The sequence below is a fragment of the Chenopodium quinoa genome, unplaced genomic scaffold (genome assembly GCF_001683475.1).
Source record: "Chenopodium quinoa cultivar QQ74 unplaced genomic scaffold, ASM168347v1, whole genome shotgun sequence".
NCBI lineage: Eukaryota > Viridiplantae > Streptophyta > Magnoliopsida > Caryophyllales > Amaranthaceae > Chenopodium > Chenopodium quinoa.
The window spans coordinates 2011401-2155579 of record NW_018744111.1 but is presented as its reverse complement, the minus strand read 5'-3'; the positions used below and the strand labels follow the sequence as shown (position 1 = coordinate 2155579).

At 41.0% G+C, this 144179-nt stretch overlaps 1 long non-coding RNA gene across 1 annotated transcript; it reads right to left on the bottom strand.

Moving 5' to 3' along the window:
• Positions 1-62882: 62882 nt before the first annotated feature.
• Positions 62883-65921, bottom strand: LOC110692432. Its single transcript, XR_002505466.1, has 3 exons — positions 65063-65921; positions 63718-63788; positions 62883-63152 (listed from the first exon to the last, which is right to left on the bottom strand). It is a non-coding gene; the product is annotated as an uncharacterized LOC110692432 (long non-coding RNA).
• Between the last annotated feature and the right edge of the window lie 78258 nt (positions 65922-144179).

Here is a 144179-nt window from a genome sequence, read left to right as displayed (position 1 = left end):
AAGGTTTCATCATAATCAACTCCGTGAATTTGCCTGTAACCTTATCCCACCAATCTAGCTTTGTATATAGATACATTTCCATATTTGTCTGTTTTCAATTTGAAAATCCATTTGCAACTGATAAGTGCGTAACCTTCGGGAAAATTAACTAAGTCTCAGACTTAATTTTCAGACATGGAGTCCATCTCGGATTTCATGGCCTTTTGCTATTTTGCAGATTCGGGTTCGTCATAGCTTGTTTGTATGTTGCTGGCTCATCTCCATCCATAACTAGGATGTCTTGATCTTAGTTAAAGACAATACCAAGGTATTTGTCTGGTTGAGATCTTGGCCGTTGCGACCTACTCAGGGTAATAGCTTGAGCATTTACATTGTCGGTTTGACTCTGACCAATGGAAATAGCTGCTTCTAAAGCACTTTGTTTGTCAGTTTTGTCATGTTGACTTTGTTGCTCTACCTCTCGAACTTCGTCGAGTTCGATTTTCCTCCCACTTGTCATTTTGGAAAGGTGTTCCTTCTCCAAAAAGACACCATCACGAGCAACAAACACTTTGTTCTCGAATCTATTGTAGAAGTAATACCCCTTGGTTTCTTTTGGGTAGCCCATAAAGAAACACTTGTCTGATTTTGGATGAAGTTTGTCTGAAATTAATCTCTTGACATATGCTTCACAACCCCAAATCTTAAGAAAAGACAACCTCGGAGGTTTTTTCGCCCATAATTCATATGGAGTCTTTTCGACAGTTTTTGACGGAGCGCAGTTCAGTGTTAGTGCCCCCAGTTAGAAGTGCGTGTCCCCAGAAAGAGATAGGAAGATCACTAAGACCCATCATTGATCGAACCATGTCTAACAAGGTTCGATTCCTCCGTTCGGATACTCCGTTCCATTGTTGAATTCTGGGAGGTGTCAAATCTGAAAGAATACCATTCTCTTTCAAGTGATCGTCGAATTCATGGCTCAAATACTCGCCACCTCGATCCGATCGAAGTGCTTTTATTTTCTTGCCAAGTTGATTTTCAAATTCACTCTGAAATTCTTTGAATTTCTCAAAAGATTCAGATTTGTTCGACATAAGGTAGACATAATCATATCTACTATAGTCGTCGGTGAAGGTAATGAAATATCGATAATCTTGCCTTGCGGGTGTACTCATTGGTCCACATACATCTGTATGTATTAGACCCAATAAGTCACTTGCCCTTTCTCCCAACTTGGAGAATGGCTGCTTTATCATCTTGCCTAATAGACATCCTTAGCAATTTTCAAACGACTCCAAGTCGAATGAGTCAAGAACACCTTCTTGAAGAAGTTTCTTGATGCGTTTGATATTAATGTTGCCAAGACGACAATGCCACAAGTAGGTTTGATTCGACTCGATGGTCTTAGCCCTTTTGGCGGTATCATAAATTTGTCTAAACATATGCAATTTTTATAGAACATATAAACAAGACATTTTAATAAACCAACCATTGATTAAGTCTTGTTGATCAAAATAACTTGGTGTCCAACACCATAGATCAAAAGTATGTTCAAAAGCATAAGAAACAACCATTGTTTAATTACAAGTCATAGACAAAATAAATGTGCCTACAAGCACGATCAAAAGACCATCTTTTTCGTCCGCTTGTCGATGCACATGGTATCCAATACCCTTTCACTTGTGATGCCCTCTCACTTGGTTCCTGAAAAGGAAACATAAAGTGAGTTACACATGGTATCCAATACCTATGAATAGCTTTAAACACAAGTGTTAATGAAGATACATGAGGCAGATGCCACATTCCTCTCCTCCTCCTCCTTTCGAAAGAACTTGCATTCCCTCTTGTAGTGGCCTTGCCCACCATAATAGAAGCATCACATCCTTGTCTTGTTCTTGAAATCCCTCTTCCTTTCTCTCAAGGGCCTGTAGATCACTCCATAGGAGGTGGCTCGGCTAAGCAATTGCACCACCTCCTTTAAAGAGCGTGTCTCCTTTCCCGCAGCTATATGCACTCTAAGTGCATCATAGCCCGAGTGGAGTGAAGCAAGCAAGATATGCCCCGCCATCTCATCTTCCAATGAGATTCCAAGAAGCCATGTGTTGTAGACCCTTGACCAAAGCCGGCACCTTTCCTTAGCAAGACAACCCACATCTAGTGGCTTTATCTTCATGTTTGAGAGTGACCTAGTCAAATCAAACACGAGTCCATCATAGTTGCCATTGTCACTCTTGGTGACTATTATATTAACAATATCCTCCAATGATTTGAGGAAAATATCCGAAAAATAGAAGGAGATCTTTTCCTTCCAATCTTCCGGGATGGAATTAGCCATTAGATGTGTAACTTTCTTGCAATCGGAAGACTTTTTATCATGAGCCTCATTGCTCATGATTCCCTTAGAGAAGAAGCTTGGAATGGGAGTATCAAGAGTGTACTCCAAGGAACAATTCCGAAGAGTTTTCCTGAGTTCCTCCTCCCATTCCTTGAAGTTGACCAAGTTAAGGCTAAAAGCCAACTTGTCGGGGAGTTCCGGGCACATAGAGTTGTTGTTTGAGTTACTTGCAGACATGTTTCTACAATTGAAAGATTTTGAAATGAAAAACCATTAATAAACCAATAAGTTTGAAATTTAAAGCGTTCATGCAAATTTTCAATCTTATTGAGCATTTTATCCACGCATTAACAGTAGTCCCTTTTAGGCGAGAATAAAATGATTCCAAGATCCTAAAAATCAAAAATTAATTAAGCATGCTTTGGCTTGTCTTAACTCTTAATATTTTAGGGTAAGAAATCCAATTGCTAATAGCTCCAAGCTACTCATGGTTCGATAAAACATCGCATCTAATGCTTCCTTGACATTTTATCTCCATTGCCACGAAATCTAAGGACTCCTTACCGATATCTTTGAGCTTAACCAAGACAACTTGTATACCTAGTATACCTTACGTTCCTAGGGAATTAGTGATGCCTCGCTTTGGCGTAGCCCATCACATGCGCGCATTAGTTCGGTAAGTGTTGTTCTTGAAACAACATATTTTAGCTCAATATTTTAGGGACCTAGGGCTTCTATGTTGGTTGATTTAAGTGAACTAAATTAATCATTGCAGCATTTGAAATCCTAAACATGCACCTAACATATCATTCACATATATAAGTACAACTATATATAGAAAACATGAAATAAGATTCATTTGGCAACTAGCATGACCCCTTGAAATCTTCAAATCTTCAAGAGTCTTCATCTTGGCTCGTCTTCATAGAAACGCCGTCTTGAGACATCCCTGCCAAAATATAATTACTAGCTACTATGACTAGGATTAATCTAAATATTAAGGTACAAAAATACACAACGGTACGCAGACCGTATTTAGATTTACAAAAATACATAACGGATCGCAGTCCGTATTTACTATCCTAATCGGGCCCCACTAGTTGCCATTTTTACGAAACCTGTGAAACAATATATATATTCCATTCATCCATTCACTATATGTGAATGACCCATGCATTTTACAACGAAAAACAAGTAACAATGCATAACATGCACGAACTAGTAACTAACTTAGGTAGTTAATCCAATTAACGCGCCTAATTAAAACTAGTTAAAGTTGTTTAACATTTTATGTGATTAAGACGCAATTAGTTCATGCAATTAACGAAGCTCCCACTAAATTCCGCATCCAACTTAATTAATCCAATTAATTAAGCCGGTTAACCCAAATTTTGCAAAAGCCGGAAAATCCAAGGCCTAGCCTTGTTAAAATAATTAAATAAAATTAAAACGGCAAAATTTTGCAAAAACCGATAGCCCAATTCAAGCAAGAAATCGACCCACCCAAAATTCGTGAGATGCGCACCATGGCTGCCTAGCAGCGTTTGGGAGTTGCAGCTGCATGTGCTAGGAACTGGCATGCTTGCCCAGCAACGCATGCCACGCTTGCTGGCACCAGCAGCTTGCTATGTACGCTAAGCATGCTAGCTGCTTGCTGGCGCTGGCATGCGAATGGCTGGCTTTTTGGAGCTTGCTGCCTTGCTGCCTAGCAGCATGCACAAGCATGGCCAGCAGCCATCCACCACGCACCAAGCACACAGTAGCGCACACAAGACCAGCCACATTGCAGCAGCAACAACTCGAGGTGGAGCTCCCTTATGCGCACCTAAGGCAGCCACATGTGGGTTGCGTGAGCAGCCCAGCTAGCCTTGGTAGCGCTTGGGTGTTTTGCCTCAATTTGCGTGCCTTTTCTCGGGATTTTAATCCCGTTATACATGTGACATAAAATTAATTCTAAATTTATTTTAGAATCAATTTAGGGCAAAAATGAAAATAAAACAAGTCCAACTTAATTAAATTTAATTTTTAATGGTGCACAAGCCTAAATTATTCAAGAACCATTCTTAAAACAATTTAGGTATTTCTTTATGCTACAAAAATTGAAGGGCTACACTCATAATTAATTCAACAAAATATAAATTAATAATGAGATTTGACAAAAATAATGGGGTTGGAAAAAAAAAACCCATTCATCTAATGAAAATTTTCCAACTTTAACTTGTGTAAAAATTACATCTTCCAACATGAAGATTAATCAAAATTCAATCACCAGTTTTGAACTTTAAGGACTTTAATCAACACAAAAATGATTAAATCCAAAAATTAGTTCAACATGGAATTTAGCAATCAAAGTTCCAACCAAATAAACAATTAAAGATTGGATCTTTGAAATATTTGGGTCTTCAAAAATTACAAGTTCACCATAAACATTCACACTTGAAGCAATTAATTTGCAACAATGTGAAAAATTCAAGTTTATGTGAAAAATGAACATACCAAATTAAGCACCAATTATGACTTCATAAACATGCTTAATGAGGTTAATAATTGCAGTAGATTAGGGATGCAACCATACATTTAATCTACCTTCAACATGTAAATAATTAATCAAGGTTAAAAGATTTTAAAATTTTCGTCAAAAACGAAAAACCCCTCGAAAAACATGTTTCTGGATGGATTTTGGCTTCTGGACAATCCTGAAAGAGTCAGTAACGATTTAGAATATCGAATCCACCCAAAAATCACTATTTTTGAGTCGAAATCTCGATTCGTCAGCCAAAATTAGAAAAATATGAGATTAAAACTAATTAAAACGAGCTTCTAATCCAATTAGAAAGCACAACCAGAAATTTAAATCCATTTTAAATCACCTTAATTAATTATTAGTTACAAAAATTAAAGTGAACCTGGCTCTGATACCACTGTTGGGTTTCGTAGAGTCCGACTCTACGCGGAAGAGAAACCCGCCGAAGACCCACCCACTAATTAAGGCAACTAAGCATGGAATCACAAATTAAACAATTAAGAGAGAGAAGGAAAAGACATTCATACCCTTGGCGCGTGCTTCGCTGGAACCCGAGCTCTTACTTCAAAACATGAACCCCGCAAATGCGAAGGTCTCCAACGGCTCGTACTCACGAGCCCAACCCGAACGGTCCTAGTCTCGAAGGTTAGTCGGGACTTGACCAATAAAAACTAGAGTTTTACGAACTTAAGGTTTTTTCACTTTTCCAAGGAGATGCCTTTTTAGTTCCACTCAAGTGTTCTTCCCAAATCCCAAAACTTGGGTATTTATAGGGAAATGAACCTTGATTTCCCATTCTCAATCAATGTGGGAGATTTGCAATTTTACCATTTTATTTTAATCAAAACAAATATAAAATTACAATTAAATCACCAAGTTACAAGTGGCAATAGGAGGAGAAGGAGAAGATGAGGACCACCTAGGGAGGGGACCAACCCACCTTGCTCCCAAAGGCAATGACCAAGCATTGATCCCTACTTAGCAAAATAGGACCACCATGCCAAGTGGCTGGCTGGCAGCCTGCCTTGGCTGCCAAAGCTTCCAGCTGGCGCCTAGCACCAAGGTTGGGTAGCATGACTAGCCAGCCAGCACACACGCACAACCAGTTACAAGCTTGCGCATCCAGCTAGTGCATGCGTGCTGCTAGCGAGCCACGCATGCTGGGCGCTGTTGCTAGGCGAGGCACAATGTGCTGCTGCTTGCTAGCACACACGCACAGCCCAGCATGCCTAGCACGCTGCTGGCTGGTGCGTGGTGCTATGCGACGCTGCTGCTGCCAGCGCCTAGAATGCTAGCAAGGCCTAGCCTTGCGATGCTTGCTTGGCTAGCTATGTGCCAGCGCCTAGCATGCTAGCGAGGCCTAGCCTTACGATGCTTGCTTGACTAGCTATGAGCCAGCGCCTAGCATGCTAGCAAGGCCTAGCCTTACGATGCTTGCTTGGGTAGCTATGCGCCAACGCCTAGCATTGCGATGCGCATGCTAGCTCGAGATAGCCTAGCCCGCCCATGGCTAGGCCAATGCGAGGCTACGACCTAACTCGAACTTGTAACTTTATTGATATCACATCTCGTCGAATTCTAAATTTGACTCGACTTGTGACGCTCGGTCTCGACGCTTTACGCTTGATATCCGACGCCTTTGTTTGTAAAACTCTGACGACTCACCAAATCCTTCGGATTGATTCATCATCTTGGATCGGTTGTTCGACTGGGTTCGACCCGAAGGGTTCAGTCAAGATTAAGCTGTAATATTAATTGTACATTAATATTACTGATCGGAAGCGGCCTCCACCTAGGCATTCCGATCACTTGACCTTACTGAAGAATTAGCTTTCTAATAATTCTGAACCCTCTACCGGAATAATACGCTTGTTGGAACGACACCATTCCTTTTAAGATTGAGAATCAATTTCAGGATCTCCTGAAACTAAGAGGGATGCTCTAACTAATTGAGTTATACCTCACTCTCTTATTGACCTTAGTTTTAATATTCTTAATATCATTGTCACTGTTCACTGTTGTAATAATTTCTTTGTATTATTCTTATAGTAATCTATAATATAATCTATGTTTTTAAGTGCTCCATTATTTTTAATTGGACATACATTGATACATGTATGCAGGCATGCCAGTGCAAGAAATTGATCAATAATAGACTTTCTATTTAATTATCAGTAATTTACATTATAGAATTTTACTAATTGAATATTCTTAAAATATTTATTGTGGTGACGATTTCAACAAGTACACACAGTGACACAAGAGTGACAAGACTATATTTTTTTTCTAATAAAGACTTAAAGAGTAGTAGCGTGGATGGACGCCAAGTACACTTACTCGCGCTGTGAAATTTTCATAACCGATTCGATCAGATATATGTTATGACATGCTTTGTTTGAAATTAAATTTACTGCTAAATTGCAAAATAGGAGGTCAAACCAGCTAACATATACTCAATTTTATTTTTGTGACCGATTCAATCAAAAATAGGTTATAACATGCTTCATTTGATAAAAAATTTATTATAATTAGGAATTCAAACAAGTCAACTTAAACTCAGTTGTAATTAGCTCTTCAAAATTACATGCTTTAATGTATAATAATATATGTGATCAAGTATTTAAATATAAGGGTGGAAAACGACACAAAAATTTATTATAAAGTTGATTAACAACATTATTGTAAACCTATTCGATTCCAGTCAATTTTTTTCAAACAAAACTCATAACAAGGTTTTTCCTGTTCAAGGTAATTTTATCTCAAATTCAAACTTGATAAAATTAGATTAAACCTTTTTTGGGCTACTTAATAGCTCAGTCTCTGACTCTTCGGTCTAAATTACTTCATAGGATGTCTCATCACTATTAGTTTATTATGAACTAATGAATTATGAAGTATTGCAATTATGCAACTATGCTTGTATCCATCTACTAGTCTACTACTCAATTAAACAACTAAACTAATGTAATAAATGAATATTACTTTTTGATTAAATATAAGATCATTATCGTGCATTATATATTGATGTTTATATTTATAAAAACAAAACTTTATTCAGTTATAAATTTATAATGACTGAGTGTTGGGTAATTGGTGACAGTTGGCCAGTTGCACTCAATATGATACTTCCTCCATTTCTTTTTAGTTGACACGTTTCTTTAGTCACGTTTGCTGATGCATAACTTTCAACCATTTATATCTTTAATCACCAATGATAAAAACTTATGAAAATTTGATATTTTGAATATAAATATCGTGACGAATGTTACAAGATCCCACATGACTATATTTTTCATTACATATAAAACACAAAATACGGTCAAAGAGGAGTGTGTGAATAAAGTCAAAACGTGTCAATTAAAAAAACAGAGGTATTATTAATTAAGTGAAATATTCTCATATTCAGATGTAAGATTACGAACACACTTGTTGATTAATTAAAAAATTTCAAATTTCAATTTTAACAAAGTTACAACTTAAAAGTGAAAACTTAAGAGGGAAACCAAAATAAAACATTTAACTTGGTTAAAAATTGTGGGAAATTCTTCCCCCCCAAATGGCTAAAACTCCAAAAGTATTTCATTATGAGGATAAGAGGTAAATTATTAGCGGGAATACTCCCTCCAAATTTCCACGAGTAAAAGTAAAGTGACTAAATTTTAAAATACAAAAAACAAATATAAAAGTAAAAATAAGAAGAAAAAAAATCTACAACCTAGAATCTTCCTCAGCCGTTTTCATTTTTTCATTCCATCCATTACTCCATTGAAGTCCAATCTCTCTCTTTTGTCTTCACTCTTCTCTAATCTCTACACACTTCATGTCATTTTCCATTGAAGCGTTTTTTACTCAAGTGGCCTAGAAGATTTCTTATTCCCTGAATCTCAGGTAATTTAATTCTATTTCTTAGATTTGATATGTGTTGTCTGTTTAAAATTAGTTTTTTAAAAAAAATAAAAAAATTCAACTGGGGGTTTCTATGGGATAAATCTTAATGCATTAAATAAATTCTGAGGATATTTCTCTCTTATTCTAAATTTATTGAGTCTTATAAGAATGAATTATATTAATTTGTATTGCATTTTGTTTATTATATATAAATCTGTGCTTTATTTTTTGTGGTTAACTTATTTTTGTGTAAGATCTGTTTTAGAGTGATTAATGAGATAGAAATTGATGTTATGATCGATGGGGTTTTGAGCTTATTTCAATTGCCATTATGTGGTTTGGTATGCAAATGGAAGAGTCCATTTGATTTATTAAACAACTAAATGTAATCTATCTGCCTTATATAGTTATATTTGATAGGATACTCCATTTAGTGTACCATGTAGGCTGTTGCTGGGTTGTGGCAATTGCTAATAATTACTTTCAATTTCGGTTGCTATTTCTTTTTGCACCTTTGGCAAGGGTTTTACTATGCGTATGCTACTACTTCATGTACTGTGGTTAACTACTCTTATATGTAATTTGGGCATGGCACTTTACCTTTGTTTGCATCGTTTGACTAGACGTTAATACTTATATGCTTTGTATGGGCTATTTTAGATTTTTAGTTACATGGTGTTAACTATTAAGGTGACCACTTTTCGAATTTTCATTCTTTGATTATCTGTTAGTTCAAGCAAGCTGCATTCTAACAAACAAATATCTTTTGTAAGTGTGTTGACATGGCCTTAATTTGAATGTATATAAAAACAGAAGGTTAATTTTCCCTTTTTGATTAGTTTAGATATTATTATTTTGGCTCCACCACAACTTTTCAAATTCTGTGTGGATATTAGTTTCTGAATTATGATTCAAATATTTGAACATTATTGGATAAGAGATGCTACACCTTATCATAATCTGACAATAACTAATGATATTATTCTTGCTTTTTTTTGCAGCAATGGATGATCATGTTATTTATGACGAGCCTATTTTTTCACCAGAGGGAACAGAGGATGAGTGTACACCAGAGGAAGAAGCCAATGTTCGTACACAAGAGGAAGAATCCGGTGATCCTGAACTTACAGTTGAAAACAACAATGTGAGCACTATGGAATTTGGATTTCAAGTTGTAGAAAAGAAACGGAGTCTAGTTTGGCCGGAATTCCTCACGCTTGACAGGACGAAATCTAGTGATGGGAAACAGAGGTCAATTTGCAAACATTTCCAAAAAGCATTCTTCATAACCAACCCCCATTATGGAACCCAAAATATGCAAAGACATCTAAGAGAACGTAGTGCATATGAGAAATATATGAAAAACCAAGGAGGAAATGGTTTAAACAAAGGTAAAATCTTTAACCAAATTGTATACAGAAATCTGGTAGCTAAAGCCATAATAAAACATGGGTATGCTTTCTCTTGTGTTGAGCATGATGGTAATAGAGAAATTCATGCATATTTAAGTGATGATGTAAAATTCATTTGTAGGAACACTGCCAAAGTTGGTTGTTTAAAAATGCATACAACTTTGAAGGCTCAGTTAAAGGAAACACTTAGTAAAGTCTTTAGTCGTATCTCATTAGCATGTGATATGTGGACCTCTTGTCAAACTGAGAGATATTTGTGTTTGACAGCTCACTATGTGGATGATAATTGGAAATTAATTAGTACAATGCTTAACTTTAGTCATATTGATTCACCACACACTGGAAAGACCATGTATGCTGCTATGTTGTCCATGCTTCAAGATTGGGGTATTGATGATAAGATTTTTTGCTTCACATTAGACAATGCCTTTAGTAACGATAGAATGCAAGATTATTTGAGGGAAACTCTACTTGCACGAGATGCTTTGTTGTATAATGGTGAGTTTTTTCATGTACGATGTGTTGCACATGTATTAAATCTCATTATTAAAGATGGACTTAAGGTCATTGAACATATAGTTGAGAAATTAAGACATTGTGTGAAGAAGGTAAAATATTATGAAACAAGAAAAAACACTTTTCGATCTTGTGTAAGTCTAGATAAGATAAAAGAAACAAAATAATTGTGGCTTGATGTTTCTACGAGGTGGAAATCTACGTACATGATGCTTGATAGGGCTATCTTATATCATGAGACTTTTAGGGAGATGTCTAAATTTCAAAAATGGTGTCCTACCTTTGAAGAGTGGGAAGTTCTTGAGAAGATTCGAGATGTTTTAGAACCCTTCTATGAGATAACTAAGATGTTTTTGGGAAGTGAGTATCCTACCTCAAATCTTTATTTTGGGAATGTTTCGAAGATTCTCATGCTTTTGATAGAGTTGGAGCACGATGATGATGATGATGTTTTAAGGACAATGGCAATAGAAATGAAGAGCAAGTTTGATAAGTATTGGTTTAACTCATAACAAGATGATTATGGCATGTTATTTGCATTTGCTATGATTCTTGATCCTCGTTGCAAATTATTAGTGCTGAAGTTTTGTTATGAAAACATATTTGGAGATGTTGAGGCTACCTTGAGAGTTAGTGATCTCCATCTTAAGTTGGAGAAATTTTATAAGCTATATGCCCAAACTGGAACATCATCGACATTAAACAACAACACTGATATGGCACATGCCTCACATTCCAGAGCCTCCATAAGCAGCACTTCAACTGGAAACCGCAAGCGAAAATTCGACCATTTTGTGGTAATTGTTCTTCTGTTATTTTAATCCTTTTGATTATCCTTCATTCTTAATCTATTGATTAGACTGTTTTTTACATATTTGCCTTTTGTTTTTCTGTGTTTACTTTATTTTTTCTGTCAATTACAATCCTTATGATTATCCTTCATTCTTAATCTATTGATTAAACTGTTTTTTACATATTTGCTTTCTGTTTTTCTTGTGTTTACTTTAGTTTTTCTGTCAATTATAATCCTTTTGATTATCCTTCATTCTTAATCTATTGATTAGACTGTTTTTTTTTACATATTTGCCTTCTGTTTTTCTTGTGTTTACTTTATTTTATTTTGTCAATTACTGGTTTTTCTGTGAGATTATAAGTTAAGTTTATGTTATAAGTTAAGTAGTTGTTATTAAGATTATAAGTTAAGTTTATGTTATAAGTTAAGTAGTTGTTATTAATATTATAAGTTAAGTTTATGTTGTTTTATTTGGTGACGTGTTTTATGATTTGTCGTTGACTCGTTGTGTTTAAAGAGGCCACTACAAGAAATAGGCCGGATTCTGACGGAAACGTTCCAACGGACTTAAATTCCGATGGAAATTTCGAAACTTCCGACGGAATTTGGGTCTGTCAGAAAATTCCGTCGGAAAAGGTAAGTTACGACGGAAAGTCCCTCGGAAATATTCCGACGGATTTTTTTTCCCTCGGAATTTACAGTTCCGACGGAATATTTCCTCGGAAATTTTTTTCTGACTGAATATTCCGTCGGAAGCCGTAAATTCCGAGGGAAAAAATTTCGTCGGAATAAATAAAAATACAAAAAAAAACCAAACCCTAACTCTAGTTCCGACAGAATTTATTTCCGTCGGAAAAGTTCCGACGGATTTTGAACCATTTTCGACGGAATTTTGATATTTAAAAAAAAAAAAAAAAATCAAACCCTAAAACGGATTTTCCCCTCCCCCCTTTCATTTCTCATTTCTCCGCCTCTCTTTCCCCTCTCTTTCTCTCGTTTCTCTTTCTCTCTCCTCTCCTCTTTCCTCTTCTTTCTCCTGTCCTCTCTGTTCAATTTCCTCTTCTCCTTCGTCCTCTTCTCCTTCCTCTCTGTTCTCTTTCCTCTTCTCCTTCCTCTCTCTTTCTTCTTCTTATCCGATTCTCTCTCCTCTACTCCTCTTCTCGCTCCTCTACTCAACAACAAAGCCAACAACGATGCAGCAACAACAAAGCCAACACAACAACAACAACAACAACAACAACGGCCCAACAACAACAAAGGAAACAACCACCGTCGCGAGCCAAAAACCACCGTCAAGAGTGTAGATCTAGTTATTTTTAATTTGTATGTAATTGTAATGTTAAGTTTATACATTTTATTGTATATTTATATATATTTTTTTAATTTTTGTTGGTTAATTATCGTTTTTTTGTTGAATTTTTTTAATGAAATTCTGATTTGACTATTGAAATTCTGGTTTTGATTGTTTTGTGTGGTATTTTTTGACTATGTTGTGTAAATTTTTGTATTTTTAGGGTTATTTATCGGTTTTATTGGGCTTTTCGTATTTTTGGGATTAATTTCGGTTTTTAGGGTTTATTTTTGGAATGGTGGTGGTGGTTTCAGTTTGGTGTGGGTGGGGTGTTGGCTGGGGTGGTTTTTGTGGGGGTTTTGGTGGGTGGTGAGGTGGGGTCTGGTGGGTTAGGGGGTGGCGTTAGGGTGGTGAGCAGGGGTGTGGAAGTGGTGGATCTGGGTGGGGTTAGGGTTAGGGGTGGGGCTATTTTTTTATTTTTTTTTACTGAATTTTCCGATGGAAAATTCCGTCGGAATATATCTCTTCCGATGGAATAAAAATTCCGTCGGAAACCTATTCACCTCCGACGGAAATTTCCGTCGGAATATTGCGACGAAATTTTGTTTAAAGTCAAAACCAGCTCTGACAAAATTAATTCCGTAGGAAATTCCGTCGAAAAAGTGTTTTTCGACGGAATTTCCCTCGGAATACGTCGAATTTCCTACAAAGGGTATTGCGACAAATTGATTCCGACGGAATTCCGTCGGAAGGCCGTTTTCCGATGTTTTCAACGGAAAAATTCCGTCGGAATCCAGGTTTTTTCTTGTAGTGGGCCTCATCTTTTTTTTGGTGAGAGGTCAATATTGGATGTTTACCTTGAGGACCCTAAACTAGATCGGAAAGCGGAGCTTGACATATTAGCTTTTTGGAAAGAAAATGAGCGACGATATAAAGGCCTTTCCCATTTGGCTAGAGATATTTTGGTAGTGCCCCTGACAACCGTCGCTTCCGAATCAACTTTCAGCATTGGGAGTCGAGTATTGAATAAATGGAAAAGTTCATCAATTCCTGAAAATTTGGAGGCTTTAATAACAACTCGTAGTTGGATGTACTCTTTTGAAATTAAGTATTTTATTATAACTTTTTAAAATATGTATATTCATATTCCTACATTTTTTAGAGCTGTACATTCTTGTTTCTTTATTTTTGCATTTATAGTGTATTTGCTTATATTATTGTTTTTATATTTATGTAGCAAATGAGGATGATGGATTATTTGGTTCTTATGTGGATTGGGCGGCGGCTCCAAGTGTTAAATGTCAACAATTTTAAGAGTCGAATATTGGAGTATAATTATTTAGAATATTTTGTAATTTCATTTGGTATTGAACATTATGTTATGTACGCATTATTATTGTACTATTTTTTTTCTAGATTTGTGAGAATTGTGACTTTTATTTCAAGCTTTAGTAAATTTTTTCTTAATCTTATGGACTAACTCCGTAGAATAGTCGTTAAATTTCAATCTTTTTACGATTTTTTAATAACTTATAAGAGAAAAGGCCGAAGAAATCGAGAAAAGTAATGCTCAAAATATGTAAATTACTTACACTGTTACACATTACAAATTAATAAAAAAATTTAAGTCAGTTTGATTGCGGTTATTTTCTATTTCGGTTTGCTCAGATTAAATCGTTAGCTTAAATAGATTCTGGTCATTTCAGGTATAAGGTAATTTTAGTTCGGGTCACTTTGGGTTTCGAGTCTATTTGGGTCAATTAATTCAGGTTAAAGGTCGGGTCACTTTGGGTATCGGGTCAACTTCGGGTCTCGGGTCACTTCGGGTCTTGGATCAACTTCGGGTCGGGTCAACTTCGGGTCTCGGGTCTAGGTCGGGTCAATTCCACTTTGGGTGGGGTCGGGTTGATTTCGGGTTTCTGGTCACTGTTTTCGGGGCGATTTCGGGTCATGAGTCGGGTCATTCGGGTGAGGTCATCGGGTCTGGGTCAGGATTGCCAGGCCTAAGTACTTGGTTGTCTTCAAAAAAAATTTTACAGTTAGGTTTTCTTTTACGATAAAGCTTTTAAAAGGTTTTTTTTTTTGTTTTTCTTTTCGCAAAATAGTGCTTTTAAAAGGTTTTTTTTTGTCAAATTTTCCTATAAAATATAGTAAGTTGTAAATAAATGCAATTTATTTCATTGTTTAAGGTAAAATTGCACTTAAAGTAGCGGTTATATCCAAAATAGGTAGCGATTTTGTTTGTAATATTATAGTTTTAACCCTTTGATTAACAAAAAGGCAACCTCCATTGTTTTTGGGTAGGATCAACATTATAAGTACTCCACTTCCTCAACGGGGCATTTGGTATATGAGTATGGAAATTTGGAAAAGAGAGGTTGGGAACGGGAGTGAGAATTGATTTTTGAGGCAAATCTAAGTTCATCTTATTGATAATAATTGAAAATATCTCTACGTGAGTTGTTGTCATTTTGCGTTGGTATGTACCCTCTTGCTAACCTTATTCTGATTTGAAGCCGATGAAAATTACGATTCATAATTATGCTTTCATTTCTTGTTTTGGTTCAGGTACTCCTTACTACAAGTGAATGGGACGCATGCTAGGGAATCTAAAGAGAATGATTAAGATAAGGTAGAGTGTGAGATCATGAGTTAGAATAGCGGAATCAGAATTTCGTCTATGTTTGGAAATTTTTTCATCGTGGGACTGATTTTTCCCTCCATGTATATAAACATTGTTTTTCCTAGGTTGGGATAAGAGTTTTTTTTGTTACTTTTTACAATGTTATAGGTCTTAAACAAAGCCCTTCAATTGTTCTCAAAAGTGTATTAATTCTTTTTATTTTTTTTTTAATTTTTTAAATTTTTTTTGTTGCTCGAGGCAGGTAGAAAGGTAGATATTAGGACATCATCAGTACATTTCTTCGGCTTGATTACCCTCCAAACACTTTTGTAGCATCATAGCCTCTGGGTTTCATCATGAAAATATTATAGGAAAATTTTGTTTTAACAATCCCAACTTTGGGTCATTTATTATAAAAAATCTCAACTTTCGAAGGGCATTTTCTTTTAACAAGGCAAATGATCGGTGACCTAACTAAAAGGTTACTTTTTTTTCTTGAATGCCACGTGTCGCAATTTAATTAGTAAAAAAAAAATAAAAAATAATTGTTTTTAAAAAACAACTGGAACCCCTTCCCCGCCCCTCTCCCTTCTCCCACTGGAAAACACCCCACCCTTCCCCATCCTATGCTGAAACCCAGGCCCCACACTTCCCGCCTTTCCCCCGCCCTCGGAAAACGCCAATCGACCCTCCCCCACCCTCGAAAACTCCCACTCCCTTCCCCCACCCCGTAATACGCCCCCATTCTAGGGGTGGCAATTCGGGTCAGATTTCGGGTCGATTTCGAGTTATGCTTAGAAACTATTAAAAATAGTGTAAAACTTAATATTATTACGAAATATGAAATTTGGGTCAAATCGGGTCGAATTCGGGTTGTTCGGGTTCGGTTCAGGTCGGGTTCGGGTCCCTCTCAGTAACTTCGGGTCGGGTTCGGGTCGGGTTTTTGTGTCGGGTCAGGGTTTTCCAGCCCTACGGCCCATTCCTTAACCCAACCTTCAAAACCTCCCCCCTCCCTTCCCTCACCCCCAAAATAGTTTCCTTGAAATAGTTTTCCATTTTGATCAAACTCGCAAGTTACAAAGAGATTAGAAACAACCCAAAAACAGTAAGACCAAGACCCGAAGCATTTCAAATACATAAATCACTATACAACAATAAACACACTAATTTTGTGATTTTGCCAACTAAGGTTGTAAAGTTTTAAGCCTTTATTAGATAAAGTAAATAATACAAGAACAAATGGTTAAAGCATCTCTTGCACTTCTAATCATTCAAAATACCATCAAATAATGTATATGACAATTTGCAATATTTAAAAACATTTAGAAATCTACTCGCTTTTCAGAAGGAAAAAAAAAATCAATAATGTAACTTTCTATCATTCATAATAGTAACGGTGGTTTTGCAGCACCAACAATAATCTTCATCACAAGCTAATGTACTAATCATTAAAGTACATACTATGTAAGGAAATGTAATATGGCATGTAAAGTTTCTAAGGAGCAAATGGAATAAATTAGTGCATGTATGTAAGTAGATACCTTTCAATTCGACTTTTGAAACCTTGCACAAGGTAAGCACAAATTCAAGCTAGGTTTTCCAGCCCGAGATTCTATAGCCCCTCCTTTAAACTCACCATTGTGTTGTTTCAAACTACATAGAAATACAAGATCTTAATAGATTTCTTGAACACCCAAAAATAATACTACAAACAGATGGTAAAACATACTCCTTGCCAAAGAAATAAGAATCAATGGGTCTATCCCTATTCTAAAGCCTATCAAAAAATTTAATCACTTTAAGAGTCTAAACTTATTATGAAAGAAAGCATTTAGGACATTGCAATGTACCAATGGACATGCTTTATGTTTAGGGTAAAAATACCCCAACACGTGGTCCAATCCCATAGCGACACGAGGCCCCTATAAAAGGGCAACACGTGTCTCTATAGGAATATGACACGTGTCAAGCATGAGAGCACTAGAATTGAGAGAAAAGGTCCCCTTACATAAGGAGGCCCAAATCCCTAGAAAGCCGCAAAACGGCGCCACTATAGGACACGTGGCATCACCTGATTGCGCTGCTAATTAGAGCCTAGCTTTTTAGGGCACCAACCCTACAGGGGCACACATTTCCACCCCTATAAATACCCCAATCATTTATGATGGAAGAGTGGATTAAGACATATCATTCTAGGAGCATTGAAAGCTCCAACTTCTCTTTACTTTCTCTCTGTACATTTATCTCGCTTTTCGGTCACTAACTTGATCGTCGAAAGCGAATATTCCGCTAACTGGAATATTCGTTATTTTGCAGGCGTCGAAGACTGTCCGACTATATTTACGACCAGTATCCCGAGGGATTCCAAAAAACCCGAAACATTTGGCGCCGTCTGTGGGGATACTCGTCTGAAATGGTCAGACACCCGGTCCTGGGTCAGGATGGACATGTAGAGAATCTCATTGCTACAATCAATACTAGCGATGCTCTGACTGCTTCATTTCATTAGGTCGACGATCCTCCGGTGACTGCTGGTTCCATGAAGGCCGCCTTCAGCAAGCTCCGAAGGGAGCTTGAGAGTAAGATCCCTTCTTCTTCTAGACAACCGTCCAAAAGGGAAGGAAAGGGTGCTGAAAAGAAAACTTAGAGCAAGGCGGTCAATGCTGAAGATGTTGAGAATACCCCATTCCAACGACATGCAAGGTCACCAAGGGTGCCTCAGACGAACTTGTCCAGGCTCCTTGAGAAAACGCAGTCGGCTGGGGGGCAGATCAGGTAGCCTCCGAGGCAGCTAACCTAGCCGTCCCAACGCTGGAAGGATGCGATGGATCATCTCCGGTACAAGCGGCAGGAGCGGGCACACTACTCGAACACTACCTCCACTCCTACCATGCCGGATGATTTCTCAAACCATACCCTCTCCAAGCATACCAGCTCGGCCAGGACCAGCAGAAGTCAAGCTCACCGTACTCCAACTCCAGTTCCTCTAACTCAAACATTTCAATATCAGATGCCCCAGAATTATGGCACAATTATACCACTTGCTCCTCTTGTTTTTGGACAGTACGAGCAGTATGGCCAGCCTACGACCAGGCAGCTTACCCGGGCGGACCGGTCGCACAACCTCAACCCATTGATTGACAAATGCGCTTGTTGAATCTTGGTGACAAGCCGCCTCCGTTTTCTCAAGAAATTCTCAACTCTCCCCAACCAGCAAAAGTGAAGAGTGTACTTGTGGGTGCCTATGATGGTATGGCCAACCCAGAAGAGAACATCGCCTCATACAGAAACATGATGTACCTGTAAAGTGTGGATGATGCCATATGGTATAAATGCTTCCCGGCCACCCTTAAGGGTGTGGCCCAAGACTAGTTCAATAGTTTGCCGGCGGGTGCATTTGTTTTACAACTCTCAATCTGTTATTTGTTGGAAACTTCTCCTATAATATTTCACCCCGAAAAGACTAGTCTTAACTTGGCAACCATTGTCCAAGGAAAGGAGGAGTTGCGCTCGTACGTCCAGAGGTTCAATCAGGAGAAAGATCAAATTTAGAATCTGCCATATGAGATGACCTACTCGGAGTTCCTTCGAGGTTTAAGGCATAATGGTTTCAATTTTGACTTGGTCACGAAAAAGATTCGGACATACGCAAGTGTTCTGCGGGAGGCCGAATCATATACAGAGGCAACTGATTTTTGTTCGCTTACGAAATCAAAAGAGCTAGCCAAGGGTATAACACCCCGTTCTTCTTTTAGGACTAGAAGCGTTAGCGGAATTACTACTTAACTTTGATTGACAAAGTCAAGCTTAACCTAGGTCTGAAAGTTAAATTTAAGTCATTCAAACATCCAAATGAAGTTGTTTATTAAGTTGTTTTAACCTAAGCGCTAACTAAGTGAAGAAGAAGACAATAACAAATGAACTTAAACATAGGCAAATCAATTATTACATTCAAAAGTCAAGGGCAAAACAACCCTTATCGGCCAAATTGAAATCAAACTAAGTCAAATTCAAGGTATTAAACAAGCAACTAACAACAAAGGCATACAAGCCTAAAAGTTAGGTTCTAAACTCTCAATCCCTAACCCATTGTCACAGAGATCAAATAAACAAATGAAACTTGCAAATTATAACAACGTTTCACAATCAATGGGGAGCAACTAACAGTTCTCCCTCAAATCAGAAATAGAAGATTTCAGTCTCAAATTAATAGAAAGAAACCACAACCACAAACAACTTGAAATCTCAAATGAAATCACTTAAAACCATCAAACCATACAACTATGAAATATTTCAGAATAAACTTAAAATAGGAAAAATCTATATTAAAACACTATACTTCAATCATACTTTATATAAACTTTAAAATAAGTAATAATTTCATATTTTCAATATTTCAAACTCAAAACATTCAAAACAGTAGAACTGGCATGGAGGGAACGCTAGTGGCCTTGCAATCCACTTCCTGAGGTTTGTCAGGACGAACCCCCGGTTATCTCGCAGAGACCGTTCATGTCTAAGATTAGCCAACTTCCGGATATGGGTTGATGCCTATAAGGTCTTACACACCCTCGGACGACAACAATTAACCCCGGTTGAGCTACCTAAGACTCGCAATCAAGGTAGTTAGCATGTTCATTAACCATCGGGAAGCAACTCGGCCTCACACCCGACTATGGCCCCACACACAATTCAAAATTATTTAAGATACTTAATATAATATATTTCACTCAGAAATATGCAGAGAAGCCTATTACACTCAATTAAAACTGCATAAGAAAATCATATTGCTAAAATTCAATTGAAATTCCATTTCAAACACATTTCAACTTAATAAACCACAAAAGGGTATCGTCTGAGTTTTGGAATATAATTAATTATTGGAATTCAACAATTAAGTGCATTCACAACTCTTAGAGAAGTAATGCTAAAGGTTATCTTTCTCTAAAGCATTACGACGCGACAATACAATTACAACTCACACATATTAAAACACACATCAAAATATTTTACTTTAAGGGTTTATAATACTAAAAAATTCACACATCACCTATTTAAAACATAATTCATCTAATATATAATAGTTATAATAAAAGTTCGATAAATTTATTTGATAAAACCAAAAATCCAAACTACAATTTAATAAAACAACCAAAACAGGGAAGCAACATATAAGTCCAAAAATCATCATAAAAACCCAACCAAACATGCTTCAAATTCGAAATAAAAATTAGGGCACATACATATAATCAATAGGCATCATATAAAACCATTTGGGACTTAAAACTCATGACTTAACATGCTTAAATAAAATCACGAACACAGCAGCCCCAATTAAGGTTCTAGCAGTACCATTCATACAAAACACCCCCAAAACCCACCTTAAACATGAAATTAAGCTTAGCCCATTTCAGTACACACTCTAAAAACATAATAGGTCATGTTAACCATGCATTTGAAATTAGAAATTAGGCAAAACATATCATAAAAACTCTCTAATTACACACCCTTCACAATGTATGGCAGTAGCTCCTATACTTACTTTTAGGCCATTAAAACAAATCAAACTTGCTTAAGTTTTGTCACGCCTCTAACAAATCCAATGCGTAAACTTTCCTAACATATTTACAACAATTCTTAGAAAAATAAACTTAACATAAACTGCTGGATTATCTCGTCAACAGCTGTAACTTAAGGATACTTGGGCTTCACGCAGACTAGGATTGAGTTCCTGCTGTCCTTCACTCTCTAGATCTTTGCTTGAACTTTGCAGGCTAAGTTCATATTGAACTTGCTGTCTTCAACACTGACCAAGTCAATCTTCTCAACTTGTTGTCAGGCTCCTATTAGAGAGCTTCTCTTCATGTTCCTATTAGGAAACGTAGTTAGTTCCACCGAGGAACTCTTCTTCTACTTTCTTTAACTTTCCTTGGAGTCTCCTCGAGTCTTCATAGTTAGGTTACTCTTCCACTTCCAAAGTAAACTTCACATCTTCTAATTACAATACTTAGAGAAATCGCATTAGTTGAAGTTTGCTTTAACTCATCATCATCAAAACTCTTAAGCTTCAACACTTTGTGTTTCGGTTACTAACTTAACAGTCAGAGGCAAATATTTCGTCATCAGAATATTCGTTGTTTTGCAGGTGTCTGCGGCCGTTTGGACATATTTACGACTTGTATTCCAGGGATTCCAAAAAACCCCAAAATATTTGGCCACGTATGTGGGGATACACGTCTGAAGTGGCTAAAGATGGTCAGACACCCGGTCCTAGTCAGGACAAACACATACAGAACATTGAGGTTACTATTAACAACAACGATCCTCTGACTCCTTCATTCCATCAGGAAGAGGATCCTTCACTAACGGCGGGCTCTTTGCATGCTGCTCTAGCCAAGAACTTGAGGTTAGGATACCCTCTTCTTTTAGGAAGCCGCCCAGAAAAGAAGGAGAGAGCACCAAAAAGAAACCCTATGCTAATATAGCCAATACTGAGGATGCGAGAGCTACCCTGTTCAGGAGGCAGCCAAGGTCCCCTAAGGTGCCTCGGACGAATTAGTCGATGCTCATTGAGAAATCAAAGTCGGTTGGGGGGCGTACTAGGCAGCCACTCAGGAAGCCAAACGAGCCGTCCCAGCGCTTCAAAGATGTTAGGGTTTATCGCTGGCAGAAACGACAGCAGTGGGCTGACCAGTCTTACTACTTGGACACGGCTTCCATTCCCCCCATGTCGGATGAATTGTTAAACCATACCCCCTCCAAGCATACCAGATCGGCCAGGACAAGCAGAAGCTAAGCCCATCACACTTAAACGCCAATTCCTATATCTCACCCATCTTAATTCCAAATTCCACAAAATTATTGTACCATTATACTTCCTACTCTCCCAATGTATATGCAGTTCAGATAGTATGGCAATCTGTAAGACCAAGTAGCACGCCTGGCCGGACCAATTGCCCAACCTTAGCCTATTGATGGCAAATGATCTTGTTGACTCTAGGTGATAAGCCGCCTCCGTTTTATCAAGGAATTCTCAATTCTCCTTATCCAGCTAAAGTGAAAAGTGTACTTGTGGGTGCCTATGATGGAACGGGTGTTTAGGGTGAAAATACCCTAAGACACGTGGCCCAATAAAGGCTTGACACGTGTCAATCTTTCAACGGTCTACAAAGGCACAATCCCTTTGCGACACGTGTCCCTTATACCCTAATTGAGGTACAGTTCTCCCTTACTATAAATAGTAAGGGTAGACCTCATTTATGGGGAACACACATTAATTGCAACCACACAAAAAACAAACAAAGCCCAAACCTACTGAAACGCTCTCGAACCGAGAAGCTTTTATTGTTCTTATTCCACTTCGAAAAGATACTAACTTAATCTTCGGAGGCGGAACTCCCACCCCCATCCGGAGTCTCCGTTACTTGTGCAGGTACAGGCGTAAGAAGGAAGTCTGCTAGGAAATTGTAACTCTCCCGAAGGACATAAAATACTCCCAAACATCTGGCGCCGTCTGTGGGGAGAGTACTTTCTAGATGACATCTGAGCCTATACTACCTGGTAAAGGCAATCTGCCTACTGGGGAGGTTGAGGTCCATTCAGACCAAGATACAGCCGATAACTATGACTTGGAAGCCTACACTGCTGCGGATGGCTCTTTAAGGACCAAGAACACCCGTTCCAAAGATAAGAGAGAACGGGAAGGGAACCAGGCGGCTCCTAGCAAGCCAACTAGGGGGCCGCTTGGGTTAACCTCTACCGCTGGGGACTCCCCAGTCTCCAGAGATGAGCTCATGAATATGATGATGAGCTTCAAAGGAGAGATCAAAGGCCTTCTGGACTATACAGCCGGCCCCCGTAAGGGTCAGGCGGAAGAAAGGCGTCACGGTAAAAAGACAGCCAAAACAGTAAAGGGTAGAGCATCTACCCCGCATCCGAAGTCAAACATGCCGGCTAGGCTCTTTAATTTCTCAAAGATGCACACTCCTATAGATGGAGTCAGAAAGCCCGTCCGGCACATTCAGCCGGATGGAACCAAGAAAGTCTATTCTGACGCCCGGACGCTCATCCAAGATAAAAAGACTCAGCGATCCGAGTCGGCATCAACATCGACCTTTCGAGACAGCTTCAATGCCACCTCAGGAAGGCACTCGAGAACAAACAATGACAGCCAGACGAGCGAGGTTTCCTCTCGATCCGGCCCCCATATGATCCAACCGGCAGTGCATGGAACACCGTATACGCGCTTTGGATCCCCCTATGCCCAGGCAGGTATTTTCGGGGGGCAGCATCAGCCGCCCGTCCAGCCTATGGACTGGCAGCTCCGGCTGCTCAACCTTGGGGAACAGCCAACGGCGTTCTCCAGAGAAATCACCGAGATGACCCAGCCGTCTAAAATCAAAAACGTGTTGGTAGGCGCCTACGACGGTACCACCAACCCGGAAGATCACCTTATGGCATACACCAACCTGATGTATTTGCAGGGTTTGGATGACGCCTTATGGTGCCGGTGCTTCCCGGCTACGTTGAAAGGGATTGCTCAACGTTGGTTTGGTAACCTCCCAGCCGGATGCATCAATAATTTCAGGACCTTGGCCTACTAGTTTACGTCCAACTTTTCTATGAACATCCCTGCCAAGAAAACAAGCCTTGATCTAGGGGCAATACAACAGGGAGACAAAGAGGGGCTCCGGTCATATGTCAGGCGGTTTAACCTGATGAGGATCCAAATCCATGGATTGTCTGATGACGTTGCCTATACTGATTTCTTCAAAGGCTTAAAAGATGGATCAACTTTTAAGTTTGACTTGGTTAGGAAGAGGGTCTCCACTCTTCACGAGGCGCTCATGAAGGCGGAGGCCTACATTCAGGCAGTGGAATTGTGTGCTGTTAAACTTCCAACGGATTACAAAAGATCCGATAAAAAAGTGAGTCGGCCTACCCAGTCGGCCAAAAAGGAAGACAAGAGAAAGGGGGTATGGGCGGCAGACTCATCCGGACAACCTTTCCAGAAAAGGAAGAGGTCGGATCCGTATGTGCCAAAGTACGAGTTCAACAAGGACTGTGCCTCCATTCTCAACGAAGTAAAGGACCGGTTGAATCTTGAAAAACCGTCTCCTATGAAGAGTCCTCTAAGCGCCCGGGATAAGAGCAAATATTGTCTTTTTCACGAGGAAATTGGCCACGACACTGAGGGTTGCTTTAGCCTCAGGCGGCTCTTCGACCGGCTCGCTGATGAGGGGGCTCTCAAATCTTATCTTTCCAAGTCAAGGGGTACTCTTAAACAAGCAAGAGGACCACCCCCAAAGAAGACGGCTACTCAATCGGATACGGATGAGGAAACCATCCTGACCATAGCCGGTGGATTTGCGGGAGGTGGGCCTACCATCCGGGGCACAAAAGACAACATTCGAAAACTGGTCAACTCAGTGGATGAGGGCCAGTCGTCTGAATATTCATTTCTGGAAGTTAACATCTCCGAGAGAGATAGGGGTGAGGTCAGGCGGCCTCATGATGACCCCATAGTCATCGAGTGCAAAATCGCCAATCAAAGAGTTGGCCGGATCTTGATTGATACCGGGAGCTCATCCGACCTCATCAGCTACCGGTGCTTGGAGAAACTCAAGTATAAGCCCAGTAGCATGCTTCCGGCCTCATATCCTCTTGTAGGTTTTGGGGGAGGAGTAGTACATCCGGTGGGCATGATTGATCTACCCATCCGGTTCGGAGAGAAGGGTAAGGGCCGGCATATGGTTGTCAAGTTTCTTGTTGTAGAAGAGCTGACTGCCTACAATCTGATTATTGGCCGTCCAACCCTTAACCTCTCAAAGGCAGTCATCATCCCATCTCTAATGTTGATAAAGTTTGAAAGGGATGATGGCACAGTCGGTTCCTTGAGTGGGGACCAAAAGATGGCGAGAGAATGTTACCTCTCGGACATCAAACCAACGATTGACACAGGCGGTCAAGAGAAAGAAATTGTTGAACTTGACGACTGTGATCAAAGCTTACCGGTTATAAAGCCAGCCGGTAAAAAGAGGAAGGCGGACCAACTGGCGCCTGTGAAGGAGAAACAATAGCAATCACTGTCCGGGGAGAGGACAAACGTCCTTCGCCCTCAGCCGGCTGGAGAAATAATTGATGTTGTCCTTGAAGACAGCCGGCCAGACAGAACCGTCAAGGTTGGAACGGCTGCGTTTGAAAGTTTGGGATCAGATTTGCTCCTTTTGCTGAAGGAGTTCAAAGATGTGTTTGCCTTTGAAGTAGAAGAGATGCCGGGTGTAAGTTCGGATCTTGCTGTACATAGACTCGCTGTGGATCCTAAGAAGAAGCCGGTCAGGCAAAAGAAACGGAACCATGGCGAGGAAAGGTCCCAGGCGGCAGCAACCGAGGTCAAGAAACTCTTGGATGCTGGATTCATCCGGCAATGTTACTACCCGGATTGGGTAGCCAATGTCGTCCTTGTGAAAAAGCCGAATGGAACCTGGCGGATGTGTGTAGATTACACGGACCTCAACAGGGCTTGTCAAAAGGATAGCTACCCGCTTCCAAAGATAGATCATTTGGTAGACTCTACAGCCGGCCATGCCCTGATGAGTTTCATGGACGCCTATTCCGGCTTCCATCAGATACCCTTGTGGAAGAAAGACCAAGAGAAGACGGCTTTCGTCACAGATCAAGGGCTATATTGCTACACGGTGATGCCGTTTGGGTTGAAGAATGCGCCTGCTACTTTCCAGCGAATGATGAACTCGGTCTTTTATGATCAGATTGGAAGGAACGTGGAGGTGTACATTGATGATATGATTGTCAAATCAAAGCTGCAGGCGAATCATCTAGCCGACCTCCGAGAAACTCTCACCACCCTCAGACGGCATAAAGTCATGTTAAATCCAAAAAAATGTGTCTTTGGAGTTGAGTCCGGGAAGTTTCTTGGATTTTTGATTGATCAGAGGGGCATAGAGGCCAATCCGGACAAAGTACAGGCGGTGATTGACATGCAGTCGCCACGTACCGTCAGGGAGGCTCAAAAGCTTACTGGTTGCCTGGCGGCATTGGGGAGATTCCTCAGCCGGTCAGGTGACAAGTGCCTGTATTTCTTTCAAGCAATCAAAAAGAGGTCAAGGTTTGAATGGGGTGAAGAGGCTGAGGCGGCATTTCAACGGCTGAAGCAATACCTGCATTCTTTGCCAAGATTGGTGAGTCCCTTACCCCAGGAGGCTCTCTACATGTACTTGGCCGTCTCGGATCACTCCTTGAGCGCCGTCCTCCTTGCTGAGAGAGACGGTAATCAGCTCCCGGTATACTTTATAAGCCATGTACTCCGGAATGCTGAACTTCGTTATCCCATGATCGAAAAATTCGGTCTGGCTTTGTTCAAAGCAGTCAAGCGGCTGAAACCGTATTTTTTAGCACATCCGGTGACCGTTTACACTGATCAGCCGCTCAAAAGGCCTATGACCACTTTAGAGTCATCCGGAAGAATGATTAAATGGGCTGTGGAAATCCAAAGCTTAGAAATCACTTTCGAACCCAGGCGAGCAGTGAAGGGTCAGACGTTTGCCGACTTCATCGTTGAAATGACGAGGCCAATACAGCCGGATAAATCTAATCAAGTTTGGAGGGTTTATGTAGACGGGAGCTCTACGCTGAATGGTTGCGGAGCGGGTGTAATTATTCACTCTCCGGAGGGGGACAAATACGAGTATGCTCTACGATTCAAGTTTCAAGCTTCGAATAATGAAGCTGAATACGAAGCCCTGCTAGCCGGTATACGCATGTGTAAGGCAGTCGGGGCAAGGAAAGTTGATGCCTGCTCAGATTCCCAACTCATCGTTAGCCAGTACAACGGTGACTACGAGGCCACCCATCCGGTGATGATTATGTATCTACAGGCGGTCAAAGAGGAGGCTGGGGCATTTGATGAATTCAACCTAAGTCAAGTACCCAGATCCGAGAATAATCAGGCGGATGCACTATCCAAACTTGCATCCTCCGCCACATGTGATACGCCTAGATCAGTCTTCTGGGAAGTCATGGAAAAGAAAAGCATTGAACATGACCCCATTGGAGTTCTAGATCGAAGCTCCACTTGGATGGACCCCATCCGGAATTACTTGGTAGACGACACTCTACCGGAAACCTCATCCGAAGCCGCTGCTCTTAAAAGACGAGCATTAAGCTTCGCAATGCACAAAGGTGAACTGTTCCGGAAGGGTTACTTGCAGCCGCTATTCAAGTGTGTTACCCCAGAACGGGGCAAGGAAATACTGGAAGATCTCCACGCCGGCTTCTGTGGATCTCACATTGGCGGGAGGACCCTCGCCAAAAGAACCCGGCGGCAAGGATACTTTTGGCCTACACTAGAGGCGGATGCATTAGATCTGGTGAAAAGATGCGACAAGTGCCAGAGGTTTGGCCGGCTGATAAGGCAGCCGGCAACTGATTTGACAGCTATTCACAGCCCAATTCCCTTTGCAAAATGGGGCATGGATATTTTGGGGCCATACACTCCTGCCCCAGGCGGCAGAAGATACATTTTAGTGGCTGTTGATTACTTCACCAAGTGGGTTGAGGCCGAGGCGGTAAAGGGCATCAAAACTAAGGATGTCATCTCCTTCATTTGGAGAAATGTCATCACCCGGTTCGGTGTACCAATGTCAATGGTCTTTGACAATGGCCCCCAGTTCGAAACGCATGTCCTAAAGACTTGGTTGCAAGACCAAGGGATTTCCCACTACTTTGCATCCGTTGGCCGTCCGCAAGCAAACGGTCAAGTTGAAGCTTTCAACAAGCTCATCTCAGGCGGCATAAAGAAAAAGATCGAGAAGGCAGGCGGGCTTTGGGCAGAAGAGTTAACTCACGTTCTTTGGTCCATCAGAACTACTGAGAAGGGGTCAACCGGTGAAACTCCATTCCTTATGGCATATGGCACAGAGGCGGTGCTTCCCATTGAATTATATGAGCCAACACTTCGAATCATGTTGTATGATGAAGAGGCAAATTGGGAAGCCATGCGCCTGTCTCTGGATACTCTTCCAGAAAGAAGGGGCAACGCCGCCTTGCGTCATGAAATCTACCGCCTTCGAATGACGAGGGCCTACAACAAAAGGGTGCTTAAACGCCCCCTCAAAGTTGGAGATTTTGTATTACGGAAGCTTGAAGCAACCGGTAGGGCATACGAACAAGGGAAACTAACCCCAAACTGGGAGGGACCCTACCGGATTTTTGAAGAAGTTAGAAACGGCACATACCGCCTGGAAACCCCAGACGGAATGCGGCTGCCTCGTACCTGGAATGTAGATAACTTGAAAAAGTACTACTTCTAAGGATTGAAATGTGAAAGCATATAATTTCCATTCATACAATTGTATTTGCACCTGTCTAGTGCAAGAACACAGACGGAAGAACACTTGTTAAAACCACTGCTCCAAAAAGAGCAGTCATCCGGTGACGCCCATCCGGGTGAATCACTGAAGAGAACAACTCCCTTCTGGGTGGAACATTGTTCTAGCGATCCAATAACTCAAACGACGTTTGTCTAAAACGATTTGCAGCCGTTAGAAATGATCCTTTGCATCTAGGATTCATCCGGCAAGGACCCAAAAAAGGTCCATCCGGGTGAATCACTGGAGAGAACAGCTCCCTTCTGGGTGGAACATTGTTCTAGCGATCCAATAACTCAAACGGCGTTTGTCTAAAACGATTTGCAGCCGTTAGAAATGATCCTTTGCATCTAGGATTCATCCGGCAAGGACCCAAAAGAGGTCCATCCGGGTGAATCACTGAAGAGAACAGCTCCCTTCTGGGTGGAACATTGTTCTAGCGATCCAATAACTCAAACGGCGTTTGTCTAAAACGATTTTGCAGCCGTTAGAAATGATCCTTTGCATCTAGGATTCATCCGGCAAGGACCCAAAAGAGGTCCATCCGGGTGAATCACTGGAGAGAACAGCTCCCTTCTGGGTGGAACATTGTTCTAGCGATCCAATAACTTAACGACATTTGTCTAAAACAATTTTGCAGCCGTTAGAAATGATCCTTTGCATCTAGCATTCATCCGGAAAGGACCCAAAAGAGGTCCATCCGGAAAAATGAAATTCCTAATGGGCCACCGTAACCACCTAAACGGTTTTACATCCCATCCTATATATAATTGTACCAGACGGGGCAAGGTTAGGTCAGTCACTGACCCCCCATCCGGCTTCCATGAAACGACTGCCAGTCTACTGTTGGGGTAAACAGGTAGCCATTTCAGGGGCATATTGTGGTATCTCTTCTTCATCCGGCATATATAGAACGGCTGAAATACTTGTAAAAATGCATAAATAAAAAAATGCTAATAATAGAGATAGCAAAACCGACTGTCGGTTAATAGATTAATATTAATCTAATTGAAATGTTAGTCGGATCCCTGTCCGGGAAAGATACATCGAAAATACACGGCACACAGGCCGAAAAAAAAAAAAAAAAAAAAAAAAGAAAATATCAATCTTGCTGTTGCTCTTGTTGCTGAGGCTGCTCCAACCCTTGAGCTTGCCCAACCTGAGTCTCAGCCGTCTGCTCTTGCAGCTGCTTCGGCTGGTTTCCCATTGGCACCCCATCCGGCTCTGACCCTAACCCCTTCTCAGCCCACTCGTCGAAAGGAGGAGGGGCAGGAGTGCCGAGTACTCGAGCTTCATAAACTTCAGAAGCATACAAGTAACGGAGGTTGAAATAGTCAAAGTCAGAGTCCGGATGGATGAGGCCCCAAGCCAGCTTCATGCGCTCCTCGCAGTCGGCTTCATTCTCTGTAATCAGGCGGCTGAGTTTCTCGTTCAGCTCCTTTTTGTGGGCCGCCTGAATATTAGTTAGTTGGACAGTCAGCTCGCTGTTCTTCTGGCGGAGGTTGGCATTTTCCTTGTCAGCTCCTTCCAGAGCTCTGAGATCAGCCTGGAGGTCCTTGACCTTAAGCTCAAGTTCATCAACTTTCTTCTTGGCCTCATCCCCAGCCAGCACAACCTCTTTCAGTAATTCCTCCTGTTGCAACTCTCTCTCTTTAGTTGCCAAATCATATTTAATAGTGTGAAATTGACTAACGTCAATTAGGTCAAGGGCACGCTTCTGAGCGTCTCTTACCTCCTCTTGCTTTTTACGCAAGGGGACTCGGAGCCCGTCCACTCTCAGCATCACCTATGGTACCAACCGGAAAAGGAGTTGGAACTAATGATGATAATTACTACTCATCCGGCAAAAGCAGAGCTTGAGACAAGCATAGGGCATTCGGGTTATTTACCTCAGCAAGAAGAGAGTTGATGCGATCTAGGTTAACCTGGTGTACAGCCGGCACCGCCTCCTTTTCAGAACGGGTCAGAGTCTTGACCATTCTCTTGGCGTATTGGTTGTAGTCGGGCCGGCTGGTAGAGTCATCTGCAAAGGAAGGGTTATCTGTCAGATACTGGGCATAGGCGCTGCCTATATTCATGCGGCTGCCAGAGGAGCCCCCAGACTGGCTTGCTTGAGTTTTGACTCTCATATGCCCAAGCGGCCAGGGGGGGTCAAAGGCAGAGGTTTTACCTTGTTCAGGCTGTGGGGTGCCATCCCCCCCAGCCGCATCTGAGCCAGATCCCATCCGGGTCTGGCCCGCCGAAGCACTCGGCGTTAGCTGCAGGCTCTTCCCTGCAGTGGTTGGCCTGGCAGGGTCAGACGTCCTCTTTGCAGGACTAGCTGCCAAAGGTGGACCCGGCAGCCTTGGAGCTTTTGAAGCCGGCTGGGGTATCACACCAGCCGGTCTTTTGTGCATGCTTGCTAGTGATTTTGGCATGCCTTGGGTTCCACCCTGAAAATAGTCAAAACAAAGCAATCAGTTAGAAACAAAGGCAGCTCATCATATGTCATCCGGTAAGAAATGGAAGAGGTTTTACCCCAGCATTCTTGGCGGCCAGTGCCGCCTTCTTCTCTTCGATTTGCTTCTTTCTCAGCTCAATAGCTGAGAAGGCAGGTGTCTTTTCAGGAGGCACCATTCTTTTAGCTTTACCTGCAAAAAAGGGAAATTCGAGTTAGAGCGTGTACGCATAATCAGGCGTCAGAATACCGGATGGGTTAATGAACCTACTCTTTTTAAACATTGAACTTAGATTGCAAAGGGACAAGAAGGACTCGTCCCTTAACCATTCCGGAAGGGGTACCCAGAACTTTGGGACGATGATTTCACTACCGTCCTCCATCAGATGGGTCGTTTTGAGGAAGAGACCCGTCTCCATTATTTGGTCCCAGGCCTCAGACGGCACTTTCGGGAGCGCGCATTTTTTGCCCAGTAATGCCGGGTGCTTATTATACCGCCGCAGCCGGTGATTTAGGGAAGTGGAAGGAGAAGAGACGACATAAAATTTGCTCTTCCAGTTGGTCCACTTTGATGGCTTCTCCAAAGTCATCATGTATTCTTGGTTGGTGGTAAGGGTGTACCAGGCATTCCACCCACCCGGAGCCCGGCTGAGGTAATGCATGTGTGCAAAAGCCTCCCAACTGGGGTTCACCTCCTGCAGCTCACATGCGGCAATGTACCCCAAAATATTGACCCAAGAGTTAGGAGTCAATTGACATACGCCCAAGTCATACCCCAGCAATATGTCCTTGATGCAGGGGTGAAGGGGGAACCGGAGGCCTGCTTTGAATGCCGCCTCATAACAGCCGAAAAATTCATCGGCATGGTCCAAGTCGTCCGTCCATACGACGGCTGCATTAACAGGCGGGACTCTTATTTCCCAGTCCTTCCCAACTGGTTTCCTTTTAAAAAGAAAGGTAGGAAGGGTTGCAGTAAGGGTGACCACGTCTCTTGCAGACATGGTCATGTCAGTCGGATCCCCCTTAGCCGGCCATTTGTAGGCCTCCTCAACAATAGGCTCAGCCTCCTGTGCAGGGGCTTCAGATTCGGACCCAGACCCTTCTCCAGCAGATTCATCGCCGGATCCTTCGGCATTAGAATCAGAGTCTTCTAATATGCTGTCACCCGGTGTGCTCGGACCACTCGGGGAATCTTGACGAGTCCCCAGGGTTTCTTCCAAAGGAATTTCACCAGACGGTCCTGCCGTCTGGTCCTCGTTTCTGGGATCAGCCGGATCTTCGGCTGCGTCGTCGGACTTGTAATCCGGGTCAACTGCCGTCCATCTTATCCGAGCCATTCTGTCCTGCACATGAACAGAGACGGTCGGATTCGAGGTAGGTGAAGGTTCGCCCAAATACCCCCAGACGGCAGTCCCAGTCCTAGACTCAGCCGTGCCTGGTGACCGCCTGACAGCAGTCGTAGGCTGTGCCGAGTGTATAATTGAAGGGTCCATATCCTATCTATGCAACCGGAAAATTAACAAAAAGAATTGAAAAAGGGTGCAGACGGTACCTTTGGAGGTTGGAATTTGCTGAGATGGTGGCTTGAAACCTACACAGGCGGAAATCTCCGAATGTGTTTGAAGCTGAAATAAAGAAAAATAGATCAGACATGTTTAATTGGAAGCTCATTTAAAAGCCCCCCAAGCGGTGGAGTCCCGGATGAGGGTTAGCAGAGATGGGATGGAAATTGCTCAAGCGACCCCCATACGGTTGAAAGCCGGATGGGGGCAATTTGAAACAATGTTTGAGCCAAGGCTGCTCAAATGACCCCCATACGGTTAAATGCCGGATGGGGGCAATTTGAAACAGTTTTGAGCCAAGGCTGCTCAAACGACCCCCATACGGTTAAAAGCCGGATGGGGGCAATTTGAAACAAAGTTTGAGCCAAGGAATCTCCAACGACCCCCATACGGGTAAAAGCCGGATGGGGGCTATTTGTATGTTTGAGAAAAAGCTAAAGGCTGCTCAAACAACCCCCATACGGTTAGACGCCGGATGGGGGCAATTTAAACAACGTTTGAGAAAAAGCCAAGGCTGCTCAAACGACCCCCATACGGTTAAACGCCGGATGGGGGCAATTTGAAACAAAGTTTGAGCCAAGGAAGCTCAAACGACCCCCATACGGGTAAAAGCCGGATGGGGGCTATTTGTATGTTTGAGAAAAAGCTAAAGGCTGCTCAAACAACCCCCATACGGTTAGACGCCGGATGGGGGCAATTTAAACAACGTTTGAGAAAAAGCCAAGGCTGCTCAAACGACCCCCATACGGTTAAACGCCGGATGGGGGCAATTTGAAACAAAGTTTGAGCCAAGGAAGCTCAAACGACCCCCATACGGGTAAAAGCCGGATGGGGACTATTTGTATGTTTGAGAAAAAGCTAAAGGCTGCTCAAACAACCCCCATACGGTTAGACGCCGGATGGGGGCAATTTAAACAACGTTTGAGAAAAAGCCAAGGCTGCTCAAACGACCCCCATACGGTTAAAAGCCGGATGGGGGCAATTTGAAACAAAGTTTGAGCCAAGGAATCTCAAACGACCCCCATACGGGTAAAAGCCGGATGGGGGCTATTTGTATGTTTGAGAAAAAGCTAAAGGCTGCTCAAGCAACCCCCATACAGGTAGACGCCGTATGGGGGCAATTTAAACAACGTTTGAGAAAAAGCCAAGGCTGCTCAAACGACCCCCATACGGTTAAAAGCCGGATGGGGGCAATTTGGAACAAAGTTTGAGCCAAGGAATCTCAAACGACCCCCAAACGGGTAAAAGCCGGATGGGGGCTATTTGTATGTTTGAGAAAAAGCTAAAGGCTGCTCAAACAACCCCCATACGGTTAGACGCCGGATGGGGGCAATTTAAACAACGTTTGAGAAAAAGCCAGGGCTGCTCAAACGACCCCCATACGGTTAAATGCCGGATGGGGGCAATTTGAATGATGTTTGAGAAAAAGCCAAGGCTGCTCAAACTACCCCCATACGGTTAAATGCCGGATGGGGGCAATTTGAAATATGTTTGAAAGCAAAGGTTGATCAAACCACCCCCATACGGCTAAAGGCCGGATGGGGTTACTTATGACTAGTCTGAATAAAAACAAAGTTGGCTCAAAGGGGTCCCATGCGGCACAATGCCGGATGGGAGTATATTAAACATCCCAGACGGCAAAACGCCGGATGAGGGGGATTTTTGGACTTGTCCCAAGCCAGCCCCATGCGGAAAAATGACGGATGAGGGCATTTTACAGCTAGGGAAATATTTCAAAAACCTCACACGGGAAATCCCGGATGAGGTAGGGGTAATTCAGAAATTTTGGACAAAATATACCCAGGCAGCAAAATGCCGAGTGAGGTCCTTAATCTAGGGGCAAAGAGGGAGAAAGCGGACGGTACCTTGCTAAATCCGCACTCAGCCGGAAGGCAGATGTCAAGTTCTTGCGAAAACCGGATGCTCGAAAGTCTTGAAAGAAGCAGCCGGTATCAGAGCTTCTTCTCAGGAAATTTTTGAAAATTTTTGAAAATGAAAAGTGCGGAGGAAAGAGGTAGCCACCCTACTTATAGAAAGAGGCAGAAGGCGAACAGTCACCTTCTGCACGAAAATTTGAAATTCAAAAAAAAAAAAAAAAAAAAAAAAAAAAAGGGGGGGGGAAGCAGACGAACTGTCACTTACCCCATGCACCCTACGTCTGTCACAGATGACACGTGAGTTTGCCACATCTCACCTGTGAGGGGCAGATGTTTAGGGTGAAAATACCCTAAGACACGTGGCCCAATAAAGGCTTGACACGTGTCAATCTTTCAACGGTCTGCAAAGGCACAATCCCTTTGCGACACGTGTCCCTTATACCCTAATTGAGGTACAGTTCTCCCTTACTATAAATAGTAAGGGTAGACCTCATTTATGGGGAACACACATTAATTGCAACCACACAAAAAACAAACAAAGCCCAAACCTACTGAAACGCTCTCGAACCGAGAAGCTTTTATTGTTCTTATTCCACTTCGAAAAGATACTAACTTAATCTTCGGAGGCGGAACTCCCACCCCCATCCGGAGTCTCCGTTACTTGTGCAGGTACAGGCGTAAGAAGGAAGTCTGCTAGGAAATTGTAACTCTCCCGAAGGACATAAAATACCCCCAAACAACGGGCAACCCTGAAGAGCATATCTCCTTTTATAGGAACTTGATGTATTTTCGAAATGCGGATGATGTCACTTGGTGCAAATGCTTTCCGGCCACTCTCAAGGGTGTCGCCCAAGACTAGTTCAATAGTCTGTCGGCCGAGTGCATAAATTGTTTTACAACTCGAAGCTTGATGTTCATTGGAAAATTCCCCTACAATATACCACCCCGGAAGACTAGTCATAACTTGGCAACTATTGTCCAAGGAAAGAATGAGGAGCTGCGTTCGTACGTCCAGAAGTGTCTAGCATTAAAGCCACGGGGCTAGGCTTGCTAGCCCAAGGGTGTGTTTTGAGTGATCATTGCCTCGATTTGCGTGCACTTATCTCGGGATTCTAATTCCCGATTTATGTGTGATAAAAATTAATTCTAAATTTATTTTTGAATCAATTTAGAGCAAAAATGAAAATAAAACAAGTCCAACTTAATTAAAATCAATTTTAATAGTGCACAAGCCTAAATTATTCAAGAACCATTCTATAAATAAATTTAGGTACATCTTGATGCTACAAAATTGAAGGGATATCACTAGTAGAAAAATTGAAAAAAGCACCCCCCTTTTGCCACCGGTTCTTGAAAACTGGTGGGAAAAGTTTTGTTTTATAAAAAAAAAAAAAAAAAAAAAGAGGGAAAATGGATTTGCCACCGGTTCAACCCAAACTGGTGGGAAAAGTGTATTTCCAAGCGGTTGGAACCGGTGCCCAAATTAAAAAAAAAAAAACCCGCCTTCATATTCGTGAAAAATTCTTCTTCTTCCTTCAGTTATTTCGTCGTTCCCTTGCTTTCCCCTTCAATTAACCTTCCTTCTCTCGTTTATGAATACCCTAACTATTTCTCTCCTTCACGCATAGGTCCGAATTTTCTCACCTCCATTGAAGCGCATTGTGGGCTTTCTCACCTCCATTGCCGCGCAGCGCAACTCCTCTCTTTCTCTCCATATACAGCTCTCCTCCATTGAAGCGCATTATGACCTCCATTGAAGCGCATTCCGAGCTTTCCAACTCCATTGTAGCAGCTTCAAGGTAGGTAAATTTTGTGGTCTTCCTAATTTTATCTATTGAATAGCTTCGTAATCTAGGGTTAGTCGTTGATTTAGGCCAGGGTATTCTAATTTTCTTTGTGGTTTGCTTTGAGATTTTGGGTGGATTATGTTCTAACAGTTTGGTTGGGTTACATGTCTGGGTTTACATGTCTGGGTTTACATGGCTGCTAGTTTTGGGTTTGCAGGGCTGCTGGATTTGGGTTTACAATATCATCAATTATAGCTTTGTTACAATACTGATGCTTAAATTAGACTAACTTATTATGTTGACTTGTGTATTGAATTGGATTGGAGGGAGAAAATATTGCAGATTTTAGTTTTGAGTCCATAAGTTATTTTTATTATAGGTCGAATTTTGAGTCAGTAACTATGTAAGAAAACGGATTCTACTTTAATGTATCAACATGCAAGTGATTATTATTATTATTATTATTATTATTATTATTATTAATATTATTATTATTATTATTATTATTATTATTATTATTATTATTATTATTATTATTATTATTATTATTATTATTATTATTATTATTATTATTATTATTATTATTTTTTTTTTTTTTTTTTTTTTTTTTTATTATTATTATTATTATTATTATTATTATTATTATTATTATTATTATTATTATTATTATTATTATTATTATTATTATTATTATTATTATTATTATTATTATTATTATTATTATTATTATTATTATTATTATTATTATTATTATTATCTGTGATGGTGGCTGTTGATGGTGGCTGGTGTTGGTGGCTGTTGATGGTGGCAGGGATTAAATTGAAGCAGGGGTGTAGAGGGTGTGTGGTTGTGTGGGCCTGTTTTTTTGTTGTGGTCTTGGTTTGCATGGCTGTGTGGGCCTGGTTTTTGTTCCGGTCTTGGTTTACATGGCTGTTGGTTCTGGGTTTGTAGGGCTGCTGGTTTTAGGTGCTGCTGGGTGCCTGTTTTTTTTCTGATTATTATGGGCGTCAGTGTATTCTGGCAGAACATATGTTGGGGGGGGGGAAGTATTTTTAATGCTTAGTGACCTTTTTTTTTCATGGTTGATGCTTAAATGAATTAGATGGTTTCTATCTTGATTAAGGGCAATGCTTAAATTGTTTTTGAAATTTTCTATAAATTATGTACCTATATATCTAGGGCTTTGTCAACTTTATACTTTTATTTAATTAGCATATTCTCTCTTCTTTCCTTTCTATCTTAAGAAGGGCAATGCCTTTTCTTTGCTTTTGTTTTATTATTCTATTTTGGTTCTTTGAAGATTCAATAGAAGCCATGGTTTGATGTGTAGATATCAAAATATAGAAACATCAAGTACGTGCTTGCATCGGCTAGCTTAGTAAGGAGTTGTGTTCTAGATTAATCAAGGTCTTGGTTGGTAAGGATAGGAATTGTATATTCTAAATAAATCAAGGTTTCGATTAGTTAAAACTTGAATGCATAATAACACTTGTTGAGAGAGTTTTCTTCAATTGGGATATCTTTCGCTTTGAATTTTTATTTACAATTGATATACAAGTATATGTATTATTAGCTAATAACTTCATGGACTCACTTCTTATTAGAATGAGGTACTATTTTTCTTCAATTGGGATATTTTTCGCTTTGAATATTAGAATGAGGTACTATTTTTCAGCAATTTTGCAATTTTAGGTGTTGAAAATATTATAAAATGACAGGTTAGCCGAAATGAATTAATTAATTGTCATAAGTATTATAATTAGGCAATTTATATTTGATTTTATAATTGTACCTTACAAATGTATTTATAATACAACTACTGACGTGTTATGATTGTTATGGCTGGAGATTACATCTCATGGCGGACGATCAGGACCGTGTTTTTGTCGAAGATGTAAAGGATGATGATGATGACTTCTCTGGGGATGGTGATGAGTTGTATGATGTGAACAAGGAGCCTGATTTGGTTGAGGCAGAAGATTAGGCTCAGGATGAGCTGGAGCGTAGGCTGGATGCATTTGAAATGGAGGCTGAACAAGCGCCTCCTATTGAAAATGCAGTTTCTGAGACGGTTGGTGAGAACGCTACTTCCCACAATCAAAGCTAAGGACAAAGTGGAGGAGGGGTGAGGGCACCGGCTAAGAAAAAGGTGAGGGGCCCGACGACAAGTTTCAAGAAACCCGTCGGTCCCATGGTCCTGGAGTACGACAAGGCGAGCCAACCTGTAGGCAAATTCCGTTACCCATATGCTATTCACGTTGGCATTTGTACGCGTAAAATCCCGATTACACTTCGTATGCGGGAAGTACCTCCAGGCTTGATTGACACATTTTGGAATGATACAAGGGCAAGTGTTTTATTTGCATATTTATACAATTATAAATACCTTTACTTTAATTTTATGTAAAAGGGGAAACTAATAATCGACTTTATTTGTGTTTGCAGAGTCTGTTTAATATTTCTAATGATGCCGCCAAGCGAAGGGTGTTTGAATCTTTGCTAGCGGAAAGATTCAGAGGCTTCAAGAGCGAATTAGTTCGTGGTTGGATCACAAAGAGGAAGAAAAAACCAAAGAAGAAGAAAGGCAATGATGATGAAGTCATCAATGAAGAGCTACTCCCATGGAAAAAATGGCCAAACATATCGAAGGATGATTAGGAAGCTTTTGTTATTCAACAAAGTACAAAGGAAGCAATTGTAAGTTTAAGTAAATTTGATTACAATTTTATAATATATTATCTCTTTTTGAAGTAATAATACTAACAATTCTAATTACGTAGGAACTGAGGGAGCAAAATTCCAAAAATGCAAAGATGAAGCAATACACCCAACGTATGGGGTGTAAGACATTTGGTGAATGGAGGGAAACGTGGGTCAACGAAGGAGTATACCCCACTTCTCTACTAGGGTCGTCCAAAGGACCCTCTTCTTCCACGATCACTACGCTGGTGAGTCGTGCTGGTGATTTCTTCTGTTCACTGCATGCGCGTGACAAGGAGACCGGAAAATGGGCCATCAAGGCTTCGGAAACCAAAGAAATGGCTGATAAGCTCGTAAGTAACTACGAACTTGAGAACTCTATGAATATTTAAATATCACTTATGGATGCTATTGCTTTCTGTTTTTTTTTTTGCTACAGATTTAACACACTGAAGAACTGGTTGAAGGCAAGCTCGTCCCAAGTGTAGAAAAAGACCCTTTCACCTTGGCTTTGGGAAAGCCCTACCATCCAGGACGGGTAGTAGGTGCAGGCGGGTCATTGCTAGGGTGGGAAAAGGTGATGGGTCCAGAGTATACCAAATCAGGAAGATCCCGAGCAAGTGTGAACTCACCTCATGACTTGGTTTCCACGGTGGCATCGATTAAGTAACAAGTCCGCAACGAGCTCGTAAGTGAATTTAACGCTTGGGCGAAGCAAATGAACCTACCGAGATTGCCTTTCCCCTCGAATACACCCGTCGACTCATGTAGTCACCCAAAAGGACAAGGGGAAGATGATATACATGGAGACGATGATGCAAATGAGGTAGTTTTAAAACTTTTAGTTTTGGCATATTGAGTTATGTAGGATCTAAGGTGGTAGTCATTGATTTCTTGTAGCAGGGTGGTACGCCTACACATGCGGACTCGAGGGAGCTCGATAATCCAGAACCTCATCATTTTCCAGATTTACAAGTGATTTTGTTTAGTTCTATCTTAGTGAATATGGGAACATTATCAATCTTAGTGAATATGGGCACATTATCAATTGTGTAGGAAACGACCCCTTGTGATATGTTTGGTCTAATAACTGATCTTTCAAATTGGTGTAGGAAGAGACCCGTTGTGCACTTTTACACCCGGACGAATCTGGAGCTTTGCATGTGGTTGCATATGGTAGTGCACAACCGGCCGAACAAAGTACGGTCCATTTGCGACCGCTTAGGCCACAACATACTCGGTTGGGATCAATTCTGTTATTACCGGGTTCAAGGACATCCTAATACCGGTGCCCATAGAGGAGGAGGAGTTTACTACACTTTGGGCGGCTAAAGGTAGCTTTGTGCAGTGGTCATGTGCTTGGGTAAGGTTGATGAACCAGGTAATTAAGATTTTGGGTTCGTTCGGTACTTTATGCCCGGTTGTTTTCACAAGAGTTAGATGGATTTGTCTTTTCTAACAAATTGCGTGATTTGTTGTATTAGATTTCGCAAAAAAGACAAACTTCAAAGAGGAGGGTGGAACAACCAATAAGCGTTGATCAACCGGTGCCAAAGAAGAGGAGTGAACAAAGGTCGGAGAGCGAAAAAGGGTCGAAGAAGAACTCTTCGAGAGGTTCAGCTTTGCAAGCTACTCCACTTGTTGCTGACACGGTCCTTCAAACGCTGTCTAAAGATTTAACATTTCTACACAACCGTGTTAGTATGTTTCCTAGTGACACTCCCATTCAAGTTCCACTACCTAAGGCAATGTTCCACTTTGATGAGGATGCAGTTGCATGGCTTAGCAAAGAAGATGTGAAAGAATTTCTAAGTGGTTCAATGCTTAACATCTCCCTCGTTCAAACATTCATGAGGTAATTTAATGCCAGACAATATTATGTTATTCAGATTAGTGGTGATTGCTTGTCATTTAATTTCCCATTAATATTTTGTTACCATGCATGCAGAGCACTACAGGAGCACTTACTTGAGATTGATTCTCCATGTCAAGTAGGGTGGTTATGCCCCGAGCAAATCTCCACTACTAGAATCTTAGGCAACTACCCTAGCGTGTTGTACTATGTTGAACGGGGTATCAAGGAATCATTGCGTGCGGGTGACAAGTTCATATTCGCCCCATGTTTTGAGGAGTACGTTTGACCATGTCAAATTCATTTGTTTCCCCTAATTATATGTTGTACACGGCTAATTATTGACTTGTTTTTGTATTGTCCATTTCTGTAGTGCACATTGGACCCTGCTGGTGATTTGTGTTCCCAGTAACACCATCTTCCTTGTTGATTCGGCTCGATTGCCTCATCCGAAAAAGCTCCCCATGAAGTCTATACTGCGAAAGTAAATATAGCTATCTAGTGTTGATTATCCTTACTTAACTCATCTATTATATTAGTCATACTAATCAAGTTTGAACTTACTTTTCTATAGTGCTATGAAGAAGATAAATTGCCGAGCTCCTCAAGGTCCTACATGGAAATCACCGATGGTAATGCTACATGATTTTGTGATTTTTATAATAAACAATGCGTAAGATATTGCTAATTTGTTATGCATGTTTGATTCATTTACTTTGTTCCTATGCTAGTGCGCACAACAAGATAACGGAGTTGATTGCGGACTATATGTGATGAGATTCATGTTGGACATAATGAGTCATTGTACAGACTTACAACAGCTTGATGAGGTATGCCATTGACTTAGTTAATTTGCTTTTGTGGTGTGTTTTGATAAGAGAAAACCCTTGAACTGCGTCTTAAAACCCTTGAATTGTTCTTTTAATGTGATTTCAAGCCTTAGCCGCCTGTAACTAGGTAATAATGACATGTTATGAGGAAGAATGAGCTAATTTGATTAAAAATATAGAAAATAGACATACAAGTAGTGATATAGGCCTTATTTCAGCCATTTTGAATGAAATTGCGTCCAAAAACCATTCAAATGCTCTTTTATTGTGATTTCAAGCCTTAGCCGCCTGTAACTAGGTAATAATGACATGGTATGAGGAAGAATGAGCTAATTTGATTAAAAATATAGAAAATAGGCATACAAGTAGTGATATAGGCCTTATTTCAGCCATTTTGAATGAAATTGCGTCCAAAAACCATTCAAATGCTCTTTTATTGTGATTTCAAGCCTTAGCTGCCTCTAACTAGGTAATAATGACATGTTAAGAGGAAGAATGAGCTAATTTGATTAAAAATATAGAAAATAGGCATACAAGTAGTGATATAGGCCTTATTTTGGCCATTTTGAATGAAATTTCGTCCAAAAACCATTCAAATGCTCTTTTAATGTGATTTCACGCCTTAGCTGCCTCTAAATAGGTAATAATGACATGTTAAGAGGAAGAATGAACTAATTTGATTAAAAATATAGAAAATAGGCATACTAGTAGTGATATAGGCCTTACTTCGGCCATTTTGAATGAAATTGCGTCCAAAAACCATTCAAATGCTCTTTTAATGTGATTTCAAGCCTTAGATTCCTCTAACTAGGTAATAATGAAATGTTAAGAAGAAGAATGAGCTATTTTGATTAAAAATATAGAAAATAGGCATACTAGTAGTGATATAGGCCTTATTTCAGCCATTTTGAATGAAATTGCGTCCAAAAACCATTCAAATGTATTTTTACATACATAACCTAAGTAATTAATTCTAGCTAACATCATTTTTCTTTAACCAAGTTTTGCAAGGTACAGAAAGGAGATCCATTGACGAGCAAAGAGCTGAATGAAGTTCGAGACATGTTAGCGTCTTTCATCACATATAATTTAATTTGAACTTGGTAACTTATACATTAAGTATTAATATAGTTTGTAAATATAACACCTTTTAATTAATGAGTTGTAAAATCTATATGACATTTCATTTTATTGCATTTACGGTTAATAATTTATATTTATGTATTGTTGTTATTATTCCAGTGTAAAAATTATTATATTATTAGTATTTTTAATAATAATATTATAATAATAATAATACGGGTAATAATAATTATTATTATTACTGTTATTATAATATATATTAATGGCAGAATTAATACAGGAAGTGCAGGTATTTAATTATTTTTAATTATAAATTTTTTTTTTTAAAAAAAACAGGTTTTTCCCATCGGTTTACACATTGAACCGGTGCCCAAAACAATTTAGAAAACTGGCGCGCTAACTTTTGGCACCGGTTCAATGTGACGGGTAAAGTCATGGTTTTTCCACCGGTTCACTCTAAAACCGGTGGGAAAAGTCTTCCAGGTATTTGCTAAATCGGATGTTATTGCCACCGGTTCACTCCAAAACCGGTGGGAAAAGTAGTTTTGGCCACCGGTTTTGAACCGGTGGGAAATCTTTTGGGATTTACTACCACCCAAATCAAAACCGGTTCAAAACCGGTGGGGAATGTGTGGTTTGAACCGGTGGGGATTAAGGTTTTTCGCCTAGTGTATACGCATAATTAATTTAACCATACCTAATTAATAATGAGATTTGACAAAATTAAAGAGGTTGGAAAAATAAACCCATTCATCTAATGAAAAATTTCCAGTACTAACTTGTGTATAATTGAAAAATTACATCTTCCAATATGAAGATTAATTAATTTTCAATCACAAGTTTTGAACTTTAAGGACTTTAATCAACTCAAAAATGATTTAATCCAAAAATTAGTTTAATATGGAATTTAGCAATCAAAGTCCAACCAAATAAACAATTAAATATTGGATCTTTAACATATTAGGGACTTCAAAATTACACATTCACCATAAACATTCACACTTGAAGCAATTAATTTGCAAAATTGTGAAATTTCAAGTTTATGTGAAAACTGAGCTTACAAAATCAAGCACCAATTATGACTTCATAAACATGCTTAATAAGGTTTATAATCGCAGTAGATTAGTGATGCAACCATACATTTAATTTACCTTTAACATGCCAAATATAATCAAGGTTTAAAGATTAAAAAATTTTCGTCAAAAACGAAAAGCTTCTCGAAAAACATGTTTCTGGGTGGATTTTGGCTTCTGGACAATATTTAATAAGGGTCAAAAACGATTAAGAACATCGATTCCACCAAAAAATCACTATTTTTTAGTCGAAATCTGGGTCAACCAAAATTAGTAAAATACGAGATTAAAACTAATTAAAACGAGATTCTAATCTAATTCGAATGCAAAACCAGAATTTAAATCCATTTTAAATTACCTCAATTAATTATTAGTTACAATAATTAAAATGAGGGCGGCTCCGATACCGCTGTTGGGTTTCGTAGCGTCCAACACTATGTGGAAGAGAAACCCGCCCAAGACCCGCCCACTAATTAAAGTGACTAAGCATGCAATCACATAATTAAACAACAAAAGAAAGAGAAAGGGAAATGACATTCTTACCCTTGACGCGTGCTTCGCTCCTATAGAGCTCGGACTTCAAAGCCTTAGCTCCGCAAGCGCAAAAGCCTTCAACGGAGTCCACCCTCGAGACCCAACCCGAACAGCCTCTACCCCAAAGGTTAGTCGGGGCTAGACCAAGAAAAGACTAGACTATTACAAACTTAAAGGTTTTCTCACCTATAGGGAGATGCCTTATTGAGTTCAACTCAAGTAGTTTTTTCCAAGCCCAAAACTTGGGTATTTATAGGGAAAGGAGACTTGATCTCCCTTCTCGCATCAATGTGGGAGAATTGCATTTTTCCACCAACTTATTTTAATCAAAAACAAATTAAAATGCAAAGCAATCAACAAGCTCCAAGTGGCACATGGAGAGCAAGAGTAGGTGAGGACCATTTAAGGGGGGGGGGGGACCAAACCCCTTGCTTACCAAGCAACCCCCTTAATTTCGGTCCCTACACAAAACCGACACACACCACGCCACATGGCTGGCTGCCAAGGCTGCCAGCTGGCGCCTAGCACCAAGGTTGGGCAGCCTAGCCAGCATGCACTTAGCTAGCGAGCAAGCAGCAAGCCAGTACACGCATGCGTTGTTGCTGCTACTGTGCAAGTGGGGTGGTGCTTGGTGCTGCTCGCTAGCAAGCACGCACAGTTATACATACGCACATACAACACGCTGCTGCGATGCGTGTGTTGTGCGATTGCGTTGCTTGGTGCGAGGCTACGAAGAGCTAGGCGCTAAGCCCTAGCATGCTAGCAAGCACGCATAGCATAGATACGCAAAGCACCATGCTTGCGATGCTTGCATGCTAAGCGCAGCCTATCTTCGACTATGCGTGTGGCTGGGTGCGATGCCCACCACGCTAGAATGCATGCGGTTGGCGCCCTCGTCTAGCCTAGCAATTACATGGCTAATCCAATGCGAGGCTACGGCTTGGCTTGTACTTGTCGCTTGCTTGATACCACGTCTCGTTGAATTCCAAATTCGACTCAACTTATGACGCTCAGTTTCGACGCTCCGAGCTCGACATCCGACGTCTTTGTTCGTAATAATCTAATAAATTATCTAATCCTTCCTATTGATTCGTCGTCTAAGATCGGTTATTCGATTGGGTGTGATCAGAAGGGTTCAATCAAGATTAAGTTGTAATATTAATTATACATTAATATTACTGATCGGAAGCGGCCTCCACCTAGGCATTCCGATCACTTGACCTCACTGAATAATTTGCTTTCTAATAATTCTGAATCCTCTATCGGAATAATACATTTGTTGGAAGGACACCATTCCCTTCAGAGCCTTAGCTGAAAAAGTAGTCCACCTTGGGTATTTCTAGAGGACCATGAATTTGGACGCCATGGAAATGGTGAAAAAATGTGACAAGTGTCAGAGATTTGCAACCCTCATACACCGCCCGGCAAACAGCTTGTCGGCTATAAGTAGTCATTTCCCTTTTTCCAAATGGGGCATGGACATCTTAGGGCATTATACTCCGCATCAAGGAAACAACGATATGTCACTAGGCGAAAAACCGAAATACCCACCGGTTCAACCCCCCCATTTTGCACCGATTTTAAACCGATCTAGATTTGGGGGGTGCTAAATCCCCATAGCTTTCGCACAGGTTCAAAACCGGTGGTAAATACTACTTTTCACACCGATTTTTGGGGTGAACTGGTGCCATAGAGTGCAAAATTTGCACTGGTTTTAATTTAGAACCGGTGGAAAAAGTCGAGCGGGCCATGATTAAAAAATAGTTTTGGCACCGGTTCTATGTAAAAACCGATGCAAAAACCCCTATATTTTTTTTTATTAAATTTTTTAGTAAATAACTATTTTAATAAATAATAATAATTAAAAACCTGCACATCTTGCATTAATTCTTCCATCAATATATAATAATAATAATAATAATAATAATAATAATAATAATAATAATAATAATAATAATAATAATAATAATAATAATAATAATAACAATTTGTACATTGAAATAATAACAACATAACATAGATATTAATTAATAATCCCAAATGCGATACAATGAAGTGTCATATAGCTTTTACAACTCATTATTAATAAAAAAGTGTCATATTTACAAACAATACTAATTATTAATGTATTAATTAACAAGTTCAAATTAAATTATATGTTATGAAAGACGCTAACATTAAAAGAACAATTGAAAAGTTGTAAGACACAATTTGATCCAAAATGGGCTAAATAAGAACAATATGACTACCACTTTACCTATTTTCTACACTTCTTATCAAATCAACTCATTCTTTCTTTTAACATGTCATTATTAAATATTTATACGCGGCTACAGCTTGAAATCACATTTAAAGAGCAATTGTAGGGTTTTAGGATGCATTTTAATCTAAAATGGCCCAATTAAGGCCTATAGCACTACTTGGATGCCTATTTTCTACATTTCTTATAAAATCAGCTCATTCTTGCCCTTAACATGTCATTATTACCTAGTTATAGTCGGCTAAGGCTTAAAATCACGTTAAAAGAGCAATTCAAGGGTTTTAGGACGCAATTTCATTCAAAATGGCCCGAATAAGGCCTTATGACTATTTGGATGCCTATTTTCTACATTTCTTATCAAATTAGCTCATTCTTTCTCATAACATGTTGTATCTATCTATTTATAGTCGGCTAAGGCTTAAAACCACATTAAAGGAGCAAGTCAAAGGTTTTAGGACGCAATTTCATTCAAAATGGCCCGAATAAGGCCTATATGACTACTTGGATGCCTATTTTCTAGATTTTTTACCAAATAAGCTCATTCTTCCTCTTAACATGTCATTATTACCTAGTTAGAGGTAGATAAGGCTTGAAGTTGCATTAAAAGAGCAATTCAAGGGTTTTAAGACGCATTTTCATCCAAAATGGCCCGTATAAGGCCTTATGACTACTTGGATGCCTATTTTCTAAATTTCTTATCAAATTAGCTCATTCTTCCTCATAACATGTCATATCTACCTATTTATAGTTGGGTAAGGCTTGAAATCGCATTAAAGGAGCAAGTAAAGGGTTTTAAGACGCATTTTCATCCAAAATGGCCCGAATAAGGCCTAAATGACTACTTGAATGCCTATTTTCTACATTTCTTATCTAATGAGCTCATTCTTCCTCTTAAAATGTCATATCTACCTATTTATAGTCAGCTAAGGCTTGAAATTGAAAGGAATGGTGTCCTTCCAACAAGTGTATTATTCCGATAGAGGGTTCAGAATTATTACAGAGCTAATTCTTCAGTAAGGTCAAGTGATTGGAATGCCTAGGTGGACGCCGCTTCCGATCAGTAATATCAATGTACAATTGATGTTACAGCTTAATCTTAACTAAACCCTTTTGGTCGAACCCAATCGAATCACCGATTCGAGACGACGAATTAACCCGAAAGGATTTAATGAGTCAGCAGAGTTTTACGAATACAGACGTCGGATATCGAGCCTAGGGCGTCGAGACCGAGCGTCGCAAAATCACAAGCGACAAGTACGAGTGTAGCCGTAGCACCACAATGGTCTAACCTTGTGGATGCTAGGCTAATTCGAGCTAGCATGCACCTAGCATGGCTAGGCGCAAGCCTAAGCACACTAGGTGTGCTAGGCGCACCATCGCAGCCCTAAGCATCATGCCTAGGTGCTATCACAGCCCTAGCATGATGCCTAGGCACCATCGCTAACCATCGCAAGCACTAGGCAGCCCATCGCATCATCACAACACAAGCACAATACCATCGCATGGCTAGGCCAGTGCGCGTGTGCGTGTGCTTGTGCCCTATCCCATTGCATCAACACAACAAGCATGGCTGCGCACATGCGTGCCTTCGCATGGCACTGCATTGCAGCATCCGTGCTTGGGTGCTAGGCACCATCGCAGGCCCCTCGCACAAGCACAACACCATGGTAGGCCCTATGTGCGTGTGCGTGTGCGTGTGCGAGGAAGGCATAGCAGCAGCAACAGGCGAGTGGTGCGAGGCTGATGCGAGGACAGTGCGTGGTGTGTGGTGCGATGCGTGGTGCATGGTGCAAGGCTAGTGCGCATGGCTGGCAAGGAAAGGGGCCAGCATGCGTGGCTTGCTAGCAGCACGCATGCTGGCTATGCTAGCGTGTGCGATGGCGAGGGCTGATGCGTGCCAGGAGCCAGCACTAGCGCCTAGCCAGCAAGCAGCAACGCTGGGCGTGTTGTGCATGCGAGGGAGCTGCTAGGCAGGCTGGTGCTAGCTGGCTGGGCTAGCTGGCAATGCCAGCTGGCGTGCTAGCTGGCAGCAGTCCAGCAGGCCTTGCTAGAGCCGGTTTTACATGTGGGGACTATTGCTTGGAGCAATGGCTTGGGGATCAAGGCAATGGTCCCCCCAAGCCTTTGGTCCTCACTTGGCTTTCTCTATTATTGTGCCATGTGTCGTTTTGTGATTAAGTTGATTAATCATTTAATTTTGGAATTAAATAATTATCATTTCACCAACTCTCCCACATTGATGGGAGATTGGAAACCAAGGATTAATTTCCTTATAAATACCCTTCAAGGGTGTTGGGAAATGAATAACCTTGAGTAGAATTAAAAAGGAAACTCTAATTAAGAGTAAACCTTTGATTCGTAAAACTCATAGTTATTTTGTCCGGGTCTTGACTAACCTTCAAGAGTTAGGACGCTCGGGTCGGGTCGAGGGTACGATCCGTCGGAGATCTCGTGTTTTCGAGATTTTGAAGTAAGAGCTCTTTGGGAGCGAAGCACGCGACAAAGGTATAATTCTTGTTCTTAATCTTGTTTGATTAAGTTTAATATGCTTGTTAATTGTTTTAATTAAGGGGCGGGTCTTGGTGGGTTTCCTTCCGCGTAGTGTCAGGTCACTACGAAACCCTACAGCGGTATCGGAGCCACGCTCCTTTTAATTTTTGCAATTAATTTTAATTAAGGTGTTTTAAAAGAATTTATTTTTCTGGTTCATGTTCTCTTAATTAGATTAGATGCTTGTTTTAATTAATTTTAAAACTCGATTTTATTCTCGATTTGGCTGTCAAACCCAGATTTTGGCTCAAAATTGGGTGGAATCCACATTCTGGAACAGATTCAACCCTTTAGGGCTGTCCAGAAGCCAAATTCGAATCACAAACCCATTTTTTCTGGGGTTTTTCGTTTTTCAATGAAAATTTTAATTCTTTTTAAGCCTTGATTAATGAAAGCATTACAAGGTTAGATTAAATGCACTTTTGCATCTCTAATCTATTGGTTTTAAAATATCCTTAAGCATAATAATGAAGTTTTTATTAGTGCTTAAGTTGATATGCCATTTTTCACATAATCTTGTTTTTCACAAATTTTGCAAATAAATTGCAATAAAATGTGAAAGCTTGTTGTGGTCTTGTAATTTTAAGTTCCTTTTATGTTAAAGTTCTAATCTATAAAGGTTTAAATGATTGGAACCCTAACCCTAAATTCCATGTTGAACAAAGTTTGGATTTTTCATGTTTGGTTGATTAAAATCCATAAAGTTCAACTACTTGTGAGTAAAATTTGATTAATCTTCATATTGGAAGATGTAATCTTGGTATTTTACACAAGTATGAAAGTTGGAAAATTTTTATCATTGGATGGTTAATTTATTTTTCCAACTCCCATTTGTCAAACCCATTATTAATTTGCATATTGGCAAGATTAATTATGGACATAGCTCATTTTATTTTAAGCATAAAGTTAGACCTAATTTTGTTCAAAATTAAAATTTTGGATAATTTAGGCTTGTGCACCAATAAAATAAAAATTATTTAAGTTAGACTTATTTTATTTTATTTTTCCTCAAATTGATCATAAAATGTAATTTAGAATTAATTATTGTCACACACAAATCGGAATTAAAATCCCGAGTAAAATGCACGCAAATCGATGCAAAACCGCAAGCGTCACCAAGGCTAGCCGGGCTACCTAGTAGCCCACATGTGGGCTGCCTATGGTGCGTGCATGGCTAAGCATCAATGTTGCGTGGCTGTGTGGCGAGGGGTGCTAAGGCTGGGCTTGGGTAGTGGCCTTGGCTGCTGGGTGCTTGGGGGCGCTGCTGGGCAGCGTGGTAGCAAGCACTAGCCAGCCCGCACTTGCTTCCAGGCGCCAGCATGTGTGTAGGCATGCGTGGTGTTGGCCAATGTAGTGTGTTGTGATGGGCGCAGCATGCTAGCACCAAGCGCCCGCCCAACCCCTTAATGCTGCTAATGCGTGTGAGGCATAAGCTGCTTGCGAGCTTGTGCTGCTGCTTGGCAGTGAGGTAGCAAGCCCCAGCCAGCCAGCCCACTGCTGCCTAGCAGCCATGGTGCACCATGCATCATGCTAGGATGGGGCCTCGTTGCTTAATTTTGAGCTATGTATATTTGCGAAAATTTTGCCGTTTTAAATTATTTATGAAATTATTTAACGAGGCTAAAAACCTCGATTTTCGGTTTTGCAAAATTTGACAAATTTTTGGGTTATGCCGACTTAATTAATCGGATTAATTAAGTACGGATGCGGAATTTAGTGGGAGCTTAATTAATTGCGTGAGCTTTTAGGAATAATGGATTAAACAATTTTGACAAGTTTGAATTATGCGCGTTAATTGGATTAACCACCTAAGTTAGTTACTAGTTTAGCGTGTTTAATTATGTATTTCGTAAAATTGCATGGGCCATTCACAAATAGTGAATGGATGAAAGGAAGATTGTTGTTCAAAACAGGTCTTTGAATTTGGCAACTAGTGGGGCCCGACTAGGATAGAAAATACGGACTACGTTCCGTTATGTATTTTTGTAAATCTAAATAAGGTATGCGAACCGTTAAGTATTTTTGTACTATTAGATTAATCTTAGTCGTTCTAGCTAGCTTCTTTTATTTTATTTTGGCCAAGATGTCTCAAGACGGCGTTTCGATGAAGATGAGCCAAGATGAAGACCCATGGAAATTGAAGATTTCAAGGGGTCATGCTAGTTGCCAAATGCATCTATTTTTATGCCTTATATATATTGTTATTATATATGATTACTAGATGCATGTCTAGGATTTCTATTATGTTGCGACAATTAGTTAATTTCACTTAAATCAACCAACATAGAAACCCTAGGTCCCTTAATAATATTGAGCTAAAATTTGTCGTTCCAAGAACAACACTTACCGAAGTAATGCGCGTAAGTGATGGATTACGCCAAAGCGAGGCTTCACTACTTCCCTAGGAACGTAAGGTATACTAAGTATACAAGTTGTCTTGGTTAAGCTCAACGATATCAGTAAGGAATCCTTAGATGTCGTGGCAAAAGAGATAAAATGTCAAGAATGCATTAGATGCGACATTTTATCAAACCGAGAGTAGCTTGGAGCTATTAGCAATTAGATTGCTTACCTTAAGATATTTAATGATTAAGACAAGCCAAAGCATGCTTAACCATTCCTTGATCTTTGGGATCTCGAAATCATTTTATTCTCTCCCATAAGGGACATTTTAAATGCGTGGATAAAATGCTCAATAAGATTGAAAATATGCATGAACGTTTTAAATTTCAACTTATTGATTTATGAATGGTTTTTCACTTCAAATTCTTTCAATTGTAGAACAATGTCTGCAAGTAACTCAAACAACGACCATATGTGCCCGGAACTACCCGAGAAGTTGACCTTTTCCTTAAACTTGGTCAACTTCGAGGAATGGGAGGAGGAACTCAGGAGAACTCTCCGAAATTGTTCCTTGGAGTATACTCTTGATACTCTCATTTCAAGCTTCTTTTCCAAAGGAATCATGACTGATGAGGCTCATGAAGAATGTTCTTCCAATTGCAAAAAGGTCTCACGACTTATGGCAAATTCCATCCCGGAAGATTGGAAAGAAAGTCTTACCTCCTATCTCCCGAACATGTTCCTAAAAGCAGTTGAGGACATTATCAATGTAAGAGTCACCAAGAGTGACAATGGCAACTTTGATGGCCTCGTGTTTGACTTGACAAGGTCACTTTCAAAAATGAGGATAAAGCCACCAAACGTGGGATGTCTTGCTAAGGAAAGGCGCTGGCTTTGGACAAAGGTCTACAATGCCGAATTGAAACCCAGTATGCCCCTCCGACCTCATGTGCTTGGAATGACTAGACTCTTCAAACACATGCAGATTCTCAGAATCCCATTGGAAGATGAGATGGTGGGGAATATCTTGCTTGCTTCACTCTACTCGGGCTATGATGCACTTAGAGTGCATATCGCTGCGGGAAAGGAGACACACTCCCTCAAGGAGGTGGTGCAACTTCTTAGCCAAGCCACCGCCTATGGAATGCCCAAAAGGCCCGTGAGAGCTAAGAAGAAGGACTTCAAGAAGGTCAAGGCAAAGATGAGATGCTTCCATTGTGGCATGCAAGGCCACTACAAGAGAGAATGCATGCTCTTCAAGGAAGAGGGGAACATTCCGACTACCTCAGGTATCTTCCTAAACACTTGTGAATTAAGCTTATCATAAGGTATTGGATACCAAGTATGACTCACTTTATGTTGCCTCTTCAGGAACAAAGTGAGAAGCTTATCAAGTGTTGGTGCAAGAGCAAGAAAACGACGAAGATGGTTTTTCGGTCGTGCTTCCATGCACCATTTTGTCTTTGAGATGTAATTAAAACTAATTCTAGTTTTGTCATGCTTTTGAACAATATTTTGATCAATGGTGTTGGACACCAAGATGTTTGAAATGAAAGACTTCTACTGTAGTTGTTTCAAAGATTATCTTTCAATTATATGTTCAAATTAAATTGCATGCTTTACACAAAGAAAATAGGAATGATACCAAATGAACTAAGACCATCAATTTGAATCAAACCTACTTGTGGAATTGTCGTCTTGGCCATATTAACATCAAGCGCATCAAGAAACTTCTTCAAGAAGGTGTTCTTGACTCATTCGACTTAGAGTCGTTTGAAAATTGCGAAGGACGCTTATTAGGCAAGATGATAAAACAACCATTCTCCAAGTTGGGAGGAAGGGCAAGTGACTTATTAGGTCTAATACTTACGGATGTATGTGGACTAATGAGCACACCCGCAAGACAAGGTTACCGATATTTCATCACTTTTACCGACGATTATAGTAGATATGGCTATATCTACTTAATGTCGAATAAATCTGAATCTTTTGAGAAATTCAAAGAATTTCAGAAAGAAGTTGAAAATCAACTTGGCAAGAAAATTAAAGCACTTTGATCGGATCGAGGTGGCGAATATTTGAGCCATGAATTCGACGATCACTTGAAATAAAATGGCATTCTTTCAGAGTTGACACCTCCCGGAACTCCTCAATGGAACGAAGTGTCCGAACGGAGGAATCGAACCTTGTTAGACATGGTTCGATCAATGATGGGTCTTAGTGAACTCCCTATCTCTTTCTGGGGACATGCGCTACAAACTGCAGCACTAACACTGAATAGAGCCCCGTCAAAAGCTGTTGAAAAGAATCCATATGAACTATGGACTAAGAAACCTCCTAGGTTGTCTTTTCTCAAGATTTGGGGATGCGAAGCATATGTCAAGCGATTAATTTTGGACAAAATTCACCCCAAATCAGATAAGTGTTTCTTTGTGGGATATCCAAAAGAAATTAAAGGGTATTACTTCTACAATAAATCCGAGAACAAAGTATTTGTTGCTCGTGATGGTGTCTTTTTGGAGAAGGAACACCTTTCCAAAATGACAAGTGGGAGGAAAATTGAACTCGACGAAGTTCAAGAGGACGAGCAACAATGTCAACCTGACAAAACTGACAATCTAGATGCTTTGGAAGCATCTAAGAAGATTGGTTAGAATCAAACTGACAATAAAAAAGCTCAACCGATTACCCTTCGTAGGTCACAACGGCAAAGATCTCAACCGGACAGATACCTCGGTATCATCTTAACCGATGATCAGGACATCCTAGTCATGGATGGTGATGAGCCGGCGACATACAAGCAAGCTATGACGAGCCCCGACTCTACAAAATGGCAAGAGGCCAAGAAATCCGAGATGGACTCCATGTCTGATAATCAAGTCTGGGACTTGGTGAATTTGCCTGAGGGTTATACACCCATTGGTTGCAAATGGATCTTCAAAGTGAAGACAGAAAAGGATGGAAATGTATCAATATACAAAGCTAGACTGGTGGCAAAAGGATATAGACAAATCCACGGGATTGACTATGATGAAGCTTTTTCACCAGTTGCAATGCTAAAATCCGTCCTGATCATCCTAGCGATTGCTGCATATTACGATTATTAAATATGGCAAATGGATGTCAAAACCGCCTTCATTAATGGAATTTTGGAAGAATCTGTGTATATGACACAACCATAAGGTTTTGTCGATCCAGGCAACGCTGGAAAGGTTTGCAAGCTGAAGAAGTCCATTTATGGACGAAAGCAAGCCAGCAGAAGTTGGAATCTGCGGTTTGATGAAGCCATTAGCAAGTTTGGTTTTATCAAGAATCCAGATGAATCCTGTATATACAAGAAGGTCAGTGGGAGTGATATTACATTCCTAATCCTGTATGTCAATGACATACTTCTCATTGGAAACAGCACAATATTATTGGAGTCCGTAAAGGGCTGATTGGGAAAGTGTTTTTCAATGAAGGACTTAGGAGAGGCACAATACATATTGGGCATCAAGATCTACAGAGATAGATCTAAGAGGATGATTGGATTAAGCCAGAGTACTTACATTGATAAGGTACTGGCTCGATTCCACATGGAGAATGCCAAAAGATGGAATTTACCCATGTCCCATGGCATAACTCTTAGCAAGGAACAGTGTCCACTGACACCTGTTGAGCGAGAAAGAATGAATCAGATCCCATATACTTCACTAATCGGATCAATCATGTATGGCATGATATGTACAAGGCCAGATGTATCGTATGCCCTAAGTGCAACGAGCCGATACCAATCGAACCCAGGAGAGGCGCATTGGATTGCGACTAAGAACATCCTTAAGTACCTGAAAAGGAACAAGGATAAATTCCTGGTGTATGGAGGCTACAAATAACTGGTTGTTGAAGGTTACACTGACGCTAGCTTCCAGATTGAAAGAGACGACTTCAAGTCACAGTCGGGGTACATATTCTGTCTGAATGGAGGAGTGTTTAGTTGGAAGAGTGCCAAGCAGAGCACCACTGCAGACTCTACAACTGAAGCCGAGTACTTGGGCGCTTCAGAAGCAGCCAAGGAAGCTGTTTGGATTTGCAAGTTCATTAGCGAACTTGGTGTTGTACCCTCATCAAGGGGCCGATAGACCTCTATTGTGATAACAATGGAGCTATCGCTCAGGCCAGGGAGCCGAGAGAGCACCAGAAGGTCAAACACGTGCAAAGGCGATGTCACATGATAAGGGAATGGAAATCCGAAGGTGAAATCAGAATTTGTAAGATTGGCACAGATGATAATGTAGCCGATCCTTTGACTAAACCGCTGCCTCAAGTGAAACACAACAAGCACATTGAGGCGATGGGAATTAAGCATGTTGGAGACTGGCTTTGAAATTCCCTGTACATGTGTTTTAATTAAATAGGATATTTAATGTAAGACACTGTATTAAAACCATTCATTAATGGAGTAATTAATTTTTGTGCAAAATTATCATTCACTCCATTACTATTTAATTGTGGTTTAGAATTAAATAATGAGTCCATTCAATTTACGGAAATATTCAAAACAGGGTATCAAGACTATGTCTTGGATAAAGAAACACCTGTTAAGTGAACATTGAATATTTAAATCGAAAATTGTCCCTAATCGAGGTCATCTAACGGATGAACGATTGATGACCGCCATAGATTAGTGTGTAGTATGATTTACAGCACCGTTTCTTGTGCTGCGAGGACGTGACGGTCATAAATCATTTGCACAGGGGCACAGTTTGAAAATGTACTGGATAAGACCTATGAGAGTAATTTAAGAAATTTAAAAATTGTCATAAGTACATATCTCATTATGACTATCGGAACTTGTTTCCTCCGACCAGTATTGTGAAGTTTTCTTATTTGAGTACTAGACTCTTTGATGTTTCCTAACGTTTGCCGTAACTAAGGATCATAACGGGAACACTCAGGAGACTATGTCCTCTTAGTAAGAGGAACTTACAATACAAGGCTAGGATTGTCCCCCTACTAACAATAGGGTAAATGTTTTGTTGTTTACAAGGCCGCTCGAAGAGCGAAATTGTGAAAATGCATGGTCGTGCTCAGATGGATTTTCGAAATCATCTGCTTATTGACAGTCGAACTCGGAGATCGAGAAACACTTCTGAACGTAATAAGGATGACAAAGAATCTTACCTTATAGTTCACAAAGAAACATTAAGTGACATAGGAAATGGGCTATACACAGTATGCACACTTGTCCGGAAGGACAAGTGGGAGATTGAAAGGAATGGTGTCCATCCAACAAGTGTATTCTCCCGATAGAGAGTTCAGAATTATTACAGAGCTAATTCTTCATTAAGGTCAAGTGATCGGAATGCCTAGGTGGAGGCCGCTTCCGATCAGTAATATCAATGTACAATTGATGTTACAGCTTTCTTAACTGAACCCTTCGGGTCGAACCCAATCGAATCACCGATCCGAGACGACGAATTATTTAATGATTCAGCAGAGTTTTACGATTACAGACGTCAGATATCGAGCCTAGGGCGTCAAGACCGAGCGTAGCAAAATCACAAGCGACAAGTACAAGTGTAGCTGTAGCACCACAATGGTCTAACCTTGTGGATACTAGGCTAATTCGAGCTAGCATGCACCTAGCATGGCTAGGCGCAAGCCTAAGCACACTAGGTGTGCTAGGCGCTCCATCGCAGCCCTAAGCATCATTCCTAGGCGCTATCGCAGCCCTAGCATGATGCCGAGGCACCATCGCTGACTATCGTAAGCGCTAGGCAGCCCATCGCATCATCACAGCACAAGCACAACACCATCGCATAGCTAGGCCAGTGCGCGTGTGTGTGTGCTTGTGCCCTATCCCATCGCATCAACACAACAAGCATGGCTGTGCACATGCGTTCTTTTACATGGCACTGCATCGCAGCATGCGTGCTTGGGTGCTAGGCATCATCGCAGGACCCTCGCACAAGCACAACACCATAGTAGGCCCTATGTGCATGTGTGTATGCGATGAAGGCATAGCAGCAGCAGCATGCGAGTGGTGCGAGGCTGATGCGAGGACAGTGTGTGATGCGTGGTGTGTGGTGCGATGCGTGGTGCATGGTGCAAGGCTAGTGCGCATGGCTGGCAAGGAAAGGGGCCAGCATGCGTGGCTTGCTAGCAGCACGCATGCTGGCTATGCTAGCGTGTGCGATGGCGAGGGCTGATGCGTGCCAGGAGCTAGCACTAGCGCCTAGCTAGCAAGCAGCATCGCCTGGCTAGCTAGCGAGCAGCAGCGCTGGGCGTGCTGTGCATGCGAGGGAGCTGCTAGGAAGGGTGATGCTAGCTGGCTGGGCTAGCTGGCAATGCTAGATGGCGTGCTAGCTGGGAGCAGCCCAGCAGGCCTTGCTGGAGCCGGTTTTGCAAGTGGGGACCATTTCTTGGAGCAATGGCTTGGGGATCAAGGCAATGGTCCCCCCAAGCCTTTGGTCCTCACTTGGTTTTCTCTATTATTGTGCCATGTGTCGTTTTGTGATTAAATTGATTAATCATTTAATTTTGGAATTAAATAATTATCATTTCACCAACTCTCCCACATTGATGGGAGATAGGAAACCAAGGATTCATTTCCTTATAAATACCCTTCAAGGGTGTTGGGAAATGAATAACCTTGAGTAGAATTAAAAAGGCAACTCTAATTAAGAGTAATTCTTTGATTCGTAAAATTCGTAGTTATTTTGTTCGGGTCTTAACTAACCTTCAAGACTTAGGACGCTCGGGTCGGGTCAAGGGTACGATCCGTCGGAGATCTCATGTTTTCGGGATTTTGAAGTAAGGTCTCTTTGGGAGTGAAGCACGCGACAAAGGTATAATTCTTGTTCTTAATCTTGTTTGATTAAGTTTAATATGCTTGTTAATTATTTAAAATAAGGGGCGGGTCTTGGTGGGTTTCCTTCCGCATAGTCTCAGGTCACTACGAAACCCTATAGAAATTGCATTAAAGGAGCAAATCAAGGATTTTAGGATGCAATTTCATTCAAAATGGCCAAAATAAGGCTTATAAGACTAATTGGATGCCTATTTTCTAAATTTCTTATCTAAAGAGCTCATTCTTCCTCTTAACATGTCATATCTACCTATTTATAGTCGGCTAAGGCTTGAAATCGCATTAAAGGAGCAAGTCAAGGGTTTTAGGATGCAATTTTATCTAAAATGGCCCGAATAAGGCCTATATGACTACTTGGATGCCTAATTTCTACATTTCTTATGAAATGAGCTCATTCTTCCTCTTAACATATCATTATTACCTAGTTAGAGGCAACTAAGGCTTGAAATCGCATTAAAGGAGCAAGTCAAGGGTTTTAGGACGCAATTTCATTCAAAATGGCCCGAATAAGGCCTATATGACTACTTGGATGCCTATTTTCTACATTTCTTATCAAATCAGCTCATTCTTCCTATTAACATGTCATTATTTCCTAGTTATAGTCGGCTAAGGCTTGAAATCACATTAAAGGAGCAAGTCAAGGGTTTTAAGACGCATTTTCATCCAAAATGGCCCGAATAAGACCTATATGACTACTTGGATGCCTATTTTGTACATTTCTTATCAAAACACACGACAAAAGAAAATTAACTAAGTAAATGGCATATCTCATCAAGCTGTTGTGCGTCTGTACAACGACTCAGTATGTCGAACATGAATCTCATCACGTAGTCCGCAATCAACTCCGTTATCTTGTTGTGCACACTAGCATAGGAACACAGTACATGAATCAAACATGCATAACAAATTAGCAACATCTTACGCATTGTTTATTATGAAAGTCAATAATCATGTAGCATTACCATCGGTGATTTCCATGTGGGACCTTGAGGAGCTCGACAAATATCTTCTTCATAACACAATAGAAAAGTAAGTTCAAACTTGATTAGTATGACTAATAAAATAAATAAGTTAGGTAATGATAATCAACACTAGATAGCTTGTTTTACTTTCGCAGTATAGACTTCACAAGGAGCTTTTTCAGATGAGGCAATCAAGCTGAATCAAAAAGGAAGATGGTGTTACTGGAAACACAAATCACCAGCATGGTCCAACGTGCACTACATAAACTCACAATACACAAACAAATCAATAATTAGCCGTGTACAACATATAAATAGGGAAAACAAATGAATTTGACATGGTCAAACGTACTCCTCAAAACATGGGGCGAATATGAACTTGTCACCCGCACACAATGATTCCTTGATACCCCGTTCAACATAGTATAACACGTCAGGGTAGTTGCCTAAGATTCTAGTAGTGGAGATTTTCTCGGGGCATAACCACCCTACTTGAAATGGAGAATCAATCTCAAGTAAGTGCTTTGCATGCATGATAACAAAATATTAATGGATGTATCACGCAGACTGCTGAAGCAGCACGTTGTATCAAAAACACTCAAAAAGTATTTACTTTCAGTATGGGACATACCATTAACAAATTAGGTATAAGCAAGTTGAAATTTCTCAAGATTTTAGAAAAAAAAACTCCAATTCCGCCACAAATTCAATCCCACCCCTCCCCCCTTTCTATTATACCTGGATGGAACCTAAAATCCAAAGCACTTCAAGTATCATTGATTGAGATGACTTGTAAGGCTAAGGGACAGAAGGAAGAACTAACATTTATTGCACATTACTTCTAGAAAAAACATAGAAGAGACAAGACTAACTACTTAGAGTTTTTATTCTTTTCACAAATTAATAAGTCACTTTAGTGTTGCATATTCTTTAAAATTGTGAGTTGATGTACATGTGCAGCATCATATACCTGTTCTTTGATCAATGTGTACTTCTACAGCCACTGTAAAAGACGAATGCTCTTAGCAAAAATGGACACCTAAGCCAAGACTAAAGTTACAACAGCAAACCACAAAGAACAGAAAACCCTAAATCAATGACTAACCCTAGATTGCGAAGGTATTCAAACGATTAGGAGACCACGAAATAAATCTTACCTCGAAGCTGCTACAATGGAGTTGGAAAGCTCAGACTGCGCTTCAATGGAGATGAGAAAGCTCAGCAGAATGCGCTTCAATGGAACAGTGAAAAGGAGAGAAAGAAAGGAGTTGCACGACAATGGAGGTAAGAAAGCCCAGAATGCGCTTCAATGGAGGACAACTATGGTGTAAATTCGGAGCTATGCGTGAAGGAGAGCAATGGTGAAGGTAGGCGACAACGAGAGAAGGAATAATTGAAGGTGGAAAATCACGGGTATGAAATAAACTTAAGGAAGAAGAAGAGTTCATGAATGAATTTCCGCACCAGTTCGAACCGGTTTTAAATATACTTTTCCCACCAGTTTATGCTGAACCGCTGCGTAATCCGTTTTTCCTTCTTTTTATTATTATTTTTTTTAATAAAACATTTAGCACCGGTTCAAACCGGTGCAAAAACTAAGATTTGGCACCGGTTTATAAGGAACCGGTGCAAAAAGTAATTATCCAAATCCTGCCCATTTCTTTTCCCCACCGGTTTTTAAGAACCAGTGCGAAAAGGGGGGGTGCCTTTTTCAATTTTTCTACTAGTGTGTGTTGGTAGCAGTTTACTACTTCCCTAAGTGGGTAAAGGCAGAGGCCGTCCGAGGCATCAAATGGAAAGATGTGTCTGCCTTCATCTGGAAGAACATAATCATGCGCTTTAGCGTTCCAAAGTCTATGGTGTTCGATAATGGGCCACAGTTCGAAGCCGACCATCTTAGAGATTGGCTTAGCGACTAGGGCATATCACACTGCTTTGCTTCGGTCAACCGGCCAAAATTCCAATGGTCAGGTTGAGGCCTATAACAAGTTGATCTCCAATGACATCAAGCGAAAGCTTGAAAAAGCAGGCGGCCTACGGGCTGACGAATTGATTAATGTGTTATGGTCCATTCGAACAATAGTGAAAGGTTCTACATGCGAAACCCCATTCTTTATTTTTTATGGTGCTGAAGTCGTGCTCCCCATTGAAATGTACAAGCTCACTCTATGAGTGATGCTATATGATGAGTCGGCCTATTAGGAGGCCATGAAGACTTCCTTAGACTTCCTTCCGTAAGCTAGGGGCAATGGGGCGCTTAGACATGAAATATACCGTCTAAGGATCACGAGGTCTTACGACAGGAAATTGTCTAAGCGACCGCTTAAGATGGGGGACCTGGTATTTAGAAAAATGGAAGCGGTGGGCCGAACAAAAGAAGATGGCAAGCGAACCTTACTTGGAAGGGACCCTACCGTGTTGGTGAAGAAATACGAGACAATACTTATCGTTTTGAAGCCTTAGGTGGCCATTTTATTCCTCGTACGTGGAATACGGACAACCTCAAAAAAAACTATATATAAAGTTTTTGAACTTAGCAAAAAGTTGAAAATACAACTAGGCCTAGCGACCAAGCCATGTAATTGAAGTTATACGGCCAAACAATGTAATTTTAACATAATTAATGAAATGTCATCCATTGTTACCTAATTTTCCACTTTTAGTTTTTTTTTTTCGGAATTATGATGTGTTCGAACAACAAATGATGAGCAAAAGCGCCGTGTAAAATGAAACCTATGGTTGCTCACAATATAGCAACTTGGCCGGGAAAAAAAGGATAACAAGGTTTCTCCTAGCTAAGTAACCCAGCCAAAGAAAAAGGGTAAGACTATGGAGGTACTTGGCCCCTATGACCGATATCCTAACCCCATAAGGCCCTAAGGACTAAATCCATCAGTCCACAAAAATTGGACGGACGAATAAATTATATGCAGTCCAAAATTGTCTAAGGCATGTTAAGTCTAAAGGCGAGGGCATACCTAAGCTCTTAAAGCCCCATAAATACTTAGAAATCATCATATTGAGATCCACTACTACAAAAAAAAGCCTAAGAGACTTGTTAAAATTGGCCAAAGAGACCTCTTTAGAGGAGGTCTCTAGCTCACAGGTCTCTTTGATAAAGAGACCTGGTAAATAGAACAGGTCTCTTTGTGATAAATAAGAGACCTGTTGAGTAAGATAATAGGTCTCTTTCGTTGTACTAACTCTATAAATTTTAGAAGGCAAAGAGACCTGTTTTCTTACCTAACATGTCTCTTTTTTGTATATAAGAGATCCGTTAAGTATGATAACAGGTCTCTCATCTTTGCTTTTTTAAAATAAAATTTGGCTAATTTTGATGACGTGGCTTGGCTCATTAATAAACGTGCTATAATGTACCCATACGGTTATGCGCCTATACCTGTATATATTTATATGTAGATGTATTTGTATAAATTAATTTATCCGCTACTACATGTTAATAGTCCAAAAAAAAAATTGACATAGTGTTATTAATAATAAACCAAGTCAACTAACAAACTTACATTCAATAATTTTGATTTTACCATCTAAAACACTACACAAAAACTTCTACAAAACTCCATTTTTGTACAAAATGTTACGACAACCCCCTCATTAAGGAATGTCCATACGTCTTCATTCTTTTCAGTAGCATCATTTGTTTAAGGCTCGAGAGCATATATAACCCACAAAGTCTTGATGGAAAGAACTGCAAGGTAAGAAACTACAAATCATAACTAAACGATCTTAATTTGTCAATTTAATAAATGTAAGGTACTAAATATTCGATTTCTGAGTATATACTGGATCATCTAACCTCTACAATGAAAATGCATTTATGTAAGTAAAGACAAAGTACCATTACATTTTTCTAAGAACAAAGAGTACAAAATTCTCTTTTTAACATTAAAGTAAGAATACATTAATCCTTAATAACTGAGATTTCAATGCTCAACATTAAAAAAAATAGCTATATCCTAAGAGACTCAAGAGTTTACAATCCTAGCTAGGATAAATTCTGATTGTCCCACAAAATGAAATCAAAAATAAATATAAGCTTATCTAATACCTTCTATGTTAAGTCATTTTTAAAAAAAATTAGCTAACAACCTATCATTAACTAATTAACATGTAAAACTGAAGAATCAGAGCAAAACTATCAACATAGCATAATATAATAATATTTATATTTCAGCTACACTAAATATCACTGTAGGCTTGGTATTATAAAAACACGGTAAAGGTATATATAATGCACCACATTAGGTACTCACATGTTTTTCCTCCCAATTAGTAGGATTCCTTGGTTCTTGACAATAGTTTACCTTTGCTGGCCCATGGTGATCTGCAATGAATAATACAACACATTATGAACATGCATATACCTAAACGTTTAGAAGCTGACAACATTTTATAAGTGGCACCTGATTTTTGGGTCTAAACCAGTGGTTCTCACTTATCTAGATTTACAAAGCCAAAGAAAAATCCACATTGAAGTTTTGGCCAGGAAATCAGGTTCCTATTGGATCTCAACCGTAACATATATCATATAAATATATGCCAAGAAGTTTGCAATTCAAAATGGAAATAAAAAATTACAAGAAAATGTTCAGAGCTAAGAACACATTGTAGCAAATCAAAATCCGGAACAAGCTCTTTCGACTTGAAACTTAACGGCTCAAGTAGTTTGCAAAGTTTCAATTGCAAACCAAACACTAAAGTACTAACACTTTAACCGATTCAAGAGTAGTTAAGTTGAGCCATTATCACACAAGGTCAAAATATAAATCTCAAATAATCTGAAAAGTTTCAATTGCGTGCAAGGAAAAACCCAAATTACTAGTAATGAGTTTCATTGTTTGTTAGCAGTTAAGTATTAGCATCACAACCTAGCAAATTACACAAAAGAATATCCAGTAATTAACTAATTTTTTGGCATAAATTAATCTATAAAACCAATTTCAAGGTGTTAAACATAATGAAAACCACAAATTGACATTTTCATAATTCAATACCCTAGCCAATGTAAAAATTAACAGAAAATTCATATTCCAACTAAAAAATGTACGCAATTTAAATTAGCAATTGCTCTGGACGAGTTTTCATGTGTTGATAACGATTTTCAATATCATTTTGTGGAGGAGGATGATTTAGAGAAGACACTTTTTTAGTAAAAAAAAACTTGAAATATCTCGAGTGTTTTTCTTTTCAAAAGGAAATTGAAGTTAAATGTTGAATTAGATAGATCAATCTAAATAATTATTGCTAGTTTGTTACTAAGACATATAAGTATAAAGTTAAAGTATAGAACCATATAAATAAGGATAAATAGACAGCCACTCCCCAGCCCATATAAATAATTCTTCTCCAACAACTCTTAATTCTACACCCAAACAACACAACAAGAAGCTAAAAGCGTTTCTTGCAGTTAAATTTCAAAACATAAATTTCAAAACTCACCTTCTGTAACATCCATTAATCAAGACCAAAACTTTATTATACTTCATTAACCCAATCACTTCCCACACTTAAAAATCTCAAAACCTTTATGTTCTCAACATGTTCTTCAATCAAGCTGTAATCTCCAATTAAATCATATAAAATCGAATAGCCAATTACCTCCATTATCGAGTAGGTGCTCCCACTGAAGTCCACGTCCGTATCATCCGGATTCATGGGGACTAGGGGATCAATTGGAGTGCCGTCCAACATTAGTGTACGAATGAAATTTCAGAAGAGGCAGCCCAAATGGTTTCAGCCAACCCCCCTTTACCGGAAAAATGTTTAGGGTAAATATATACCTACCACATGTTCCAATCCTATGGTGACACGTGGACTAATAAAAGGGAAACACGTGTCCTAATAGGGAGATGACAAGTGGCAATATGAGAGTACCTGAATAGGAAAAAGGCCTTCATTAATCCATTACATTAGGAGGCCTAATTCCCGAGAAAAGCACTAAAACGGCGCCCCCAAAGGACACCTGTCCTTACCTGAATGGGGTACCAAACCTTAGAATGCACACATTCCCACCCTAATGATTAGATAGCTAGATTGAGATATCATAAAAAGGCATATACAAAGTGCTCTAACTTCTTTCTACTTTCACTCTCTAAATATCTTTTGTTTTTCAGTTACTAACTTAACCGTCGGAGGCGAATATTTCGTCATCGGAATATTCGTTGTCTGGCAGATGTCTCCGGCTGTCTCTACATATTCACGACCTGCAACCCGAGATATTCTCAAAAACCCCTACTCCTTATATTTTTTTGTATACATGGTTTTTATGGTAGCATATTACTTGTAAAATATACAAAAAAAAAAATAAAAAATCAAAATGAACACTTTTAAACATTAAAATATTAACATACCTATTATAAAAAAGGATTCGGTTGGGACAAAGGGTCGCATTTAAAAGGTTTATTAGATAAAAGAAACAAAGGTAATTGTTAAAAGAATAAAATAAAAAATAAAACTAATGACATCATCGTAAAAAATTGGGGGGAAAAATAAAAAAAACTTCATGTGAGTGTGATATGTATACAATTTGGGGAAGGGATGTTGTCACTATGTTTTGTTTTAGTATTAGTTAATAGATATGTATATCCATTGGAGGTGATAATAAATAGTCTGTGTCACTGTCACAATCCAACCCATGTAAAAAAAAGAAAGTTTGAATAACCTCAAATTATCACCAATATTGGTAGCTAAAAGAATATTGACATATTTTGATATATTGTTTTAAAAAATATTAGCTGTTTTTTCCCTTTGATTATTGAAAGAATATTGACATTATACAAAAGAACTACATATAAGATTAACTAAATATAATAACAATTGCATTAAAAGTTAGCTATGAAAACACTGGGGATCAGCTCCTCGTGTGCGCAAAAAAAAATGTTCTCTAGCATAACGACTGGAAAAAATTTAAGATTTCTAATATAGTATTGAATAAATTTATTAAAATTTGGAAAAAAAAAAGAATAAATTCAAATCTTGAATCATAGGTAACAATAAAAATAATTGAATCTAGCAAAACATAACAAACTTTGCTTTCCTAAAAAGTTTAAAAATAAAAGAAAAAAAAGTTTTGGAGGGAATATATTTACCAAGAATTGACATGTATCATTCCTAGTGTTTGTTTTAGTATTATTTTATTGATGGCACACAAAATATACTATTGAAATTTAAAGTTTCACATAAAGCATAATTTGGTATGTATGCTGCTTATACATGCTGGGTATGTACCTAGAATGACCCGTCAAATGGTCTGCATGGATCAGATTACAACATTATTTTCAACATTTCATAATTTTACCCTTATTTTTGGTATGTTTTTTACATTATAGTTTACAAAATAATCTTACAAAATAAGCTAGCTAAACCAATTTCAAACAAAATAATACGATAAATAAACAAACAAAATACATGATTCCAAAAAACATGAGGGTAGTAAGTGTAGGGATCTATGTACTATATTGTGGAATTTCACGAATCTTATTCTCCGCACCTAATTTTAGATCAACATGCATAACACATAAGAATCACATACTAATACCTTTAAAACGTGAAAAGGTTACGGTTAGCTCTGAAAATAAGGTGAAATAGAGCTCCAAGTGTTTCTTCTCTACTCGGCACACGACCTTCAAATGAACGTCCACCAATACTAGATAGATTGGTAGAGTGAGAGAGGTTAGTTGAACCATCGCGATCAACACCTTCCAAAGACAACCAACCATTACACGAACCATCATACTCACACGCACGGTCGGACCAGTGAGAGAAAGAGAGCGAGGAAGTTGATTTCTTGTTTGCTAATTTTTTAGCTTAGGGTTTTTTGTTGAACAACTTCATTTTCTACCCTAGGCACCTAAACTATACATAATCATAATATATATAGATTAGTAAGCAAGCCCAAAACCTGTTGGGTTTTGTAATGTCTGACACTACGCGAAATGAAACCCTTCCAAAATCCGCACACAAATTAAAGTGACTAAACATGCATATTAATTAATTAACAATCACATAATTAATTAACAAGGAGAGAGAAAGAAGAAAAGACGATCTTACCCTTGACGCGTGCTTCACTTTTTCTAAGAGCTCGTACTTGAAAGTGTAAAGCTCCGCAAATGCGCAAGCCTCCAACGGCTCTCACCCTCGAGACCCGACCTAAACGGCCCCTACCCTGAAGCTTAGTCGGGGATAGACCAAGAAAACATAGAGTATTAGAATTAAGGTATTCTCTTCTTGGAGATCCCTTAAATTTCACAACTCAAGTGTCCCTTCCCAATGCCAAAGAATTGGTATTTATAGGGAACGGAGCCCTTGAATTCCAATCTCCTATCAATGTGGAAGAGTTGGTAAAATGCACTTTATTCAATTTATTTTAATTCAAACATCAAATTGAGATGCAAGTGAATCAACAAACGCCAAGTGTTAAGTGGTGAGCAAGGGGTTCGGTGAGGACTACAAGGGGAGGGGGGGACCATCCTCCCCTTGCTCCCCAAGCAACGCACCAAAAAACAGGGCTCCACAAGGCATCCTCGTTGGTGCTTAGCATCATGGCTGGGCCTACCAGCCAACCCGCATATGCCTACGCACAGCAAGCAGGCCATGCACACCATGCGGGCTGCTAATGCTGCTGCTACTGCTGCGTTGCTTATGCTTTTGCTACGCGGTACCCTGCATGCAAGCACGGATAGCTCATAGCACACCCACGGATAGCGTGCCGCTGATGCTGATGCGATGCTCGTGCTAGGGGCAGCCTAGCTGTTGTTATGCTTGCGGCTGGGTGCGAGGCCTAGCACACTAGCACGCTAGCACGCATGGCGCACCAGCTGCTGGCATGTGTGTGACTAGGTGCACCAGCCCCGCAAGCATACTCGGCCAGCAAGCCTAGCACGCACATGCATGCTTGGTTTGTGGCACATCCATGCGATGCGGTTGATCGCCTATGATAGCCTAGCATTTGCATGGCTAGGTCAATGTGAAGTTACAACTTAGCTTAAACTTGTCGTTCGCTTGATTTCTCTTCTCATTGAATTCTAAATTAAACTCGACTTACGACGCTCGGTTTCGACGCTCTACGCTCAATATCCGACGTCTTTGTTCGTAATACTCTAATGACTCATTTAATCCTTAGGATTAATTCGTCATTTCGGTTCGGTCACTCGATAGGGGTGTGACTCGAAGGGTTGAGTCAAGATTAAGCTATAATATTAATTATACATTATTATTACCGATCGGAAGTGGCCTCTAGCTAGGCATTCCGATCACTTGACCTCAATGAATAATTAGCTTTCTAATAATTCGGAAACCTCTATCGAAATAATACACTTATTCGAAGGACACCATTTCTTTCAATCTCCCACTTGTCCTTATGGAAAAGTGCGCTGTTAGTGTATAGCCCATTTCATATGTCACTTAATGTCTCTTCATGAACTATAAGGTAAGATTCTTAGTCATCCTTATTACTTCCAGAAGCGTTTCTCGATTTCCGAGTTCTACTGTCAATAAGAAGATGATTTTTAAAATCCATCTGAGCACGACCATGCATTTTCACAGTCTTGCTCTTCGAGAGGCGTTGGAAACAAAAAAGACATGTTCCCTATTGTTAATAAGGGGACATTCCCAGTCTTGTATTGTTAACTTCCCTTACTAAGAGGACCTAGCCACCCGAGTGTTGCCGTTATAATCCCAATTTACGGCAGACGTTTGACAACATCAAAACGGACTAGTACTCAAACAAGAGAAGTTACAATACTCATGGTCGAGGAAAGAGGTTCCGATAGCTATAATGAGAAATATACTTATGACGATTTAAAATTTCTTAAACAATTCTCATAGGTCGATCTGGTATAGTTCCAAACAAATACCTGTGCAAATGATTTATGACAATCATGTCCCTGTAATACAAGAAACGGTGCTATAAATCATTCTACACACTAATCTCAAGTGGTCATTAATCGTCCATGATTTAAATGACCTTGATTAGGGATAATTTTCAATTAAAATATTGAATGTTCACTTAATAGGTGTTTCTTTATCCAAGACATTGTCTTGATACCCTGTTTTGAATATTCTCTTAAATCGAATGGACTTATTATTTAATTCTAAACCATAATTAAATAGAAATGGAGTGATAATAATTTTGCCTAAAATTAAATTACTCCGAAAATGAATGGTTCAACATGGTGTTTTACATTAAAATCCTCAAATTTAATTAAAACACATGAACAGGGAAATTAAAGCCAATCTCTAACGTGCTTGATTCCCATTACTTCAACGTGCATGTTGCGTTTCACTTTGGGCAAAGGTTAAGTGAGGGGATCAGCTACATTGTCGTCCGTTCCAATCTTACAAATTCTTATTTCACCCTCGGACTTCCATTCTCTTATCATGTGAAATCGCCTCTTGACATGTTTGACCTTCTGATGTTCCCTTGGCTCCCTAGCCTGAACAATAGCTCCATTGTTATCACAATAGAGGTTTATCGGACCCTTGATTGAGGGTACAACATCAAGTTCACCAATGAACTTACGAATCCAAACTGCCTCCTTAGTTGCTTTTGAAACTGCCAAGTATTTGACTTTAGTTGTAGAATATTTAGTTGTGCTTTTCTTAGCACTCTTCCAACTAAACACCCCTTCATTTAGACAAAATATGTACCCTAACTGCGACGTGGAGTCATCTCTGTCAGCCTGGAAGCTTGTGTCGTTATAACCTTCAACAACAAAATAGTTACTTCCACCATAGACAAGAAATTTATCCTTGTTCCTTTTCAGGTACTTTAGGATATTCTTGGCCGCAATCCAATGCACCACTCCCGGGTCTGATTGGTATTGGCTCGTAACACTCAAGGCATACGATACATCCGGCCTAGTACATATTATGGCATACATGATTGATCTAATAAGAGAAGCATATGGGATCTGATTCATCCTATCTCACTCATCAGGTGTCTGTGGACACTACTTCTTGCTGAAAGTTATACCATGTGACATGGGTCGGTGCCCTCTCTTGGACCCTTCCATGTTGAAATGTTCTAGTAACTTATCAATATAAGTAATTTGGCTCAATCCAATCATCCTTTTAGATCTATCATGATAGATCTTGATGCCCAATATTTATTGTGCCTTTCCCAAGTTCTTCATTGAGAAACACTTTCCAAGCCAAGTCTTTTCAAACTCTAACATTGGAATGTTGTTTCCAATGAGCAATATGTCATCGACATATAAGATAAGGAATGCGATGTCACTCCCACTGACCTTCTTATAAACACAAGATTCATCTGGATTTTTGATAAAACAAAACATGCTAATGGCTTTATCAAATCGCAGATTCCAACTTCTACTTGCCTGCTTTAATCCATAAATTGACTTCTTTAGCTTGCATACTTTCCCAGCATTCTTTGCTTCAACAAAATCTTCATGTTGTGTCATATACACAGTTTCTTCCAAAATCCCATTAAGGAAGGCGGTTTTGACATCCATTTGCCATATTTCATAATCATAATATGCGGCAATTGCTAGGATAATCCGGACGGACTTAAGCAAAGCGACTGGAGAAAAGGTTTCATCATAATCAACACCGTAAATTTTCCTGTAACCTTTTGCCACCAATCTATATTTTAGTATAGATACATTTCCATCTTTGTCGGTTTTCAAGTTGGACATCCATTTGCAACCGATAGGTGTGTAACCTTAGGGCAAATCAACCAAGTCCCAGACTTGATTTTCAAACTTGGTGTCTATCTCGGATTTCTTGGCCTCATGCCATTTTTCACAATCGGGGCTCGTCATATATAGCTTGTTTGTACGTCACTGGCTCATCTCCATCCATAATTAGGATGTATTTATCTTCGGTTAAGACAACACCGAGGTATTTGTCTGGTAGAGACCTTGGTCGTTTCCACTTATCCAGGTTAATAGGTTGAGCATTCTAAAGAACTTTTATTGTCAGTTTTGTCAGGTTGACTTTGTTGCTCGTCCTCTCGAACTTCATCGAGTTCGATTTTCCTCCCACTTGTCATTTTGAAAATGTGCTCCCTTTCCAAAAAGACACCATCATGAGCAAAAAACACTTTGTTCTCGGATTTTTTGTAGAAGTAATACCCCTTAGTTTCTTTTGGGTATCCCAAAAGGAAACACTTATCTGATTTTAGGTGAAGTTTGTTAGAAATTCATTTCTTGACATATGCTTCGCAACCCAAAATCTTAATAAAAGACAATCGTGGAGGTTTCTTCGTCCGTAATTCATATGGAGTCTTTTCGATAGCTTTTGACGGAGCTTGATTCAGAGTTAGTGTCGCGGTTAGAAGTGCGTGTCCCCTGAAAGAGATAGGAAGATTGCTAAGACCCATCATTGATCGGACCATGTCTAACAAGGTTCGATTCCTCCTTTCGGATAATCTGTTCCATTGTGGAGTTCCGGGAGGTGTCAAATCTGAGCGAATTCCATGTTCATTCATATGGTCGTCGAATTCATGGCTCAAATACTCGCCACCTCGATTCGATCGAAGTGCTTTGATTTTCTTGCCAAGCTGATTTTCGACTTCACTTTGAAACTCTTTGAATTTCTCAAAAGATTCGGATTTGTGCGACATAAGGTAGACATATCCATATCTACTATAGTCGTCCTTGAAAGTGATAAAATAGCGATGAACATTCCTTGCGGGTGTACTCATTGATCCACATACATCCGTGTGTATATGACCTAATAAGTCACTACCCCTTTCTCCCAACTTGGAGAATGGTTGCTTTATCATCTTGCCTAATAAATATCCTTTGCAATTTTCAAATGACTCTAAGTCGAATGAGTCAAGAATACCTTCATGAAGAAGTTTCTTAATGCGTTTGATGTTAATGTGGCCAAGGCGACCATGCCACAAATAGGTTTGATTCGACTCAATTAGTCTTAGCTCTTTTGGTGGTATCATTAACATTTGTCTAATCACATATAAAATGTGTAATCTAATAGAACATATAAGCAAGACCTTAAAAAAACAACCATTGTTATATTCTTGTGATCAAAGAACCCAGCGTCCAACGCCGTAGATCAAAATATGTTCAAAAAATATTAAAAAAGAATTAGTTCATTACAAGCCAAAGACAAATGATGTGCCTACAAGCACGACGAAAATACCATCTTCATCGTCCGCTCGTAGTTGCACATCCACTTGTGAAGCTCTCTCACTTGGTCCCTGAAAATGGGAGCATAAAGTGAGTTAAACTTGGTATCCAATGCCTATGAATAGCTTTATACACAAGTGTTAATGAAGATACTTGAGGTAGATGAACCATTCCTTTCCTCATCCCTTTGAAAGATCTTGCATTCCCTCTTGTAATGGCTTTGCCCACCATAATAAAAGCAACAAATCTTCCCTTTGTTGTTGAACTCCTTCTTCTTTGTTCTTAAGGGCCTTTTTGTTGCTCCATAGGAGATGGCTTGGCGAAGTAGTTGCACCACTTCTTTTAAAGAGTGTGACTCCTTTTCCGCAGCTATATACATCCTAAGTGCATTATAGCCCGAGTGGAGTGAGGCAAGCAAGATGGACCCGCTATGTCATCCTCCAATAGGATTCCGAGAAGCTCCGTGATCTTGAAGAGCCTAGTCATTCTAATCACCTGAGGTTGGAGGGGCATATCGGGTCTCAATTTGGTATTGTAGACCCTTGACCAAAGCTGATACCTCTCCTTAGCAAGGCAACCATCTTCCGGTGGCTTTATCTTCTTGTTTGAGAGTGACCTAGTCACATCAAACACGATTCCATCATAGTTGCAATTTAGACTCTTGGTGACTCTCACATTGACAATGTCCTCAAGTGCTTTGAGGAAACGTGTCTGGAAAATAGGAGGAGAACTTTTCCTTCCATTCTTTCGGGATAGAATTAGCCATTAGTCGGAAGACCATGCATCATGAGCTTCATCACTGATGAGTCCCTTAGAGAAGAAGATTGGAATGGGAGTATCTAGAATGTACTCCATGGAACACCTCCGATGAGTTTTTTGGAGTTCCTCTTCCCATTCCTTAAAGTTGACCAAGTTTAGGCTAAAAGACAACTTATCGGGGAGTTCCAGGCACATAAGTTGTTGTTGTTGTTAGTTGCAGACATGATTCTACAATTGAAAGTATTTGCACTGAAAAACCATTCATAAAACCAATAAGTATGAAATTTAAAGCATACATGCAAATTTCCAATCTTATTGAGCGTTTTATCCACGCATTAAAATTTTTCCCTTTTAGGCGAGAATAATACGATTCCGAGATCCCAAAAATCAAAAAGTGATTAAGCATGCTTTGGTTTGTCTTAACACTTGGTATTTTAAGGTTAGCAATCCAATTTCTAATAGCTTTAAGCTACTCTTGGTTCGACAAAACGTCGCATCTAATGCTTTCTTGACGTTTCATCTCCATTGCCACGACATCTAAGTACTCCTTACTGATAAGCTTAACCAAAATCAACATGTACACCTAGTATACCTTACGTTCCATGGGAGATAGTGATGCCTTGGTTTGGCATAGCCCATCACTATGTGCATTAGTTCGGTAAGTGTTGTCTTGGAATGGCAAATTTGGCTCAATTTCGTAGGGACCTAGGGTTTCTATGTTAATTGATTTAAGTGAACTGAATTCAGCATCGCAACATTCGAAATCCTAAACATGCATCTAACATATCATTCATATATATAAGCATAATTATATATAGAAAACATAAGTAAAAGATGCATTTGGCAACTAGCATGACCCCTTGAGTCTTCAAGGGTCGTCGTTGCATCCTCTTGGCTTGTCTTCTTAGAAACGCCATCTTCGAGACATCTCCACCAATTATGCAACTACTAGTAATTATGACTAGGACTAATCTAAATATTAAGGTACAAAAATACGTAACGGTAAGCAGACCGTATTTAGATTTACAAAAATACATAACGGATTGCAGTCCGTATTTACTATCCTATTACTAGTTGCCATTTTCACAAAACCTGTGATAGCATGTTCATTCCATTTATCCATTCACTATATGTGAATGGCCCATGCATTTTACAACGTAAAACGAGTAACAATGTATAACACGCTTAAACTAGTAACTAACTTAGGTGGTTAATCCAATTAACGCGCCTAATTAAAACTAGTCAAAGTTGTTAATAGATTATGTGATGAAAATGCAATAAAATTAGCTCAATTAATTAATGAAGGACCCACTAAATTTCGCATCCAACTTAATTAATTCAATTAATTAAGCCGTTTAACCCAAATTTTGCCAAATTATTCAGCAAGTGACGGAGAAACCGTAGCCTAGCCTTGTTAAAATAATATAATCAAATAATTAAATAAATAATTAAAACGACAAAATCGCAAAACACATAGCCCAACGATGCCCAAGTGACTAGCACCAAGCCCCGAGGCTCGGTGTGCTAGGCACCAAGGTGAGGCTGCCATGCGTGGCTGCTGCCCTCGCACACCCATTGCTGCGCCAAGCACGTGGGAGTGGCTAATAGCATCGTACACACGTTAGACTGGCCACATCAGTGTGCTTGCGTGCAAGCAAGTCTCGACCCCAAAGGCCCTAGGATGTGCGTGGTTGTGCTGGTCACTACCGCACACTGCAGCACCCCACGCACCGCACCGTGCTTACACCAAGCGTACACGAGGCTCGCACACACACCATGGTAACAGCGCACCATCAAAGCACCAACCCGCACTCCTTGGCAACCACATGCTAGCCGAGGGAGTGCTTGGGCATTTGTGCCTCGATTTGTGTGCTCGTGCCTCGGGATTTAATCCCGTTTTATGTGTGATATAAAAATTAACCCTAAATTTATTTTAGAATTCAATATTGAGCAAAAATTAAAATAAAATAAGTCCAACTTAAATAAATTCAATATTTAGTGCACAAATCAAAATTAATTCAAAAACCATTCTTTAAAATTATTTTTGGCTCAAGTTGATGCTATAAAATTTAGGGCTACTCTCACATTAATTTAACCAAATGTAAATTAATAATGAGATTTGACAAAATGAAAGGGGTTAGAAAAATAAACACAATCATCCAATGAAAAATTTCGAACACTAACTTGTGTAAACTTGAAAAATTACATCTTCGATATGAAGATTAATCAAATTTCAGTCACAAGTTTTGAACTTTTAACACATAATCAACTCAAAAATGATTAAATGCAAAAACAAGTTCAACATGGAATTTAGAAAGTTAAGTTCCAAAATAATAAACAATTAAAGATTGAATCTTTAACATTTTTAGGGACTTCGAAATTACAAATTCACCATAAACATTCACACTTGAAGCAATTAATTTGCAAAATGTGAAATTGCAAGTTTATGTGAAAAATGAACTCGGCAAATTAAGCACCAAATATGACTTCATACACATGCTTAATAAGGGTTATTATTGCAGTAGATTAATGATGTAACCATACACATAATCTAACATTAAGATGCCAAAATTAATCAAGGTTTAAAGATTCAAAAATTTTCGTCAAAAAACGAAAGATCCCTTGAGAAACATGTTTATGGATGGATTTTGGCTTCTGGACAGTCCTCGAAAAGGTTCGAAACTGATTTAGAACATTGATTCCCCCGAAAATTCACTACTTTTGGGACGAAATCTTGGTTCTTGAGCAAAAATTAGAATAAATACGAGATTAAAACTAATTTAAACGAGCTTCTAATCTAATTAGGAAGAAAAACAAGAAATTTCAATTCATTTAAATCACCTTAATTAATTATTAGTTACAATAATTAAATGAGCGTGGCGCCGATACCGCTGGTGGGTTTCGTGGTGCAATGTCCGACACTACGCGGAATGAAACCCTCCCAAAATCCGCACACAAATTAAAGTAACTAAACATGCATATTAATTAATTAACAATCACATAATTATTTAACAAGGAGAGAGAAAGAAGAAAAAACGATCTTACCCTTAACGCATGTTCGCTCTTTCTAAGAGCTCGTACTTGAAAGCATAAAGCTCCGCAAATGCGCAATCCTCCGACAGCTCTCACCCTCGAGACCTGACTCGAACGGCCCCTAACCTGAAGCTTAGTCGGGGCTAGACCAAGAAAACTTAGAGTATTAGAATTAATTGGAGATCCCTTAAAATTCAGTACTCAAGTGTCCCTTCCTGATGGCAAATAATTGGTATCTATAGGGAAGGGAGCCCTTGAATTACAATCTCCCATCAATATGGGAGAGTTGGTGAAATGCACTTTATTCAACATATTTTAATTCAAAAATCAAATTGAAATGCAAGTTAATCAACACACGCCAAGTGTTAAGAGGTAAGCAAGGGGTTAGGTGAGGACCACAAAGGAGGGGGAGGGGGACCATCCTCCCCTTGATCCATAAGCAACCCACCAAAAAAACCAGGCTCCCCACGCATGAGCTTGCACACGCACATGCTGGCTGACAGCTTACCTTGGCTGCTAGGGCAGCCTCGCTGGTACCTAGCATCTTGGTAGGCCTGCCAGCTAGCCCGCATATGCCTACGCACAGCAAGCAAGCCATGCACGCCATGTAGGCTGCTATTGCTACTACGTTGCTTATGCTTGTGCTACGCGCTGTGCAGTACGCAAGCACGCATAGCTCATAGCACACGTACGCATAACGTGCTGCTGCTACTGATGCGATGCTCGTGCTAGGTGCAGCCTAGTTGTTGCCATGCTGGCGGCTGGGTGCGAGGCCCAGCACACAAGCATGCTAGCACGCATGGCGCACCAGCTGTTAGCATACATGCGACTAGGTGCACCAGCCCCGCAAGCATGCTCGGCCAGCAAGCCTAGAACGAACAAGCATGCTTGGTTTGCGGCACAACCATGCGATGCGGTTCGTGCCCTATACTAGCCTAGCCTTCGTATGGCTAGTCAAATGTAAAGTTACGGCTTAATTAGCTTAAACTTGTCGTTTCCTTGATTTCTCGTCTTGTCGAATTCTAAATTCGACTCGATTTACGACACTCGGTTTTGACGCTCTAAGTTCGATATCCAACTTCTTTGTTCGTAATACTCTAATGACTCATTTAATCCTTCGGATTAATTTGTCGTTTCGGTTCGGTTACTCGATAGGGGTGTGATCCAAAGGGTTCAGTCAAGATTAAGCTGTAATATTAATTATACATTAATATTACTGATCGGAAGCGGCCTCTAGCTAGGCATTCCGAGCACTTGACCTCACTGAATAATTAGCTTTTTAATAATTTCGAACCGTCTATCAAAATAATACACTTGTTCTAAGGACAACATTCCTTTCAAAACCCCTTCCCACACTCTTCATGGTCGACCACCTAAGGGAAGACCCACGATGGGACCTTCTTCTCTTATGTTTAATCTACAACTCATAGTGTCACCTTATATGATCCGTTCTAATGTGATATGGCTATATCACTAGCCAATAGATATTTAATATATACCTATAGTTGTGATATTTAATATATATTTAACCAAGGTACAATGAGAACTAGGTGAATAATAGGGACTAAGAACTAATATTGCACGTTGGATCCAATAAGAGGCGCGCTACAATTGGACGACTGAGATCTATTATTACAACTTAAATGCATTTCAAGAAAACAGAAGCATAAAATTGCTTCCCCTTTCAACTAACATGCAAATTTTCTCTCTCCTAAAAAAAACGATCAAAACAAAAACCGCCATTGTTAACTACATTTGTGAGCTTGAAACCGCCAGTGTAACTGCTCAACTACTTCTATTAAACTTTGACGTTTCTCATGTGGTAAGATTTTGCAAGATTATTACTCACTTAAAGAAGAAAATTAAAAATTCGAAGAAAACCTAGGTAAACTACAATTTTTTTACTTATTTTGTTTATTTTTAAAAATTATACTGTTTAATCCAATTTATTACTTATTTTGTTTATTTTTAAAAATTATAGTGTTTAATCCAATTCATTACTTACTATAGGTCAAAATTTGTTCAACTTGTTGTGTTCGAAGTTTGTTCCTAAAAGGAATGGTGTCCTTTTAACAAGTTTATTATTCTAATAAAGGGTTCAGAATTATTACAGAGCTAATTCTTCAGTAAGGTCAAGTGATCGGAATGCCTAGCTGGAGGCCGCTTCCGATTAGTAATATTGAGGTACAATTAATATTAGAGCTTAATCTTAACTGAACCCTTCGGGTCGAACCCAATCAAAAAACCGATCCAAGACGACGAATTAATCCGAAGGATTCAATGAGTCGCGGAGTTTTACGAACACAGACGTCGGATATCGAGCCTAGGGAGTCGTAACCGAGCGTCGCAAATCACAAGCAACAAGTGCAAGCATAGCCGTAGCACCACATTGGTCTAGCCATGTGGATGCTAGGCTGGCTCGAGCTAGTATGCACCTAGCATGGCTAGGCGCAAGCCTAGACACACTAGGTGTGCTAGGCGCACCATCGCTAGCACTAGGTACTAGCATGCGTGCGTGCTTAGCATGGCAGCACCATAGCTAGCACTAGGTACTAGCATGCGTGCGTGCTTAGCATGGAAGAACCATCGCTAGCACCAAGTGCTGGCATGCGTGCATGCCTTGCATCGCAGCAGCATGCGTGCCTTCGCGTGGCAGCACTAAGCAGCACGCTGTGCTCCGCAATGCACATCTGCATGGCCTAGGCGCCAGCACAATGCTAGGCAACGGCTAACGCCCAACAGCCCAGCATGCATGTGCTAGGCATGCTGGGGCCAGTGCGTGTGTGCTTGGCCTAGGCATCAGCAGCACGTCTAGCAACGCCCAACAGCCAAGCGTTCATATGCGTATGCGGGTGCCTGGGCTAGTGCATGCTTGCTATGCGAGAGGGCAGTGCGTGCTAGCCAGCAAGCAGCGGCAACGAAGGGAGCCTCGCCCAGCGCCCAACAGCCCAGCGCCCAACAGCCCAGCAACATGCGTGGCTCGCTAGCAGCACGCATGTGCTGGCTGGTACACATTGCATGCTGGGTAGTGATGATGTGCGTGCTAGCCTTTAGCTGGTGCATGCTGGCGTGATAGTTGGCTGCCAGCCCAGCCATTGCTTTAGGCCGGTTAGAGGGAGGTGGGGACCAATGCTTGGAGCAAAGCCTTGGGGAGCAAGGCAATGGTCCCCCCATTGGTTTTGGTCCTCACCTAACTCTCTCTCTCCCCTTGACACTTGTTGCATGCTGATTGCTTTGATTAATTATTTAAATTAGAATTAAATAAATTATCACATTTACCAATTCTCCCACATTGGTGGAAGATTGACATTCGAGGGTTAATTTCCCTATAAATACCAAGGGTTTGGCATTTAGGAAAGAACACACTTGAGTGAAACTATATAGGCATCTCCATTGTTGAGAATACCTTAAGTTCGTAAAACTCCAAATTTTATATTTTATCCGGGTCCCGACTAACCTTCGGGGCTAAGGACGATCGGGTCGGGTTCGAGGGTACGAACCGTCAGAGGCCTTGCAATTGAGAGGTTGAAGTAAGAGATCTATTAGCGAGCGAAGCACCCGTCTAGGGTATAATTCTTTATCCCTCATTCTTTTAATTATGTATTAATTATGTTTTGCATGCTTTAATGGCTTTACTTATCGGGGCAGGTCTTGGGGGGTTTCTTTCCGCATGGTGAGGGTCACTACGAAACCCTACAGTTCTACTGCAACTAAGGTATGAGAGTTTTATTTATTTATTTATTTTAATTTTTTTTGTTTTACGAATTTTGGTATAAATGTGGTTCTTTTTTTTTTTTTTTTTACAAATTTGAGTAATTTTCATACTACTTCAACTAGTTTGAAATTATCTTTAATTTTCAGTAATTTGTTTTAAATTTCTTTACTATTCTTTTATTTTAAGTAACTTTCTTTAATTTTATTTAATTTTCTTTTATTTTCAGTAATTTTGAGTAATTTTTGATAAAAGTGGATGGAAATTAGATAAAAGTAGATATAAATTAATTAAAATTTAATCGATTGCTGTAGGATTTGTTTTTAAAGTCTTACTTTCATTAGTTTTGAGAAATTTTCTTTAATTTTGAGTAATTTTTAATAAAAAAGAGATATAAATTGGTTAAAAGTAAATAGAATTTTGTTAATAGTTAATCAAATTCTATATGATGTGTAGAAATTAATTGTTTCTTATTTTATGGTTACATGATAATATGAAGAAATCTCAAAACAAAACTTCTAAAGGTAATCTACCTTGAACAATTTTGAAATATCTACCTCACATTCCTTACTTTATTGTTGTTTAACTCTTTTATTTTCCTTCTTTTCTTATTCTAATAAAGGAGGTTTCATACACCCTATTTGTTTACTGACCAAATTGCAATGATGTTTATTACTCCCTCCGTATTTTACTAAGTGTTACAATATAACTGGCACATAATTTTAGGCAATTTAATTGACTTAAATAAAATAAGAGATAAGTGGGATAGTTGGTGTATAAAAAATTATAAAAGAAAGATAGTGGGGTTAATAATTTATTGAAAAGTAATGAATGTGAGAGTAAATAAATAATAAAAAAATTGTAGTGGGTTTGGATAGGGATAGAGCTGGCAAATGGATAAGGTCGGGTCAGGTTCGTGTTCAGGTCTTCTAATTTCGGGTAAGGAAATCCCCAACCCGACTTGATCCATTTAAGTTTTTCGGGCTGAAAATCCTAAATTGAACCTGATATTTTCGAGTTTGGGTCAACCCGAATTAGACCGGATATGACCTGAATTTTGTTTTGGGTCTAAATCCAGTTTCTTTAACTTAAAATGGACCTTGATTTTTTTCAAGTAACCCAATATGTTTCAAATTTTTTAAACACACAACAGTGAACCAAAGCTTCAACTATCTAAAGTAAACCACAAATCTATGTACCTAAATTTGTATTACAAAACAAAAGTCTTCTTAACAAATCAAAAACAACAAAACAGATCATAAAGTTGTAGAATCGATCTCTTCTTCTTCTCCCGAAGAAAGTTGTTGAACATTCATTACTTTCTGCCAAAAAATTATAAAGCATCAAAACATATTATATAACAACTCTCCATTAAGAAAATTTGTTTATAAAAGAACAAGAACAAATTAAAAAAATGACATGAATAGTTTATAAAACAACAAGAACAAAGTACTATACCAACAACAACAACAACAACAACAAAAAATCAGCAAGAATAAAGCAATAAAATATATAATAAACACAAAAAAAAAATAAAACAAAAAAAAATAAAAAACTATAAAATTATAAAAAACAACCATATAATAACATAAAGAACAACATTTAACAATAAAAATCAGCATTAACATTCGAAAATTAGCATGAACATATGAAAAAATTATACAAATGAACAGATTGACGTATCAGCAAATAATTTTATTTTAAAAATATTTCATGGAACTCAACTCATCAAGGCAAAATATAATTGATGGATCATTAAATTTAAACCGTATTTAGAAAAAAACAAAACGAAAACTTGCAAAAAAAAAATGGGGAAGCAAAATACCTTGACTGATGAAGGAGAGCAACACGTAGTAGGCGTGGAGAACTGAAGGAGTGTTGAATTGTTGATACTTTGAACATTGAATTATTCAAAAAGGTTGAGAAAATATAATATTATAATGTAGTTTTTTGTCAAAAATGAAAGTATAACACTTATTAAAATACGGCTGCATTTGATAAGTGTAACACTTATTAAACCACAGAGGGAGTATTGTTTTCTCTCAGTTATTACTCTGAAATTTTAGACCGTTTTTACTCTACCTGTTTTCTAAAATTTAGTTTTTGTTGTTTCCTTTGCTAATGTCAAATTGAACTTAAATGCTCCATATCTAGTTCTTATAAACATGTTGTGACTACGTCCACTTTTGGCTATTTAAATGTTTTCTACTCCCTCTTTAGGAGTCCATATCAGCGCATAGCAGCTATGGGCATATCAATGTATAAGAGGGCATAAGTGTCATTTACCATGCATTAAAATAAAAAAAGTGGAGTGGAAGGCTGAATGTGTTTTGGTATCCCGTTATTTTTCGAAAACTAATTTCATTACCTTTAAAGCTTATTCTCTCTACTCCGTTTCTTGTTTTCTCTCGACTCTCTCTCCTCCCTCAAGGTCATGTACTCTGTTCCAACGAAGACGCTAGGACGGTGGTTATCGCCGGAGCAAGAGCAGAAGTTTATTGCGGTGTAGTTGGTGCGTAAATTGTAGGTAGCTGCTACTAGCTTCGTTGTTTGGTTGAAGGTATGGGCGCAAAACACTTATCGAATTATGAATTAATGTGTATATGTTGTATTTGTGACTTTTGTTATTTGTTATGAAGTATTAGTTTATATAATCTAGGGTTTTCCAATGAGTTTAGCGATGTAGGGTTACTGTGTTGTTCATTTGTTTGTTGTGAAAAATTTTAGTGGGCGTGGTTTTAAAACCCTTAATTGGAATGAATTTGTTGTTATGATGTTTTTGTTTATGTGATTTACAGTTATCCAGTAAAAATAGCGATTTAGGGTTTCCTTTGTTGTTCATGTTTATAATTGGAATTAATTTGAGGTTGTGAAACCCGTAATTGGAATGAATTTGTTGTTATGATGACTTAGATTATGTAATGCTTTGCTAGCCACTGAAATTTGCGACCCTTTGTTGTTTAATTTAATTTTAATCCATGTAAATGAGTGATTAATTGTGAGTTTTTTGTTGTGGAAGACTTATTGAATTATGAATAAGTGGTATTGTTACATTAAGAAATTATGACTGTTGTGGTACGTATATGTGAATATAGTGGAGAAATTAGAAGTAAAGAGTTAAGGGTTTGTTGAAATGGTTTTATGTAGTTGGAAAATCCCATTTATCGAGTGTTCATTTGAACTTGGCAGGGGGAAATAATGTCGAGGAAGAGCAAGGGATCAGGATTGGTGAGTTATTGTTTGTTGAAATTAAAAGATTGTGTGTTTGCTTAGCGATGGTTGTGTGTTGAAGTTGATTTATGGTGGAAAATATTTGTGTTTGTGTAGGCGCGGTCGAAAGCCGTGAATGAAGAGGCGCCTAAAAAGAAAGCAGCTAGTAAAGGGAAGAAGAAACTGAAATCTGATCCAGTTTTTGAGGTAGAGTATTTAAAGGACTCTGACGAAGCTGGTTCTTATGATGGTGGTTATGCTGAATCTAGTAGTGATGAAGCTGTTTCTGATGATGCTGCTTCCACATCTGGTGATTATGTGGAAGATGAGGATGCGGAGGACAATGGTCTAGGTAGTGAAGAAGAAACAAAACAGGACAAAGTGAGCTACCAGGATCTCCTGATCAAGTTATTGTGGGAAAAGGTTGACAAAAGGAAGCGCAAGCGAGGTCATATTGATAAAAGGACAAGAAAAAGGGGCAAGCTAAATGTATGTCATGTGAGATGGAAATGATAAAAGCTTATTTGTTGTGTAATACTTGGATGTAGAAATGAAATGTGTAATGTCATGTGTAGGTCGAGAAGATGAAGGGAGAAGTGGCGAAGGTAAAAGGGGTTGTCGTTAAAACCCAATCAAGAAGTACGCAGAAGGTACTCTCTGAACATTATTTGTTGAAATCCATGACATGGAAATGTCTGTTGGGAGTTCTATGGTTGGGCCTATGTTTAGGTAGTTAGGAAAATAAACTGAATTACTAAAGATTAATTGTAAATTATACTTGAGTTGTAAGTTAAGTATGAATATTGTGATTCCTTAATTTGGATGTGCAAGATTATAATCCCTTATAGAATATTCACAAGTAATTTGAATGGGATTATATAATTAGTTTTCATTAAGCTGGTTTATATGGAAGGACAGTTGCTGTAATTTGTTGTAATTTAGTTGGAAATGTAAAAAATTGAGGTAACCTAGAAAGGAATTAGTTAGAATTAGAATTTGAGTAACCTAGAAGGATTTTAATCGGTTAGTGGTGTTATTTTGTGAGGCTTGGGCTAGTGTCATTTGGTTGAAGTTTGTCTTGTTTGAATGTAATATTGTAGGCCCTAAATTTGCATGGTGTGAAGGCTTTTGCAACTGCAGTGCAGAAGTTTGATGACTTTAGGAAGAAGCTGGTCACAGAAATGGGTTTTGGAGGGTTGTTAAGTATACCCCTGAATTTTGTACCCCAGAAGTTTGTGTACTGGCTATTGACAAGGGTGATGGGTGATGGTTCGATAACTTTTGGAGATGAGTGTATGCTTCCTTTGAGTCCTGTGCAGGACAAGTACATACTTGGGATTCCCATTGGATCGAAGGAATTTTCATGAACGATTCACGAGGATAAGTAGGCAGAGCATAGTAGAATTTTGGAAAAGTTTGGGAAAAATGAACACATTTCATTAGTAGCTGCTTTTGGGGGGCTGATTCGAAAGGATGAGGAAGGTAACGTGTTGCCACTGTTGGATGACGAGAAGGCTGATTTCAAGAAAGCCTTTCTCATAGCAGCTCTGGCTACTTATTGTGTGCTATGGTAAATACAAGTTGTATTGGGGTGAAGCTTGTACCGTCGTTATTGGTTTACGATGAAGATGATGAGTATGACTGGTGCACTTATGTATTTAACTTAAAGGAATGGTGTCCTTCCAACAAGTGTATTCTTCTTATACAGGGTTCAGAATTATTACAGAGTTAATTCTTTAGTAAGATCAAGTGATCGGAATGCCTAGGTGGAGGCCGTTTCCGATTAGTAATATCAAGGTACAATTGATATTACAGCTAGATCTTAACTGAACCCTTTGGGTCGAACCCAATCGAATCACCGATCCGAGACGATGAATTAATCCGAAAGGATTTAATGAGTCCACAGAGTTTTACGAATACAAACGTCGGATATCGAGCCTAGGGCGTCGAGGCCGAGTGTCGCAAAATCACAAGGGACAAGTATGAACATAGCCCTAGCACCACACTGGCCTAGCCATGTGGATGCTAGCAGGCTAGTTCGAGCTAGCATGCACCTGGCATGGCTAGGCGCTAGCCTAAGCACACTAGGTGTGCTAGGTGCACCATCACATCATAGGCGCACCAGGAGCACCTGGCAGCCTATCGCAAGCACTAGGCACTCCAGGAGCACCAGGCAGCCCATCGCAGCATGGGTGCTGGCTTGCGTGCTAGCCTTCGCATGGCAGCACCAAGCAGCGCACCATCCGTGTGCGAGGGCCTGAGCGCCAGCACATTACTACGCCACGCACAGCAGCCCAGCATCGCTACGCACCAAGGCTGCTAAGGGATGCGTGAGATGCTAGTGCATATGCGTGTGCGAGAGGTGCTGCGAGGATGATGCGTATGGTGCGAGGCAAGGGGTTAGCATGTGTGGCTCGCTAGCAGCATGCATGCTGGCTATGCGAGCATGTGGGAGAGGTGCAGCGGGGATGCGTCTCGTGCGTGGGATGCTGGGGCCAGCGCCAGCACAATGTGCTAGCAGTGCCAGACGCTAGCACAAAGCACCAGCACCAGCACAGCCCAGCACCAGCGTGCACTGGCTAGCTAGGATGCTAGGCAGCAAGGCAGTGCTAGCTGGCACTCTATCTAGCAGCTAGCTAGCCCTCCTTGACCCGGTTTTGTGCATGCATGTGGGGACAAATCAAGGGCCTTGGGGAGCAAGGCAAATGGTCACCTCCTAGCCTTGGCCATCACTCATTTCCATATGATTGTGCTACTTGTCGCAATGTGATTAAATTAATTATTTATTTAATTTGAAATTAAATAAATTGTTGATTTTTACCAACTCTCCCACATTGATGGCTGAATGGAAATCAAGGGTGCATTTCCCTATAAATACCAAAGGCATGGTATTGCGAAATACACAACCTTGAGCGGAATTAAAAAGGCAACTCTTATAATTAGAGTAAACCTTTGATTTGTAAAACTCATAGTTTTGTTTTGTCCGGGTCTTGACTAACCTTCAAGACTTAGGACGCTGGGGTCGGGGTCGAGGGTACGATCCGTCGGAGATCTCGTAGTTTCGGGATTTTGAAGTAAGAGCTCTTCGGGAGCGAAGCACGCAACAAAGGTATAATTCTTGTTCTTAGTCTTGTTTGATTAAGTTTATTATGCTTGTTAATTGCTTTAATTAAGGGGCGGGTCTTGGGGGGTTTCCTTCCGCGTAGTGTCGGGTCACTACGAAACCCTACAGCGGTATCGGAGCCACGCTCCTTTTACTTTTTGCAATTAATTTTGAATTAAGGTGTTTTAAAAGAATTTTTTTTTTCTGGTTCATGTTCTTTTAATTAGATTAGATACTCGTTTTAATTAATTTTAAAACTCGATTTTATTCTTGATTTGGCTGTCGAACCCAGATTTTGGCTCAAAAATAGTGATTTTTGGGTGGAATCGACATTCTGGAACGGATTCAACCCTCTTTGAGAGTTGTCTAGAAGCTAAATTTGAACAGGAAACCCATTTTTTCTGGGGTTTTTCGTTTTTCAACGATAATTTTAATTCTTTTTAAGCCTTGATTAATGCAAGCATTACAAGGTTAGATTAAATGTACATTTGCATCACTAATCTACTAGTTTTAAAAATATCCTTAAGCATAATAATGGAGTTTTTATTAGTGCTTAAGTTGATATACCATTTTTCACATAAACTTGTTTTTCACAAATTTTGCAAATAAATTGCAATAAAGTGTGAAAGCTTGTAGTGATCTTGTAATTTTAAGTTCCTATAATGTTAAAGTTCTAATCTTCAAAGGTATAAATGATTGGAACCCTAACCCTAAATTCCATATTGAACAAAGTTTGGATTTTTCATGTTTGGTTGATTAAAATCCATCAAGTTAAAATATTTGTGAGTAAAATTTGATTAATCTTCATATTGGAAGATGTAATCTTGCTATTTTACACAAGTATAAAAGTTGGATAATTTTTCATTAGATGATTAGTTTGTTTTTCCAACTCCCATTTGTCAAATCTGATTAAAGGATTTTTCTCCCACCAATAAGAATGCGCCATGTGGGCCAATCAGGTCCTGCCAAGTGTCCTCTAATTAGACTTGTCAGAGCATGCCATGTGGCAAGCACCTATTTGTCCACCAAGGACCTATTATGTCACGACACGTGGCATCCTCCATGCCTAATGGAAAAACCGGCAACCTTGGCCCAACTTTCAAGGGAAGCTCAATAAGCCCTATGATAACCGAAAACCTAGGATTGCCACGCATCCCAAGGTTATAAATACCTTCATTAATCCTCAATAAAAGGTATTACGCTGATTAATCACTTTGATCCAGAGAAACACATTTTACTTTTCCACATTAATTACTCCTTAAACAAGTTCTAACTTGATCGTTGGAGGCGGAACTCCAATCACTCGGAGTCTCTATTTGTTTTGTAGGTACAGGCGTCCGGTTCTAGTCTCGGAATTGTAACTCTCCCGCAGGACATAAAAAAAAACCCCGAAACATCTTGGCGCCGTTTGTGGGGAGAGTACTTTTGAGATGGCATCAACGTCTGTACTAACTCCAGAAGAGAGGCGTCCCCTGGACGACCTTCAAGTTCACTCAGATCATGATACTGAAAATGAGGTTGAAGTTGAAGCACACACAGCCTCATACGGGACCCTAAGGGCCCGACGTACCCGTCACACCGAAAGGAAAGAATGGTTAGATCACTAAACTGGACCTAGTAATTCAGTCGGCACACCGCCTGATCAACAGCAGGCGGCTGAAGGGTTTGCTCCCATTACAAGAAACGAACTCATGACCTTCATGAGGGGCTACAAGGGGGAGATCCAAGAACTGATCAACAAGAAGACGCTTGGTCTGTCTAAGGAGCAGTAGGCTAAAAGGCCTTCCCATTAAGGAAGAAGGAAGCCTGTTCAAGGACGAGAGGCGACCCCTCATCCTAACTCTTGGTAGTGGGAGCCGCCTGTGCTTGACTTCACAAAGTACCGTTTTCCCACACCAAGGAAGAGGAAGCCCGTTCGTCATATACAGGCGGATGGGTCAAAGAAAACACACTCAGACGCTCGGCTACTGCTAGAGCAGAAGAAGAATGACCGACTGTCAGAGTTGGCCTCTACTTCAGATTTCCAAGATAGTCTACATAATACTTCTATGAGATATACTCAATCAAATCATGAGAGTCAGACAAGTGGTACCTCCCGTCGGTCTGTATTTCATAACGACCAAGCGGTACCAAATTCACCATTTGTACCGCAACAACAATATTTTTTGCAGCCACCTTTGTTTGGAGGACAGGCGGTAAAAAATGTCCAGCCTTTTGACTGGCAACTACGGTTGCTAAGACTTGGGGAACAACCGTCCGCTTTTTCCAAGGAAATTACAGAGGCTGCCCAGCCGGCCAAAGTTAAGAATGTGCTAGTAGGCGCCTATGAAGGCACTACTAACCCTGAAGACCATTTGATGGCGTTCACCAACCTAATGTATCTCCAAGGTTTTGATGATCCCACTTGGTGCAAGTGTTTCCCAGCGACTCTCAAAGGAATCGCACAGCAATGGTTCGGCAACCTGCCGACTGGTTGTGTGAACAACTTCAAGACGCTTGTTACTTATTCACCTCCACCTTTGCCATGAACATACCTGCAACGAAGACGACCCTTGATTTAGGGACAATTCAGTAGGGAGAGAAGGAGGGGCTCCGTTCATACATCAGGCGGTTCAACCTAATGATGATACAGATTCAAGGGCTACCGGATGAGGTGGCCTACACTGACTTTTTCAGAGGTCTCAAGGACGGGTCGACCTTCAAGTTTGATCTAGTTTGAAAGAGGGTTGCGACTCTTTAGGAAGCCTTGATTGAAGCGGAAGCCTATATACAGGGGACTGATCTTTGTAGTACTGGAAAGCTGTCGGACAGAAGGAGGTCAGACAAAAAAGGAGGCCGACCAAAGCAGTCGGTCAATAAGGATGATAAAAAGAGAAAAGAGGTCTAGGCAACCGATTCCTCTAAACAACCGGCCCAGAAAAAGAAGAAAGAATTCAAATCATACTCTTTAAAGTATGCGTTCAGTAAGGATAGTCAAGCTATCGTCAAAGAAACCAAGGGCCGAATCTCAATCGAGAAGCCGACCCCATGAAGGTTTTCACGAGCAATCGGAACCAAGATAAATTCTGCCATTATCACGAAGACATTGGTCATGAAACCAACGAATGCATCAGTCTCATGCGCTACCTAGACCGCCTAGCTGAACAAGGCGACCTTGACTCCAATGTCAAGAAGTCTAAGGAGAATACTTCCTCGAAGAATAAGCAGTCGGCCAAAAAGAACCAACAGGCCGATAGTTCTGACACAGATGATGCAATCGTCTATACAATTGCAGGCGGCTTCTCAAGAGGCGGCCCTACTATCAGGGGCAATAAAGAAAATATCAGGCTGCTAGATGTCAATTCCGTTCACCAAGAACGGTTTTCCAAAATTTCATTCCCAGAGATTGTCATCACAGAAGAAGATCTAGGAGGGGTAAAGGGGTCGCATGATGACCCCATTGTTATTGAATGCAAAGTGGCCAACCAAAGAGTTGGCCGAATCCTCATAGATACTTGTAGATCCTCCGATCTTATCAGTAGCAAGTGTCTGTCAAAGCTCAAATACAAGATTGATTGCATACATCCGGTATCCCACCCTCTAGTAGGGTTTGGAGGAGGAGTCGTACACCTAGTGGGGCGAGTGGATTTACCCATCCGCCTGGGTGATAAAGGGAAGGGTCGTCACATGGTGGTCCGGTTCTTGGTAGTTAAAGAACTCTCGGCCTACAACATGATCCTGGGACGACCTACCCTAAATAATTCAAAAGCTGTCATTATCCCATCTCTTATGTTGCTCAAATTTGAGAAGGATGATGGAACAGTCGGCTCCCTAAGGGGAGATCAGAAGATGGCCCGGGAGTGCAACCTCTCGGATATCAAACCCACTGTGGCAGCCGCTGGGCCAAGTGGTGAAAAAGAAGATCTTGACATTGTCAAGGAGGATGCGCCTGCTCAAGAAGCAGGCGGCAAGAAAAGAAAGGCTGCCTAGTTACGGGCCGAAAGAAAAGAAAAAAGATAGCAATCACTGGCAAAGGAGCGGTCAGACGAATTCTGCCCTCAGCCAGCTGATGAGCATACGGACGTGGTCCTGGACGGCTCGCGCCCTGACCGAACAGTCAAGGTGGGGACGACTGCTCTTAGAGTTCTGGGTGAAGATTTTCACCAACTTTTGAAAGAATATAAAGACATCTTTGCATTCGAAGTTCATGAAATGCCAGGCATCTGTCCTGACATGGCGGTACATAAACTGGCCGTGGATCCGAAATAGAAGCCGGTGAGGCTGAAGAAGCGGAACCATGGCAAAGAAAGGAGTCAGGCGGCAGCAGCCGAAGTTAAAAAGCTGCTTGACGCAGGGTTCATTCGGCAATGTTACTTCCAAGACTGGGTCGCAAATGTTGTGCTTTTCAAAAAGCCGAATGGTACTTGGCGAATGTGTGTGGACTACACGGACCTAAACAAGGCGTGCCCCAAGGACAGTTACCCTATGCCCAAAATTGACAGTCTGGTTGACTCAACAGCCGACCATGCTTTGATGAGCTTCTTGGACGCCTACTCAGGCTTCCATCAGATTCCCTTGTGGAAGAAAGATCAGGAGAAGACGGCCTTCGTCACAGATCAAGGGCTATATTGCTACTCGGTCATGCCGTTTGGTTTTAAGAATGCCCCGACCACCTTCCAAAGAATGATAAATACGGTCTTCTTTGACCAAATTGGGAGAAACGTTGAGGCAGACATCGATGATATGATTGTTAAATCCAAGCTTCAGAAAGACCATCTGTCGGACCTCCGAGAAACTTTCACCACACTCAGGCGGCACCATGTCATGCTCAATCCTAAGAAATCTGTATTTGGGGTTAAGTCTGGGAAATTTCTCGGATTCCTCATCAATCATAGAGGAATAGAGGCGAACTATGAGAATGTGCAGGCGGTCATTGACATGCAGTCGCCTCGCACAGTCCGAGAGGTTCAGAAGTTAACAGGTTGTCTGGCGGCTATAGGAAGATTTCTCAGCCGGTCAGGCGACAAGTGCCTTTACTTTTTCCAGGCTATAAAGAAGAAGGCATGGTTTGAATGGGGGCCGGATGCTGAGGCGGCCTTCCAAAATTTAAAAGTTCACTTACATTCCTTGCCGAGGCTGGTCAGTCTTTTGCCCAAAGAAGTGCTTTACATGTACCTGGCCGTTTCTGATCATGCTCTAAGCGCTGTCCTCCTTGCTGAAAGAGACGGCTGCCAGCTCCCGGTCTACTTTGTCATCCACGTGCTGTAAAATGCCGAGTTGAGGTATCCCTTAGTGGAAAAGTTTGGTCTTGCTCTCTTCATGGCCGTAAAAAAATTGAAGCCCTATTTTTTGGCACATGCAGTCATTGTGTATACAGATCAACCAATCAAGCGGCCATTGACAATTATGGAGTCGTCAGGCCGGATGATCAAATGGGCAATAGAAACTCAAAGTCTCGAAATCACATTCGAGCCTAGGAATGCAGTAAAGGGGCAAGCTTTTGCTGATTTTATTGTAGAGATGACTTGGCCCCCTGATTCTCAAGTTCCAGACCAAGTCTTAAAGGTATATGTGGACGGGAGCTCCACCTCAATTGGTTGCGGAGCAGGCGTCATATGTCAATCGCCCGAGGGCGACAGGTATGAGTATGCTTATCGTTTCAATTTTCAAGCCTCAAACAACGAGGCAGAATATGAAGCCTTACTAGCCGGAATCCGCATGTGCAAGGCAGCTGGGGCAAAAAAGATAGAAGCCTGTTCTGATTCACAATTGATAGTGAGTTAGTACAATGGCGAATACGAAGCAACCCATCCGGCAATAATCAAGTATTTAAGGCGGTACGACAAGCAGTCGGATCCCTTGAAGATTTTCATCTGACTCAAGTACCAAGATCTGAAAACAACCAGGCGGATGCTCTTTCAAAGTTAACATCCCCGGCCTCCTGTGATACTCCACGAACCGTTTTCTGGGAGGTTATGGAGAAAAGAAGCATTGAGGAAGACCCTATTGGAATTTTAGATAGAAGTTCAACCTGGATGGATCCAATCAGGGCATATCTGACAGCCGACACCTTGCCGAATGACCATCACCAGGCGGCCACACTAAAAAATTGAGCGTCCAGTTTTAAAATGATAAAGGGAGAACTTCACAAGACAGGGTACCTCCAACCCTTCTAGAAGTGTGTTACTCCACAAAAAGGACGAGAGATCCTAGAGGATCTTCACTCCGGTTACTGCGCCTCCCATGTAGGCGGCAGGTCGCTTGGACAACGGGCAAGGCGGCAGGGTTACTTTTGGCTTACTTTAGAAGCAGATGCAATGGAGATGGTGAAAAAATGTGACAAGTGTCAAAAGTTTGGCAAGCTAATTCACCGTCCGGCTACTGATCTCACTGCTACCCATAGCCCACTACCGTTTGCTAAGTGGGGCATGGATATTCTAGGTCCCTATACGCCTGCTACAGGCGGCAGGAAGGACATACTTGTTACAGTCGACTACTTTACTAAATGGGTAGAGGTAGAGGCTGTCAAAGGAATCAAAACAAAGGATGTGATCTCATTCATTTGGAAAAACATCATCACTCGGTTTGGGGTGCCCATGTCTATGGTTTTTGACAATGGTCCCCAATTTGAGATGCCTGTTCTCAAAAACTGGCTGTGAGTCCAACGTATTTCACATTACTTTTTACCAGTCGGCCGTCCACAAGCAAACGACCAAGTAGAAGCTTTTAATAAGATCATCTCAGATGGGCTCAAGAAAAAGATTGAACGAGAAAGCGGCCTATGGGCAGATGAACTACCACATGTTCTCTGGGCCATTAGGACGCCTGAAAAAGGATCGACTGGAGAGACTCCATTCCTCCTAACCTATGGTGCGGAAGCTTTTCTTCCAATTGAACTCTACGAGCCGACTCTTCGAGTAATGTTATACGACGAAGAGGCGAACTAGGAGTCCATGCGTCTGGCTTTGGACTCACTCCTAGAAAGGAGGGGCAATGCAGCCTTGCGCCATGAAATTTACCGCCTAAGAATGACCAGATCATATAACAAAAAAAGTGCACAAGCGTTCACTCAAAGTGGGGGACTTTGTACTAAGAAAGATGGAAGTAATCGGTAAGGCTAATGAGTCCGGCAAATTAACTCCCAACTGCGAAGGACCCTACTGAATCTATGAAGAGGTCCGGGATGGAACCTACCGCCTGGAAACACCAGACGGCCAACCCTTGCCTCGAACCTGGAATGTAGATAATCTCAAAAAATATTATTTTTGAATAATGTAAATAGCCGAGAGCTACCTAATAAAAGTTCACTATTTCACTTCATTTATTTTGTACTAAGAGGGGCATGCCTACTGGTAAAACAGTCGGCTACTCTCCATGCACTTTATTTACGCGTTTAAATAGGAGGGGCATGCCGCTTGTTCTATACAACCGGCTACTCTCTCATACATAGTTCACTAAGAACTATCCAAGGCCTATGGCCGAAATGGATCAGACCAGGCGCCAAGCTAGTTGATCCAACCTTAAAAACAATCCGACCTGTCCCAACATCATAGCAGGCATCCGGCGGCATCCATCCGGATGAAATTCGTCGTAGAGAGCAGCTCCTTTTGGGTGGAACATTGTTCTATAAATTAATTACACAACACCTATACGAATGTCTACTAAGATGACCACGTAGCCGTTTTTGAGACAAGAGTAACTCTCACTGGTCCAACAAGTGTTAGCAGTTAGCATCCGCGTTAGATAACCGACTGTACTACTTGGGACAAGTACAGCTGGTACCTTTTGCGTTAATAGCCAACAAACATTGGCGAATAAAGGGGTCCCATCGGCTTTCGCCGCCTGGTACCTCTACTACTCAAACAATAGTGACGGTGACTAAGTAACATCCATGTTTACTTGGGTCACTCCTTAAAACTTGGTTTGAAATTGAAAAAGGTTTTCACATACCGCCTGTCCTTACTAAGTTATCACACCTTGAGTAAAAATCCAACAAGGTTTGGTAAGTCAGGGGAATTAACCGACCTATGCTGCTTAGCGCCTCTCCTACTCAAACTAACCATGACCAGCAAATAATTTCCCTCATACTTAGCCGATTTCAAAAGATATGACGGGACCGCCTGTCTAAAGGTGAACCAGTCATCAAAATACGTTAGAAACCGGTTGGATGAATGGCCGACTGATTGCCTAGCCTCGAAATAGCCAACCAGTCGACCAGGGGCATAGGCAGCTCCTACATTGTACCTGTCCGCAATTATCGGCCACACAAAACAGTCGGTATGACATGCAAGCGGATATCAAAGTTTCGACACTTAGCAAAAATAAAAGAGGAGAACAATTCGAAATTTGGCTGCTAAGGCGACCTAAAAAGATGGTCGCCGAAATTTTATTAACAGCCGGCCATACAGACCGGCACAAATATTCAAGACCCCGGCCCCCTGGCCGGGTAAAGACAAAAAAAAACCGGCCATAAAGACCGGCAAAGTATTCAAAGACCCCGACCCCTTGGCCGGGTACAGAGATACAGAAACAGACGACACGCAGGCCGAAGAGAAGAGAAAAAGAAACATAAGCTTCAAGATGGGGGCAGATCTTCAACAACCACAGCCGCCTGATCAGCAATAACGCTTGCTTATGAGAAGCATTCTTGCTGGTCTCGGCATCAGCTGCACCCTTTTTCGGCACCAGGGCCACTACCGGCTCTTCCTCCTCCTCCAGCGCATCATTCTCAGCAGCCGCCAGCAGGACTTCTTGGTTATACGTTTCAGAGCATCGGCGAAATTGTTTTTCCCAAGAAGCATTGTCTGCGTTTGGAAAGAGGCGAGTCCAGGTCATGCGCTGGATTTGGGTCGAGTCCTCCATCATGTCTCGAACCAAATCCTTCTTCTCTTGCTCAGCCTTGGCCACGAGCTCTTCAGTAAGGCTCTTATACTGGTTTACCAGGCGTTCCTTGACATGCTCCAAGAATTTCTCCAAGGTGTCGTAGTGGATTATTGATAAGTGACATTTATGCCACTATTTAGATCCCTTAATCATGGTATTTTCCCGCATTTGTCCCTCGTTTATGCCTCTTTTATCCATTTTCTTGTGTTTTTTCTTCCTCTTGTAGTTCTTTCCCCGTTTGTCTCTTTATTCCTTTTTATTGGCTTTTTCTCGTGTTTTATAGGTGTTTGGAGATGATCCCGAGATAAAACAAGACCTCGAGAATTGGAGTCCACTCGAAGAGCTAAACATGACCTAAGGGTCGAGAGAAGCCAAGCAAGGGAGCTAGGCTTGGAGAGGGAAATAAACCACCCATGCATGAGAGGAGAAAGAGCATGCAAGAAAACACCAAGCAAGCCAATTTTCTGTAGATGCCTTGCGCGCCCTGTAGAGCCTTCTCACGCATAGAGGGCATAGCCTGACTGTTGTTTCACTATTTTGGTCATAAATTTTGATCTACTTATCGGATTGAGGTGTTTCAAGTTGCGTTAGAAACTAGACTTGGAGAGCTTTCCAACGGTAGGTCGCACGCCCCCAGAAGCCTCCTAGAACGAAAGTTATGGCCGTTTGAAGTTGAAGGTTGCTGCCAGTTCAAATCTTCCTGCGCGGGCGCGCACTCCTTTTGCGCGGGCGCACACGCTGTCAGCCCAGCCGATTTATTTCCCTATTTAAAGGCTGATTTGGGGATTGTTTTTGGGGTTCTTCTTCCTCTCTCCTCTTTGGGGTGAAGAACCCTAGCTTCTCCATCATCTTTAACTATTAGATTAGTTTTAGATTTAGTTTTAATCCTTGCTTTAATCCATTATAATGTAGTTTAAAGTAGATTTAGGGTAGTTTAGAGAGAGAAAGTTTAAAGCTTTAATGGAGGATTGAAGAAGATGAAGATGCAAAGTGAGATTGTTTTGGATTACTATTCATAAATCTAATGAGCATTCTAAACTCTATCTCATTTATTGCTTTCTTTAATTCTTGCTTTGTTTAGTTATTGCTTGATTAGTATAGTAGTTTTGATGATTTGTTCTTCTTGTTGGGTTTTATTGTTAGTCTCTCTCTTGTTCCTCTTAGTTGGTTAATGTTTGTTGTTCTTGGTAGTTTAGTTTGTGTTAATGTCTTTGATTTTGCTAGTTTAGTTATGTTAGAGTAAATTTCTTAGCTAGGGGTAGGGTTTATTGATGAGCTAATTGGAATTGTTGATGTATTGAACTAAAAATGAAGGTCTTAATGCTTGGTGTCTTTCTAGCCAATTGATGTCATGATTTAATTGCTATTGTGTTAGTTGTGCGGGAGTGAGCTAGCTTGATAGAAGTATTTCATTGTTTAGTTAACCACGACCTCATAAGCGGGGTTGAGAGTTTAATGGCCTAGTGTGTGCGGGAGTGACCTAGGTTGTTAGGAAATTCTCCATATTATCGACTTGACTAATTAGATTATTGATGATTGTTTGCTTGCGATTGATTAATGCTAGTATAGTGGTGTGTGCAGATTAATTCTTAGTGATTTGGATGTGCTCATTGAGGTATGTGTAATGCTTGCTTTAGCTTTGGCCGGTTGAATGCATGATCTAATTGCTACCCATTTAGTTGCTTGGGAAATAGCTAATTAGTTAGAAGTGAACCCTTTGAGTTGATCACGAGCCCTTGGTCGGGATTGGGTGCTTGATTGTGTAGCATGCTCGGGAGAGACCTAGATGATTGAGCTTCGCCCCTTTCAAGTTATTGAGAATGTCCGTGTTCATTGCTATGCTTGTGCTTGTCACATTGATTGCCTTGATTCCTCTTCCCTAGTGATTTAGTTTCTAAGTTCCTTTCCTTAGTTTTTAGTCTTCTATCCTTAGATTTAGTCCTCTCTTCCCCCATATTCTTTGACCTAGCTTAGTAGCGGTAGTGTATACAATAATTCGCCGTCTCTGCGGATCGACCCTTTACTTATCACTAGACTTGTTTGGTGTAGGTTTAGGTATATAAATATTGTTTGGTAGAGGGTAGTTAGTCCAACGACCTAGCTAGTCTCCTCTTATAAAAATGGCGCCGTTGCCGGGGATGGCTTCCATTATCGTTGCATTACCTAACTAGTCTAGGTCATTGTGCATAATTTATTTTCTTTTTGTTTGATTCAGTGTACATTCCTCTTATTTCCCCTTGTATATATGTACTTGATGTCTATACTCTTGCGCATGGACCTTGGCTCGAGAAACATAAGAAGGAACAAGCCAAGGAATGCTTGCGAATGGAAGTTGAACCATCAAAGAAGAGTGATTTGATGAAAATGAGTAAAACGAGTTCAATTGCGGGTTTCACACCCACCGATTATTTAGTTTACTCTTTCCATTTCTTTTCTCCTATTTCTTTACCTTCTTATTTGCATTTGGTTTGAAAGATTAATGTTTGTGGTTTTGTTGTTTCTTTCTTCCCCTTCTTGGTCTCTTGATTGCTTGATTTACCCCCCTCCCCATACATACCGAGGGTTATATTTTTTTTTACATTGGTTATTCTATATTTGGATGGCCATGAGCGCCTTAGTGAATTGACTTTTGGTATACATGGCTATGTTGATCATGCTTTCTTCTTGCGCAATTGTATATACATTCTCAAGTTTATCTCGTTTTGTGAATATTTGTTTGTATAAAGTCTTTTCTTAGGGACACAAGGCAAGTTTGCATATGTACCTTGATTCGTTCTTGTTTTGGACTTAATGTTTTGAACTTGTATCCTTGAATGTATTCCTTCCTAATTGGTAATGATATGCACGGTTTGAGAGTGTTTTGGGTTGAATTAAACATATTTTAATGCTAAGATAGTGGTTTTAAGAACTTTGGTATACTTGTAGCCTTAATCCATGGGTTGTGGTAAGAATGGTGTTGCTCTCCATAGTGGATATGATCCCCTTGGGTTGGTAATCGCAATACAAATCCCGTGTGAGGTTTAATTGTTCTAGCCTTCATCATTCCTTGTTGAGCGGCATATTTGGATCCTTGGCTATGTATTCTCAATCCCGAGTTATATTTCTATCTACCCGAGACCGTGAACGAACCTTTTAGGGAAAGACATAGGCATTTTTCATTTTCTTTTTCTCCTTTTGTGTTGTTACAAATTTGGTTTTTAATTACATTTACCCTTCTTGCTAACCCTTTGAGCCTACTTCCCTTTCTTGACCTTGAACCACATTACAAACCGAATGACCTCTTGTTTCCCTAAACCTTTAGTTTATGTGAAGCCTGTGAGTTTGAGAGTTGTATTGTGTTGATTTTCAAATGCAAATGAGAAAGTTGTAGTTCATTGGCTATGCAAGTAAGTAAAATGTTCTATTTCGAGTGGAATAAAAGCGAATGCATATGAAAAGCCGTCCTAACTCAAATAAGGCAAGGACTCAAAAAAAAAAAAAAAAAAAAAGAGAAGTTTACTTCATCTCCCTCGTTTTTGAGGTTTGATCACCCTTTTGCTTCACTTAGGAATTACCACCAAAAATTTTCAAATTTTTCCCTACCTTGCACCCCGAGCCTATCGTTACAACCAATAAAAGACCTATAGACCTTAGAGAGTTGAGTCTTTATTGGTGGAGGGAGATAGATTTCAAGCTTATAGAGCGGGAGTGCATAGCCAAGATGTCGGGATAACCTTCTCATTGTCTTTCATTTCTTTATTTTTTTTCCGGTTCCTTCAAGGAATCATGAGAAGCCCGCCTAAGGGTTTACTTGAAGCTAGTGGAGAGAACGCGGCTAGCTAGTTTGGGATGAAAGGTGAATTGTATACTCACTAGTTCTCTATGCTTAGCTTTGTTTATGTTTCTCTTAACCCTAAACTTCTTGGAACGTGCATACCCTTACTTGTTTAGAAAGTTATACATTCGTTGGTGCTTGTTTCTTCTCAAAATCCTCCACGAACGTTTCATTTTCGTGTTTTATTTTGTTTGTCTATGCCTTGTCTTGATTCTTGCTATCGCATGTAGAGTTGTGGGATAATCTCTTAGGAAACCCTCACGAGAGCATACTCGTCCTCATAGGCGACTTTGGGGTTCAAATGGCTTGTTGTTTACGCTAAAAACAACCGTGATTCCTACGAAAGTGAGTAAGTGTATATTCTTTTGTTATTGGTTTGTGTTCTTGCTTGAGGACAAGCAAGAGTCAAGCATCTTTTGCCTAAGATGCTTCAGCTTGGCTTTAAGGTTCTGGATGGTCGCCACCAACTCATTGTTTCTCTTCTTGGCCGCCTCCAACTCAGTCCTAATAGAAGAAGAAGAACTGGCGGCATGCTGCGACCGCCTGCAAGAAGAGGCAGGTCTCTGTTCCACCTATTAAAGTGTTTGTTCAGCTCTTTGTATGAACTCTCGATAATGAGGAAGGTTCTTCTCCAATCCTTCCATTTGTTCTCTTTACCTCTTGTCATGAGGTATCTTCTGTGGCTCGTCAATTGGTACCAGTCGGTACCGCTTGCCTTAGGGGTCCGGCTGAGATAGTTCATATGGGCGAATGCCTTGAAATTTGGCTCCACCCCATACATTTCACACACCAGGCTACATAGCCGAGAACATTGAACCAGGAATTTGGGGCTAACTGCCATAACCCCAACTCATACCCGTCAAGGATTCGTTGAACAACCGGATGTAAGGGAAAACGCAGCCCAGCCCTAATGGTCGCCTCACAGCAGCCAAAGCAGGCGCTATCGTAACTGGTCCTAGCCGGCCAGACGACTTTGTCTTCCGGATCTGGCACAAAAACCAGAAAGCCACGGCCCATTACATGGTCCGCTACGAAGCTACCCACTTTCTCTTGCATGGCCTTGATTCGTCCTTTTGGAACGGTGCAATAGTAAGGGGTGTTTTGCTCTCTTTGAGTGGCGGATGGCTCCGCCCAATTGTCCCCCTTCTCTACTGAATGGGAAAGTCTCGCCTCTTGTAGGCGGTTGTGCCCCTCCTCTAAGTCGAGAGAAAGGTGACCAGAAGAGCTGGACTCGGACTCGTCTTCCGAAGAGTCCGACTCCTCCCCTCTCCCTGAGGGGCCCGCCTACTCTCCTTCAGTAGGAGCGGGAGAATACGTAGATATGTCTACTGTAAAATGGGAAGGGACCACCTTGATCCCTCCCTCAGAGCTGTCAGCAGTCGAGCCACCTTGGTTCACTTCAACATCTGGCGTTTGATCAGATGTTTCACTAATCGGCACCTAGAAGGAGGAGCCGTCCGAATTGGTGATCCTAGCTGTTCTAGCCATTATGTTCTACATAGACATAGAGACAGTCGGACTTTGTATAAATGGCAAAGATTGGTTCGAAAAGGGGCAGGCGGCACTCCTAGTCTTAGACTCAGCCGTCCCCGGTGACCGGCTGATCACTAACCTAAGTCGTGTCGTGTGCTTCCGAGGTGCCATATCAAAAAAGAAAAAAATAAAATAAATGTAAAAGAATAAGAGAACGGACGGTTACCTGAACGATTGAGAAGTTGACGAAGATCTGGATAGTAATCTGAATATATCAGCCGACTTGTCAGAACAGGCGGTAGGCTGGAAATGTCCAAAATGTCAGAGCAGGTTCAGGGGTCCGAGTGTTCTCTTAAAAAGTTCTCAAGTGTGAACAAATGTGAAGTCAACATGCTCTTATATAGGCAATAGAAGAAGTTGAAGGGACACTCTTCAAATTTGAAAAATGGGCGGGAAAAACTCCTGGCCTTTCACCAAACGACACCTGTATCAGGCCGCCGCCTGTTACGAGCCGACACCTATCACAGGTGACATGTGACCAGTCACGTGCCACCTGTGAGGTGCAAATGATTAAGGGATTTTACTCCCACCAATCAGAATGCGCCATGTGGGCCAATCAGGTCCTGCCAAGTGTCCTTTACTTGGACTTGTAAGAGCCTGCCACGTGGCACGCGCCTATTTGTCCACCAAGGACCTATTATGTCACGACACGTGACATCCTCCATGCCTAATGGAAAAACCGGCCACCTAGGCCCAACTTTCAAGGGAAGCCCAATCAGCCCTAGGTTAACCGAAAACCTAGGATTGGCACGCATCCCAAGGTTATAAATACCTTCATTAATCCTCATTAAAAGGTATTACGCTTATTAATCACTCTGACCCAGAGAAACACATTTTACTTTTCCGCATTAATTCCTCCTTAAACAAGTTCTAACTTGACCGTTGGAGGCGGAACTCTAATCACTCGGAGTCTCCGTTTGTTTTGTAAGTACAGGCTCCCGTTTCCAATCTCAGAATTGTAACTCTCCCGCAGGACATAAAAAAAAAAACCCTGAAACATCATGGCGCCGATTTTGGGGAGAGTACTTTTGAGATGGCATCAACGTCTGTACTAACTCCAGAAGAGAGGCGTCCCCTGGACGACCCTCAAGTTCACTCAGATCATGATACTGAAAATGAGGTTGAAGTTGAAGCACACACAGCCTCATACAGGACCCTAAGGGCCCGACATTCCCGTTACACCGAAAGGAAAGAACGGTTAGATCACCAAACTGGACCTAGTAATCCAGTCGGCATACCACCTGATCAGCAGCAGGCGGCTAAAGGGTATGCTCCCATTACAAGAAACAAACTCATGACCTTCATGAGGAGCTTCAAGGGAGAGATCCAAGAACTGATCAACAAGAAGACGCTTGGTCTGTCTAAGGAGCAGTAGGCTAAAAGGCCTTCCCATTAAGGAAGAAGGAAGCATGTTCAAGGACGAGATACGACCCCTCATCCTAACTCTAGGAAGTGGGAGCCGCCTGTGCTTGACTTTACAAAGTACCATTTTCCCACAACAGGGAAGAGGAAGCCCGTTCGTCATATACAGGCGGACGGGTCAAAGAAAACATACTCAGACGCTCGGCTACATCTAGAGAAGAAGAAGAACGACCGACTGTCAGAGTCGGCCTCTACTTCAGATTTCCAAGATAGTCTGCATAATACTTCTATCAGATATACTCAATCCAATCATGAGAGTCAAACAGGCGGTACCTCCCGTCGGTCTGGATTTTATAACGACCAGGCAGTACCAAATTTACCATTTGTACCGCAACAATAATATTTTTTGCAGCCACCTTTGTTTGGAGGACGGGCGGCAAAAAATGTCCAGCCTTTGGACTGGCAACTATGGTTGCTAAGACTTGGGGTACAACCGTCCGCTTTCTCCAAGGAAATTACAGAGGCCGCCCACCCGGCCAAAGTTAAGAATGTGCTAGTAGGAGCCTATGACGGCACTACTAACCCAGAAAACCATTTGATGGCGTTCACCAACCTAATGTATCTCCAACGTTTGGATGATCCCACTTGGTGCAAGTGTTTCCCAGCGATACTCAAAGGAATCGCACAGCAATGGTTCGGCAATCTGCCGACTGGTTGTGTGAACAACTTCAGGACGCTTGCTTACTTATTCACCTCCAACTTTGCCATGAACATACCTGCAAAGAAGATGACCCTTGATTTAGGGACAATTCAGCAGGGAGAGAAGGAGGGCCTCCGTTCATACATCAGGCGGTTCAACCTAATGAGGATACAGATTCAAGGGCTACCGGATGAGGTGGCCTACACTGACTTTTTCATAGGTCTCAAGGACGGGTCGACCTTTAAGTTTGATCTAGTTAGAAAGAGGGTTGCGACTCTTCAAGAAGGCTTGATTGAAGCAGAAGCCTATATACAGGCGACTGATCTTTGTAGTACTGGAAAGCAGTCGGACGGAAGAAGGTCCGACAAAAAAGAAGGCCGACCAAAGCAGTCGGTCAATAAGGATGATAAAAAGAGAAAAGAGGTCTGGGCAACTGATTCCTCTAAACAACTGGCCCAGAAAAAGAAGAAAGAATTCAAATCATACTCTCTAAATTATGCGTTCAGTAAGGATAGTCAAGCTATCGTCAAAGAAATCAAGGGCCGAATCTCAATCGAGAAGCCGGCCCCCATGAAGGGTTCCGCGAGCAATCGGAACCAAGATAAATTCTGCCATTATCACGAAGACATTGGTCATGAAACCAACGAATGCATCAGTCTCATGCGCTACCTAGACCGCCTAGCTGAACAAGGCGACCTTGACTCCTATGTCAAGAAGTCTAAGGGGAATACTTCCTCGTAGAAGAAGCAGTCGACCAAAAAGAACCAACAGGCCGATAGTTCTGACACAGATGATGCAGTCGTCTATACAATTGCAGGCGGCTTCTTAGGAGGCGGCCCCACTATCAGGGGAAATAAAGACAATATCAGGCTGCTAGATGTCAATTCCGTTCATCAAGAACGGTTTTCAAAAAGTTCATTCCCAGAGATTGTCATCACAGAAGAAGATCTAGGAGGGGTAAAGGGGCCGCATGATGAGCCCATTGTTATTGAATGCAAAGTGGCCAACCAAAGAGTTGGCCGAATCCTCATAGATACTGGTAGTTCCTCCGATCTTATCAGTAGCAAGTGTCTGTCAAAGCTCAAATACAAGACTGATTGCATACATCCGGTATCGCACCCTCTAGTAGGGTTTGGAGGAGGAGTCGTACACCCAGTGGGGCGAGTGGATTTACCCATCGGCTGGGTGAGAAAGGGAAGGGTCGTCACATGGTGGTCCGGTTCTTGGTAGTTGCGGAACTCTCGGCCTACAACATGATCCTGGGATGACCTACCCTAAATAATTAAAAAGCTGTCATTATCCCATCTCTTATGTTTCTCAAATTTGAGAAGGATGATGGAACAGTCGGCTCCCTAAGGGGAGATCAGAAGATGGCCCGGGAGTGCAACCTCTCGGATATCAAACCCACTGTGGCAGCCGCTGGGCCAAGTGGTGAAAAAGAAGATCTTGACATTGTCAAGGAGGATGCGCCTGCTTAAGAAGCAGGCGACAAGTAAAGAAAGGATGCCCAGTTACGGGCCGAAAGAAAAGAAAAAAGATAGCAATCACTGGCAAAGGAGCGGTCAGACCAATTCCGCCCTAAGCCAGCTGGTGAGCATACGGACCTGGTCCTGGACGGCTCGCGCCCTGACCGAACAGTCAAGGTGGGGACGACTGCTCGTAGAGTTATAGGTGAAGATTTTCACCAACTTTTGAAAGAATATAAATACATCTTTGCATTCGAAGTTCATGAAATGCCAGGCATCAGTCCTGACCTGGCGGTACATAAACTGGCCATGGATCTGAAATAGAAGCCGGAAAGGCAGAAGAAGCGGAACCATGGAGAAGAAAGGAGTCAGGTGGCAGCCGCCGAAGTTAAAAAGCTGCTTGACGCAGGGTTCATTCGGCAATGTTACTTCCAAGACTGGGTCGCAAATGTTTTGCTTGTGAAAAAGCCGAATGGTACTTGGCGAATGTGTGTGGACTACACGGACCTAAACAAGGCGTGCCCCAAGGACAATTACCCTCTGCCTAAAATTGACAGTCTGGTTGACTCAACAACCGACCATGCTTTGATGAGCTTCTTGGACGCCTACTCTGGCTTCCATCAGATTCCCTTGTGGAAGAAAGATCAGGAGAAGACGACCTTCGTCACAGATCAAGGGCTATATTGCTACTCGGTCATGCCGTTTGGTTTTAAGAATGCCCCGACCACCTTCCAAGGAATGATAAATACGGTCTTCTTTGACCAAATTGGGAGAAACGTTGAGGCAGACATCGATGATATGATTGTTAAGTCCAAGCTTCAGAAAGACCATCTGTCGGACCTCCGAGAAACTTTAACCACACTCAGGCGGCACCATGTCATGCTCAATCCCAAGAAATGTGTATTTGGGGTTAAGTCTGGGAAATTTCTCGGATTCCTCATCAATCAGAGAGGAATAGAGGCGAACTATGAGAATGTGCAGGCGGTCATTGACATGCAGTCGCCTCGCACAGTCCGAGAGGTTCAGAAGTTAACAGGTTGTCTGGCGGCTATAGGAAGATTTCTCAGCCAGTCAGGCAACAAGTGCCTTTACTTTTTCTAGGCTTTAAAGAAGAAGGCAAGGTTTGAATGGGGGCCGGATGCTGAGGCGGCCTTCCAAAATTAAAAGTTCACTTACATTCCTTGCCGAGGCTAGTCAGTCCTTTGCCCAAAGAAGTGCTTTACATGTACCTGGCCGTTTCTGATCATGCTCTAAGCGCTGTCCTCCTTACTGAAAGAGATGGCTGCCAGCTCCCGGTCTACTTTGTCAGCCACGTGCTGTAAAATGCCGAGTTGAGGTATCCCTTAGTGGAAAAGTTCGGTCTTGCTCTCTTCATGGCCGTAAAAAAATGAAAGCCCTATTTTTTGGCACATGCTGTCGTTGTGTATACAGATCAACCAATCAAGCGGCCACTAACAACTATGGAGTCGTCAGGCCGGATGATCAAATGGGCAATAGAAACTCAGAGTATCGAAATCACATTCGAGCCTAAGAATGCAGTAAAGGGGCAAGCTTTTGCTGATTTTATTGGAGAGATGACTTGGCCCCCTGATTCTCAAGTTCCAGACCAAGTCTTTAAGGTATATGTGGACGGGAGCTCCACCTCAAATGGTTGCGGAGCAGGCGTCATATGTCAATCGCCCGAGGGCGACAGGTATGAGTATGCTTTGCGTTTCAATTTTCAAGCCTCAAACAACGAGGCAGAATATGAAGCCTTACTAGCCGGAATCCGCATGTGCAAGGCGGCTGGGGCAAGAAAGATAGACGCCTGTTCTGATTCACAATTGATAGTGAGTCAGTACAATGGCGAATACGAAGCAACACATCCGACAATGATCAAGTATTTAAGGCGGTACGACAAGCAGTCGGATCCCTTGAACATTTTCATCTAACTCAAGTACCAAGATCTAAAAACAACCAGGCAGATGCTCTTTCAATGTTAACATCCTCAGCCTCCTGTGATACTCCACGAACCATTTTCTAGGAGGTTATGGAGAAAAGAAGCATTGAGAAAGACCCTATTGGAATTTTAGATAGGAGTTCAACCTGGATGGATCTAATCAGGGCATATCAGACAGACGGCACCTTGCCGAATGACCATCACCAGGCGGCCACACTAAAAAAACGAGCGTCTAGTTTTGAAATGATAAAGGGAGAACTTCACAAGAGAGGGTACCTCCAACCCTTCTTGAAGTGTGTTACTGAAGAAAAAGGACGAGAGATCGTAGAGGATCTTCACTCCGGTTACTACACCTCCCATGTAGGCGGCAGGTCGCTTGGCCAACGGGCAAGGCGGCAGGGTTACTTTTGGCCTACTTTAGAAGCAGATGCAATGGAGATGGTGGAAAAATGTGACAAGTGTCAAAAGTTTGGCAAGCTAATTCACCGTCCGGCTACTGATCTCACTGCTACCCATAGCCCACTACCGTTTGCTAAGTGGGGCATAGATATTCTAGGTCCCTATACGCCTGCTACAGGCGGAAGGAAGTACATACTTATTGCAGTCGACTACTTTACTAAATGGGTAGAGGCAGAGGCTGTCAAAGGAATCAAAACAAAGGATGTGATCTCATTCATTTGGAAAACATCATCACTCGGTTTAGGGTGCCCATGTCTATGGTTTTTGACAATGGTCCCCAATTTGAGACGCCTGTTCTCAAAAACGGGCTGGGAGACCAAGGTATTTCACATTACTTTGCTCCAGTCGGCCGTCCACAAGAAAACGGCCAAGTAGAAGCTTTTAATAAGATCATCTCAGATGGGCTCAAGAAAAAGATTGAACGAGAAAGCGGCCTATAAGCAGATGAACTACCACATGTTTCTTAGGCCATTAGGACGACTGAAAAAGGGTCGACTTGAGAGACTCCATTCTTCCTAACCTATGGTGCGGAAGTTGTTCTTCCAATTGAACACTACGAGCCGACTGTTCGAGTAATGTTATACGACGAAGAGGCGAACTAGGAGTCGATGCGTCTGGCTTTGGACTCACTCCAAGAAAGGAGGGGCAATGCAGCCTTGCGCGATGAAATTTACCGCCTGAGAATGACCAGATTATATAACAAAAAAGTGCACAAGCGTCCACTCAAAGTGGGGGACTTTGTAGTAAGAAAGATGGAAGTAGTCGGTAGGGCTAACGAGTCCGGAAAAGTTAACTCGCAACTGGGAAGGACCCTACCGAATCTATGGAGAGGTCCAGGATGGAACCTACCGCCTGGAAACACCAGACGGCCAACCCTTGCCTCGAACCTAGAATGTAGATAATCTCAAAAAATATTATTTTTTAATAATGTAAATAGCCGAGAGCTACCTAATAAAAGTTCTCTATTTCACTTCATTTATTTTGTACTCTCCATTCACTTTATTTATGCGTTTAATTAAGAGGGGCATGCCGCTTGTTCTATACAACCTGCTACTCTCCCATACATAGCTCCCTTTTGGGTGGAACATTGTTCTATAAATTAATTACACAACACCTATACGAATGTCTACTAAGATGACCACGTAGCCGTTTTTGAGACAAGGGTAACTCTCACTGGTCCAACAAGTGTTAGCAGTTAGCATCCGCGTTAGATAACCGACTGTACTACTTGGGACAAGTACAGCTGGTACCTTTTGCGTTAATAGCCAACAAACATTGGCGAATAAAGGGGTCCAATCGGCTTTCGCCGCCTGGTACCTCTACTACTCAAACAATAGTGACGGTGACTAAGTAACATCCATGTTTACTTGGGTCACTCCTTAATACTTGGTTTGAAATTGAAAAAGGTTTTCACATACCGCCTGTCCTTACTAAGTTATCACACCTTGAGTAAAAATCCAACAAGGTTTGGTAAGTTAGGAAATTAACCGGCCTATGCTGCTTAGCGCCTCTCCTACTCAAACTAACCATGACCAGCGAATAATCTCCCTCAAACTTAGCCGATTTCAAAAGATATGACGGGACCGCCTGTCTAAAGGTGAACCAGTCATCAAAATACGTTAGAAACCAGTTGGATGAATGGCCGACTGATCACCTAGCCTCGACATAGCCAACCAGTCGACCAGGGGCATATGCAGCTCCTACATTGTACCTATCCGCAATTATCGGCCACACAAAAGAGTCGATATGACATGCAAGCGGACATCAGAGTTTCGACACTGAGCAAAAATAAAAGAGGAGCACAATTCAAAAGGCAGCTAAGGCGACCTAAAAAGATGGTCGCCAAAATTCTATTAACAACCGGCCATAAAGACCGGCACAAATATTCAAGACCCCAGCCCCCTGGCCGGGCAAAGACAAAAAAAAAAACCGGTCATAAAGACCGGCAAAGTATTCAAAGACCCCGACCCCTTGGCCGGGTAAAGAGATACAGAAACACACGACACGCAGGCCGAAGAGAAGAGAAAAAGAAACATAATCTTTAAGATGGAGGCATATCTTCAACAACAATAGCCGCCTGATCAGCAATAACGCCTGCTTCTGAGAAGCATTCTTGCTGGTCTCAGCATCAGCTGCACCCTTTTTCGGCACCAGGGCCACTACTTGCTCCTCCTCCTCCTCCAGCGCATCATTCTGAGAAATCTCCAGCAGGACTTCTTGGTTATACGTTTCAGAGCATCGGCGAAATTGTTTTTCCCTAGAAGCAAAGTCGGCGTTTGGAAAGAGGCGAGTCCAGGTCATGCGCTGGATTTGGGCCGAGTCCTCCATCATGTATCGAACCAAATCCTTCTTCTCTCACTCGGCCTTGGCCGAGAGCTCTTCAGTAAGGCTCTTCTCCTGGTTTACCTGGCGTTCCTTGACATGCTCCAAGGATTTCTTTAAGGTGTAGTAGTGGAGCATCTTTTTCCTAAAAGGCTTCAGCTCGGTTTTAAGGTTCTGAATGGTCGCCTCCAACTCATTGTTTCTCTTCTTGGCCACCTGCAACTCAGTCCTAATAGTAGAAGAGGGACTGGCGGCATGCTGCGACTACCTGCAAGAAGATGCGGGTCTCTGTTCCACCTTTTAAAGCGTTTGTTCAGCTCTTTGTCTGAACTCTCTATAATGAGGAAGGTGATTCTCCAATCCTTCCATTTGTTCTCTTTACCTCTCGTCATGAGGTAGCCTCTGTGGCTCATCAATTGGTACCAGTCGGTACCGCCTGCCTTAGGGGTCCGGCTGAGATAGTTCATATGGGCGAATGCCTCGAAATTTGGCTCCACCCCATACATTTCACACCCGGCTACATAGCCGAGAACATTGAACCAGGAATTTGGGGCTAACTGCCATAACCCCAACTCATACCCGTCAAGGATTCATTGAACAACTGGATTTAAGGGAAAACGCAGCCCAGCCCTAATGGCCGCCTCATAGCAGCCTAAGCAGGCACTATCATAACTAGTCTCAGCCGGCCAGACGACTGTGTCTTCCGGATCTGGCACAAAAACCAGAAAGCCAAGGCCCATTACAAGGTCCGCTACGAAGCTGCCCACTTTCTCTTGCATGGTTTTGATTCCGCCTTTTTGAACGGTGCAGTAGAAAGGGATGTTTTGCTCTCTTTGAGTGGCGGATGGCTCCGCCCAATTGTCCCCCTTCTCTACTGAATTGGAAAGTCTCGCCTCTTGTAGGCAGTTGTGCCCCTCCTCTAAGTCGAGAGAAAGGTGACTAGAATAGCTGGAGTCGGACTCGTCTTCCGAAGAGTCCGACACCTCCCCTCTCCCTGAGGGGCCCGCCTCCTCTCCTTCAGCAGGAGCGGGAGAATACGTAGATATGTCTACTGTAAAATGGGAAGGGACCACCTTGATCCCTCCCTCAGAGCTGTCGGCAGTCAAGCCGTGTTGGTTCACTTCAACATCTGGCGTTTGATCAAATGTTTCACTAATCGGCACTTGGAAGGTGGAGCCGTCCGAATTGGTGATCCTAGTTGTTCTTTTTGTTCTAGCCATTATGTTCTGAATAGACACAGAGACAGTCGGACTTTGTATAAAGGGCAAAGATTGGTTCGAAAAGGGGCAGGCGACACTTCTAGTCCTAGACTCAGCCGTCCCCGGTGACCGGCTGATCACTAACCTAGGTCGTGTCATGTGCTTCCGAGGTGCCATTTCAAAAAAGAAAAAAATAAAAGAAATGTAAAAGAATTAGAGAACGGACGGTTACCTGAACGATTGAGAATTTGACGAAGATCTGGAAAGTAATCTGAATATCAGCCGGCTTGTCAGAACAGGCGATAGGTTGGAAATGTCCAAAATTTCAGAGCAGGTTCAGGGGTCCGAGTGTTCTCTTAAAAAGTTCTCAAGTGTGAACAAATGTGAAGTCAACATGCTCTTATATAGGCAATAGAAGAAGTTGAAGGGACACTCTTCAAATTCGAAAAATGAGCGGGAAAAACTCCCAGCCTTTCACCAAACGACACCTGTAGCAGGTCGCCGCCTGTTACGAGCCGACACCTGTCACAGGAGACATGTGACTAGTCACGTGCCACCTGTGAGGGGCAAATGATTAAGGGATATTGCTCCCACCAATTAGAATGCGCCATGTCGGCCAATTAGGTCCTGCCAAGTGCCCTCTAATTGGACTTGTCAAAGCCTGCCACGTGGCACGCGCCTATTTGTCCACCAAGGTCCTATTATGTCACGACACGTGGCATCCTCCATGCCTAATGGAAAAACTGGCCACCTAGGCCCAACTTTCAAGGGAAGCCCAATCAGCCCTAGGTTAACCGAAAACCTAGGATTGCCACGCATCCCAAGGTTATAAATACCTTCATTAATCCTCATTAAAAAGTATTACGCAGATTAATCACTCTGACCTAGAGAAACACATTTTACTTTTCCGCATTAATTACTCCTTAAACAAGTTCTAACTTGACCGTTGGAGGCGGAACTACAATCACTCGGACTCTCCGTTTGTTTTGCAGGTACAGGCGTCCGGTTCTAGTCTCGGAATTGTAACTCTCCCGCAGGACATAAAAAAAAACCCCGAAACAAAATCCATTATTAATTTGCATATTGTCAAGATTTATTATGGACATATATCATTTAATTTTAAGCATAAAGAAAGACTTAAATTTGTTTAAAAAATTAAAATTTTGATGATTTAGGCTTATGCACCATTAAAATTGATTTTAATTAAGTTAGAATTATTTTATTTTCTTTTTTCCCTAAATTAATTTTAAATAAGTTTAGATTAATTTTACATCGCATGTAAATTGGGATTAAAATACCAAGAACTATGCACGCAAATCGAGGAAAATATCCCAAGTGTCACCAAGTGGCTGCCTATGGTGCGCACAAGGGGAAGCCTCGTAGCGTGCTGCTGTGCATTGATGTGTGGCGAGGAGGCAGTTGCATAGTGCGTGTGCTGGTTCATGAGCCTTAGGCTGCTGGTGCCTTGTGCTGCTGCTGGGCAGCGAGGCAGCAAGCCTTAGCCAGCCAGCCCACTGCTGCCTGCGCCAGCAAGCAGCTAGCATGCGTACCATGCGTTGCATGCTGCTGGTGTTAACTAGCAAGGCAGGCTGTGCTTGGCATGCTTGCTAGCTGCCAGCACCACGCACCATGGCGCAGGGCCATGGGCTACCTAGCAGCCATGTTGCGCACCCACTAGCGGTTTTGTGGGAAGTTATTGCTTGATGTTTGAGCTATGATTTTGCAATTTTTACAATTTTAATAATTTTAAGTAATTATTTTAACGAGGTTAAAAACCTCGATTTTCGGTCATGCAAAAATTTGACAAATTATGGGTTATGCCGACTTAATTAATCGGATCAATTAAGTATGGATGCGGAATTTAGTGGGAGCTTAATTAATTGCGTGAGCATTTTGCGTTTAGAAATAATGGATTAAACAACTTTGACTAGTTTTAATTAGGCGCGTTAATCGGATTAACCACCTAAGTTAGTTACTAGTTTTGTGTGTTTAATTATGTATTTCGTAAAATTGCATGGACCATTCACAAATAGTGAATGGGTGAATGGAAGATTGTTTTTTAAAACAGGTCTTTGAATATGGCAACTAGTGGGGCTCGACTAGGATAGATAATACGGACTACGTTCCGTTATGTATTTTTGTACTATTAGATTAATCTTAGTTGTTCTAGCTAGATTATTTTATTTTGGCCAAGATGCCTCAAGACGGCGTTTCGATGAAGTTGAGCCAAGATGAAGACCCATGCAAATTGAAGATTTTAAGGGGTCATGCTAGTTGCCAAATGCATCATTTTATGCTTTATGTATATATATTTTGTTATTATATATGATTGCTAGATGCATGTCTAGGATTTTTATATATTGCGACGATTAGTTAAGTTCACTTAAATCAACCAACATAGAAACCCTAGGTCCCTTAATAATATTGAGCTAAAATTTGCCTTTCCAAGAACAACACTTACCGAACTAATGCGCGTACGTGATGGACTACGCCAAAGCGAGACATCACTACTTCCCTAGGAACGTAAGGTATACTAGGCATACAAGTTGTCTTGGTTAAGCTCAATGATATCAGTAAGGAGTCCTTAGATGTCGTGGCAAAGGAGATAAAATGTCAAGGATGCATTAGATGCGACATTTTATCAAACCGAGAGTTGCTTAGAGCTATTAGCAATTGGATTGCTTACCTTAAGATATTTAATGATTAAGATAAGCCAAAGCATGCTTAACCTTCTTGATCTTTGGGATCTCGGAATCATTTTATTCTCGCCTAAAAGGGACAATTTTATAAATGCGTGGATAAAATGCTCAATAAGGTTGAAAATATGCATGAACGTTTTAAATTTCAACTTATTGATTTATGAATGATTTTTCATTTCAAATTCTTTCAATTGTAGAACATTGTCTGCAAGTAACTCAAACAACAACCATGTGTGCCCGGAATTCCCCGAAAAGTTGGCCTTTTCCTTAAGAGTATACTCTTGATACTCCCATTCCAAGATTCTTTACCAAAGGGATCATGACCGATGAGGCTCATAAAGAATGGTCTTCCAATTGCAAAAGGGTCTCACGACTTATGGCAAATTCCATCCCGGAAGATTGGAAGGAAAGTCTTACCTCCTATCTCCCGAACATGTTCCTCAAAGCACTGGAGGACGTTTTCAATGTAAGAGTCACCAAGAGTGACAATGGAAACTTTGATGGCCTCATGTTTGACTTGACTAGGTCACTCTCAAACATGGGGATAAAGCAACCAAACGTGGGATGTCTTGCTAAGGAAAGGCGTCGGCATTGGACAAAGGTCTATAATGCCAAATTAAAACCCGGCATGCCCCTCCGACCTCATGTGCTTGGAATGACTAGACTCTTCAAACACATGCAGCTTCTCGGAATCCCATTGGAAGATGAGATAGCGGGGCATATTTTGCTTGCTTCACTCCACTCGGGCTATAATGCACTTAGAGAGCATATAGCTGCAGGAAAGGAGACACACTCCCTCAAGGAGGTGGTGCAACTTCTTAGCCAAGCCACCGCCTATGGAATGACCAAAAGGCCCTTGAGAATTAAAAAGAAGGAGTTCAAGAAGGTCAAGGCAAAGATGAGAGGCTTCCATTGTGGCATGCAAGGCCACTACAAGAGAGAATGCATGCTCTTCAAGGAAGAGGGAAACATTCCGACTACCTCAGGTATCTTCCTAAACACTTGTGAATTAAGCTTATCATAGGTATTGGATACCAAGTATGACTCACTTTATGTTGCCTTTTCAGGGACCAAGTGAGAAGCTTATCAAGTGTTGGTGCAAGAGCAAGAAGACGACGAAGATGGTTTTTCGGTCGTGCTTGCATGCACCATTTTGTCTTTGAGATGTAATTAAAACTAATCCTAGTTTTTTCATTCCTTTTAAACAATATTTTGATCCATGGTGTCGTACACCTAGTATTTTTGCTTGTTAAATTTTGACAATAGTTGTTTCAAAATTGTCTTGCAAACATATGTTCAAATTAAATTGCATGCTTTACACAAAGACAATAGGATTGATACCAAATTAACTAAGACCATCAAGTCGAATAAAACCCACTTGTGGCATTGTCGTCTTGGCCATATTAACATCAAACGCATCAAGAAACTTCTTCAAGAAGGTGTTCTTGACTCATGCGACTTAGAGTCGTTTTAAAATTGCGAAGGATGCTTATTAGGCAAGATGATAAAACAACCATTCTCCAAGTTGGGATAAAAGGCAAGTGACATATTAGGTCTAATACACACGGATGTATGTGGACCAATGAGTACACCCGCAAGACAAGGTTACCGATATTTCATCACTTTCACCGACAATTTTAGTAGATATGGCTATATCTACTTAATGTCAAATAAATTTGAATCCTTTGAGAAATTCAAAGAATTTCAAAAAGAAGTTGAAAATCAACTTGGCAATTAAGGCACTTCGATCGGGTCGAGGTGGCGAATATTTGAGCCATGAATTCGACGATCACTTGAAAGAAAATGGTATTCTTTCAGAGTTCACACCTCCTGGAACTCCTCAATGGAACGGAGTGTCCGAACGGAGGAATTGAACCTTGTTAGACATGGTTCGATCAATGATGGGTCTTAGTGAACTCCCTATCTCTTTCTTGGGACTTGCGCTACAAACTGCAGCACTACCACTAAACAGAGCTCCGTCAAAAGCTGTTGAAAAGACTCCATATGAATTATGGACTAAGAAACCTCCTAGGTTGTCTTTTCTCAAGATTTGGGGATGCGAATCATATGTCAAGCGATTCATTTCAGACAAACTTCACCCCAAATCGGATAAGTGTTTATTTGTGGGATATCCAAAAGAAACCAAAGGGTATTACTTCTACAATAAATCTGAGAACAAAGTTTTGTTGCTCGTGATGGTGTCTTTTTAAAGAAGGATCACCTTTCTAAAATGACAAGTGGGAGGAAAATCGAACTCGACGAAGTTCGAGAGGACGAGCAACAATGTCAACCTGACAAAACTGACAATCTAGATGTTTTGGAAACATCTAAGAAGATTAGTCAGAATCAAACTGACAATGAAAATGCTCAACCGGTTACACTTCGTAGGTCGCAACGGCAAAGATCTCAACCAGATAGATACCTCGATATCGTCTTAACCGATGATTTGGACATCCTAGTCATGGATGGTGATGAGCCAGCGACATACAAGCAATCTATGACGAGCCTCGACTCCATGAGATCCGAGATGGACTCCATGTCTGAAAATCAAGTCTGGGACTTGGTGAATTTGCCCGAGGGTTATACACTCATTGGTTGCAAATGGATGTTCATAGTGAAGACAGACAAGGATGGAAATGTATCGATATATAAAGCTAGACTGGTGGCAAAAGGCTATAGAAAAATCCATGAGATTAATTATGATGAAACCTTTTCACCAGTTGCAATGCTAAAATCCGTCCAGATCATCCTAGCGATTACTGCATATTACAATTATGAAATATGGCAGATGGATGTCAAAACCGCCTTCCTAAATGGAATTTTGGAATAAACTGTGTATATGACACAGCTAGAAGGATTTTTCGATCCAAGCAACGCTGGAAAGGTTTGTAAGCTGAAGAAGTCCATTTATGGACTAAAGCAAGCCAGCAGAAGTTGGAATTTGCGATTTGATGAAGCCATTAGCAAGTTTGGTTTTATCAAGAATCCAGATGAATCTTGTGTATACAAGAAGGTAAGTGGGAATGATATTGAATTCCTAGTCCTGTATGTTGATGACATACTTCTCATTGGAAACAACACAAAATTACTGGAGTTCGTAAAGGGCTGGTTGGGAAAGTTCTTTTTAATGAAGGACTTAGGAGAGGCACAGTACATATTGGGCGTTAAGATCTACAGAGATAGATCTAAAAGGATGATTGGATTAAGTCAGAGTACTTACATTAATAAGGTACTAGCTCGATTCAACATGGAGAATGCCAAGAGAGGGCATTTACCCATGTCCCATGGCATAACTCTCAGCAAGAACCAGTGTCCAACGACACCTGTTGAGCGAGAAAGAATGAATCAGATCCCATATGCTTCGCTGATAAAATCGATCATGTATGCCATGATATGTACAAGGCCAGATGTATCGTATGCCAAACTGAGGTTCGTCCTTCATCATCAACTCTAAAACCTTCCCAACAATCAATGTGTCTCCAACAATAGTTCGAGCATCCAAATAAATACCAAACCTACAAACATAGGTCGAAAGTGTTTTTTATTTTACAAACCAAATGTTGTTACACAAAAGCAAAAGGAAAAGGTGAAAGGAATGGTTTCCTTCGAACAATTGTATAATTCCCATAGAGGGTTCAAAATTATTAGAAAGCTAATTATTCGGTGAGGTCAAGTGATCGGAATGCCTAGATGGAGACCGCTTCTGATCAGTATTAATGCATATTTAATATTACAGCTTAATCTTGACTGAACCCTTCAGGTCACACCCAACCGAGTAACCGAACCGAAACGATGAATTAATCCGAAGGATAAATAAGTCATTAGAGTATTACAGACAAAGACGTCGGATATTGAGCTTAGAGCGTCGAAACCGAGCGTCGTTAGTCAAGTCGAATTTAGAATTCGACAAGACGAGAAATCAAGCACACAAGCTGGCCTGTGCGTGTGCTGGTTGTGCCATAAAGCACAAGGCCCAGCACGCAAGCTGGCCTGTGCGTGTGCTGGTTGTGCCATAAAGCACAAGGCCCAGCACGCAAGCTGGCTTGTGCGTGTGCTAGCAGTGTTGCATAACAAGGCTGGCAGCCAGCAAGGCCTTGCGCCAGTGTCAGCCACATCACTTGCGTGTGGCAGCTTGTGTGTGTGGCAGCTCTTGTGTGCATTTGGTTGTGCGCGTGAGAGCATGTGTGTGTGGTTTTTCTTAGGGAGAAAGGGGAGGGTGGTCCCCCCATTGTGGTCCTCACCTAACCCACCCCTTTCTCGCCACTTGACACTTGTTGTTTGTTCATTCATTTGTATTTCAATTTTTTTAATTAAATTAAATTGAATAAAATGAATTTCACCAACTCTCCTATATTGATGGGAGATTGGAATTCAAGGGCTCCATTCCCCATAAATACCATTCATTTGGCATTGGGAAGGGACACTTGAGTTGTGAACTTTATAGGATCTCCAAGAAGAGAATACCTTAGTTCTAATACTCTAAGTTCTTTTGGTCTAGCCCTGACTAAGCTTCGGGGTAACGGACGTTCGAGTCGGGTCTCGAAGGTGAGAGCTGCCGGAGGCTTGCACATTTGCGAAGCTTTAAGCTTTTAAGTACGAGCTCTTAGAAAGAGCGAAGCACGCATCAAGGGTAAGATCGCTTTCAAGGATTTTTGGAGGGTTTTATTCCGCATAGTGTCGGACACTACGAAAACCTACAGCGGTATCGGAGCCGCGCTCATTTAATTATTGTAACTAAGAATTAATTAAGGTGAATTAAATGGATTTAAATTTATGGCTTTGCTTTCTAATTAGAGTACAAGCTTGTTTTAATTAATTTTAATCTCGTATTTATACTAATTTTGGCTAAAGAACCCAAATTTTTACCCAAATGTAGTGAATTTTGGGTGGAATCAATGTTCTAAATCAGTTTTGTTCCTCTTCAAGCCTGTGTAAAAGCCAAAATCCACCCGAAAACGTGTTATGTGTATGGTTACATAATTAATATATTGCAATAATAATCCTTATTAAGCATGTTTATGAAATCATATTTGGTGAGTTCAGTTTTCACATAAACTTGCAATTTCATATTTTTGCAAATTAATTGCTTCAAGTGTGAATGTTTATGGTAATTTGTAATTTTGAAGTCCCTAAAAATGTTAAAGACCCAATCTTTAATTGTTTATTTGGTTGGAACTTAACTTTCAAGATTTCATGTTGAACTAATTTTGATTTAATCATTTTGAGTTGATTAAAGTCTTAAAAGTTCAAAACTTGTGATTGAAATTTGATTAATCTTCATATTGCAAGATGTAATTTCTCAAGATTATACAAGTTAGTGTTGGAAATTTTTAATTAGATGATAATGGTTATTTTTCCAACCCCTATAATTAATTGTTAAATCTCAATTTTGAAGCATCAAGTTGAACCAAAAATAATTTAAAGAATGGTTCTTGTATTAATTTTGGTTTGTGCACTAAAATTGTATTTATTTAATTTGGACTTGTTTTATTTTCATTTTTTCTCAATATTGGGTCTAAAATCAATTTAGAATTAATTTTAATATCACACAAAAATCGTGATAAAATCGAGGCACACAAACCCCGAGCACTTCCTTGGCCAGCCGGGCTGTTTGCGCAGCCCGCATGTGGCTGCCGAGGTGCTGGTGGATCGATGCGCGACTCGTGGTGCGTGTGTATGCGGAGCTTGGTGCAATTGGTGTGGGGAGGTGCTTGTGCAAGGTGTGTTGCGGCTGCTAGGCAGCGTCCCGCACGGCAGTATGGGCCTTTGAGGCCTACACTAGCTAGCGTTGCAAGCGCGCTGCTCTGGCCAGCATAATGCACATGGTGCGATGTTGTCAGCCACAAATAGGTTGCTTGGCGCAGTAGTGGTTGTGTGGGGCAGCACTCACGCAAGGCAGCCGTGACTCAGTGCCTAGCAAACCAAGCTTCGGTGCTTGGTGCTAAGCACTCGGGCTCGAGGGGCTATACGATTTTGTGATTTTTGCCGTTTTATTTATTTTATTTAATTATTAAAACAACGCTAGGCCTTGGTTTTTGCCGGCACTGACAAAATAATTTGGCAAAATTTGGGTAAACCGACTTTATTAAATTAATTAGATTAATTTTAATTAAGTTGGATGCGGAATTTATTAGGAACTTCGTTAATTACTTGAGCTAATTTTATTGCGTTTTAATTACATAATCAATTAACAACTTTGACTAGTTTTAATTAGGCAAGTTAATTGGATTAACCACCTAAGTTAGTTAATAGTTTGTGCGTGTTATGCATTGTTACTTGTTTTGCATTGTAAAATGCATGGGCCATTCACATATAGTAAATGGATGAATGGAATGAATATTCTATCACAGGTTTTATGAAAATGACAACTAGTGGGGCCAAATTAGGATGGTAAATACGGACTATGTTCCGTTATGTATTTTTATAAATCTAAATACGGTCTGCGTACCGTTGCGTATTTGTGTAGCTTAAAATTTAGATTAGTCCTAGTCTTACTAGTAGTTGCATAATTGGTGGAGATGTCTCGAAGACGGCGTTTCTAAGAAGACAAGCCAAGATAATGTAACGAAGACCCTTGAAGATTTGCAGACTCAAGGGGTCATGCTAGTTGCCAAATGCATCTTTTACTCATTTTTTTTATATACGATTATGCTTATATAGATAAATGATATGTTAGATGCATGATTAGGATTTCGAATGTTGCGATGATTAATTAAGTTCACTTAAATCAACCAACATAGAAACCCTAGGTCCCTATAACATTGAGCCAAATTTGCCATTCCAAGATAACACTTACTGAACTAATGTGAATAGTGATGGACTATGCCAAAGCAAGGCATCACTATCTCCCTAGTAATGTAAGGTATAATAGGTATACAAGTTGATTTTGGTTAAGCTCAATGATATCCGTAAGGAGTCCTTAGATGTCGTGGCAATGGAGATAAAACGTTAAGAATGCATTAGATGCGACGTTTTATCGAACCAAGAGTAGCTTAGAGCTTTTAGCAATTGGATTGCTTACCTTAAAATATTAAGTATTAAGACAAGCTAAAGCATGCTTAATCACTGTCTGATTTTTGGGATCTTGGAATTGTTTTATTCTCGCCTAAAAGGGACAAATTTTAATGCGTGGATAAGACGCTTAATAAGATTGAAAGTTTGCATGTATGCTTTAAAATTTACTCTTATTATGTTATTATCTTGATAAATAGTTATACTTTGCACTTATATGTGTAGAATTCTAAATCAAATTATAATGTTTTCAATGATTGATAAAGGAAATCCTTGAGGATGGTTCTCAAGAAAGGAAACGCATTTCTAAAATACAACTTTCATAAATGACTTTTATAACTAAGTCTAAAAGGACGGTTGGATATCATGTATTCAAAATACTATGCAGTTTTGATAAAAATGAAATATTGAGTTGAAGACACAAATTGTCAATAGTTTACAACCAACATATCTTTTTGCTTCATACACTATTAAGTACAACTCATTGATGTAGTAATTCAAGTACGAATTAAAGGAAAAAGATGGAACTTTGTTTTACAGTGCATTAAATGCTTAATTATTCCTTACAAAGTATAAAAGTCAAAACACGTAGAGAAATGGTTCTTAAAGTTATGAGATGATGTATGATAAGAAAAATAGGAAACAAGGAACAAATAAAAGGAATAAATTCCTTTTCTACCCATGAGTTCATGTTATTGTAGTTAACTTAGCAACTCGTTATCTTCACAAGTATCGGATACTGCCTGAGTGTTCCACTTTGAAAGTAACCTTAAACCATTGAAGTTAAGCTAAGTTATTGACTTACAAGCTTAGAATGAAGCAAGTAGTGCTAGATCAATTGGAAGGTCATTTGTTTTGTTTATAGACCTTTTAAGCTAAGGATGGAACGAATAATGGTTATTATGTTCCATAATCAGCAAACAATCCGTTTACACACAGAAAGACTCACATTCAAAGTAAAAGAGCAATAGTTGCGGGTTTTATTTGAATGGCATGGTTGTCTAAGCCATGAGTTAAGAATGCTTGATTATAAAAAAACATTTCCCTAACATGAAAAATCAAAAAGTTCAAGTCATGGACATGATTTGTGTTCCAAACATCTTTAGCAATGTCACATCGACAAGAACATAATCAAGGATCTATTAGATAGACTCTTGATAGTTGATCGATTCAGAATCGTTCTAAGGCAAGCAAGTCTTACTTGTTGAAATCAACAATGAAAGGAGCTATAGTGCTTGGTATGGACATTTTCACAAGAATTTGAATGAGTATGACTGTATTCAGCAAATGTGAACAAACTAGATCTTGAGAAGGTCAAGAGTTTAGTGAAGTATAGAATCGACTTGGCAAGATATCAAAACATCTAGATTAGATCGAGCAATGTCTCCTTGAGCCAAGAGTGATCATATCAAGGTTATGAAATTGGAATTTCATAACGAGCTCCACAAAGAATATAGTATGTCTTGACGGAGACCTCTATGCCATTTGAAAATGACTCGAATGATGATGGATCACATCCCTTCCTATACATTTTTTAAAGATTTGCACAAATGACTAATGATACACTAAATAAAATGTCAATGCTGAGAAAGGACACCATATTCAGTTATGGCTAAAAATAGTTTCTAAAGTCTTTTCAATTAAATGTCTAGGGATCTTAGCTAAATGGGAGTTCATTAGCTCAGTGGGAGCTAAGTGGCTCAGTGGGAGCTAAGTGTCTCAATAAGGGCTAAGGTAGCTCTAGTGGGAGCTAACTGTTTGTTTCACAATGAACTTTTACCCAAAGACAATATATATGTCTCTTTGTAAGCATTCAAGTGAGACTGCGGGCATTACTTCCACAACCCAATTAAGAACATAGTATTTGTTGCTCTAAGTGGTGTCTTTCTAGAAAGTAACACATTTCCAAAATGACAAGTGGGACGAAAATGAATTGGACGACCCTCGAGATTAGCAACAAACTAGAACTGATAATCTCGAAAGACTTTAGAAGGGCTTCGTGAGAATGATTGATCAAGAATACACAAAACCCTATCGAAAAATTTCTCGCTTATCGTGCAGGGAATAGTGAAACTACCCGGATCATGCAGCTTAGGTGGTAGGTTATCATATAAGAGAGTAAGGCCCTTCTTATTTACTACTTCCTTATCCTTATGTTGATCTTTAATATTCTTCACAAAATTTGCAAATTGAGGCATTTGAATTAAAAGATCAGAAAAGGGAGTAGAGCCCTATACCTTCTTAAGAGCTTCGCAGTATTTCCAAAAATGTCTATCGAGTACGGCTTTTGACAACCTTTGCGGGAAGGGCATCGGTTCCTCATAAGCCGGTGGAGCAACATATTTGGGACCTTGAACATCTTTGCCCTTTCCATTTTCTCTATACTCCACACTGCACACCTTCTCATCTATTTGCCTTGGAGGTGGTTCATCTCTTCTCAAGAAAACAGTATTACATTGTTCCTTTTGAACCTTCGCTTGATCATGAAGAGATGATAAACGACTCACTTGTTGTGAAAGCTGACTTATTTAGCTTTCCATGAGCTTACTCTGGGCTTGCAACTATTGGATGGAGCTACCTTGTTGTTGGATGGCATTATTGGTTGTGGTAATGAAGCTTTCCATCATCAACTCAAGGCTAGATTTCTGGGGAAGTAGTTACGTTGGTTGTTGGCTCGTAGGTGGTCTTTGTTGGAAACCGGGTGGTGTGTAGTAGTTGTTGGGTAGGGATGGTTGCGGTGGTGGATTCTGTTGTGCTTGGGTATTCTTATACGAGAATTTGGGATGGTGTTTCCACCCTTCGTTGTAAGAATTGGAATAGGGATCAAGGATTTTTGGGGTTCGAAGAGTAGAAAGCATTGGCTTGTTCAATAGACATCTCACTCATGTTCTACGGGCAATTCGGTGCGATGTGGCCCTGCACATTGCACACTTGACAAACCTCCAGTGGGCTAGTAGAAGTTCCAGCTTGGAACTTATCAAACCTGCTTGTTAGTGCCTGCACAGAGCTGCTTAACATAGTCAAGGCATCTACATCAAGTTTACCTCCCTTTTTCACATTCTCACGACCTCTTGGATGGTAGTTATCGTTGGCCGCCATCTTTTTTATGAGCTCCTTTGCCTCAGTTGGGTTCTTTATCAAGAGAGAGCCTCCCGACGCATCATCGATATAGATTCGGAACTCATGAGTTAAGCCATTATAGAAGGTTTGGATTAACATCCACTTTGGAATGCTATGATGAGGGCATTGTCTCTACAGCCTCTTGAACCTTCTCCAAGCCTCATAGAGAGACTCGTCATCTGACTGTCGAAAGGTGGATAGCTCGTTCCTCAACCTAGCAGTCTTCTCATGTCCCAAAAACTTCACTAAGAAGGCCTTCACTAGCTTGTCCCGTATATCGAATGAGCCAGTGCCTTCATCTCTCAACCACTCCTTTGCCCTATCGCGTAATGAGAAAGGGAAAATGCGTAGTCTAATAGCATCATCTGTTACACCATTAATTTTCATTGTATCACATTTCTCTAGAAAACTATTAATATGACTTACCGAACAAACATGCGGTATGCCTGCGAATGAATCGTTGGAGATGAATTGCATGAATTGCGGCTTGAGCTCGAAGTGCTGAGTCACAGGTGGCCTGACAATGCTAGAAAGAAGTCCGGTATTCGTATCAGGAATATCGTACTCCAAAAAGGATTTCGTTCCTTGGTCTACCATGTTTTTCCTACGTCGATTCCTTGTTCTCCTTCTCCTTATAGTTGCCTCGATCTCAGAGTCAAATGGTTCAAGATCTTCTGACCCTGAGCGTCGTGTGGGCATGCAACAAGAAAAACTAGAGAAAGGATATTAAAAACACAAGAGAAAATAGCCGAACCAACGAAATAAGCTTAGCAAAAAACGAATCACAAATAATTGAATGAAACCGTTAGTCCCCGGCAACGACGCCAAGAATATTAAGTGAACATTGAATATTTTGATAAAAAATTATCCCTAATCAAGGTCATTTAAAAGCTAGACGACTAATGACCACTTGAGATTAATGTGTAGTATAATTTATAGCATCGTTTCTTGTGCTACAAGGACATGATTGTCAAAAATCATTTGCATAGGTATTTGTTTGGAACTATACCAGATCGACCTATGAGAATACCTTAAGAGATTTAAAATCGTCATAAGTATATTTCTCATTATAGTAATTGGAACTTCTTTCCTCATACGTGAGTATTATAAGTTCTCTTTTTTTAGTACTAGTCCGTTTTGAATTTGTCAAACGTCAGCCGTAAGTGGAAATTATAACGGCAACACTTGGGAGGCTAGGTCCGCTTAGTAAGGGAAGCTAATAATGCAAGACTGGGAATGTCCCCATATTAACCATAGGGAACATGTCTTTGTTGTTGACAAGGCCTCTCGAAGAACGAGACTGTGAAAATGCATGGTCGTGCTCAGATGGACTTTAGAAATCATCTGCTTATTGACAGTCGAACTCGGAAATTGAGCAACACTTTTGGACATAATAAAGGATGACGAAGAATCTTACCTTATATTTCATGAACATACATTAAGTGACATAGGAAATAGGCTATACACTAACAGCGCATTTGTCCGGAAGGACAAGTGGGAGATTGAAAGGAATGGTGTCCTTTGAATAAGTGTATTATTAGAAAGCTAATTATTCAGAGAGGTCAAGTGATCAGAATGCCTAGCTAGAGGCCGCTTCCGATCAGTAATATTAATGCATAATTAATATTGCAGCTTAATCTTGACTGAACCCTTTGGATCACACCCAATTGAATAACCGAACCAAAATGATGAATTAATCTGAAGGATTAAATGAGTTAAAGTATTACAGAGAAAGACGTCGGATATCGAGCTTAGAGCGTCGAAACCAAGCGTCAAAAGTCGAGTCGAATTTAGGATTCAACGAGACGAGAAATCAAGCAACAAAAAAGTTTAAGCTAAGTTGTAGCTTCGCATTGGCATAGCTATGCGAAGGCTAGTCTAACATAGGGCACCAACCGTTATGCGTGGGTGTGCCGCAAGCCAAGCATGTATGCGCGTGCTAGGCTTGCTCGCCGAGCTTGCTTGCAGGGCCATGCGAGCAGCAATGCCGCACAACACGAGCTCCAGCACGCAAGCTTGCCTGTGCGTGTGCTGGTTGTGACGCAGAGCACAAGGCCCAGCACTCAAGCTAGCCTGTGCGTGTGCTGGTTGTGCCGCATAGCAAGGCTTCCAGCCAACCACGCCTTGCGCCAATGCTATCCACAACACTTGCGTGTGGCAGCTCTTGCGTGTGGTTGGTTATGCGTGTGACAGCATGTGTGTGAGGTTTTTCTTGGGGAGCAAGGGGAGATGGTCCCCAGCTTTGTGGTCTTCACCTAACCCCTTGCTCACCACTTGACACTTGTCGTTTATTGATTCATTTGAATTTCAATTTGATTTTTGAATTATATTAAATTGAATAAAAATACATTTTACCAACTCTCCCACATTGATGGGAGATCGGATTCAAGGGATCCCTTCCTTATTAATACTAATCATTTGGCATTTGGAAGGGACATTTGAGTTGTGAACTTTAAATGATCTCCATGCTCTTCTATTACTCTTAGTTCTTTTGGTCTAGCCCCGACTAAGCTTCGGGGTAGGGGGTTGTTCGGGTCAAGTCTCGAGGGTGAGAGCTTTCGGAGGCTTGCGCATTTGCAAACTCTTTACTCTTTCAATTCCGAGCTCTTAGAAAGAGCGAAGCACGCATCAAGGGTTAGATCTCTTTTTCTTCTTTCTCTCTCCTTGTTAATTATTGAGTTACTTTAATTCGTGTGCGAATTTTGGGAGGGTTTCATTTGTTGTAGTGTCGGAGACTACGAAACCCAACAAAAGGGCCAAGGGGGTAACCCTACTGCACTCCTTGGTAAAACCATAAAGTGTATTCCCCATAATACAACCAGGCGAGACTCGAGTAGAAAAACTCTACCCAACGTGCAATAGATAGACAACGATGACGAACCTCACGTGACATGGCTTATCAATTTACCAAGTTAAAGGCATTTTTAAAATACATAGCCAACATAGAAAGCCCAATAGTATCACCACAATCATCAAGTAACACCTCCTCCAGAAACCCCAAAAGAACTCCACTTTAAATTAGTATAGGTATATAAATATAAACAATACATATGTATTTTGTATTCGCGTGTCTCACGAGGTCAAAGAGTGTCTCGTGAGATATATATATATATATATGTATATGTATATATATATATGTATATGTATATATATATGTTTATATACATATATATATATGTATATATACATATATATATATGTATATATATATATATGTATATATGTATATGTATATATATATATATGTATATGTATATACATATATATGTATATATAAATACATATATATGTATATATATATGTGTGTATATATATATATATATATATATATATATATATATATATATATATATATATCATATTGATTCATTCGTATCGAATAATACTAGTTGGTGCTCATCATAATCTTGTATATATACGAATATGGTAGAATCAAATTTTTTTTTTTGTTTTTAGGAAATTCTTACTGGTAACAACGAACTTTTGTTCTATCTCAATGGTAGAATGCAAATTTTTTTATTATCATTGGTAATCACCAATTAGTAATACTAATTTACTAGTAATATTAATGTAAGTTTTACTGAATTCCCTCCAAAATTATATGCTTCTTTCCCTTTCTAATCAATTACCCCTTTATATGAACCCTAAACCCCCAATTCTATTCGTATTCCCTCTTCTTCTTCTTCTTCTTCTTCTTCTTCTTCTTCTTCTTCTTAGTTTCTATTAATACTACCATGGCTAACTCATGATCTTCTTCTTTAGTGTGAGCTATCACCATTGCTGACAACATTGTTTGGGTGAAATATGTTCGATACAACTGTTCTCCCCCTAAGGTGGAGTCGGTTAAGATTTCAGAAACTACTAAGAACCCAAAAAGGCTATTTTAGAAGTGTTGGGCTTGCGATTTTTTTTACGTGGCTGAATGAGAGAGATATAATTAAGTCTGGGGATGAATTGGGAGTGGAACAAGGGCAAACTGCTGTTGTGAAAGGAAAACTAGATGAAATATTAAAGCTTAACAAAACTATTGTGAAAATGGCCTTAATTCTGTACATTGTTCTCTTATTTGTTATTTCAAAGTGATATGAAAAATGTAATCTAAATTGATGCATTATGCAAATCAGTGAATGTATGCAATGGTTTCAATATGAATAAAAAAGTGTTTGTTTTATGATATAAATTGCATCCAATATTTGTTCATAATTGTACAGTCAATTTGCTTAAAAAAAAACTGTTCCAAAATTACATAAACTTTGTCCAAAATTTCAGACCATTACAATGTAACATCAGATTCAATTCATTTCAAACTTTTAAAAAAAGACACTGTTCCAAAATAACATCAGATTCAACATAAACTTAGTTTAAAATTTCAAACCATTACAATGTAATCCAAAACACATAATCCATTTAAGAAAGTATTCAAAAGATTCAACAATATAAACTTAGTCAAATAAAAACAAATTGAACTACTTCCTTAAAACTAAGCTCTTTGAGATGATGAAACACCCTTCTTAACCCTCTTTGAAACTCTAAGTGGCTCTGATGTTGATGCAGTTGTAGTGGGATAAAGACACCCCCTTTGTTGGTTGTTTTCTCTTGTTGATAACTGTTGTTGCACTAGCTACTGCTGCCTTTTCTTTCCCAGTTAACCCCTCCAGGCATGTTTGTGCATTATATCTAAAACACTAACATTCGTTGCATTTGACAGTCTTTGATCTCTTTCTCTTAGCCTGCTCTCCTTCTTCCCTTCTTCAATTCTAGCTGGATTTCCAATTTCCTTTTTCATTATTGGTGGGGCTAGATGTGGATGGTTACTTTCAGGCCATTGTTCTTGATCAAGGACAAACTTGATGTTGTTAGCATATGTCAGCTTGTATATTCTAACTGAATACAATTCACTGATATGTTTTTTTGGATCATCATTAGAGTGCAATAGGGCCCTCATGGCATGCGAATAAGGCAAACCAGTTAGCTGCCATTTATTACATACACAAGTCTTATCATTGAGGTTCTCAACAAGAACTAATTTTGTACAATGTACTTCATACTCTCCTTCTCCTGATAGCAAGCACTTATAGGATCTTGACTCTTAGATTATAACTTGAAGTCTCTTCATTATATTTGGGCATATGTCATCACTCTAGTTCTCACACACTTGTCTTCTTTCGGCCATCCTTAACATTGTCACTCTTCTTACTCTTGTAACAACAATAATGAATTATGGTCATAGTGTGTTAAGGTTAAAACATATAATTTTAGGTTTACAAATTAATGAAACTACCTTCAAGTAAATTCAAGACAGGCCTGCATCTGTACACCCTCAAGGTTGCATTAAAGCTCTCAAAAAAGTTTGGTTTGTTCAAATAAGACTTTATCACAAGATTAAAGGCATGCTTAGACCAAGTTGATTGGGGTCCAACCTTTGAAAACCATACCAATGCTGCAGGGTCTGCCTTTTGTAAGGCTTTCTAAAAGTGAAAGGATTGTAAGCCCCACATGCCTTCCATAAGAGAGTGACACTACTATGTAGACGGGCAAGTAAGGATCGAATCCCAAGAGACTAAGGTTCACCTAAATTATCTAGACTCAATTAATCACTAAGCAAGAATCAAATCAATGTTGGAATAAACTAGGAACTACTGTATGAAAAACTAGAATTAATCAAAAGAATATAATGAATCAATAAACTAAAACATCCAAGATCAAGTATCACCACAATTACGATCGATTCAATTATCTATCTACCCCTAGCATACAAATCCAATTAACATGGGGAAAAGTAAATCCTAATCAATACCAAGGACCTCTCTCGAGTATTAATGGCTTCTCTAACCACAATCAAGCCTATTCTTATGGAATCGTGCAAATTAGAGACATTAAACACTTTACTTCACTTCCCAATTATCAATTTAATTACTCTCGTGATGAATTTCAAACCCTAAATTGATCTACTCAAATCCGTTAAAACCCAACTCTCGTTGTGATTACAACTATGGAATAAAAACAATACTAATTATCTCTAATCTAGTATTGGCATAATCACAATCAATTTAGCATAAACAATTGCAATAGTTATTAGAGAATTTAAAGAATCAATTCATGCATCAATCATAATTGGGCTACCCTAGATCTTGGAATATAAAAACTACTCACACATATTGAAAGAAGCAATAACAAAAATATTCAAATACAACATAATTGAAAACAATAATAATTGAAAGAGAAGGGAATAGAGATGAATACCAATGATTCTTCAATTGAAATAACTCAAATTGTTAATCAACAATACTCAAATCTAATGAAGAAATTAAATTGCTTAAAAGTAATAAACTAGGGTTCTAGGGAGAGAAATAAAACTTAAGGAAATAATAATATATATTCTAATGATGATTACAATGGGTATTTATACCCTTAATGAAATAAAACAAGAAAATAATAAACCGGCAATGCGCACCACACTGTCGGGTCTGACCGGGCTTGCCATGCCCGATCGGGAAGGTGGTATTAAACAAGCGTTGATCTTCCTTCATTGCTTCTCCTTGGCGCCCGATCCAACAGGGAAAGTGGCGCCAGATCGGGCGTGAGGCACATCCTAATTGCTGCCTTGCATCTTGATCTTCGTAGCTTTGAGCATCATCAGCAACCACGCGCCCGGTCCAACCAGGCATTGGCTGCCCGATCGGGCGCGTGGGAAAAATGCCCAAGCTTACTTTGTTCTTCATAATTATCACCAACTATAAATCCTTCTGTGCCCGGTCTGACCGGGCATGCATAGCCCGACCGGGCATAGTACAAAAATGTTGTTTGCTTGCAATTCTTCTCAGGCTTAGCTCATGTTTAGCTCGTGTTTACATCCTTGTCCACTAACATCTCCGTAAACGCTCAAAATGTGTCCAAATCATCCGAGAAACTCCAAGTTCCTGTAAAACTTATAAAAACACACCGAACACACTAGTGAAGAGAATGTTAGCGGAAAGTGGCTCTAAAGAGCCTAAACCACGCAAGAATGTAATGAAAAGTCGGGATAAATCTATGTATAAAACGTGTAAATCAGGGAGAAAACATCAACAGACCTGGGAAGGTGCCTTTAAAGTTATTGAGGAGATGTTTGCAGTAATATCTCCTACCAACGTTAGGCCACAAATCAGTGATTGCAACATCAATACCCTGGTATGTGAAAAACACATTAGTTAACTTACATATTGGGTTGAAAAGATAATACAACATTGGAAATATAAGAGTAAACATAACTAACCTTTTGCCTGCCAGAGATGATACACCACTCTTCCCCCCTGCCACTATCTATAAAAGCATTCTTTAAGTGCTATATGAAGAACTGCCAAGTTTCATCATCCTCTATAGAGACAATTACCCAGGCTATAGGAAATATCTCATTATTTGCATCCAAAGCCACTACAGATAGCAAAACCCCACCATATTTTCCCTTTAAATGTGCTCCATCTACACCTATCAAGCTCTTACATCCAGCAAACAATCCATCTAAGAATGCCCTAAAGGAAATGAATATACTTGAGAATGCAAGTGGCTTTTCTGGGTAAGTCTCAGGATTCCATGCATAAAATGCTAATGAATTAGGGTTCAAGGCTTTTATAACATCACAGTAGACTTGCAGATCTCTATATAATACATCATGACCACCATGTATCTCTTGTAGAGCCTTTGTTCTAGCTCTGTACAAGGTGCTCTGGTACATCTCCACCCCATATCTCTGGCACAACAACTCATTTAAATCCTTTCCAGGGATGTCATTATTTGCTCTAATGTCATCCATTAACACCCTTACTGCCCATTTCACAGTAACCATGTCATTCTTCATCTCTAAGCCTTGACATGTGTGTTCAAGGTTCTCAATTAGTTTAATGGTTCATGTAGTACCACCTGGCAATACAGATGCATGTAATCTCTAGTTACAATCTGCATCTAACAATCTCACCGTATACCTTTGATTGTTACCATAATCAACAATCACTGAACACCACACTGAATACAGTAGTCCCTAACAACATTCCTTAAGTGTTGTTTGTCTAGGAATAGCTGCCATGGTTTCAAGATAGTTTCCCCAAATTCCTTCTCTTTATAAACTTCTACATTGTTATATAGCATAGCAATGTAATTATCTTCATCCTTCTCATTATCAAACTAATATTTATCATAAGCATCAAAATGATCTTCAATCATAACTCCATAATCGTCCTCAGACAAACCATCTTCTGTATTAACACTTTCATTTGTCTCTAAGTCACTTTCGCTTGGGCTGTAAACTTGATCATCTTCATCTTCATACAAAGTGTCTTGGTCAGGTGGCTCTTCTACACTAAGTGACAAACTCCTTGACAAGCTCCTTCTTATACTCCCAACACCAAAGTGAGTAATAGGGTCACTCTCTTTTACACTGGCACTCACACTAACCACAATCCCTTTTCCTTTAGCAGTAGTTCTAGGCACTCTTTTCTTCACAAATGATGCCCGAGAAGACCTTGAAGTGTTTGTTTCAAATGAACCAGTTTGTTGTTGATGGTTACTAGGACCAAATTGTCCTAGGTTCTGCAATGGAGCCACTATAGATTGTGCAGAGGGTTGAGGTTTTGTTGGACCCTCACTCACTTTATCTGCCTCAAGCTTAGGGTTGGTCAATTCAACTACATGCTCAGCCTAAGAGGTTGGGGAAATGTTAACCAAGTTTCTAATGCATTTCTCCCTCTTCTAATCCCTCTACCTCTACCTATCCCTCTCCTATTACCTCTACCACTCCCTCTCACATTTTCTCCATTTCTACTCCCACTATCTACTACAATTCCCCTCCCCCTCCCTCTACCTGTACCTGTACCTCTCCCTCTCTCTGTCCCTCTTCCTCTCCCTTCCTCTTAAGCCCCATGTGTATTTGTTGGTGAATTGACAATATAAGCCCAAGTTTCTTCTACATCTAGGCATATAGGAAAATCTTCATAATGATAATCAATCTCAGGTACAACATGTAGTTTATGAGCCCCAATAGTCTGAACATGACTCTCAAATTCTTCCCAACTAACCACTATGGCAGCCTCTTCTATGCATTGATGAGTATCATTTATGCCACAATTTAGCACTTTTTATTAATGATTTTCCCCCATTTGTCACTTGTTTACGCCTTCTCTAGCCGTTTTTACCCTAGTTTTTGTTATTTTTGTTCTTTCTCATGATTTTCCTCTTCTTTTAACTTTTCTTTTGTTTTATATATTTTCTTCGTTAAATTTGAAGGTTTTTGGCACTCTTGGATGGAGTTAAACGAGAAAATTTGGCTAAGGAAGAAGAGGAGATGCTCAAGATAGAGGGCGCACAGCTCTGCAGGGAGCCGCAGGCACGGGTGTTCAGGCTGTTGGTGCGGGCAGGCTGAATTAGAGACCAACCTTTGAAATCGTAGAAGGTTGGCTGCGCCCTTGGAGAGGGCTCTCCCCAGTCACCCGCGGGCACGACACTTCATGATGTGAGCGCGACAATTCGAGGCCCTAATTTCCCCAACTCCTCAGCTGAGAGAGGCCTCTCCACCAACCACCGTGGGTGCGGCACTTCATGAGGCGGGCGTGGCCTCCTGCCGCACCCTCTCCTTAGTTAGTTATTTCTAGAATTTTGATGCATTATAAATAGAATTTTTCTAAAATTTTATTGGGAGGCTATTTTTCAAATGATAATTGTGTAGGGTTTTGTAGTGACCCGACACTACGCGGAAGGAAACCCCCCAAAACCCGCCCCTTAATTAAAGCAATTAACAAGCATAATAAACTTAATCGAACAAGATTAAGAACAAGAATTATACCTTTGTTGCGTGCTTCGCTGTCAAAGAGCTCTTACTTCAAAATCCCGAAAATACGAGATCTCCGACGGATCGTACCCTCGACCCGACCCGAGCATCCCAAGTCTTGACGGTTAGTCAAGACCCGGACAAAGCAAAACTATGAGTTTTACGAATCAAAGGTTTACTTTAATTATAAGAGTTGCTTTTTTAATTCCACTCAAGGTTGTGTATTTCCCAATACCATGCCTTTGGTATTTATAGGGAAATGCAGTACATTGCTGCCCAGCATCCTAGCTAGCCAGTGCACCCTGGTGCTGGGCTGTGCTGGTGCTGGTGCTTTATGCTAGCGCCTGGAGCTGCTAGCGCATTGTGCTAGCGTTGGCCCCAGCATACCACGCACCACATGCATTCCCGCTGCACCTCTCGCACATGCTCGCATAGCCAGCATGCGTGTTGCTAGCGAGCCACGCATGCTGGCCCATTGCCTCGCACCATACGCATCAGCCTCGCAACAACTCTCGCACACTCACATGCACCAGCATCTCACGCACACCCACGCATCCCCTAGCAGCCTTGGTGCGTAGCGATGCTGGGATGTTGTGCGTGACCTAGCAATGTGCTGGCGCCCAGGCCCTCGCACACGCATGGTGCGCTGCTTGGTGCTGCCATGTGAAGGCTAGCATGCAAGCCAACACACAAGCCAACATGGGCTGCCTGGTGTGCCTGGTGCGCCTATTGCTTGCGATAGGCTGCCAGGTGCTCCTAGTGCGCCTAGTGCTTGCGATGGGCTTCCAGGTGCTCCTGGTGCGCCTAGTGCTTGCGATAGGCAAGAGATGGTGCGCCTAGGCTGCGATGGTGCGCCTACCACACCTAGTGTGCTTAGGCTTGCACCTAGCTATTCTAGGTGCATGCTAGCTCGAACTAGCCTAGCATCCACATGGCTAGGCTAGTGCGGTGTTAGGGCTATGTTCATACTTGTGGGTTTTTTATTTTGCGACGCTCGGTCTCGACGCTCTAGGCTCCATATCCGACGTTTGTATTCGTAAAACTTTGTCGACTAATTGAATCCTTTTGGATTAATTAGTCCTCTCGGATCGGTGATTCGATTGGGTTCGACCCGAAGGGTTCTGTTAAGATTAAGTTGTAATATCAATTGTACCTCAATACTGCTGATCGGAAGCGGCCTCCACCTAGGCATTCCGATCACTTGATGTTACTGAAGAATTAACTCTGTAATAATTCTGAAACCTCTATCGGAAGAATACACTTGTTGGAAGGACACCATTCCTTTCAATCTCCCACTTGTCCTTCCGGACAAGTGTGCATACAGTGTATATCCCATTTCCTATGTCTCTTAATCTCTCTTCGTGAACTATAAGGTAAGATTCATCGTCATCCTTATTGTTTGGGGTAAAAATACCCTAAACACGTGGCCCAATGGCCTAGTGACACGTAGCATCCAGCCGTTGGTCAGCAGGGCTCCAATCCTCTGCTGACACGTGTCCTCTAAACCCTAAAAGGGAAACCATCCCTTCCCCACTATAAATAGTGGAAGGACCCTCATTAATGGGAGGCTGGAACATTTTGTTGTTCACATTGAATACTCCTCAAAAAGAAAAACACTTACCCCGAGCAATATTAATTGCAGAATTCTCCCATTACGCGAGAAGTAACTTCTACATTACGTGCATTCTACCTCCCGTATCTTTACTAACTTGATCGTCGGAGGCGGAGCTCCTACCCCCAGGAGTCTTCGTGATTTTGCAGGCACAGGCGTCGAAGGGCATTCTTGGAATTGTAACTCTCCCGCAGGACACATCAAAAAACCCCGAAACATTTGGCGCCGTCTGTGGGGAGAGTACTTCTAAGATGACTTCTGATACTGTGTCACCGAATCAGGGCAAACGGCCTGTGGTCGAGCCTGAGGTCCAGACGGACCATGAAAGTGGAGACGAAATTGAAACATATGTGGCCCCGGATGGGTCTTTCAGAACGAAGCACCCTCGTGCTAAAGATAGAAGAGAACGGGAAATCAGCCAAGCTGCTCCCAGCAACCCAGCCGGGCAACCGGCTGGAATTGCCCAAACGGTGGAGGGCTCAGCCCCCGTTACAAGAAACGAACTCATGTCTTTCATGAATAGTTTCAAGGGTGAGATCAAGAGCCTCATCCGGTCAGCTACTTCAAAGAAGGGTCAGCCGGCTAAGAAGCCTTCTGGAAAGAAGGCGGTCAAAGAACGAGTTCCTACCCCTCATCCCAAGCCAAAGGAGGGGGAGGGCTTAAGGTTTGATCCAAGCAGACTCCGTTTTCCTCAAGGGGAGCTGCGAAAGTCCATCCGGCACGTACAGCCGGATGGATCCAAGAAAACATTCTCAGACGCCCGCACATTTCTCCAAGAGAAGCGAGGTCAGGCTTCTGCGTCGGCCTCAACGTCGACCTTCCCGGACAGTTTCCATGACGTCTCACACAGGCGTACGGGAACGAACCTTGGGAGCCAGACGGGCGAAGCTTCTGCCCGGTCTGGACCCAAAGTGATCCAGCCTGGCCTATTCGGCACACCGAATGGGTTGGGTGGATCCCCTTTTATGTCACCAGGTCTTTTCGGTGGGCAAGCGCAGCAGCCGTTCCAACCCACGGACTGGCAGCTGCGCCTGCTAAATCCTGCCAACGGCGTTCTCACCAGAGATAACCCAGGCGGCACACCCGCCTAAGATCAAGAATGTTTTGGTTGGGGCCTATGACGGCACCACCAACCCAGAAGACCATCTAATGGCCTAATCTAACCTCATGTACCTCCAGGGGTTAGATGATGCCGTCTGGTGTCGATGCTTCCCGGCTACCCTCAAGGGCATAGCCCAGCGGTGGTTTGGTAACCTACCAGCCGGTTGCATCAACAGCTTTCGAACTTTAGCGTACTTGTTTACGTCAAATTTCTCAATGAATATTCCTGCCAAAAAGACTAGCCTCGACCTAGGGGCAATACAGCAGGGCGACCGGGAGGGCCTCCGGTCATACGTCAGACGGTTCAATCTGATGAGAATTCAGATTCCAGGACTATCAGACGAAGTGGCCTATACAGACTTCTTTCGAGGTCTGAAGGATGGGTCGACCTTTAAGTTTGACCTCGTCCGGAAGAGGGTTGCTACCCTCCAAGAGGCGTTAATTGAAGCTGAAGCCTATATACAGGCGACGGAGCTTTGTGCTGTCAAGTAGCCGTCAGATTATAAAAAGTCTGACAAAAAAGAGAGCCGGCAACAGCATCAGCCGGCAAGAAAGGAAGAAAAGAGAAAAGGGGTCTGGGCAGCTGACCGATCAGGACAGCCGGCCCAGAAGATCAGGCGGAAGTCAGAACCGTATGCTCCCAAATACGAGTTCGCAAAAGATTGCTCCACCATCCTCTTGGAAATCAAAGACCGGATGTCTCTCGACAAACCGGCTGAAATGAAAAGCCCCGTGAATAAACGGGACAAGAGCAAGTATTGCCAATACCACGAGGATGTCGGCCACGACACCGATGGCTGCTATAGCCTCAGGCGGCTATTGGACCGTCTGGCAGATGAGGGGGCCCTAAAATCCTACCTACCCAAGGCTAAGGGTAATACCCAGGCCAAGAAAGGGCAGGCGGCAAAAACCGGCCAAGCAAACTCCGAGACGGATGAAGAGACCATCTTCACAATAGCAGGCGGTTTTGCCGGAGGGGGTCCTACCATCCGGGGCACCAAAGACAACATCAGGAAGCTGGTCAACTCAGTGGATGAGGGCCAGGCATCGAAAGACATCTTTCCTGAGGTCCTTATTTCTGAAAAGGACCGGGGCAAGGTCAGGCGGCCTCATGATGACCCCATCGTCATCGAATGCAAGGTTGCCAACCAGAAGGTTGGCCGAATCCTAATAGACACCGGGAGCTCGTCTGACCTAATCAGTTATCAGTGCTTGACCAAGCTCAAGTACACATCCGGTAACATGCACCAGGCTCCTCACCCACTAGTCGGTTTTGGGGGTGGAGTAGTGCATCCGGTCGGAAGCATAGATCTTCCGATCTGGCTGGGTGAAAAGGGGCAAGGACGCCACATGATAGTCAAGTTTTTAGTTGTGGAGGAGCTGTCCGCCTACAACATGATATTTGGCCGTCCTACCCTCAACGCATCTAAGGCTGTCATCATCCCGTCCCTCATGTTGGTCAAATTTCAAAAGGATGATGGTACAGTCGGTGCCCTAAGCGGGGACCAGAAGACGGCAAGAGAGTGCTATCTCTCTGACGTCAAGACAACTATGGGTGCAGCCGGCCAGGGCGAGCCCATAGATATTGATAACTGCGACCCAGCAGTCCCGGCTCCAAGGGCAGCCGGTATGAAAAGAAAGGCGGACCAACTGGCACCCGTCAAAAAGGAGAAATAGCAATCACTAGCCGGGGAAAGGTCAGATGACCAACGACCTCAGCCGGCTGGTGACTGCCTTGATGTCATCCTAGATGACAGCCGTCCTGAAAGAACAGTCAAGGTCGGGACGGTAGCCTTCGAACGGTTGGGAGAAGGCTTGCTCCAGCTGCTGAAGGAATTCAAAGACATCTTTGCCTTTGAAGTGGAAGAGATGCCAGGCGTCAGCCCGGATCTTGCTGTCCACAAGCTAGCCGTAGATCCCAAAAAGCAGCCGGTTAGGCAGAAAAAGAGGGATCATGGTGGAGAAAGATCTCAAGCGGCAGCGGCTGAGGTCAAAAAGCTGTTGGATGCTGGGTTCATTAGGCAATGCTACTACCCGGATTGGGTGGCAAATGTCGTTCTAGTAAAGAAGCCGAACGGTACTTGGCGGATGTGTGTGGATTACACAGATCTGAACAAAGCATGCCCAAAAGATAGCTACCCGCTTCCAAAGATTGACAGCCTAGTCGACTCAACAGCCGGCCATGCGTTAATGAGCTTTATGGATGCTTATTCCGGCTTCCATCAAATACCTCTCTGGAAGAAAGATCAGGAGAAGACGACTTTTGTCACTGATCAGGGGTTATTCTGCTATACGGTGATGCCGTTTGGGTTGAAGAATGCACCGGCTACATTCCAGCGCATGATAAACACCGTTTTTATCAACCAGATTGGCAGGAATGTAGAGGCGTATATCGATGACATGATAGTCAAATCCAAGCTACAGACGGATCACCTAGCAGACCTGCGAGAAACCTTCACCACACTCAGGCGGCACCGGGTCATGCTTAACCCAAAGATGCGTATTTGGTGTTGAGTCTGGGAAGTTTCTCGGATTCTTGATTGACCAAAGAGGCATCGAAGCTAATCCGGAAAAAATACAGGCGGTAATTGACATGAAGTCTCCCCGCACTGTAAAAGAGGTCCAGAAGTTGACCGGTTGTCTGGCGGCATTGGGGAGGTTCCTCAGCCGGTCAGGTGACAAGTGCCTCTATTTCTTCCAGGCAATCAGGATGAGGTCAAGGTTTGAATGGGGTGAAGAAGCAGATGCGGCATTCCAGAGGCTTAAGCAGCACTTGCATTCTTTGCCAAGGCTAGTGAGCCCCCTACCCCGGGAGGTTCTGTACATGTACCTAGCCGTCTCTGATCACGCCTTTAGTGCCGTTCTCCTCGCTGAGAGAGACGGCATTCAGCTGCCGGTGTACTTCATCAGCCATGTCTTTAAAAATGCTGAGCTCCGGTACCCCATGATCGAAAAATTTGGGTTGGCCTTATTCGTAACAGTCAAGCGGTTGAAGCCTTATTTTTTGGCACATCCGGTTGTGGTATACACAGATCAGCCGCTCAAGCGTACGATGACTGCTATAGAGTCATCCGGTAGAATGATCAAGTGGGCTGTTGAAATACAAGGCCTTGAGATAACTTTTGAACCCAGGCGGGCAGTGAAAGGTCAGGCGTTTGCCGACTTTATTGTCGAGATGACTAGGCCGGTGCACCCGGAAAACCCTGATCAGGTCTGGAAGTTATTTGTAGACGGCAGCTCTACGGTGAACGGCTGTGGTGCAAGTGTTATCTGTCATTCCCCGGAAGGGGATAAGTTTGAATATGCACTATGGTTTAAGTTCCAAGCCTCCAACAATGAGGCAGAGTATGAAGCCCTACTAGCCGGATTGCGCATGTGTAAGGCAGCCGGTGCAAGAAATGTCGACGCCTGCTCAGATTCACAGCTGATCGTTAGCCAATACCTTGGTGACTACGAAGCCACCCATCCGGCTATGATCAAATATTTGCAGGCGGTCAAAGAGGAGGCTGGGTCCTTCGATGAATTTCATCTGCGACAGGTGCCCCGGTCTGAAAACAATCAGGCGGATGCGCTCTCAAAGTTGGCATCATCAGCCTCCGGTGATGCTCCTAGGACGGTCTTTTGGGAAGTCATTGAAAAACGAAGTATTCAGAATGATCCCATTGGAGTCTTGGACATAACTGCTACCTGGATTGATCCCATCCGGTCCTTTTTGACGGATGGTACCTTGCCGGATGACCCTTCAGAAGCATCAGCGCTCAAGAAGCGTGCTTCAAGTTTTGTTATGCATCAAGGGGAACTCCTCCGGAAGGGATACCTGCAGCCGTTTTTGAAATGTGTAACCCCGGATAAGGGGAGAGAAGTTTTGGAAGATCTGCACGCGGGGTTTTGTGCCTCGCATATTGGCGGCAGGTCCCTGGCCAGAAGAACCAGACGGCAAGGGTACTTCTGGCCCACTCTTGAAGCGGATGCCATGGACCTAGTAAAGAGATGCGACAAGTGCCAAAAATTCGCTAAGTTGATACATCAACCGGCAACAGAACTCACGGCAATCCATTGTTCGGTTCCGTTTGCTAAATGGGGCATGGACATTTTGGGACCTTATACGCCTGCATCAGGCGGCCGCCGCTACATTCTTGTAGCAGTAGACTACTTCACCAAATGGGTTGAGGCAGAGGCGGTAAAAGGGATTAAAACGAAAGACGTGATTTCTTTCATCTGGAGAAACGTCATTACCCGGTTCGGGGTTCCAATGTCCATGGTTTTCGACAACGGACCGCAGTTCGAAACGCCTGTCCTGAAGACCTGGTTGGGAGACCAAGGAATTTCCCATTGTTTTGCATCCGTTGGCCGTCCTCAGGCAAACGGTCAAGTTGAGGCTTTTAACAAGTTGATCTCAGACGGGATAAAGAAGAAAGTAGAAAGAGCCGATGGACTATGGGCAGAGGAATTACCTCATGTCCTTTGGGCTATCCGGACAACCGAAAATGGGGCAACCGGTGAGACCCCATTTCTCATGACATACGGCACTGAAGCAGTTCTTCCCATTGAACATTATGAGCCTACTCTACGCATTATGTTATATGATGAGGAGGCTAACTGGGAAGCCATGCGGTTGGCATTAGACGCTCTTCCAGAGCGAAAGAGAAATGCTGCCTTGCGTCATGAGATCTACCGTCTGCGTATGACAAGAGCCTTGATGAGTGACATTTATGTCACTCTTAGGGGTAGTATTTAGGTCTTTTTCCTCTTATTTTTCTTAGGTTTTTCCACCTCATTATCCTCTTATGGCTTCTTTTTGTGTTGATGAAAAGTAATGCTTATTTTGATAATCTTTATGCATTATTTTATCATCCCCATGCTCTCGTGAACTTTGGTATCTTCTGCAGGTTCCGTGACAGTCCTATGCACGGTGGGAGGCCCCTTGGCCAAGCATGGAAGCCATGGACAAAGGAAAGAGGGGCAAAAGGGAAGGAGAGGAAGCAAGAAAAGGAAGTGCAAGAGGAGGTGTGGCCGAACCTCTGAAAGGTCCGGTCGAACCTTGGTGTGGTCAAACTTTTCAAAAGTTCGACCGAACCTCCAGGGTGCAGTGAAGGCAGTGTCAAACCTGTTTTCAGCAATTTTGCAGGAGAGGTCGAACCTCAAAAGTTCGACCAAACAAGGATCAGGGAGGTTCGACCGAACCTACACATGGTTCGACCGAACCTACCCTGAGTCCGACCGAACTTACCCATAGTTCGGTCGGACCTTTTCCCGATCTCAGCCAATTTTGTACGGACTATTTAAGGTCCTTTAGAGATCGTTTAAAAGACGGGAGAAGCAGAACAGTAGCCTAGTTTTCAGAAACCTCCCTTAGTTTGAAACATTCCTTAGGATTAATTTAGCTTAGTTTTCATCAAATCAAATCGTTGTATTAGTGAAATTCAAGAATTATTCTCAAAGTTGGGCAATTTGTATTCAACATTTGAAGCTTCAATTAGTAATTTCTCCAACCTTCTTCCTTTTAATTTCAGATTTCATTTGGTATTTGCATGTTATTTAAATCTTCTTAGTTCTTGGTAATTTGTTATTGGATGATAGTTATTTCAATTGTTAACCACTTTTCCCCAATTATTGAAGTATTTAGAACCCTAATTCTTGATTGCATGTTGATAAACATGAGTTGTGAGTAGTTTTCTTGCTAGGGGTTGGGTGAAGCTCGACCTTTTAGGGTTAACTATGCAAATGTGGGAGAAGCATTGATGTTTGTATTGCAATTAAATTGATTATATGAGATTGCTTGTTAGTTTCTCATGATAGGTTTAGCTACCCTTGACTAAGGAGCTTGATAGTATGATATGCCTAATTTGACATGGAAGTGTAAATTGAGTACGTCATTACTTATTGTAATTTGATTATGTATCATCTATTGCTAAACTAATGAGGAATCTAAGTTTAGTAGTGTGAGTTGTTTTCTAATTGCACGAGGTTGATTTTACATATAGTCCTTGCTATATCTTGTCTATTTTACTCCCCGTTTGCCTATTTGCCTTGGTTGAGCGGATCTCATTCCCTAGTATCTTTAATTCATTGATTTAGCACCATAGTTTGTTTGTCTTCTTGACGAACCCCTATTCACCAATTGACTTCGAGCTAGCTTAAGTGTAAAGATCTTTGGCAATCATATCCTGTTCCTTGTGGACCGAACTCTTACTTGTCATTATGCTTGGTTTGTAAGGTGTTTGTTAATAAATGTGTTTGATTGAGTGTGGAATGTACGACCGTTCGCACGCCCATCAAAATGGCGCCGTTGCCGGGGAACGGTGTTGTTGATAGCTAATTGATTACTTGAGTCTAGTTCACTATAAAAAAAATTCAAAAAGATTGTCTCTTTTTGGCTACACTTGTAGCCTTGGTACTAATTGCGTTTGTTGAGAGTGTATGCGCAGAACTCATAACAGGATCTTGGTACCTTACGATCCCGAGATTGAGAAAACTTATAGAAGGAGAAAAAGAGCCGGTTCTAGGCCGTTTACTACTCCCCCAGCTAGAGAGACCAATTTCGAGGAGGATCGAGATCAAATGGGTGACGCGGAACCACCACCTCAAAGACCTTTAAAGGAGTTGGGAACTCCGGGAGCTTATAGAGCTTCAAGCGGCATTGCTCCACCCGTTACTCAAGCCAATGACTTCGAGATTCGGCCCGCAATGATTAATTTGATTGAAAGGAGGCAATATAGTGGAGCAAAACATGAGAGCCCTCTTGCACACTTGAACGAGTTCGAAAAATATTGTAATACGATCAAGGTAAATGGGGTAACTCAAGAGTTTGTGAGACTAAAGTTGTTTCCTTTTTCTTTGATAGGAAGAGCTCTTGAATGGCTTGAGAAGGAGGTGAGGCCTAACTCCTTGAGAACTTGGGACGAGGTCACCACGGCTTTCTTAGGAAGATTCTATTCCCAAAAGAAGACGGCCGAGGCAAGAGCTTTGATCCAAGGTTTCCGTCAAAAAGCTAGTGAAACCATTTATGAAGCATGGGAACGATACAAGGAATATCAAAGGGAGTGCCCTCATCATGGCATTCCGTCATACCAAGTGCTTCAAATTTTCTATGGAGGCTTGAGCCCACAAGGAAAGACTAGCTTGGATGCAGGAGCGGGTGGCCCGATTATGAACAAGACGGAGGAGCAAGTCATAGAGATAATTGAGGATGTGGTGAGGCACCACATGGATTGGCAAGAAGGAGAGAGAGATTCTCTAAACAAGGGAGGAAATGCGGTTTACTCCGTTGATCATCTTAATGCCATCAACAATTTGACCTCCCAAATCGCCAACCTTGGAAAGGAGATGACGTCCATTAAGGCAAAACTAGAGACCTCTAGTTCAACACAAGAGCATCCCTCCCAATCTAAGGGGAGAGGTATGAATTCTAACTCTTCTCCCTCTACTTCTAATAACATGCCTCATGGATGTTTGTTTTGTGAAAATTGAGGGTCTTATGACCATGATACCTCTTCTTGTAATTATGATTTCCAACCCCAACCCCAATACGAAGATGGTAATGAAAATGAAAATGAACAAGTCAATGCCTTGTCTTATGATAATAGACATAGGAATGACAATCAAAGATACTTACCACCAAATAGAAGAGAACAAGGGGGGAATTCCTATAACCAAAGAGGAAATGATTACGATTACCATAATCAAAATCAATGGGGAAGTAGGAACCAAAGGGACCAAAATCCCCAAGGTAACTACAACCAACAAGGTGGTTATGGTAACCATAATCATAATAATCAAGGAAACTATGGGAATCAAGGGCAATTTCACCAAGGGGGAAACTCTAATAATCGGAACAATTGGAAAAACAATAATAATAGAGTTTCTTCTAATCAAAATACGTCCAATTCGAATGCTAGAGGTAATAGGGCTTCCTAAGACAACCACTATGCACAAGCACCACATAGTAGGTCTAGCTTGGAGGAAATGATGGAAAATCAAACTAAAATGTTCAATTCTTTCATGGCCTCAAGTTCAAAGAAATTTAGTGAAGTAATGACCCATAACAAAATGCTTGAAACACAAATTTCTCAATTGGCCAATGCTTTAAAAGAGGGTGCTAGCACTTCTAAACTTCCACCCCAAGGACTTGACCCCAAGAAACCGGTGAATGCTATATCAACTAGGAGTGGGAAAGTGTTGGAAGAGAGAGTCCCTAAGGAAAACAATGAGAAAGTGAACATGAGTGAGCCTCCCTTTAAAAGCGATTCTGAACAAGAGAGAGAGCAAAACCATGAGAATGAAAAGGAGAAAGAATGTGAGAAAGAAAAAGAATTTGAGAAAGAGAGAAGAGAAAAAGAGAGTGAAAAAGAAACCAAACAATTGCAAAGACTTCCATATCCCCATAAATTTGTGAGACACAAATTAGATGTGCAATTCGGAAAATTCCTTGAAACACTGAAGCAAATTCACCTTTCAATCCCTTTTACCGATGCTATCAAGCAAATGCCTAACTATGCTAGGTTTTTAAAAGATATTTTGAGTGGAAGGAGAAAGTGTGATGTGGTGGAAACGGTGAATCTCAACGAGAATTGTAGTGTTATTATCATGAATAAGATGCCACCAAAGTTAAAAGATCCCGGTAACTTTTCTATCCCATGTGCAATATACAAGATGCAAATTGATAATGCTTTGTGTGACCTAGGGGCTAGTGTTAGTCTAATGCCATACTCGGTATACCAAAGACTTGGGATAGGGGAACTTCTACCCACCAACATCACCCTTCAATTGGCCGATCGCTCTATTAAATTCC